This window comes from Suncus etruscus, chromosome 16 (genome assembly GCF_024139225.1).
Source record: "Suncus etruscus isolate mSunEtr1 chromosome 16, mSunEtr1.pri.cur, whole genome shotgun sequence".
Taxonomy (NCBI): domain Eukaryota; kingdom Metazoa; phylum Chordata; class Mammalia; order Eulipotyphla; family Soricidae; genus Suncus; species Suncus etruscus.
In genome coordinates this window covers 30,730,482-30,874,660 of record NC_064863.1, presented here as the reverse complement: position 1 = coordinate 30,874,660, position 144,179 = coordinate 30,730,482, and the positions used below count along the sequence as shown (strand labels likewise).

The window sequence follows — 144,179 nt, the reverse complement described above, 5'->3', positions numbered from 1 at the left end:
AGAAGAAGAAGAAAAGAAGAAGAAGAAGAAGGAGAGGGGCCGGGTAGGTGGCGCTGGAGGTAAGGTGTCTGCCTTGCAAGCGCTAGCCAAGGAAGGACCGCGGTTCGATCCCCCGGCGTCCCATATGGTCCCCCAAGCCAGGGGCGATTTTGAGCACATAGCCAGGAGTAACCCCTGAGCATCAAACGGGTGTGGCCCAAAAAAAAAACCAAAAAAAAAAAAAAAAGAAGAAGAAGAAGGAGGAGGAGGAGGAGGAGGAGGAAGAGGAGGAGGAGGAGGAACTTTTGGCTTTTTCTTGCCTGTTACTACCTTAAGTAAGTTTTCTTTTTATACCTACTTTAGAGGGATTTATTATGAATGGGTATAATATCTTGTCAAAAACTTTCTCTGTAGTAATCAATATGATTATATGATTTTTATCTTTCCTTTTACTGATGCAGTATATTGTTTTAAGTTGCATATATTGAATCATCCTTATATTCCTGAGATGAATACCACTTGATCATGTTATATTTTTATACCCTATTGTATCTGCTTTGCTAAGATTTTGCTGAGGCTTTTGCATTTGATTGATATTTATCTAGGAAGTTGATCTTAAGTATTTTGGTAGTATATCTGTCAGCTTTGCATATCAATGTCATATGGACTTTGTAGAGCATGTTAGAAATGATTCTTAATTTTTTTGATAATTTGGAAGAGCTTAATTATCAAAGAAAGATTTCTCTGAAGGTTTGATAAAACTCACCCACAAAATCTATCTAAATAAGGAACTTTGTTCTTTGGGAGATTTTTCTTTTGTTTTTGTTTTTTTGGGGCCACACCTGGTGACACTCAGGGGTTACTCCTGGCTATTTGCTCAAAAATAGTTCCTGACTTGGGGGACCATATGGGATGCCAGGGGATTGAACCTTCGCCTATCCTAGGTTAGTTTGTGTAAGGCAGACACCCTACCGCTTGCACCACTGCTCCAGCCCTCTTTGGGAAATTTTTAACTAGAGTTTCAATGCCCTGGCTTATGATTATCTTGTTCACTCAATCAGTTTTGGCATATTACATGGATTTAGGAATCTGTTGATTACTTCTAGACTCTAGAGATTAAGAATAGTACATAGTACATAGTAGGCTCCTATGATGTATTAGATTTCTAGAGATTCTGTTGCAATTTCACCCATTTAATCTATGATCAAATTTATCTGAGTATTTTCTCTTTTTTTCTGTGCGTCTACTCAGAAGTTGGTCTATCTTGTTTATTCTTTTAAATAAACAGGTCGTTTTCATTAATTCTTTTTATGTTTTCTTAATTTCTATATTGTTGATTTATGCTCAGAATTTATTATTAATTTATTCTACTAGTCTTTGGATTCATTTGTTATTAATTCTCCAGGTATTTTATTGTGTATTTATGTTGCTTTTATCTTTTTTTCCTCTATGTATGCCACATTACTATGAATTTCCTTCTAAGCACTACTGTTTCTGTGTCACAAATTGTTTCTTCATAATTGTTAGTATCAAGGAGTCTTTTTTATTATTTCTATTTTGATCCAACTATATAATTAAATTACTATGCTATTTGATATTTAATTGTATTATTACTATCTTAGTGTTGTTATTTTTGTTTGCTTGTTTGTTTTGGGCCACACCTATTTGACATTCAGGGATTACTCCTGGGCCATACGCTCAGAAATCGCCCCTGGCTTGGGGGGACCATATGGGACGCTGGGGGGTGGGGGGGAGGATAGATCCAGGGTTAGTCCTAAAGTAGAGTTTGTGAGGCAGACTCCTTACCTCTAGCGCCACCTCTCCGGTCCCTTGGTATTGTTATATTTTCAATCTTCTTTGTACTCTTGTTTATGCTTAGTTGCCTCACTCCAGAGAGTGAACTATTGTCAGCTATTATTTCTTTGCCTTCTCATCCTTCTTTCCCCTTTTTTTCACTTTCTGGTACTCCTACAATTTGGATATTCTTCTTCTTGTCTTTGGTCATTAGGTAACTTACTCTTTTTTTATTCTCTTATTTCTCTTTTCTTTTTTGATCTCGTTATCAACGCTGACTTTTTTTTTCAAGTTCATCAATATCATTCTTCACCTTTGAGATTCTGCTACTATGGCTTGATACTATGTTCTGTAGCTCCTTCAGTTCCTTTTTTCATGGGCTCTTTCATTCTCTGAAAAAGTTCATATTTCTTCTTGTTGTTGTTTTATTTTTCAGGAAAGTGTCGACTTAATTTTTATTGCCAATGCAGTGAGTATTAACTTCAGGTCAATCAACCAGGCTTCACAGTTTTGATGGATTTTGGCATTTGCCTAAGTTTCTGTCCATATCTACAACTTAGTTTCCTCATTATTCTAGAAGTTTTGTGTTTGGTGGTGGTGGTGATTTAGACTCCACAATTCCTTGAGAACTGATCTGTGGAGTCATCTTTTTATTCTAGATGACAATTAATAATACATCTGCTATTCAAGTTAACTACTTACTCTATTGAATTAACTAAGATCTTTTTCAGAAAATACACATTGAAATAGAAGTGCCATATTCCTCCTGTGCCCAGTTTGATATATCTGTAGTAATTATTTCATAGGGATACATTAGTGCCCATGTGGTTTTAGCTTTAGAGGATACACAGCTGTGAGATGAGGACAAACCCTGGCCTAGGAGCAGCATAAGAAGATATAGGACAGAATGATGGAGTTATAGAAACTTTTATGGGGTTTCAGGCCAGGGAGGCTGCTGAATGCAAACAAAAAGAGCATTCTTTAAAAAAAAAAGTAACTAAATGGGAAGATGAATGAAATATTGGTAATTACTCTGTAATGTATATGTATATCAAATCATTACATTGTGTACTTTATACATAATGTATCAATTATTACTAGATCTATTTGAGGAGTAGAAAACTACATGAGAAAATTGTCCTAGATAAACTTCTGAAGAATTATTGGCTTAAAAGACAAGGCTTTTATAAACTAGATTTCATGATGTTGTAGGAGAAGTTTTTATGAAGTATTTATATTCTCAATTTGAAGGATGGGTGGAGCTTCCTGTGCAAAAGCAATCTAAGATCTGAGCTAGTATCTCTAAAGAGATACTATTTTTGTCTTTAAAAGAGAAACTCCCAAATTGGGTGTGGATAAATCAGTATATTTATGTGTTGGGGTGTGTGTAGTTTGAAAACCATTTTCTTAAATTACCAGATTGGATCATTTGATTCTTACAAAATTCCAAGAAATTATGTACCATTATTTATATTTTATAACAATATTTAATCTTCAGACAATAATTAATATCTTGCCACAACATTTGAAATTATTTCTCACTTGTCATGGAGGTTTTTACATTGTTATATTTAGGGAGCTTAAACTATAGTACAGAGGGTAGAGAATATGCTTTTCATACAGCTGACCCTAGTTTGACCCCATATGTGCTCTCCAGAACTCATTAGTGATCAGAGTCAGGAGTAAACTCTTAGCACTTCTGAATGTGCCCCCCCCAAACAAATAAAAATTACTATTATAATGATCTTCATTCCAAATAGTACATCTTGTGCAATGTTTCTGAGCAGGTCTGCTGGATCCACCATAAAAAAATATTACCTACTATGTGAATTGATCTTACACATTTTGGGTAGATTAGAGGTTCAAGATCAAGTTTTTCTCAGCATTGGTTTCTGATATAATTGTGTCTTCTCAATTTGCAGACATTCAACTTTATAGTTTTTCTTCTCATGGACTTTCTTGTCTGTTCTCTCTTAGAAAAATCCTTCTCTAACCTTCTTCCAAGATCACCACCATCCTGTAGAATTAAAGCCCTACTTTGTATGTATCCTGTAGAATTAAAGCCCTACTTTGTATGTACTATATTAACTGTCTTTTTTTTTTTTTTGGTTTTTGGGCCACACCCGGTAACGCTCAGGGGTTACTCCTGGCTATGCGCTCAGAAGTCGCTCCTGGCTTGGGGGACCATATGGGACGCCGGGGGATCGAACCGCGGTCCGTCTCCTAGGCTAGCGCAGGTAAGGCAGGCACCTTACCTCCAGCGCCACCGCCCGGCCCCTATATTAACTGTCTTAACTTAAATTACCTTCCTATATGCTTTATCTTCAAATATAGTCAAAGTTAGTTTTTCAATACATGGACCCCTGACAGCTTGCTTGAATATGACTGGCCTAACTTTACTTTGCATCTGCATTTCCACCATTATATGCCTTCCTCTAAGTTAGAAGATAAACTCAAACTCATCATTTTGTGAGGATTTTTTAATAAATCAGAGAATATGACTGATTTTATAAATTGATCTAAGCCAAAGTAGTGCCTTATAATTTCTGGTCCAAATAATTCATTTTGAACCATTCTTATAGGTGGTGGCAAGGGTAAAAAGTCTGTATACATATAAATGTTTATTAGAAAATGATATAGAGATTTTTCCATAATTTTATTAATTAAACAATGCTTGTCTTGCAAGTTTTTCTGGGAAACAAATGTGATATTTTGCTCAAAATAGTTTTGTGCTTATGTACTCTGAGTAACAGACACATTATTTCAACCTAGATACTGAAATCAGAATTATTGGTAATAAAATGTCATCAGAACCATACAAATTATTAGACCTACTATATGAATAACAGTTAACAGTTAACCCCAGCTAATTAACAAGTCTTAATCACTACTCACATCACTAATAAACTCACTTTTATAACATTTGTTATATGAAGTAAATGATGTTTTGGTAGAGGAGATTCAGTGAGGAAAGAATGTCAACTTAAATCTATTTCAAAAGAAACTTAATACTAAAAAAATAAAATAATATCAAAGAAAGATGGACCAACTACAAAAGTTGTAACCTACATGTGATGAGGTTATTAGTAGTAATGATTCCATTAAAATTCCATTAATGATTTCACTAAAGATTTTATTAATGGGTTAGAATGTTCATTACAGAAATAGATCAGGCTCCAGACCATAGATCCCAAAACTAAGAGAGCTAAATGAAAAATAAATATATATATATATAATATATATATATTATATATATATATTTATCCTAGATAATCTTATTCAAGACAACAGAAAACCAAAATAAAATCTTGAAAGAAGCCGAGAGGAAAAGAACCAATTTACCTAGAATAGAAAAAGACAAGAATGATATAATAGGGAGATAGAACAAGACTTAGGGTAAATGCTTTGATCATTGAGCCAGCATGACATGGCCCCCCAACCATAACTAGGTTTAGCCAGTGTCCCCTGGCATGCAGGGCTCAAGCAGTATCTTTTCCTCAGACCCTACTATTAAACAAATGACCTGTGAGGTGAGAATCACTGGGGGTGACTGTCTGGGTTCACTGAGCTTATCTTTGGTGGCTAAAATTAATTAATAAAAAAATTAAATTCACTTTTTCCTTAGAATGAATGTATAGACAAATAGAGTGGAGTGAAATATTTAAATAATTGAGAGAAAAATCTGCCAATTTTAGAATTCTACACCGTGAAATTTTATCTAACATATGTAAGTAAGAGAAATGAATTATTTCTCAGGCAAATAAAAACTGAGGGAATTGCACACAAATTATTCTAGGCAATGAAATAAAATGTTCTGTGAAATTAAAATAATGTAGGCAAATTTGTATACCTTGTCTAAAACCACAGAATTGACAATGGCAAGAAAAGAACTCTACTGCAAACTATGAACTTTAAATAACGTTGAAGTATCAGTGCAGGTTCACTAGTTGTAACAAAGGTATTCTCTAGAATTTGATATTTAGAATGAGAGAGGCTTATGTATGCTTAGGGTTGAAAGGATAAAAGGAATATATACATTTTCCTCTAAATTTTTATTGGCACCCATATGATCTCTCAAGTCCATCAGCAAAAATGATTTCTAAGTGCAAAGTGAGAATTGATGTGTGAGACTCCAAAACAAAAAAACATACAAGAGGGTTTAGTTAAATGGCCCCATATTACTAAGTACATAATAAACACTGTCATGAAGCATGTAATTGATGACATTATTAATAGAATACTCAGTATAATAAATTATTGCTATTATTACTTGGTAGTTCTACGAGTGCTACATTTCTAGATCTCAATAAAGGCATTTTTGCTTTGTATTTTATTAAAATATTTATTTTTAAATTGAGTTATTGTTTATTCTTACATAATACATTAAATAATCAAGTCTGCCTTGACATTGTTCTTAATTAGCGGCTGCCTAAAATTTGTTCTAAAATGTCTTAATAAAAATAAATAAATAAAATATTATTATATATATATAAAGGGAAAAACATATTCATTAATGAATATTTAATCAATTATTAAAGTTTATTTTATTAACTAATAGAGTAGTTAATGTTATTTCCCAGGCCAAGTCAGAAATGACTTATTCTTATTAACTGAAAAACTTCACCTTCTTTCTTTGAAAAACATCTATTTTTGACCTTTCCTTTTTAAACTTACCCACCAGGTAAAGGTAATTCGCTTCTGTAGTTCTTCTTATAGCCTTTCTAGGTATCTATATTATTACAGAAAATACCATATTTATATATTAAAATAATTGATTGGGTATATTTCTAGGTTTGGAAATATCCTAGATAGCTGGTAAACATATTTCTGGGAGTGTCAAAGAGAATATCTTTGGAAGAGATCAGTATTTGAATGGATAGTTTCCTTAAATACCATCCTTCACAGTGTTGAATAGATGTCATCCAGACTTATGAAGGTCTGAATAGAACAAATAGGGCAGATTTGCTTTTAGATCCTGCCATAAAATATCAACAATTATGGTCCTCAGGCCCCCATATAGAACTTACTCTGTAGGACAGACAAGTAGTTTAAGGTTTACACAATTGGCTCCTTTACCTTTTTTTGAATTAAAATAAATTCAAATTTGGTTTTGAATTACAGCACTAGCTTTCCAGGCTTTCTTCCTTGGAGACAAGATTGTGGAACTTCTTGGCTAGTACAATCAAATGAACTAATAATAAATAATAATTAATAAAATAAATTAATATAAATGCATATAATATATTTATATAATTGCTTATTATCATTATTATATTATTATATTTTATATGTACTATATAACAATATATAATGTTTATACATGATTTGTATAAATTTATATATATTAAATATAAATAAAATATAAATAGTATATATAATGTTAATTTGTATTCATATATAATATAATATAAAAATAAAAATATAAATATATCAACAATATACTGATAGTATTATATATTACGTAAAATTTATTATATTATTACATTATAGAATACATATTATTATATATGAATATATAATAATAGATATTATCCAGTATATTCGTTGATTGTGTTCTCTGGAAAATACTAATACCATGTACATAGACACATTTATTTACTCTACAAATTTAGAAAACTGTAAAGTGATGCATTTCTTTACAGATAAACATTTATAATATTTACATATATATCATATTCTTAGATAGTTGAGTTGTGCTAGGTTTCCTTTTTTTCCGGTTTTTGGGTTTTGTGTCACACCTGGTGACGCTCAGGGTTTATTCCTGGCTCCTTATGGGATGCCTGGGGATAGAACCGCCATCCATCCTAGGTTGGCGAGTGCAAGGCAGATACCCTACCACTTGTGCCATCGCTCCAGCCCCTATGTGCTAGGGCTTTTCTTATGAGTGATGTTTGGTACAACCTCCTAAGAGTTTATTTGTACTCTAAAGTGCTAAATAAAAAGAGTGACCCAAACACAGTCACTTGGTTAAAAATGACCTATGTTGATGAATTTTAAGACACTAGAGGGCACCAGCATCTCAGTAACTTGTTTACTGATGGCTAGCTAAGACTAGAGGCCACTCCCAGTCAATCAATGGTGCTCAAGGATTACTGCTGCTTCTGCGCTCAGGGAAGGATCACCCCAGTAGAAGTCAGGGGAACATATGTGTTTCTAGGGATTGAACCCAGGTTGGCTAACAAACACGGCAATAGCTATATGTACTCTACTATCTTAGCAGACCTTGATACTCAGATATTCACTGCTTAATGCATACTTAGTTTCACTTCTTAAAAAAAAAATTTACTGAGACACGTACTATAAACCAAGTGATCTTAGAAGGTATTTCGGGCCCAGAGAGATAGCACAGCGGCGTTTGCCTTTGCAAGCAGACGATACAGGACACAAGGTGGTTGGTTCAAATCCTGAATGTCCCCATATGGTCCCCCGTGTCTGCCAGAGGCAGATTTCTGAGCAGACAGCCAGGAATAACCCCTGAGCCTCTGCCGGGTGTGAAATATAAGAATAAGAGTTGATTTAGATTTTATAAGTTTATATATTTAGGTTTTCATTGAGTTTATTTAGATTTTATGCAAAAAAAAATGGCTTGAAATAGCCTGAACCCAGAGCTAGGGTGAAAGGAAATACAAATAAATACGACATGAAGTAAATTTATGTTTTGGATTGGAAGAGTAATTGTATTTAAGTGTTTATAATAAAGTCAGCAGTATGCTCAGCGGGGAGTGCTGATGCATCACAAAATTCAGCTCTAGATTTAATCACCAGTGAGAAACACACACACACACACAACACACACACACAACACACACACACACAATACATTTCATCGGCAACAGTAAAGTGCTGGGTTTAATGCAATTGTAATTAAAATCAAACTATTTTTTAAAAAAATAAAAGAAAATTTCATTTTATATTTTCTCCCAATCTTTATTTAGGTACTATGATTTACAAAACTGTTAGTATTAAGTTTTAGGCAAATAATACTTCCAACTCTAAATCTACCACCAGAATCAGTATCTCTACACCAATGTTCCAATGCTCCTCTCACTTCTCACTCTATTCTAGTAAGAAACTCATATTATTCAGTTTAACTAGTGTAGTTTTGCTTACAATAGTGTTAACTCATGATTTTGATATATACAATGATCTCATCACTATACTGCCCTTTATCAATGTCATTTTGTTACCTCCAGTCTACCTCATTATTCCATGCCTCCTCATTTCCTCCTTTCCTGAATTTCTCAGTTTTGTAATTTTTGCTATGGATCTGAATATTTTTCTCAAGCAAAGAAAATTAAGATCTCAATGAGAGATTAACACAAGCTGTAGAAACAACCATCTTCAAATAAATAAATGAATAATGAATAAGGGAAATGTAAATATAATGCACATTTATAGAGAAAGAAAAATTCAAATCTTATTCATTGTGGGATACAAGAAAAAAATAGTATGGTAATAATATCCAGAAACTAAATAGAGATGAGGGCCAAAAGGGCCAAACTGTCCATGTTAGGAAGCTTGCAACAAATAGTGGAGCAGTGCAATTAAGGTGGAGAAGGGACTGCTATGACAATGATAGTTGGAACTGATCACTCTGGATAAAAATGAGATGCTAGAAAGGGAAAAAGTGATATACATTAATAATAATGCAAATCTCAGTATCAAAAGGGGGAAAATATCAGGAGAAGAAGAAAGAGAGGAGGGGTGGTGGTGGGAGAGGTTGGGAAAGAAATTGGGGACACTGCTGGCAGTGAATGTGCACTGGTGAAAGGTGTTGTACATTTGTATGAATGGAAACTCAATCATAAACAATTTTGTAACAATGGTGCTTAAATAAAGTCATTATTAAAAAGAATAAAATTTTAAAAGTATTATTCCCCCTTTGAAAATAGAAAGAAAATTCACAGTATATAAGAATTAAATGAAATGAATCATTTAAATTTTATATACCATGCTAAATTAAATAAACCAGTTAAGGAAAGGTAAATATCATGTAAGCTATATGTACACTTATATATATAAGATATATAAAGATTTCCAATTCAAAGAAATAATATATATATAATGTAGTATTATGTTTGTTGTAAGGATTGAGAAATATAAAGTCTATTCATGAGTGAACATAAAAATTTCAGCAAGCTTTATGGATAGGCTCTAGAGGTCTCTTGTAACATATTATACTTCAATATTATAGTCAGTAATAATGTACTATACACTTGGAAAAATGAGGACCAGTTCACAAATTTTTAAGTGTATTATAACAAATAAATAAAACAGAATAATAAAAATGCTGAGGAAATCTTTACTCTGACTTTGATTTGAAATCTGGTCAGTAGTGAATGATTAGAGATGCTTTTAACTCTTGTTAAATATACAGCAGGTTAGAAAATCAATACTTAATTTATATATAGTATCTCTATTTTAAGCACCATGATTTACTAAACATGTTTGAAGTTGGATTTCAGTCATAAAGAGAACACCCCTCCCTTGGTCGGTGGGAATGTTGCAATAGTTAATTTTTAAATATACAATGATGCCCAGCCACAAAATAGTAAATTACAGTTTTTTTTTTAACAATACACAATACACAACCCAAAGCTTGTTTTGTTTAGTTTGTTCATTTTGTTTGTTTTTCAATTTTGGGAAAGCCTTTCTGAAGAACATAAAGATGAATAAAATTAACTTGGAAAGTTTCTGAGAAGGCATTCTAAAGAGGAGAAACAGGAGGGAAAAAAATTTCAGTTGACCATGCTTGAATAATGGAACAATTGTCTAATCAACAAAAGAGTTTGGTATTTAATGAAGAGCAGGCATCTGAGGCTGGGGCAATACTACAGAGAGCTGGGAACTTGCCCTGCACATGACCAATCCAGGTTCATTCAGAAACAGCCAGGCAGGCAGCTAGGGATCACCCATGGCAATGAATTCTTGAGTTCTAATAAAACCAAGAAAGAGGGTTTGGAGAAGTTGCTTCATCCTTGATAAGAGTCTCACCAAGCGCCACTACAGACCTAAGGAATACTGGACACCCTACTCAGAGAAGCAGCAACTAGAACAAATGTCAGAAAAGGAAAATCAAAGAAGACCATCAATTTTCCCCAGGCAGCCCATCTAACAACAGGCCTTTTATTCCACCCACATATGTATATGTATTTATATAAGAATATATATACACATATATATACACACATACTATATGTATGTATATAAGGACTGGTTGAGATAAACCCCATAAAAGTTAACTTGGAGCAAAGGAAAGTTGCACATGTGTGTTGCCAACACAAGATGCCTGCATCTCCCCTCCTGAGATGTCTGGACTTTGGAGACTTACATACTCTCCTATACTCTAGAGACCCTGTAGACCCCTTCCTTAATACATCAAAATAAAATCTAATTTTATTCCACTGTTCGACCCCTCCTGAAATTCTGTTTTGTGAGGAAGGCGAAGGTCCCTAAAGGCCTCGGTAAAGTCTAGGACTGAATTTCCTTTCCTGCAAAGAGAAATTCTTCCCTCCAGCCTGAGTTCAATGCTTTTGGGCAGCAGCTGGGAATAAGTACCCAGCGTGCAGAATAAGTGCACCACGGGTGAGGCTTGACAGCTGCCTAGTGGGGCTGGCAGAATTTGAGGTGCAGAGGATAACCGCTAGGACTTTTATCAGTCCTAGCTCTACTCAGATGCCCTCGGGGTGGCAGAGGTGGGAAAGAGAATCTGGTACATTCCCTTTTAGAGGCCAGTGCCTCTTTTTTTCACCACTACACAGAAGTCACCCTGAGGGGACTTCCACTGCTATCAAATTCATGGTACTTCATGTGGTACCCTCATGCCCCATTCCCCAACACCACTTGGAGTGTTCCAATATTCCCGACCACTGCTGGGTGTGACCCCAGGCCAAAATAAAAAAATAAAATTAAACTAAAAAGAGCAGCACAGAAAATTTCTAAGGTTTCTTTTTCTTATGCAGATCAAGATTTTCATTAGTAATCTAAAGTTAATTGAGGAGCTATAGGTTTACAAATGGCCTGGAGCACGTGAATTTTAAAGCTTTGGAGAAAAAGCAAATTTCCTTTTATCCAGTTAAAATGAGATGTGTTTTAGGACTATTAATACTTCAAATGCATGATACAAGTGATTGAAACTGCCAGTAAAATATAAAAATATAGATTAGATATATGTACCAGAAAACTACACAGTAAGAATCATGTATTTTTTATTTTTGTTTTTGTTTTTTGATGATCACATATGACAAGCTCAGGACTTATTCTGGGCTTTGGGCTAAACTTGAGCAATCTTTGGGTGCCAAAGATAAAGACCAAGGTACATAAGGAAGCCCTTTACCGAGGACCTCTACAGCCCAACCTCTACTTTTAAAAACAGCAATTGCTATTATTCATGGAGATTAAAGATAAGCCCAAACAAGATGTCAATATACTCTTACTAATGTAGAGATTAAGGGAGCAAAGATTCTAGATATATTCGTTCAGTTTGTTTCATCTTTATATGTTTAAGAGATCACTTCTATCCCAAACATAAATGTCTCCAATATAAATAAGATGGTCTCATTTGTCTTCCTAGTGGATTGTAGGAAGTGGTCATCACTCTTCCCAGGTTTTTCACTATTTTCAATAATGAAATTATTGAGTAATAACAATGTTAAGACTCAGAATTAAGAAGGTAGAAGACCTCATTACAAAGTAAAAGAGAATGAAAAGCAATTGCTGGCTTTGGGAGAAACTTAATATAGGACTGAGTTAATAAGGCTTTACTTTTGTAGGTTTGTAATAGGAAAACTGAGTTTTTGTATAGTCTTTAAATGCTCTTTGCATTCCTTTACAAATAATGAAAGGATCCTACAAGGTGGTCTGGCTGATCTGAGTCCTTTAGGGTGTTGACCATTTTGCCTTAGGCATTGTCCATTATTTTATCCTCCTTCTGGGGCAGAATTTTTTTTAATTTAATTTTTATTTTGATCATAGTGGTTTACATATTGTTGGCAATATATTTTAGGTACATGTTTACATAAAATCAAGAGGGTATTTCCATCACCAATTTGTCCTCCCTTACACCTCCGTTTTTGTCCTGCCTCCCATATGCCTCTTCCCCTCACCCATAGGGCTGCCCAGAATATGTTGTTCCCTCTGTATCTAGCCTAATACTTTGTAGTCTTGCACCTGTTTGGTCCTGGTGCCTCCCTTATTTCCCCTTCAACTGGGAAGGCAGGACTAGCTAGTTCAATTTACATGGTTTTGTTTGCAGAAGGGAATAGTAGTAAACTGGGGTAAAGGTCTAATATGCAGAAAATAAGCAGAATTCTTCTAGAGGGTCTCCTCCTAAGAGAGACGAAGGAGAAAAAGATGAAACACTCCACCAGTACAAAAATAAATGTCAAATATCCAGTGGGACTCCAACAATAACGCTAAGCACCCACAAAAAAAAAAAAATGCCACGGTTTTGAGATAAGAAACATGGAAGAGCATATAATGAAAGAAAAGAAAGAAAAGAAAAAGAAAAAGAGTGTAAATGGGGCAACAGCTTCAATAACCACACCAAAACAAAGAAGTCAACCAAAAAGATAGGTAAATATAATAATGATAATAAATGAGATAAAAAAATATATATATAAAGATAAATAATATTTTGTGTTTTGTTTCTTTCCCTCCTGCCTTGGCACAGTAAATATTGGGGTCATTCCAAAAGGAATTCACTTGGCCTAAGAAATATGGGGTTTCTCCGCCCTTGGAGTATATTGTCATGGGATCAACTATAGCCTCTGTTCAGGATCCAGATTTTCTATGTTCCTGACTAGAAAGGGTGTGCACCAGGACTTTAGGGATGAAATGTGTATTAGGTCAATGCTTGAGGATGAAAAAATGTATTGGGTCAATGGGAACAGATGTAACTGCTGGCAAGGGAAACAGGCTCCCTCTTTCACTTGGAAAGTAATTTTAGAATGAGATGACATGAAAGAAAATATAACAAAGGCTTTATGAGGGCTGAATTTGAAATTAAAGAATGCCAAAACAGAAAAAGGAAGAATAGAATAATTGCTGTAACTATTTAGTATAATTGCCAATTATCTGTTGAAGAGTACTAACAGCCAAACACTTCATAGTCTACTGACAAATTAAATGAAATAATGACACTTTTAAAGGTAGTGATATTGGCATCTTGTCTTAGAGATGTTCTAGCTTTGTTGAAAGCAACAAATAAAATATTAACAATGAAACATGATACATTCTATATTTCCAGGAGAATAAAAACAGGTAGGAGACAGAGATTAATTGATAATGTAGAAATTATCATTATTTTTATCTTTTCTTTTTTTTGGTTTTTGGGCCACACCCGGCGGTGCTAAGGGGTTACTCCTGGCTGTCTGCTCAGAAATAGCTCCTGGCAGGCACGGGGGACCATATGGGACACCGGGATTCGAACACAACCGCCTTTGGTTCTGGATGGGCTGCTTGCAAAGCAAACGCCGCTGTGCTATCTCTCTGGGCCCTATTTTTATCTTTTCAGCAATTCTTTCTCCTCCTTTATGTGGTTGACATACTTCTCTTTCTTGGGATATTTTATTTTATAAATTCTACTGAGTTTTGGGGCCAGGCAATAGCTCAGCAGTAGGGCGTTTGCCTTGCATGCACTGACCTAGGACGGACCACGGTTTAATCCTTTGGCATCCCTTATAGTCCCCAAGCCAGGAGTGATTTCAAAGGGCATAGCCAGGAGTAATCCCTGAGTGTCATCTGCTGTGGCCAAAATAAATAAATAAATAAATAAATAAATAATTAAATTAAATAAAAAGAATTCTTTTGAGTTTTGAGGGTTTTTCCTCCAACCCAACACTAGAACCAGGGCTCTTAGTTGCTAATCACAGTAACTATTCAGAGCAGGCGATTGAGCCAGATTAAGGTGGCTTTCTGTGTACTTCAAAGACTATGTAGAAAAGATACCTTACCTTCTCACTGAGAATAAGGAAGTTTAAAAAATGCAAAGAAAGCTTCTAAACTCATTTTAACCCTATAGAAGACAAAAGATGTCAACATATACACTACCTGAAATAACCTGAGGATCTAAACCATCCATAAAATCACTTTTACCTCCTAATTTCCAGGGAAATTTAGAAAGTATTTTCCCCTTCACTTGCAAGAACAGTCTTTTTGATTATGAACATATCACATATTACTATATTATAGTTAATAGGTATATACATCTTATTTTTAAGTTTTAAAGAATCTTTAATTTCTGTCATAGTCAATTTTTTAGTTTTTGAACCATATCCAATTATGCTTAGGGTTTACTTCTGAGTTTGTGCTCTCTGATAAATGGCAGTGTAAGGGAATCATGTAGGGTGTTGGAAATATAACCAAGCATTTACCTCCGATATTATTTCTCTACCCAACTTGGAACATTTCCTTTTTTTTATAATAATTTTTATTTTGACCAAAGTGGATTACTATCTTTCACAGTAATATTTTAGGTACATATTAACATTGAATCAGGGGAATTCCCATCACCCAAGTTGTCCTCCCTCCACCCCCATTCCCAACTTGCACCCCATATATCCCCTCCCTTAACCCCCCGGGCTAGTAGTATAAGTGGTCCCCTCTGTCTGGCTTGTTGTAGGCTGGGTATCGATTCTGTTGCCGTTGGTTTTGGATTTGGAGTTTAAGTCTGATCGTTTTTATTACTACTTAGTGATCATACAACTGTTTAGTGTTGGTACCCTCTATTATTACTCCCTCAATTTGAGAGGCGGAGCAAGATGGTTCAAGTTATGTGGTTCTGTTTGAAGAAAAGAAAAGCAATAAAATGGGGTAAAAATCAAACAAGCTGAAAATGGGCAGAGAGTCCTTAGAGACTCTCAACATCAGTTTAAGAGAAGGGAAAAAGGAAGAGAAACACTACAATACAAAAAGAAAAGTCAAACAAAAAATCCAGTGAGCACTACAGCAATAAAGATAAGCATTACATAATAACCACGGTCCTGAAATAAGAACAAAACAGCACGCAAAAATAAATGAAAACAACAATAACAAAACCAAATAAATAAATAATTTTGTGCTGCTTTTTTTTTTCTGCATAGGCACAGTAAATATTGAGGAAATTAGAAAGAGAATTCCCTTGGCCTAAGAGATACAGGGTTTCTTCACATAGAATTACTGTCATGGAAATACCCTACAGACTTCGTGTGTGTTCATTTACTCTCCCTTAGGTCCCTTTCTGTGGTGTGCGGAGGACCTTTATGCTCTCTGTCTACTGGATAATAAAATCAGACCTCTGTATCCTAGAGATCTTGGTAATCTGCACAGGTCAAGGAACTGGAGCTATGACTGAAGTCTTTCTTTACAGGTCTAGAAGTTCTGTTCCTTCACTGTAATTTTGATCAGTCTTCTGTAGTTGGTGGTCATTGGTCATTGTGCTTATCCTAGGATGAAGCTGGGATAGAGTCTTTCACCAAACTTGAACATTTCAAAAGGAATAGTTCTTAAGATGTTCAGTAAAAGATATAGACATTTACATATATATATATATATTACATACTATATATACACATACATAAATACATACTAACTAATATTACACATAACTAATGAATTCTGATATTTTTGTATCTGGAATTTGAATTTTTGATATTATTGACCTAAGCCTAGAGTATAAAAACATTAGATAAAATATTTTATAAGATATTATACTATTGGATTTTGAGGATTATGCACATAATACATTAGCATGCTAGGTTCAAAATCACAAATTTGGCACGAAGATAAAAATATGAATGAAAAAGGGGTTGTTCAATCATTAGTAGAGGTTAGTAAAGTATAAAAGGAGAAGAAAATATCTGAACTGTTTAGCACAATCTGCTGGAGTTGACAAATGTTTTTCAATATTTAATTTGAAAGTCTTGGGTACAGAAGAAATAGTTAAAATACAAATAAAATGTTTCTTTCATGGTAGATAATGCACATATTAATTGAATTCTTCATAATAAAAAGTTATTGAGTCATCACAAGAAAAAAATGCACAGCCTGAATTTTACTTTGGAGGATTTGGAAGCATGTCTAATGTTTTCTATTCTTTATACTTTTATTCAACAGACTCCTCTACTATATCAGAGTATTTTCAGAAGGACTAGCAAAGGCCTACATTTTATTTTTAAAAAGCAGTGATTTGCATAGGAGACAAAAGTAAATAAGTAAGTTCCATGAATTAGAGATGGGAGTTAAAATTCCTTATCAAATCAGTTCACTCCAGGATGCCTTTCAAGTTTAATGCTAGGTTTGGGCTTAGATTTATGTGTAATCTGTAAATATTTCTATGAAAATATCTCAGTGAACCTAAATGAAATATTAAATACTCAGTCCCTGCACAAATCAAGGAATATTCTATGTAGATTTTTTTATGTATTTGTTTGTTTGTTTGTTTGTGGTCAGCAGCACTCAGGGAATTACTCCTGTCTCACACTCAGAAATTGTTCCTAAAGAAGCTGGTAGTGATGGCACAAGGGATAAGGCTAGCATAGGATGAACCACGATTTGAATCCCCTAGTGTCCCATATGGACCCCCAAGACAGGAGTGATTTCTGAATGTGTAGCCAAGAGTAAACCCTCTGAGCGTCACCAGATGCGCCCCCCCCCCAAAAAAAAAAAAAAAACAAGGGAAGAAAATTGCTCCTGGTAAGTTCAGGAGACCATATAGGATTCCAGGGATAAAACCCAGGTTTCATCCTGCCTCTTACAAAGCAAATGCCTTACTGCTATGCTTTTACTCCAGCCCCCTGACCATATACCTTTCATAGCTTTATGTTTGATTTTTTATATTTATATGGATATATACATATATATACACATAATTTTTATTGAGATCAATGTGAATTACAACTTTTTCACAGTTGTATTTCAGTTACATACTGACAGTGAATTCCCACCACCAGTATTAACCTCCCCTCTGCTATTGTTCCCAGCATGCATCCCATACCTTCACTCTTGGACTGCTAGTTTAAAAGGTCCCTTTCATGTATAGCTTGTTATAGCTTGGGTTTCTTGATTCTATAATCATTGATTTTGAGTTGGATATTTATGTCTGATCATTTTTTTATTTCCACACACTGCTCATGAGACTGCTTTGCCCCTAGGTACCATCCACATTTTTTCCTCTCAATTTGTAGGCATAGAAATATGAGGCAGAACAAAATGACTCATGTTCTATGGTTCGGTAAAAAACAAACAAACAAAAGAAAAGAAAATTGGGCAGGAGCCCCTGTCTAAGTGCTATAAATATAAATTTAAAAGAAGTAAAAAAGAAAAAGAAAGAAAAAGAAAAGGGGGGGTGGTGTGGCAAGTTTCTTTGAGTGTTTTTTTTTTTTGTTTGTGGGGGGTGGTTGTGGCAAGTTTTTTGAGTGTTTTTTTTTGTTTGTTTTTTTACTTATTTATTTATTGGTTTTTGGGTCATACCCGCAGCACTCAGGGGTTACTCCTGGCTCTACACTCAGAAATCGCTCCTGGCAGGCTCCAGGGGACCATATGGAATGCCAGAATTTGAACCACCATCCTTCTGCAATGCAAGACAAATGCCCTACCTCCATGCTATCTTTCTGGCCCCCTTGTTTGTTTATTTGTTTTTTTTGTATAGGCACAGTAAGTATTGGGGAAATTAGAAAGGAAGTTTCCTTGGCCTAAGAGATATAGAGTTTTCCCATCCTTGAAGCATACTGTCATAAGACCAACTACAAACTCCAGACATGTTCATTGTCAAACTCCAAGTTTTTTCATCTATGGTTGCCAGGAAACTTTCTACTCAGTTGTGGTTCTCAAAGTCAATCCTCTGTAATTAGAGTTTTTCAGTTTTGCCCAGATCCTAAGATGAAGTCTAGAATAGAGTCTTTCCTTTATGGTTCTAGAAGTTCCTGCTCATTATGAATTGTTGTAGTCCAGTCATCTGTAATTTGTGATCTTGGGTTCTTTGAACAGTTCAAAGAACAGAGAGTGTCTTCTGATTTCATCTTATCATTAGTGGATGAGGTAGGGAACCCTGCCCCTCTAGATAAAGTTGTTGCTGTTTCCTCATCATCAAGATGGCATATGGACCTACCCTATTGCAAGTTGTTGCCCAATTGGTATTAGGGACTTGGTCGGGGGGTGGGAGGGGGAAGGGGAGGGTTTTGATTCTCCTGGTGCTGCTACAGGGAACTCGGCGGATTGCAAGCCGAGGTCCCTTCCGTTGGCAAGCGCTTGCAAGGCAGACACCTTACCTCTAGCGCCACCTCGCCAGCCCCACGACTACCATTTTTATTTAGAATAAAAATTAAAAAAAGAAAAACATTTTAATTCTTTAAAATATTGGTGGTGGGTATTTTATATGTTCCTGTGTACATGTGTATGTGGTAGTTGTTTTGTGTGGTGGTGGTGGTGGTGGTGGTGGTGGTGGTGGTGTGCGTGTGTGTGTGTGTGTGTGTGTGTGTGTGTGTGTGTATGTGTGTAGGGGGTGTGGGGTTCAGTGATTGGAGCTCAGTTGACGGTGTTTAGAACTTAACTCCTGGCTAACTTGGAAGAACAATATGAATACTGAGGATTAAATCCATGTTTGGCCATGTGCAAGAAAAGTCCTTTACTATCTCTTCAGTCTCAAGACAAAGAAAGTTTTAAAAATGTTACTTACGGAGGGGCCAGAGCAATGGCGCTGGCTGCAAGGTGTCTACGGGCTAGCCTAGGACAAACCGCGGTTCGATCTGAGCATCACCAGATGTGGCCCGAAAAAAAAAAAGTTTTACTTATGGAAAAGAAAATAGCTTATTGGTTAAGAAATATGGTTGTTCAAGGACTCAAGATCAGTTCCAGGCATTGCAATGGCTATGCAAGTTGCTTTGGTACAACCTGATAACCTTAGCACCCTTTGCACTAAAAAGCCAGAGAAATGCCTCACTATGGGCTCTAGAATTGAACTATCTTCCTCTGATGAGTTAAATGGAAATAGTCCTCACGTTCCCAGATTACTGCTTTATTCTAAAGTTAATAACTGCTATTACTCACTCCTATTAATATCAAAATGAATTATCATATCTTTTATCTGAACTACCTAGAGGTACTTTGTGAACCTAGAGGTTCATTGTGGTCATTCATTTGCTTTTTGTTGCATAAAACACATACATAGGTGCTAAAATGTTTGTGGAGAGCAGTAAATGAAAAAAAATGGCATCAAGTTTAAATTATGAAAGAGTCATTATAGTGCTCCTCCATTGATAGCTGTTACTAAATTTCAGTGTGTCACTATTAACAGAGAGAATGTGAGATGGTACAAAAACCTGGTACTATGATGTTTCTACTATTCTGAAATCAAAATTTGAATCCATTCTGAGCTGGTCACCACAGTAGAATACTGTGTATCATTCACATAGCAAATAGATGGTCCCCTCCAAAATCCACCTGTTGAATTCCTATTTTTTATTAGTATCGAATTTAACTTTATTAGAAATAAGGTCATCACAGACAAAATTAGAGTAAGGCTCTTTGGAGTAGGGTGGGCCTCTAAACCAGTGTTTTCAACCTTTTTTCTGCAAATGCACACCTTTTCATGAAAAAAAAATCACATGGCACCTCATCATTAGAAAATATTAAAAATAATTTAACTCTGTGCCTATATTGACTATACATGAAGTAATTCTCTTGAATAGGAATCAAATAAATTCAAAGAAATTATTTCATTATTATTTTATTATGAAATATAAAGTATTTTATAATTGTTTATATTTCTGTTTACTTACTCAGTGCAAAACCTGGGCCTGTTTGGCTGAACATAAATCTGATATTCTGGCAGAAATCAAAGAAAGACACACACGTAGCTCTTCGTCAACAGCCCTCATCCTCTATCTTTAGTTTTTATAGCCCATAACATATGCTTCGGCTCACAAATAGACCAATCATGCAGAAGCCACATGTTACAGATGAAATTGGAATTTTTCCAATGGCACACCAGACAATATCTTATGGCACATTAGTGTGCCATGGCACAGTGGTTGAAAACTGCTGCCCTAAACTGGTAAGATCTGTCTCTTTATAAGAGGAAGAATTTAACCGTGTAAGTAGAGAATGCCAGCAATGCTTAGTATAAACAAAAAAGCTCCAAATATGCAAGTAAACCATACACACACATACACATTTAAAAAAATCTTGGGGAAAAATCATGGACTAGACACTCCACATGGCCCTAAGAAGCAGTTTTTCCTTGTTGGAACTTTGATCTCAAATTTAGTGCTTCCAGAACTATAAGACAAAATAAGTTTATGCTGTTAAGGTACTCAATCAATTCTACTTTGTTATGGCATCTCTAGCAAAAAGTATGCTTTCAGGGGAGCATAAATTAAAAAAAAAGGTCTGATTTTACAGCAGAGAATTTGACGATAGCTCTCTTTCCCAGGTGGTCAGAGATAACATCACAAATAGTAGTATCTCTCCTTAATTTAATGTTAAGGAAAAAGCACTTAGCCCCAGGGGGTTGGAACTATAGCATAGCTGTAGGGCATTTACCTTGCATGCTGCCGACCTAGGGTGAACCCTGGTTTGATCCCAGGCATCCATATAGGCTCCCTGAGCCTGCCAGAAGTGAGGTAAAGAGCCAGGGGCAACCCCTGAGGCCACCAGATGTGCCCCCCAAAACCAAAACAAAAACAAAAGAACATATTTGCCTCAAGTCTTTATCACAATCTGTAGACTAGTCCAAAAAAAACCAAAAACCCACCACTTTTACATAATACCCTCCACCAATATTACCCTCAAATGTTAAGCCCATAGAAATCAAGGAAAGTCCTGAGGAATTGTCAAGATGCACCCCAGGGGACATGATTAAATGAAATATTAATATTCTGGATGGGATCCAAGACCAAAACAAGAAGTAGAATGTAAGGAAATCTGAATAAAGTATGGAGATAAATGTCAATAGTGCCTAATTATACATTTTAATATGCAATGTGCCATACAGAAATTTCTGATATATCTTGTAGCAAATATAAATCGTTCTAAAATAAAGTTATTTAAAATATAAATACAGGACTAGAAGGCCTAGTACAATGGATAAGAAGCTTTCCTTTTTTTTTTTTTTTTTTGGTTTTTTGGGCCACACCCGGTGACGCTCAGGGGTTACTCCCTGGCTATGCACTCAGAAGTCCGCTCCTGGCTTGGGGGACCACATGGGACACCGGGGGGATCGAACCACTGTCCGTCCCTAGGCTAACGCAGGCAAGGCAGGCACCTACCTCTAGCGCCACCACCCGGCCCCAGAAGCTTTCCTTTATATTTGACCCCAACCCTTTTCCATCTCTGACACCCCTATGGCCCCCCAAACCCCACCAATAGTGATCTCTGACCATGAAGCCAAGAGTAAGCCTGAACACTGCTAGGATTGGTCCAAACCAAAAAAAAAAAAAAAATAGGAAGAAAGAATTCGATGAATTTCACAAACTACTGCCTTGCAAGCGCTACCATAGGACGGACAGCGGTTCGAATCCCCCGGTCGTCCCATATGGTCCAGGGGCAATTTCTGAGCGTATAGCCAGGGTAGTAACCCCCTGAGCGTCAAACTGGGTGTGGCCCAAAAACCAAAAAAAAAAAAAAAAAAAGAATTTCACAACTAATGATATAGCTAAAATATGTTAGGAAAAGCACTTTGAAATATAATTATGTTATACATGAGATGCAGTTTGTAATAATTTCAGCAAATTCATAAAATCTAATATATCTATTAAATAAAAGATAGATCATAAATTATTTAGTGTTAATTATAAAGTTATGCAAGGCATGATATTTCAAAAACGATCTCAAATGAATTTTTGTATCTTTTCAAAGTTATATATAGTAAATAGTCTTTTTATGTTTACTAGGAATCATGATATTTGAAATATTAACTTCAGCTACAACTTGTGGCTTGTTAAAATTTAGCTGAGTAAATTTTATGTTCTTGAATAATGAGTTATAAAAAAATATAAAAAACAGTTAAAGATTTATTTGCACTATTTTATCCTTTTAATGCCCTAAAAATAGAAGTCTGGACATTTGAGACAGAGTTACAATGTTGTTTCTTGCACTTATCAAATCCAGGCTAATGTATATTTATAAAATAGACAAGGAAGGCCACTAAAATATAAATTCAAGAAATAATTAAATACTTTATTTCTGTAATCCAAGCATACATAATTCTTTTCAATCAACTTTAATTTGAAAACAAAGTAAAATATAACTCAGAGATTAATTATGTTCAGAAAAAAATCACATCTGCACACTAGCTCTATAAAAACCAAAGTAAGAGGCCAAAGAGAATACAGCAGGTAGGGTAATTTCTTTGCACATGGTTGACATAGGAAATTTAAGTTTTACATTAATAAGGTGTCTGATATGTTGCCCACCCTTCATATTCCAGTTCATGGTAGGATGTGCTGAAATTTTGATGCCTTTTTATTGAATTTTTTCATCATACATTAGACATTTATGACCTTTATAATGTTTTGGAGGGGCCAGAGCAATGGCACAGTGGTAGGACATTTGCCTTGCACACAGCTGACCCACAGCGGACCGAGGTTCCATCCCCCAGTATCCAATATGATCCCTCAAGCCAGGAGCAATTTCTGAGCTCATAGCCAGGAGTAACCCCTGAGTGTTATTGAGTGTGCCCCCCCCCAAAAAAAAACAAAAAAAACAAAAATAAAAATTTAAGTGTTTTGAAATAATATATTTGCTATTGGGTTTCAAATATAATCAAACTTTCTGATTTAAGACTGAAGAATGACTCTTGTCTCTACAAGTCTCTTGACTCATAGTTCAACAGTATTTATTAAAAAACAAACAAACAATCTTTACATGATTGGCCATGGTCTTTTAAAGACTCAGTTTTGATCACTTTTGATTCTTAATTCTGACTCTGGACATTTTTACATATTTTTGCAAAATCTGGAAACTTTACAGCACTCAAAACGTGTCATGTTGTCTCCATTTATTTTTTTCTGTTAGCTTATAGTTGTAATAAATGCCACTGTTGTTTCACATAACTCATGAAATGCCTGGTATATAAATTGTGCCTCTTTAAAGACTACATTCTATAGTGTATAGTGAAGGTCAACATTCCCACTTTGCTCTTATGGGGACCTCCTGTTTAGCCTTTTATCCCTGAATACCCTGTTTCCCCAAAAATAAGAAGATGTCTTATATTAATTTTTGCTCCCAAAGATGCGCTAGGTCTTATTTTCAGGAAATGTCTTACTTTTCCATGAAGAAGAATAAGGTACACATTTATTGTTAAATGAAAATAAAGGAAATTTATTACCTGTATATTGTACAGTAGTATGGTAGTTGTCAACACAAACTAAATAAACTGTAAATCCAACAGTATCAAGAATTTATTCACCACCTTTGCTGCATCCTATATACTCTGATCCTCCTGTTCTTTTACACACATCTGCTAAAGTTTTTCTTCTCTCTTTCATCGCTCACTCTGACCTCTGCTACACTTCCATACAGCAGTGATGTCAAGATTCTGCTTATTGCCACTGGTAGCAAGATGCCAGTTGTGTGACCCTACCAACCAGTTTACAATAAATTAATTTTTATTCCAAGAGAGTGTCTAGGGAGGCCTTATTTCTGGGAGACTGCCTTATATTTCACCCAGAAAGAAACCTGTAAGTAGGTCTTAATTTCAGAAGATGTTTTATATTCAGGAAAACACGATATGTAAGACAGTAGAAGTATAAAAATGCATATGCTTCAGGCTAAGCTGTATTTTCAAAGGCAAAGGACTTTTATTTTAAATGAAATTGTTCTTTTCAAGGATTATGGTTGTTGTTAAGCTATAGTGGCATTCTCTGGCTGAGGGCATGCAATAAAGTTGTATAAAGAGCTGTAAAAAAAAATAGAGATAAATTCATCCCCTTTCCAAAAAGAGATTCAGGCCCAATCCTTAGAAAAAGTGACTAGATAAGAAAGAAATAGTAGTAAAACTCAAATCAAAAAGAATATGACATTTTTTAAAAAAGAAAATTATCAGGTAACCAGTTATTTTTTCATTTTTATATTATTATTTCCTACTATTTGAGACAATTGACCAGAGCACCTGAACTAAATTCTGGCTTTTTTGTGTATTAGTTACATGTTTTGGGAAAATTTAAAGGCCTTTAAAACTTATCTATAAAATGTAAATGATAATAATGCCTATAGCATTTGTTTGTGGAATAATAAATGAATATGTATAATTTTAAGTTCTAGTAAAAAGTGAACAATATTATTATTCCTAAAATGAGTAAAATGAGTGCTGCTATCACTATATTCATGGTATTTTGAGGTAAAGTATGCTAAAAATGAGAACATAATCATTTAAAAGACAAAGTAACCTATAAAGAGAGAACTTCAAGGAAGTTAATGCCATTTCTGGAACCATAAGAGTGATTGAAAATTGGACCTTTTGCAATTAATTATGCCTAGAGACCCAATTATTATTACAGGTAATTAATCATAAAAGTGGTTACTGAAAGTATAATGTTTCTGTATGTATATTAAAACAAATGTCTTGGAGGTATAGTAACTTTCTTTTCATTTTTAAATTAAGTTGTTCACCACAATGAAATTTTTTCAGCAAGTTTCAAATGTATCAATTTTTTCTGTCATAGTTTCAAAGTTTTCTTGTTTTGGTTTTGTTTCCCATTCTCTTATATACTTAACATTATAAAAGGATAGAAAAAGGATTTGAAATTTTTCCTTAATCTTTCTTACTATAGTATACCTACTATTTTGATCCCACTTCAAATAGACTTAAACTCCATCACTCCACAAAAGTTTATCATGACCTTCCTGTCCCTTGGGCTGCTTTGTTCCAAGGCTTTATCTCAGTCATCATATCAGTAACTTTTATCCCTGTTTATCTTTCTGTCTCCTAGAATCCCTTTAATTATTTGGTTGCCAGGATACAGGAAACAAAAGAATTTTCCTACTTTCCTAGTTCCTCCTGCACTTTTAATACTTCTTTCTTGAACTTCTTATTCTCCAAATGTGGCCATAACCTGCATCTCATCTCTATTTTACCAATACTCACTTGATTATTTCATCTAGTTTCATACCTTTTAAGTAATAGCTACATGCTGAAGTTTCTATAACCAAAGTTTTATTTCTCCTTCTTGAATCTATATTTAATCTATTTGGCATCTAGAGTCTTTTGTAAACTTCCAAAATGTAACTTATTAAAAACATAAATACTATTCTTTGTTTTTTTATCCTCCAAAATGGCATTCTGATTATTCCAATTGCATAGGCCAAAATTTTGAGACTGTTCTTGATGCCTCTTTCTCTTATGTTTAATATATTTCCAATTTTGAATTAGTCCACCACCAAAATTTATCCATAATTTCCCCAATTATTATCTCCACTTTATCAGTATTTAAAAAATGACTGACAATCATCTCTTGAATTGAGCTTGCAATGATTTTCAAACTAGTATTTCTCTGGTTTTTATTTTGGTCCCCTAATTGTATTCTAACTTCAACAGACACCCTTCCTTTTTTTTTTTTTAAACAAAATGCTCATCTCCTCACTCCTCTCTTTAGAAAGATTGCTCTAGTGCTTTAAATGAATTAGCACTGAGAGAGAAGTTTATGGTTTTTGTGTCTTTCCTGTTACAAAAATATGCCATCTGTATTTTTTTACTTGCTTCTCATTTAGTTTTAACCATTTAGTTTTAACTTTCTCATTTAGTTTTAGCCACAAGGCATCCTTTCTCTCTCTCCTCTTTCCTTTTTCTCTTCTCTCCCTTGCTCTCTCGCTCTCTCCCCCACACATGTTTAACATGTTTTTGCTTTCAGGACTTTTTACTTACTTTTCTCACTGGTTAAAATATTCATCTAGAAATTTACATTATGACATGGATAAAGTTGGAAATACAACATTTAGTAAAGCATTAGATAACCTGCTTGTCAGTCTTCTGTACTAGGACTAGAACTATGCCATCGACTCTCCGGGGTTTCCAGCATATAAACTTCACATCTTAGAATTTTTAAACCTGCATATTTGAACTACTAAGTTCTTATAATAAGTCTATTTTTGTTCTTAAATTTTTGTGATCATGTTTCTTTAGAAACTACTGATTAGTAAATGATCCATATCTCTAAAATTTAGGGTAAATGTGAGAAAAAACTAATTAGCTGTAGTATTTGTCATCAATAATCATCACCTACTTACACAGATTTCTGTTGTTCCCCATTTGTTTATTAGCCTGTGGGATATAAATTAAGTATTTCACATTAACTTGAAGAAAAGTGTAATCAAATATATTAGATTAAAATGATGCATATCAATTTTCCAGATAATTATGAGATAGTTAATAAGATCTCACAAAACCCAACATTAGGTCCAATGATGCCTAATCTTTGGGTAGCTAGAAGAGAGAAATAAGAACAAATTAGAATAGAAAAAATAATAAAGGAGTGATAAAATCACTGTATATTTGACAGCTAAGGAAGAATACATGATATATAAACTTCCTGAGGATTTTGTTTATTTATAAAGAACAAAATGAGATATAATCAATATAGTATGCAAAAAAGAAATCTTTCAGTAAGATTATGAGCTGTTTTATGACAAGGTGTGACCTTTGCAGTGTTGCAATGAAGTTACTATCATACATCTATGTTTTAAATTTTAAAAAATGCCCAGTACATAATCAAAGGAGCAAAATCAATGCCAATAAAAGGCACTCTTTTAACCTATCTGTGCTTTGGTTGAAAATAGATGGAGTAAGCTTTTATGAATAGTGTATCAATGGAGTATATCTAGAACAAATTTATTATAATATAGAAAATATGATATCTTGTGATTATTTTTTTTACAATATGCATCTTCTTCCCCAAACATATAAGTAGAGAACTACAATGGCCAGAGAGATAGTACAAGAATTAAAGTGCTTACCTTGCATGGTAACGTTAGAATCTAAAGTTTGATTTAAAATTCACTGTAACCTAGCTTTGCTTTGAACAGTACAGCTATGATAGGCTTAAGTTTTAAGTGACTAAGACTAGGTCAGTACAGCCACATGAGGCCCTGCGTGTGGACAAGGTCACAAGTGCTTAGTGGGTCCCAAGCCCCAGCTCCACTACTTCCCCTGATGCAGAACCGAAGGCCCCATAAACCACAATATACCACTCTAAGTATCTAGCAATAAAAGGAACACCCCAGACAACAGTCAATCAGCTTAAGGGTTAACTGTGATGGTTTGAAGCCTCTGTAACCCTATTAAAGGAGCCCCAGAGCTCAGTAAGGGGTCGTTGCCTTAGAGGGGTGATCCCAGCATGCTGATAAATAAAGTCCCTTGCCTTATTGCAATTCCGTTCATCTCCTTAGAGTTCTTTGTAGGATGGATCTCAAATTTGGAGTTAACAGTAACAGCCTCAGTTTGATTCCCACCACTATATATGGCCTCTTGTAAATCACTGGGCTTCATTCCTGAACAGTGGTAGGAATAGACTGTGACCACCTTCAGGTGTGGGCCCTAAAACTGAACAAGAATATTAAAATTACTTCTCTGGGGCCGGAGAGATAGCACAGAGATAGGGCATTTGCCTTGCACACAGCTGACGCAGGAGGGACCTTGGTTCGATCCAGGGAGTCTCTATATATGGTCCCAAAGCCAGGAGCGATTTCTGAGCACATAGCCAGGAGTAACTCCTGAGCATTGCTGGGTTTTGCACCCCCAATACTTCTCTTCCATTTAAATATATTGCAATAGAAACTAATTATTATTAAGCTTATTATTTTCCCAAGAATGATAATTCTTATCCTTGAGTCACAGACACAGCTGTTCGAGTGACAACAAAATCAGAAAAATAAAAGCACAAGAGTCTGCATGACATCTACTGGTTGAGTACATGCAAGCCACAAAAGCTCATTTGACTGTTTTCCAAATAGCTCAGTAATTTTCCCAAGGCTATATAAAAATAAAGCCCATAGAACTAGGTGTTTTATTTTCACTGTAAGTGTCTGAAAAATTCTTTCTGCGAGCTATGGGAATTTATTTTACAGGAGTAAATGCTATTAACTTAGCGCATAAAGGGAAGTCTGTTTGGGTCAGCCTAACCTCATTGTCTACTGTGTAGGGTTCTTTTATAGAGAGCTATGGCAAATGGAGCTGACTTCTAGTTAGTAGGTGGTTGGAAGGAGCAGGGAGTTGAGATCAGTACAGAGCTTAGGACAATGAGGTAGCCTTTATCAGTCTAGTAATTGCTTAACAATACCTTCAATTTTATTATATGAGGACTTGAGTTCATTTTGTCTATCCCTTTAATATATGCAAATACCCTCCTTTATTCATTATGATCTGAGTCATTTTTGTGCCAACAACTCTCCAGTTGCTTCCTACCCAGATGTAGGCAATGACTCTGCAACCCAAAAGTTGATCACAGCTGAAAACATCCCCTGCAGTCAGGTTTCTGATTGATGGTACTTGTGGAAGGTACCCTCAGTTTAGCAGGCAGTGGGACCAGTGAGAGATACCCAGGTGCTTTTTTTTTTTTTTTTTCTCCCTCATTTCTCTGCTTGCTTGTGATGTTCTGTCCAGAACTCAGCCTTTATATACTCATGGACGCCCTTACAGGCTCAGGAACTTCCCCAAGTTAATTTCAGAGTACCACCCCTCCTCTCATCACTTCCCATTCCCATTCCTCTAATCATTCTTTGTAGTGACTTAAATCATGACTCTTTATTTGAATCCTATTTTTATTTTCTAGCATATTTAATGATGCCTTTCTTTTTGGGAGGCACACCAGGTGACATTCATGGGTTACTCCTGGCTCTGCGCTCAGAAATTGCTCCTGGCTAGGATATTCATATGGGATGCCGGGGATTGAACCTAGATCTGTCCCGGGTCAGCCACATGCAATACAAATGCCCTACTGCTGTGCTATCACTCTGGCCCCTTAACGATGCCTTTCTTTTTGTTTGTTTGTTTGTTTGTTTGTTTGGCTTTTGGGTCACACCCGGCATTGCTCAGGGCTTACTCCTGGCTCTATGTTCAGAAATCGCTCCTGGCAGGCCCGGGGGACCATATGAGATACTGGGATTCCTGGGATTCCAATCGATGACCTTCTGCATGAAAGGCAGAAGGCCTTACTTCCATGCTATCTCTCCGGCCCCTAATGATGCCTTTCTAAAGGAACCAGACTTATAACTAAAGGAAGATACAACTAGGGGAGAGGTAACATAAGAAGAAGAACAAAGTAAAGGTAGCTCTCTGCTTTGCATAATTTGACCTGTCTTCCACCACCAGTCTCTCAAATGGTCCTCGAAGAAATGATTCCTGAGCATAGGGCAGTAGTTAGCTCTGTGCACAGCTAGGTGTGACTCTGCTTCAAAACAAAGGAATAATTTTTATTTTTATAAAAAAAAAAGACTGATTTATATTTACTTACTTTGTCATGCACTTTATCAATATGATGACTTGAAAAAGATCCAGATCCTACTGTGCAAATTAAAGTTCTGAGTCTAGCAGTAATTTTTCAGTAAAGTCCTATAGAAGTCTGAGTTGAAAGAAGAGTGATTTAGTTTCTCAGAGACTTTTGGAAATGGAGCATGATAGGGTGATCTCTGCATTTGGTAATACAGTCTTCTGACTTTTCACTGCCTAGAGAAGTATCTTTAAATTGTATTAAAAGAGATAGATGTGTTTTCAAGCATGTCTCTGCTATTTAGTTGTGAGATTAATGAATGAAATAAGTATTTCTACTTAGAAAAAAATAATAGACTGTGTGTCCTTCTCCAAAACAAGAACCATAATCCATCATCCTCATGGCTCTGCCAAATCCCAGTGCACTCCTGTTCATATGTTCTTGGCTTCAGAATTGATCCAGATGCTTTCTATTAAATAAAACACATCATTTAACAGAAGTGCCCTTTATCATAAATGTAAGTTCCTTGACTCTACCTCCAAAAGTACAGGAAAAGCTCTGTCATAAATGATGTGTCTTACAGCAAAAAAATGACATTTAGAATTTTTTATAGTTAGTCAAAAAAGTTTTTCCTTAAACCTTGAGAAAACACTAATTACACTTCTGACTAGATTGTAGACCAAAGTAGATGGGATGATCTTTATCTTTTATCTTTAAGTGAACTTTATGAAAAGCACCCATATGAGTGTGACCTTTAGAATGACAAAAAGTTAAATTCTCATCTCATCAAGTCTGTTAATAGATGCTCAAAAAACTGTTTAGTTTATTGGATGGCGAGCTACAGACAAATGAGAGGGAAATGTTTATATCAGTTAGGTGCCCTCAACAAAGGTATTATTGTATAAATACCTTATTTATGTGCATTAATAAAAATATTGCCAATTTTTGGGCCAGAGTAGTGGTGCAAGCAGTAAGGTGTATACCTTGCCTGAGCTAGCCTAGGATGGAGAGCAGTTCAATCTCCCAGTGTCCCACTCATATGGTCCCCCAAGCCAGGAGTCATTTCTGAGCACATACATATCTAGGAGTAACCCCTGAGAATCACTGGGGGTGGCCCAAAAAACCATATATGTAACCAATTTTTCCATTGAAATATGATTAAAGTATAAGTAAAATAATTTTTGAATACTTACTATACTTTAAAAAGTAAGATTTTATATGGTTTAAAAAAGTGGAAAATATGTGCTTGCATATATTTAGTCTTTGGTATGGCATCTTCTTAACTGTTTCCAGAAACAATATCAAATTTTAAATTTATATTAATTTTTTCCTATTCCCTAAGTTTGATCAATGTTGATATAGAATTTTTATGAATTTATAATATTATAAGCTATAAGTATTTTCACATATAGGGGAAATATAGGTTTAAAATATTATGTTATTAAATTATAATGACTGTCTAGTTATTATGAGATAGCATTGTTCTTGGTTGATATACTGGTGATATCTACTTTAAATGCTTTAAATGTGAAAACAAGATCTTCCACTTTTATAAGTAAAATTGGACTTTAGGTGCCCTTTAAGAGGCACACACCCCTCACTCCCATTGTCTTTTGTCCTGTGTTGACAAACCAATAAAATTTATTGAATACCTCCTCTTCACAAAATGTCAAGTCTGATGCAAAGGGGCATATACAAGGAAGAATGATTTTACTCTATAATATGCTTACAATCTCAAGGACAAAATAGACCAGTAAGTATCTAGTCTCGCAAGGAGGAAGGACAAACCAAGTGCAAACAAGCTCTGGAATTCCCCGTATTAAATTGTATATGCATAACCATAAAATCTTGAGATCAGACTGAAGAACTGACCCTAGAAATTGACAGAATCAGAAACACTAGTTTTGACTTCAGAAATATGGACTTTTAGAAGACTCATGAGCTAGTTGATTGTGGCAGACAAATGGTTTGGAGTTTTGTAAGACAAAGAATATTTTAATTAATTTTTTCACTATTTATATAATAAACATTATCACCTGAGAAAAATATTTTATCCTTAAAGTGTTAAGGGGGAAATGAGCCTCTAACCCAAGGATGTTAGTTCTGGATATCAGAATTTTAAGAAAACTATTTAATCAAATTAGTAAAATTTTTTGTGCCACCAGAGGTGCTCAGGATCTACTTCCAGGGATGCTAGGTTTCAATTCTAGACCTTTGGCATACAAAGCTTTTGAACTCAGCCTTTTGTGCTGTCTCCTTAGCCTCTATAATTAATCTTCATTAAATTTTAATTATATATTATGTAGTATTTCCATCATTTTAAAAAATTTAAAAACAAAATAGACATTCTATTTTGTTGACTGTTGATGAGCAGTTGCCCATTGGTGGTTTCGCAATTAATAGGTTTTAGAAATAACTATTTGCTTCTTTAAAGACAAGAGTGCTATTGTATTTGTTCTTGGCCAAACAAGTCTAGTCATGTCATTACTGTCAATAATGACTTATGCAGAAACAACCACAATTGTCTACATCACCAGGAAGAAAACCTCTACCAGGGAAGACCCTACAGATCCCCTGGTATCAACTTACTCCAAAGAGGGTTCTCTTAACAACCAGACAACTTAGCAATAGCAACAATCTGCTTGCAGGGCAGGGCTCTCTGCATTGCCCACTAATGGTGGGGTGAAACTAAAGGACACTCAACATCATCCTGACTTTGAAGAAGATGCACAGAAACCAGAATCTTTAACTACAGAAACCTGAAACCAACAACAGCGAATCTGCAAAAAAATTTTTACCAGGACCACAGAGATGATTCAGGAGTTGGACAACCTAGATGCCTAGAGCCCAGAGTTAGTCTTATGCCAGAAAATTTCAGGGGTAAGGTCTCTTTGTATTTAGGCCAAGGCTTTTTTCTTCCATTTTCCCCATGCTTTTCTGGGTCTATGCAAACAACAATTGCCACTCACACCATTTTTACTGTATTTTTTTTAAAATCTTATCCTTTAAAAAAAAAAAAAGAGCTTTTTTTTTTACCTGTCTTCCACCCCCAGTCTCACATACGGTCCTCAAAGGAATGATTCCTGAGCATAGGGCAGTAGTTAGCTCTTTCTGCTAGTGCTTTAATGAGTTCAATGTTGATTCAATAATTTTCAAAATTATACTTGCCTCTGAACATTTTCTTTCCTTTCTCTCCTATCTCTTTAGTTTTTCTTTCAATGTTTTATTTTTTTTAAATCATGCTGTTTTTGGGCTTCCTGAAACAATTATATTATTATCAGTTATGAAAATTATGCAATGCATATGCTTTGATAAATAAAAAATATTATTAAATAAAGAAAAATTATTTTAAAAATGACTTATGGTGGGGCTGAGAGATAGCACAGCAGTAGGGCACTTGCTTTGCATGTGGCTGACCTAGGACAAACCTGGGTTAGATTCCCAGCATCCCAAATGGTGCCCCCCTCCCCACCCCCTCCCCCCCGAGCCTGCCAGGAGTGATACTGAGCACAGAGACAGAAGTGACCCCTGAGCACCACCTGGTATGACTCCCCACCAAAAAAAATAATGACTTATGGCATGTCTATGAATTAATCAAACTAATTAACAATCATAATGTACATTCAAGTACCTTTTGCATAGGTAATTGGTTATTGTAACATGGTTCACATGCTTCCTAAAAATACTTAGGATAAAGTTTAAAAGGTTTGTATATTTTAACATCTTACAAAAGACTGTTTTCTTTGTATGTAAAATAATAGACATTGTTTTCTCACTTGGTTATGAGATTTACTAATGTCAACCAAAACCATTATTTTAAAGTAATCAAAAGTTAGCTTGGCCTGAAGAGATAGTGCAGGAGTTCAATCAGTTACATTGAATGAGACAAACTCTAGTTTAATCCTCAGCAGCTCATGTAGAGCTTCTAAACACAATTAGGAGTGACCCTCTGAGTAAGCCTAGAGTAAGAGCTAGGAAGGAAACACAGTGTCTACTGCTTTTGCCTGGCATATGGCAGACCAGGATTTTTTATACATGGTCCCCCAACTCTCTCTCCCTGAATGCAGAACCAGAAGTAATCCCTGAGTCTCTGTTGTTACCAAACAAAACTAGAAAGCTAATAAAACAAACAAAAATGTCTAGAGTAACCCCAAAATGCATGGCCCTCAATCCAAATAAAAAATAAATAATAATAATAATAAATATTAAATAAGTTTAATTACATTTTCCATTGACTACCTTCAATCTTTCAGACAGTCATCTTCTCTCTTCTCAATACAAATTCCTCTATGGGAACGATTATAAATATATGTGTCCTGTGGAAAGATTATAGCTAGGACATCTTTTGCTTGGTCAGTTTCCAAATGAGTTCAATGTAACTGACAAGCACAGATTGTCCAACAACATGATTTGTACTTCACATGTTCTCTTGGGTTTTTAGAATTTTTCATCTCAATATCCAGGTCAAATAACAGTTATGTATACTTTAGTGAGAATTTTACTCAGTGTGGCTTCGGGGGCTCCAGAACATTTGTACTTTGTCATGTTTCTTTTTTGTTAGAAAATAAAAAGCAGATACTATAAGCTTGCCTAGTATGAAAACATTATACATGCTGATCTGAGTTCACATAGGTCACAGATGTGGCCAGTTGTTCAGTCTGTATGTCCAGCCCTGATCCCTTTGAATTGTTTTCTCCCACAGAAATGAACCGTCTTCTCTCACAGAAATGAACCTTGACAACAAACAGCTCTTTACAATACTCATGTTTCCTGTTTGCATTCTTCTTTTTATTAATTAGTTCTAGACATATAGTCTTAGTAGATCCCCACAGAAAAGTCATTACTTATACAATTTAAATCCTGGAAAGAGCACATAGTCACTAATAGAATTTTTAGCATTGTCATTATTTCATTTCTTGGGCTGCAAATTTTTTGAGGAAAAAATGACTCTTCACGCTTAAATGTAAAAGAATAAGAGTGTTCATGTCAGTTATATCTATTAATACCATGTTATACATTTTAAAATGATTTTTAGAATGCTTACTATTAAGGCCATAGTGGTAGCACAATGGTAGAGCATTTGCCTTGCCCAGGGCTGACCCTGGACACAGGAGGGTTTTATCCCCAGTATCCCTTATGGTCTCCCAAGCCAGGAGCAATTTCTGAGTGCAGAGACAGGAGTAACCCCTGAGCACTGCCAGGTATGGCTCCCAAAAAAACAAAAATAAAATTTGCTTGCTATTAAAATGGTGATTTTAATTCATTTTGTGTTGACAGAGATAACATACCTTTTATAAACTATATTTTTCAATATAAATATTAATGTTTAAAAACTTTTGCAAATTTTCTTAATATTTGCTTTTCTAAAATAATACAATTGGAGTCAGCCATCATGTAACCTCTGGAAAACTTCACTACAAACTTATAAAGGAGTCAAATTATTATGTTGATTATAGGGAAGTACTTTTTATTCATTCACTCAGATCCCCTAAAAGTTTTAGAAATTTACCAATACCATCACATTTTGCAAAACAATGCTTAAAGATCATAATAACTTAAAATAATAAAAAATAAAATAAATAAAATAATAAAATAAATAAATATAAATAAATAAAAATAATAAAATAAATAAAATAAAAAATAATAAAATAATACCTTAAAAGCAGTATCAATGGCACCTCACTTGTAACTTTTAACATAAAAGTATTATCTTTGATAACAATAAAGAGAAAAAGAAATGTAAATCTTTTTTTTGTTTGTTTTTGTTTTGGGGCCACACACAGTGATGCTCAGGGATTACTCCTGGCTATTCGCTCAGAAGTCGCTCCTGGCTTGGGGGACCATATGAGATGCTGGGGGATCGAACCCTGGTCCGCCCTAGGCTAGCCAAGGTAGACACCTTACCTCTAGCGCCACCACGCCGGCCCCGGTAAATGTAAATCTTGATGCAGTTTCATTTGCTGATTCATGAAGTCTGACATGTATCAGTTCATGTACAGAGATAACACTTTGGCGTTGCAAATATCCTCTTAAAATCTGGTATTGAGCGTTGATGCTACTGGCCATACTTGCAACACCCAACTAGAGCTGGTAGGATATTGCTTACATTCATAGTCTATATTACACCCTTGCATTAGGAGTTTTCACTCATCTGCCATGAAACTTTTAGGAAGCAAGAAAAATTGTAAAAAAAAATACTTACTATAAATTTTATTCAAAATATTTTACATGTTTAAAATTATTATAAAGAAATCTACATTTTAATTAAATACAATATCCTGTCTTTTAACAACTCAAAATTTTACTAACAGATAACTATCCATATATGAATTGAGATGTTCATAAACAACATTTCAAGAGACTGAAAGTACTATTAAAAGATCTTGACAAAATCAATTAATACTAACATTTTTGTGGATTGTCTGTATTTGAAAAAATTATTAAAAGAAATATGCAATTTTAACTCATATGGCTTTGATTAGCTGGATTGTATTGTCAGATGCCTTTGAATATATGAGCTCTAGGGTTAAGAAAAGCTCATGGGTTAAGGAAACATTTAATTCAAAGTGTAATATATTTTATATTAAATTATAATGTTAAAAAGTGTTGAAAAGTGCCAAGTTTTAGATGAGCATTTGGTTTGAATTTAAATTAGTGAATAATGTATCAACTTTTCATTACAGATATATGTATGTATGTTTGTATGTATGAGAGAATTATCAATCCTCAAGAAATAGCTATGCTATCTTAAATATATATATATATATATATATATATATATAATCTTTCTGCCACTAAGTGAAAAAATCTTTCAGCAGCGATTTAAGTGACTTGTCAAAATTCAACTGTAAATTTATTAAAGAATCTAATCTAGGCACTCAAGACTTCTCATTTTTAATCTAGTACTAGAAATCTTACATATATCAAAAGATAGTAGCTTCATAGTATAGTGTAGGTAATTTAATATACTTCAACCTAGACTCTACTCTGAATAAAATAGGGCTTTTCTGATCCAATATTTTATAAATAAGACAAATAATATTTGAGCAAATTATAGTGTTCTAGTTAGTGACTAAGAGTAAATGTTTTAATTCTCTATTTGCTATTGTAGATAATCTAAACTACAAGTAGAGATAGCATGGAAAATTCTTTTCTAAAAAGGCATCACATTAATTAGATCTAAAATTACAATCTCCTCAAAACATAGGAAGGTCCTATTTTTTGTTTTTGTTTTTTTTTGGGGGGAGGGGGCACACCCGTTTGATGCTCAGGGGTTACTCCTGGCTAAGCGCTCAGAAATTGCCCCTGGCTTGGGGGGCCATATGGGACGCCGGGGAATCAAACCGCTGTCCTTCCTTGGCTAGCGTTTGCAAGGCAGACACCTTACCTCTACCGCCACCTCACCTACCCCCAAAAGGTCCTATTTTAGAGCCAGAGAGATAGCACAGGTGTTTGCCTTGCATGCGACCAACTCAGGACAGACATTTCGATCCCCAGCATCTCATATAGTCCCTCATGCCTGCCAGGAGCAATTTCTGAGCAGAGCCAGGAGTAACCCTTGAGTACTTCTGGGTGTGACCCTAAAACAAAAACAAACAAACATATAGAGAAGGGACTATTTTATTAAACATGGCATATAATCAATGATACAGCTGACAGTGAAAATAAAGGAAATTGAACTAAAATGAAGCTACCCCCTATTTGGTGGTGGGTTTAAGGGTATACCCATCAGACCTCAGGATTTATTCTTGGCTCTGTGCTCTGGAATTACTCCTGGTGGACTCAAAGGGCCTTAGGGGTGCCAGACACTCTACCCTCTGTATTATTGTTCTGCCCCTTAGAATGAGGCTGGGTGATTGTCCTTCCACTGTAACTTTACCTTGTCTCTTTCTTTGCATCTTTGTTCTCATAATTAAAAATAAAAATTAAAAAAAAAAGAATGAGGATATCCTGATAGTGGATATTACTGAGCAATGGACCACAATTTAAGAACAATTCTAGAAGTGTCATAACTTATGGGCCTTAGAAAACTTTCTCAGGGTAATATTTCATTTTTATAAAACTGTAAATTGGATCACCAGTTCATTGCTTTTCTACTTTCTTGGTGAGTTTGTAAGCTTGCTAAACTTTAAAATCAAGTGACTTAAACCGTTTGTAACCTGTGGTACAGACCCTTCTTTTAACAGAATTTAGATTTATTATCTTGAAGGAATTCTCTTAAAACATCAGCCATTTATTTTCTATCTATTTAATCATCTGACATTTTTATTAGAAACATACAGGCATGACTCATTGTATCACTTGTTTCTTTATTATCCTTAGGAGATGTGGTACTTTTATCCATAAAGTCCCTCCCTTAATCTCTAAAAAAGATTATGACTTGCCAAAGGTTAGATAATGTTCAGAAACCATTAATTATAAAGTATTTTAAAATTAGGGTATAAAACCAAGAGCGATAATACAGTGGCTAAGGCATTTGCCTTACATACTGCCAACTTTGGTTTGATCTATGGGACTACATATGTCTCCTGAGAAAAATTATCTAAAAATTATCCCTGAGCATAGAGTCAGGAATAATTCCTGATCATCACCATGTGTGACTTTCAAGCGAAAAAAGATAAATAACTAATAAAGTTAAGGTAAGCACACTTTTTAGACATAATGAATCATACACTCAATGAGGTACAGTATAATATGTACATACATACATACATACATACATACATTTAATGTACTGAATAAAAAAAATTGAAAATTTGCTTTTTTGGAATTTTTACTGTATTTAAGTAGTCCAGAACCTAATTTGCAATATATTTAAGTCCTACCTGCATTACGAATATAAGGAACTTAAGCTAGTGATGACTTTTTTTGTTATAGAAGGATACAAAGGTTAAATTGCCCTGAAATTATAAGAAGTTGTCCAAAAATAAAACTCAAATGATCAAAGACTATTTCATCTATCCTGCATAAATAACAACAGAGGAAAAGTGTATAGGAAGGTCAAATTTTATAGTAAATACAGGCAGTGACATGAAAGAATATAATAACAAAAGTTCCCTTGTTATTGTAAGGCATTTTCTAACAGGAAAGACTGTAGGACAGGCTTCTAATTCTCACAAAAAGGGGGAAAGTTGAGTAATTTCTTTGCTGCATTGGCTTGAAGAGTCATAACAAAGTCTTTACGTCTGAATGACTCATTCACTGCCCTGAAAAATATTTCCAGTTCAAAGTCACATATCACAACTGTCACAAGCCTTTGCCTTGAGTCAACACATTTTTCTATTAATCTATGGGGCTAAATTAACTCATAGAGTAAGTTTTAAAAGAAATGACTCATGATTTTATAAAATCATTGACAAGGAAAGCACAAACTGAATCTAGAAAGGTTACTGTTCTTATAGTTATTTTTCCTTTTGCCTCTTCATTACCTGATCCTTCTGACCTCTACCATTATTTTCCTACCTCTTTCAAAATATAAAAATAAGTGCACATTTTATTACTCATTCAAATTTTACCCACAAACATAAGAATTTGCATGCTTTCTTTTACTATGTCACAATGTCTTATGTACTTATTGATTAGTATAAATCCTCTTTCTGTTCTCATGATTTTTTTTGCTTGTTTGTTTGTTTGTTTGTTTGGGGCCTCACCCTGCGATGTTCAGGGTTTACTCCTGCCTCTGAGTTCAGAAAGTGCTCCTGGCTTGGGGGTCCATATGGGATGCCAGGGATTGAACCTTGTACATCCTAGGTCAACCAAGTGCAAGTCAAATACCCTACCACGGTGTTACCACTCAGGCCCCTGTTCTCATGATTTTTGGGGGGTCAGCATTTGACCCATTGTAACTAGCTTTTTTCTCAGTTGGATTTAGGAAGACTGAATTCAAGATTTTGATGTGTTGTCTCCTCATAGGAAGGTAAGACTAGAGAAATACAATCCTCCAAGCTCATCTCAAATTATTGGCAGACTAATTTCCTTGTGACTGTAGAACTCAGAGCCCACATAGCCCACAGCCTGTCTTCTTAGCAGTCATTGACATGGTTTTTTCCTTCTCTCCAAGGTTATACTTAGATCCTTGTCATGTTCTCAGCGATAAAGGACCTCCTTCATATGGAAGAATTTCAAGCATCATATCTCTGAGCTCTCCCCTGACACTAGTTAAAAAAAAACATTTCAGCCTGCATTCTGACTTATAACACCATCCAATTATGGGACAAACATCCATTATATTTGTATTCCTAGGGAATTTAGCATTTGCTTGGCAAAGGAGTAAGGGAGTCTTAGAGATCATCCTAGATTTCTGCCTGTCCCAGAGTTTTATTAACTGAAAGAAAACAGATTTTGAAATAAATTAGGGGGAGGTTTTAAACCTTACTTCAACCACCTAGCATATAGCAGATGCTTAATAAATACTAGCTGCATAAATTATGAATGAATGAATAAGTGAGCAGATAAATAAGGGAATATATATGGGAATGAATTTATTTCACAATATGTTTTATCATCTAACCAAGAAAAATAATAACATATAAATGAAGGATGTGTATGAGAATGAAATAAAGTACATAAAAGCCACCTTAGCACAAACCATACACTATATAAGTGTCTATTACTGATACGTGCAGAATGTATACTTCTATTTTTTAAGCTTTTGGACCACAGATAGAAGTGTGGGCTTACTTCTGACTCTACCCTCTGAGATCACTCATGATGAGACTAAGGAAACCTCTAATCATATATGGTTTGGGGACAGATCCAGGTTGGCTATCTGCAAGGCAAGCACCTTATCTGTTGTACTATTAATCTAGCCAATGTTCACGTATTTGTACTTAGATATATAAAGGTGATATCACAGCATCTTTCTACAATGGCATAATATCTGAATTTACTGATTATATAACAATTTACAATTTACCACTTATTGTCACCTCTGGTAAATCAGTTTAAGCTATTGATTTCTACTTTCAAATCATTTAAAAGAAATTACACACATGAATTTCAATTTCAAATCGATTGAACTCTACTTTTAGAGCTTTGATAGAAATAACAGGAAGCTACCCTCTTAATAAAGATCTTGATAAATAGTAAGAGCTTCTATAGGCTTTTTATTCACATAGAATAGAAATAGAATATTTCATTATAAGAGAGAATTCGATAAAAATGAATTACTGCGAAATCTATTTACCATAGGTCATATTAGATCTTGAAATCTAAAAAAAAAAAACACTAAGAAAAACAGAGAGTGTGGGAGGGATGAAAAGAGAGAAAAAGAGAATGAGCAAGAGAGAGAGAGAGAGAGAGAGAGAGAGAGAGAGAGAGAGAGAGAGAGAGAGAGAGAGAGAGAGAGAGAGAGAGAGAGAGAGATCATGCTAAACACTAAGTTCTTCAACACAGAAATTTCTTAGTTTGGGATGTTCGAAGTTTTTGTCTGAGACATAGATGCCCTCTTGTGGCAGCAACGAGGTATTTGCAGTACAAAGAAGAGTTTCAGTTTGGAACCTAGTATTTTGAGCCTCCCAGTCTATGTATGCAAGCATATTTTCACTTTAAAACGAATAAGATGAATATTGTACAATTAAATATTTTAGTATACAAAGTTGATTTTATTTTTCTTTAAACAAAAATACATAGAAATACATAGAAATACCTAGAACGGTGCCACAAGCGTTTGCCTTGCATACAGCTGACCTAGGATGGACCTCGGTTTGATACCCTGGTGTCCCATATGGACCCCCAAGCCAGGGGCTATTTCTGATCGCCAGGAATAACCCCTGAGCATCAAGGGGTGTGTCCCAAAAACCAAAATACAAAGAACAATATTAATAATAATTCAGTTGCACTTGTGAACTATTAATGTTAGTACCAGATTTAGATATCTGGAGTAGTCAGCCTCAGGGAAATCATTGCATCTTTGTGATCACAGCACAGTTATTCTCATTAAGTGATATTATTAACCACTGTATTTGAGTTCCTCTATTGCTGTAAGGTCTGCTGGGTCAAAAGTTCCTCTGTCCCAGCTCTTTCATTGTCTTCCTCAGCTCTTCACCCCACCCTCCTTCATATTGGGAACAGATACGTTGTCTCAATATGGCTATAAAGTAAGAGAAAAGCCTTTTGTATCCCAAGAAGCACAGAGCCTTTTCTGTTTTAGTCTCTTTCCTACTATGTTACTCTTGGTTCTGTGCTGACCACAAAAAATTTTAAAAATGAATGCTTTGGACAGGAAACCAGTACAGGGCACAAGGCCTTAAGGGTCCATGTACATAAATAAGAGGAATTCACTTTAAAAAAAGTTTCTTTCAGTTCCTTGCCAAAGAAACCAATTTAGAGTGCTGTGAATAAAGTTTTAACGAACATTTCAGGTTTTTCCTGCCCAGTTTAACTAGAAGACTGGCTCTTTCCCCTGGGTGCAGAACCAGTAGGGAGTTTAACATTCTGATTGCCAAGCCATGTGCCCAGAATTTCTTACAAAGTATTCTAGGTCGAGAGTCTGTTGAGTCTAATGCACAATGGGTATGAGAACCCTTGGCTAGAAGAGGAAGTCTGAGGGTCAGAAGCACCCTTAACCTAAGGTCATCAGAGATGCACATGAAGCTCAGCAAAAATGAATTTCTGACTCATGCAAATAAGGATTTGCATGCCAAGGGAGGGAGGGATTTCTAAGCAAATGTAAGCACACATACTTTGAGAGAGAATGAAGTGTTTTGATGGGCTGAAAGAAAAGCAGAGTTTGTTTTAAAAAAAATCAACATCAGGTCTGTTTTGCAAAATGGACGGAGTTCTGTGTCCTTGGGGACAAAAAGGTGACACTAGATGTGCAATGCTGTATTCAGGGAGACTTAATCTGAAGCTCTGCAGTGAAGTCATCAATAAAGACTGCTTTTTTACGTCAAAGTAAATTAGATCCTCCAAGCGAGAAAGGTTATTTCTTCGTTATTTTATTTCATGTAGTAACATTTTGAATAGTGTTAGTGATTTTGGAGAACCAAGCTGTTCAGTATATAAGAAAATAGAAAAGAAGAGGTTCATTAGAAACTATAATTAAAAACATTTCCCTTCTCTCTTCACTATCCCAGGTAAACTTAGTTTTCCAGACTAATTCTCCAGTTTTATTGTTGCTCTTTTGCCATTTGTTTCCCCACATTACAAGTCATTTTGTCCCACATGTTAGAGATCATTTTATGTCATGGCTCTCTCTTTCTGACTGACTTAAAACCATATCCTCTATTCAATCACATAAAGGTAAATTGCATGGTTTTATCTTTATTACAGCTGCATAGTATTCCATTGTATATTAAAACCTTCAGGTTTTAATAAATCACCTGTAGTTGGACATTTGTGTTTCTTCTATACCCTGATTATAGTCCTAAGCACTGTAGTGAACATCAGTGTTTATATACCTTTTAAAATTAATGTTTTTATTTGTTAAAGGTAGAAGCCATTCTTAAGTTAAATAGTTCATACAAAAGCCTACAATACATGCATCAAAAATACTGGTTTAGGGGGCTGGAGCAGTGGCGCAGTGGTAGGGTGTTTGCCTTGTACTATGCTGACCTAGAACTGTCCTCGTTTTGATTCCTGGAATCCCATATGGTTCCTCAATCCAATTTCTGAGCACCTGTGTAACCCCTGAGTACCACTGGGTGTGGCCCAAAAACCAAAAGCTCAAAAAAAAAGTACTGATTTAGGGAACTCAAACTTACTTTATAAAAATAATAGCTATTTTGAAAATTATATTATGTGCTTTCAAAGACTGCCTAATGTGCTTATTAATGAATTTAGAATTTATTCAAAACTTAGATAATTAAACTGCAGATAATAACACCATATAAAACCACATAACTGAATATATGGGCCACAAAATATTTGGCAAAAAATGTTTATAAATATTTAGTGACTAAAGAATAATTCAAAATCAAATTAATACTGTATTCAATATATTTCTAGCAAGATTCACCCAAGTTGCATTTCTTTGCAAATAAGGGTCATAAATGGAAACTTTTTAAGAAGCCCTGCTCTAAAATACTTCAGAGTAACCAGTGATAGTGTACATTATTTGTTTAGTTTACATTTTTAAAAAATAATTCATTATTTAACTCATGAGCTGACATTGCAGATATAATTTCATCATGTTAATGATACTTAAACATAGGATGTTTTATTAATGAGTATCATACATGTTAGAACATCTTTTGGTAAAATTATGACCTTAATTATTAGCAAAATGATAGGTGTAATGAGTTCGCATAATTAAATTAATACAATCAGTGTTATTCAAGTTATAAAGACTATCCCTACAATTTCAAATAGGTATGTTGTCTTTTCAAAATGAGATGAAAAAATAGAAAAAATTTAAAATAATATTCGAATCATTCTCCTTACTTTTCTTCCTTAGCTTTGTGGCAGCCTGATACAGTGAGAGCCACGCCACACCCTCCATTTGCATCTTGACTGTCACTCACTTGTGATTTTAGGCTAGGCACTCAGTCTTTCAATCCCCCAACTTCCTATCCTATAAAATCAGACAGTGTATCTATCCACTTAACAGGTTGCTTAGATGGTCAAATTTATACAGAAAAAATATAAAAGGATAGGCTCAAAGACACCATTTATGAAAGGAATTAGACACTACATTTATCTATTTGTTCACTTTTTTTTAATTTTGAGTCACACCCAGTGATACTCAGGGATTACTCCTAGCTCCTTGCTCAGAAATCACTCCTGGCTTGGGAAACCATTTGGAACACCAGGGGATAGAACCTCGGTCTGTCCAAGGTCAGTGTGTGCAAGGCAATTGCCCTACTGCTTGAGCCACAACTCTGGGCCCTTGTTCACTTTTTTAATAGAAGACACAACTCCAGAAAACTGTCTTACTAACTCTTTGTTAACATTTAACAGAGTTTATGATTCAGAATTTGTATATGTAATATTCATGAACATTAATGAGTCAATTGGGCAAGACCTAGCATCTGCTTTGTATGAGCTCTACCACTTGAGCTATCCACCCAGCCCAATTAATTTTTACAAGTACTTTTAAAATACTGTTTTCCTATTAATATCCATAAAGCAATTATTTATAATATAAAATTGTATCTATCAATGTATAAAAAGTGCCCTAAAAAAACATTTGAAAAATGTTAGAGAGCTAATATCAGGGGTAAAGTTTCTGCTTTGTTTGTGGCCAACCCTAGTTAGATTTCTGAGCATCAACCACCAGGAATAATCAGTGTCGACCAGGAGAAAACATGAGCACAGTTGGATATGAGGATCTGTTCTAAAAAAATAACCTAATGTAATAATAATTTTCATATGTAGAAATATGACCATCACAATATTTATTTTATGAAAAGTCTCCTAATATACTAGAAGAAAAGCTAAATTCTGATAATCAAACATATTACTTTCAGTAGTATACTTTCCAGAATAAACGCATATGCATACTAAAATGTATGTGCTGATATTTATAAAACTGTTCATGATAGCACCAAACTCTTATCTACTGAAATATCCATGTAAGGAGAAATATGTACATTTTCTAGTATATGTATATAGAAGCATATTATACATTAATGAGAAGTGAAAATATTACTGCTACACAGTCAACTCAGAATAATGATATCATGTATTTGAATAAAAGACATAAAACAATATATACTCTATTAATTTATTTTCTGATTTTTCAAAAGTGAGTAATGTTAAATCTAATTATGATGTTATACTCATTTTAATGTAAATTGATTTAAAATTGCATTTTTCACTATTAAAACAATTCAAAATATTGGAAAACTTTTATTTTTTACAAAATACAGCAATATTAAAAACAGTGTATTTCTCTATGATCCCTATTTTTGAAAAAAGTATATATATATATATATATATATAAATATATATGAAAAACATGGATAGATCAGGGTTTTACTAAGAAACACATTCAACACTCAAAGAAAAATTAAGAGAAAGGATGACTAAGGGTGGGTGATCTTTGTGGGTTTGATTTGTTTTTGAGGGAAACACCCAGAGGTGCTCAGGTCTTACTCTTCACTTTGCACTCATAGATCACTTCTGTGGGGCTCAAGGCACCATATGTGGTAGTTGGAAATCAAAGCCAGGTTGGCTGCTTATAAGACAAGCACCTTATCCAATGTACTCTCTCTTACTCTCTTTCTCTCTCTCTCTCTCTCTCTCTCTCTCTCTCTCTCTCTCTCTCTCTCTCTCTCTCTCTCTCTCAACCCATGAACTGAAATTAAGATGATTGATGTTGATCTTAGAAGGTAAGCAAGAAATAGAACCACCAGGATAGGACAGTAGGATGGCTGTTACTCTGACTAGACCAGATACAAAAGAATGAGAGCCAAAGACCAAAAGAAGAATATAGGGTTGCCTGGAATCATACCTCTGAAAAAATCATGGCCTGTGATGAGGGACATTGCCTGACTGATGAATTCCCAAGCCATGATCTTGCTCCCTCTCCACTCTCCTTCCATTCTCCCTCTCAGTTTCCCATCTCCCAAACCCAGCAAGAAGCCAGAGACTTAGCTGAAGGGACTTTGTGAATGTACCTGAAAGAGCTGAGTGCCCAGGGTGGGGTGGATGCTCCTTGCTGATATTTATCTCATGACTGTTTGTGGTTGTATATTTGGTTGAGTTCCCAGAATCTTTATATACCAAACAGTAAACAGATAGGGGCAAGGGAGTTGATAACTGCTGCTTTTTTCACTGGAGGATGCTTATAAATGTATTTTTTTTAACTGTAAACATGTAGGGCTTATCTACTAGACCACTGCAGTCAGACTGAATTAAAAAACAGCTTGTTTTCCTAGTAAAAAGGAGGTTTCATACAAGGGCCTGAGGATATGGTGCTATCAAGGTGACCCAGTGTTACTCAGGGGCCAAGCCTGGTGTAGGTGGAAGGACTCTCACTCTTCTGGCCATGTGATCAACACCAAGGATCTGCAGCCCAATCTGACTTTTTACTGGACTGCACAGTGTGTAAAGAATGTGAATTAGTTGCTTGGGTCCTGAATAACTCGCTTTATGTAGATAAGAATAGTTTTTAAAAAATTGGTACTATCATCTCCCTGACATTTAGAAAGCAATCTCATACACCTAAACATAGAGAGGAAGAGGGAAAATTCTATTAAAAAGGCTCTTCAGTCCCACTAGACTCAAGACAAACCTTCTTCCAGAACAAGTATCATCAGACTATGGAGAAGGGCATGAAATAAGAGGGGTTGGTTTAGGGGCCGGTGAGAGAGCCTAGAGGTAGGGTATTTGCCTTGCACTCAGCCGACCCAGGACAAATGGCGGTTCGAATCCTGGCATCTCATATGGTCCCCCCTGTCTGCCAGGAGCTATTTCTGAGCACAGAGCCAGGAGTAACATCTGAGCACCACCAGGTGTGACCCCATAATAAAAACAAAATGAAAGAGGGGTTGGTTTAGCCTGATTGCAGGACATTAAGCATTGCCCAGATTGGTTTTTCTCTTTGTCTCAAAGGCATGTCTCATCTAGCAAATAGATTCCCATCTACCAATGCTATCTGAGAATTCCCTGTAAGATGTTGAGAGTGACATTATTAGGCCCCCAGAATGCTTTTTTTAGAGTAAACCAAAGAGCATGCCACCGCATCTTTACTCAGCCATGTCAAACCACTGCTGGCGTTCTGTGAACACTTTGTTCTCCCACTTGAATTTGAGCTCCTCTGAGAGGTCACTCCTGCCAATCTTGCGCAGGTGGCGAGCCAGCAAGCGGGGCTTGTCGGTAGAATTGGGGAGCGATTTTTTCCAGAAGGAAAGCAATTCGTGGATTTGCTCCGTGAGGTCGTCGGGGTTCTTCAGCCTGATGAGCTGGATGGAGCTGCTTCGCAGAGGGAGGGACGAAGCCAGACCCATGGCGTTCTCCTCTGTGAGCTCCTCCGCCAGCCAATAGAGCAAGTTGTCCCAGAGGGTTTCTGCCAAGGGGTGTACAACAGCGGTGTTAGCATATATTCAACCTGGTTCAGAGGATTCAATGCTATGGCCAGCAAGGAGGGTGGGGAGAAGGGCTACAAGGGCCAAGTAGGTGTTTCTCTGGCTCATCAAGTCCACATATCCAAAAGATTTTTAAGGAGCCTCTGGGGCTATACCCTGCAAGCTCAGGAACATGGGGTGCAGTTGTTACAACTAGGGGTTTTTTTTTTGTTTTTTTTTTTTTTTTTTTTTTGGTTTTTGGGCCACACCCGGTGACGCTCAGGGGTTACTCCTGGCTATGCGCTCAGAAGTCGCTCCTGGCTTGGGGGACCATATGGGACGCCGGGGGATCGAACCGCGGTCCGTCTCCTAGGCTAGCGTAGGTAAGGCAGGCACCTTACCTCGAGCGCCACCGCCCGGCCCCACAACTAGGGTTTTTTTGCATGACAGGCATGGGCCTAGTTTGGTGCAAAGGAGCTGTGTTACCTACCTACTATTCTACACCTGTTTCCAAGTCATCTGCATGCTCTCTGTTTTGGTCTCTGAGCAGGAGATATGAGATTTGCTGCCTTGGCAATGCTCACTAATATCCAGGAGGGTTCATGTGGTCCCAGAAGATGTTAAAGCATAATAAAATTTTGGCTGATAAAAAGGTGGGGGCCAGTGAGATAGAGCAGCACCCCACAAATACAAACACCTTTTACTATTATAGAGATTATGGCAAGCTCTCAATAAATCTCCCATGTAAGAAGGCAAAATTGATAATATATCTATATCTATCTATCTATGTGTATCTTCCATGAAAGTATCTTCCATATTCCTTACTTAGAGGTTGAATACTTGTAAGGAGAATCTCTAGGGACCCTCCCTAAAGAGAACAGATGCTTCTCTCTCTGCCCTCAGATAACTACATAATATATTTACATATGTGAAGCAGATCTGTTTTTTATTCCTATCCACTGACTTAGTTATAAGAAAGGAGGAAGACCAATGGTTTTCAACCTTTTTCTGCTGTGGACCAGCACTGGTCCATGGTCTAGTGTTTGAAGGCCAGTGATCTAGATGTTCACTGCTGTTTGTCAGCTAGTCTCTTTCAGAACCTCCACTTTCAAATTTTTACACCTCTTTCTATTTCAATCACTAGTTGGATTGTGTGTACATATATATGTATATATAATTATCATGCTATACTTTCCCCAATAAAATCTTATAGCAATTATGTTCAATTGGCTTGTACCATTAAGCAAAACCTGTCCACTTAATGAATGGTGGATGTTAGCTCTCTTGAGAGCTGAACCTTTTATTAAATCTTGTTAAATTGTTTTTCAGGCTCTGTTCCAGATAATCGACGTAAGTCAGAGTAGGGTGAGAACCAAATTGGGCATTTTTAACAAGTTTCCAAATGATTCAGACTCTGTGGCTTCTATATTAAAATACTTAAATAGTGAAATTCAGATACATAAATTATACATAAAGCAAAGCTATCGCTACACCAACACCCAAATATACATATCAGTTCATTGAAATCTTCTTCCTTTCCACAACTATTTTTCCCCATACACCTACCTAGCCACAGAAAATGAACCTGATTTTGTTCTCTGAATCTTGTTACTTTTCTGTCAAGATTGCTCAGGAAATGATCCCAACACATTCTTGCTTTCCACTGTCATTTGCAAACCAATAATCTGCCTTCATCAAGAAGCACATTTATGTTGCTGTCCAAATTACCCAGGCAGGTTTTCTTTCCTCTACTCATATCTTCCATCTTTTGCATGGGCAGCTTCCTAGGCAACCCTATTGACAATGTCACAACTCTGGTAGCATGGTTCCTTAGTTTTGACAACTACAGTGGTCTGCATTTTCCAAAATGACTTCATTTTAGAAACCAACTTTTATGGATAATCCTTATGCTTCATTATCAACTAGAATTATGAATTATTCTATCTTCAAAGCTTTAGCTTGTCAGTTTATCTACCACTACCTAAACTTTCATGCTATCTATAACTTTGCTTCTGCTTCATATGAATCTTAGCATCATCACCAGCACTTCCTTTATTATTCCTGATCATTTTGTGATCTCTATTAGCTTTTACATACCTCCACTGTTTTTCCAATGACCCAAATATTTATCTGTGTATATCTATGTAAGTCACCTGTTTGATGGTAACTTGAATCTACATTAAAATGTCTTGTTCTCTTGTTCTTAACTTGTTCATCATCAGTCTGATTTCATGCATGCTGCATTAAATGACTAGGCTCAAAGCATTATGGTACTATACTGGATGTGATCGACTAAACTATTATCTTTTTCACCACATGATTCTTAAGTGGCTTACAAATCCATTAAGAGACCTTTTACCTGGATTTAATTTAAAATGAGATGGTAATGACCCAAACATTCTCTAACATCCCAAAGCCCCAATATCACTTTCATTCTGTTTCACTCAGCTAATGTCAATTTCTTCTCTTTTCCCCAAAGTCATTTGACCTGAGTTCTCATAACAATGTTTTTTATTTCCAATTCACTTTATTAGAAAATTCTACTCCTGTGTGTTTATTGGATTTCGCCACCACAGTGTCTAGTAATTTCTCTGAAAACATGAAAATATGTCTGTTCCTGTTTTTTAATCTGATCTTCACAGGTTCTTTCATGTTTCTTACATAGACCCTCAAGCCTCTCCTTTTCCTGTTTCTGCTTTTCTTTCACATTGCTATTTCTCCTATATGGTTACTACAAAATCTTTCAGTTCTGTAAAAAAAAAAAAAAAAAAAAAAACAAAAAACTTGATTTCTTGAGTTGTTCACTATCAACACTCTTCTAAACCTTTGCGTAAAGAATTTTATTTTTTAACTCCTGAGCACCGGTGTAACAGAAAAACAAAAAAAATACAAACAAACAAAGAATTCTAGTTCTTCTTTTAAAAACCTGTTTTCCAACCTTTTTAGAACCATATTAATTGTGACTTAGATGAACTTGTTCTTAGATTAAATCATTTGGGCTCCACAAAGCATTTTGCTCTTACCCTTGAGCTCAATAGATTGCCCTGATTTTTCTCACTCCCTCTTGATATAGATCTCTTTTCCCTTTGCTGTTTCTTTTTTTCCTAATATTGCTAAATTACTCCTTCCATTCTCAGTACTCCCCAATGACTCTCCTCTAATGAAGTCATCATCTTTTAGTGTCTTAAACATCTTTATGGAAAATACCTCAATAAAATACTTTATTTGTGGTTTCTCAAACCCTGCTATATCAATTGAAATATTCATTTCCTAATTATCTATATATACAATATTTCCTAATTATCTATATATACAATATACACAAAGATATCTTACTACTAATATATATATATATATATATATATATATATATATACTACAGTCAATGCAAAGTTCCTATTTCTAAAGTCAACTTTATCAATTCTGAATTTTACCTCTTTTCTCCTGCACATTAGTTCTATTTTTGTTCTTGGCAACTATATTTATTCAGCTGAGTAAGCAGATATATGCATTCACATTTCTCAGATGACTTGTTTTTTGCAATAAATCCAAATGTTACAGGCTTAAATTTAGACATATCTCAAAGAGCTTCTCTACTGCCCTACATTACTGATTCGATCTTAATCATTTTCCTGCCTCTTTTACTTTTCTTTTAGAAACATTGAAAGGAACAGATATTTTCAAAGTCTGATTTGGTCATATCCCTCATGTTGGTTAAATATCATCAATAGATTTTGAAACTCATAATTGAATTTTGCTTTACTCTCATCTCCATCATCATACTTGCAGCAGCTTGTTTGACATTAATTGTGTAAAACCATATTGGACAATAATATAGGGTTTCTTAATATCTCATAGAATCTTTTATCTGTGTTTTATTTTGATTGTTTTGTTTTATCTCTGATTTTTTTCAGTTTTGATTTTTCACACCACCTGCTATCTCTTTGGAAACCACTTTTTTTTTTTTTTACTTCTGTCAGGGTATATATCACTAAGTTTTAATTTCATCCTCCTCACTGTTTAGTAATATATGCAGGGAATATAAATATGCAGGAAAGCCTGCAAATTTTCTTTACAAATCTGTTAAAGTAATCCTTTCTCTACTGCTAATTCATCAGGGATGAAACTGACATTATAGGAAATATACTCACTGATTTACTTATGCCTTTTTAAGACCAATGCATTGTCACTTCTTCAGTAACTGTTAACATCACAAAATAAACTGTTTTCAAGACTAAAATATAATAGATGTCAATTTCATTAGATGACAATTTCTTTTTTTTTTTTTTTTTTTTTTTTGGTTTTTGGTTTTTGGGTCACACCCAGCGATGCTCAGGGGTTCCTCCTGGCTGTCTGCTCAGAAATAGCTCCTGGCAGGCACGGGGGACCATATGGGACACCGGGATTCGAACCAACCACCTTTGGTCCTGGATCGGCTGCTTGCAAGGCAAACGCCGCTGTGCTATCTCTCCGGGCCCAATAGATGACAATTTCAATTGTCATACATATCATTGCTATACAATTGCATTATGCAAAATGGCAATCAATCAAATAGTATCTTTTGTTCACATCAGTATAACTCTATAAAATCTATGGACCTCAAATGGAGTGTCAAGGATACACTTTTAAGACTTACAATTTAATAGTTCACATTTCATAACAAGCTATATCATCTACTTAAACTAAATATTTTATTGTCTGTGTAAAATTATATTTAGTAAAGATCATTTTTCTTCTAGAATCTAAGACACTTCAATTATATCAATATCTGAAAATGTGATGGTTTATACAAACCAAAGAAAATCCCATTATAATTTAAAACATTAATTTACATGAAAACATTAATTTATGACTATCAATATTTGTATTAAAGTATATTGTGACTCTATCAATTCCATCATCAAAGTGCTATTATCCACCTACCACAGTTCACTGAATCCCACCACTCTTTAGCTCTACTTGCTGACCTCAGTTTGGTAGATTCTAAAGTTTCTTTTCATTGGACACTGTCTGATTTTTTGCTATCTTTCTTTTTTTTAAAAAAAAAAAACAGAAGCTGAACAAAACTTTAATCAGCTAACCAATTATCTCTTACCTGACCAGGTCAGGGTTCTTTTTTGCAAGAGAGGAACCCCATCCAAAGTCATGAAGTGGATTATAAAGAGAAGGAATAGAGAGAAGTTCTGGCTTTTTGATGATCTTTGAAGTGATTGACTGCTGTCTAGGGGTACCTTCTTACTGCTCCCTGTGTCATTCTCCAATAGACTACCTGGTATGGCCAGGTAGCTTGCAGCGTTGTTAATGGAAATAGACTTGAGAAAATCTAGGTTTACAGCAAGTGGAGTCAAAATGGCGTCTCTCTTTGTTCAAAACCTAAGAGAAGCCTGACATGTGGCCTTTACAAAATGGCGTTCCTCCTTGTTCAGAACCCAGGACTTCACATTTCCTTCTCTTCTTATGGACCTGAGTCAAATCTTTGACTCTCCTTGAGGTTCCTCATCCTTGTGGTACTTATGGGAACATACTGGGACCTTAGCACAAGCATCTTAACTGCACCTATGTGTGCTTGAATAAAGCAGGTGAGGAAATTAATTATGCAAGGACCTACTAAGAAAATTATCAAAAAATTAACTATGCCCCAGCCAGGGTGGTTATCAGGAAGGTTTTCCAGGATGATTGAACCATTGTTCATGCCAGATGGTACAATCTTTCCATTGTCTTTTCCACTCCAGCAAACTAGCATTCACCTGCTGTAGTGTCTCATGGATGACCCCTGACTTTTTAGAATAGAAACATAGAAACACCATTGTTCCCCAGAGCCATGCACAGATCTTCTTCCTTTAGGAAGAGTAGGTTCAGTGCCCGCCTGTTCTGGAGAGCAACTTCAGCGAGGGAGGCAACTTGTTCTCCTAACATCCTGATAGAAAAATGAAACTGTCTCAGATCAGTGTCCTCTTGTTGGGAGAGTTGTTTAAATTGCATGTCTCCCTTGACAAAGGAGGCCACTCCCAACCCAGTTGCTAAAGAGATGGAATAAGGGGAACACCCTCTTCTAGTGGGGATGATAACTTTTCTCAACTTATTCTCACCCACCATCTCCTTCCAGGTATGACACCTGGTTAGAATGATCATGATGCAAAACTCATCTGGGTTTGCAAGAGCAGTGGCAAATATAAAGGAGGTCAGTCCGTCGGTACACACAAAATCATGCCCCATTCGGTCTCAGATGGGAATTACTTCTCCATGCAGGTATATTGGCCTCTCCAACCTCTTTGCAATAGTCCAGATAAGAAGAGGGGACCCGGGTGGTCCCTCTAGAGGTGGGAAAGTGGCACATGCCTGTGCCTTGTATTAACTGCAGGGTGATTCTCCCCTCAGTCTAGGGGCAGTCAGAGTCTGTTGTCTGGACCAATGCTCCCACTTTTCCTACTTCCATGAGATATGGGGGTTTAAGGTTCAAACATAACCAGCAGTCTTTGGCCAGCCCCAGCCGGGTGCCATTGAGAAAATGACAGGTTGCTTCTATGGTCCTGTGTGCCTCTTCCCCTTCAGTTATTGGGCCAAGAAGTGGTACAGGATTGTGGGGCTCAGATTAGTGCCTTAAGGCAGTATTGAGCTACTGACTCCCTCCTTATTTTGTATTAACTATTGTTTACCTACTAGAAGTTAGTCTGGGTATATTCTCCTAAAATCCCTACTGATATTTGACACAGACAGTCTGCTCTGGTTAACAGCACACCCAAAACTCTGCCTGAGACCTCCAGCCTCAGCCTCTGGGTCTAACTCCCTCTGTGCTGTCAGGAGGCATACCTGACACATTCCTATACCCTGCAGAGAAAGTTTCTCTCCCCCACATTTTAAGGAACTCTATTTTGGACAAGCATAAAATGAGAATGCTCTTAAGGCAATTTACCAATCCCAGAACTCTAACACATGGTTTAGTGTCCACTTCTTTTTAACACTTACACCTCAGTCCTTTGCTTTGTTTCTTAATATACTGCATGAGTGATATCAACTACTTCTGACAAACTTACTTTTCTTAGCAATGACCTCTGAAGCTCCATACATGTTTCCATAAGATAAGCTATAATTATTTATCTTTTCTAATAGCAGAGTAGTATGCTATTGTATATATGTGTACATACCTATATTTGTGTGTTTATATATCATATACTAATACAAAGTCATAAAACTTTTATTCAACAGTGCAATATTATTTTGTTCCATCACATAACTTTTTTATGCTGAGCTTGAATCCAGGATCTGTTGCATGTGAAACATCTATTCTATCAGAACTATATCCCCAATCTCCAAGATTTAAGTTGAGGCATATGATGGTTGCTCAATTTCAAAATTATGTTGTCCATTTCTCTTAATATAAAATTAACATGTATAAAGTATCAGAGGAAAATGCTACAATAAAGAGAATAAAGCAAATATTTATTACCTAAAGGATCTGTAGAAATTCTCTTGGTACTCCGTGGGCGGTTGATTAATTTTTTTATGCTATTGGGAAGAAGGGCACAGAATCAGCAGAAGAAATCATTACTTTATAAAACAAACTGCAAACAAAAATCCATTTCAACTTTACCCCTATTTGAAGGAAGTTCTAGATTGTATCCTTGAAAATTAGATTATCTATATGTGCATGCATACTCAGCAATTGCTTCCCAATATAAAGTAAGGTAAAGTAACCCAGGTATTTTAGCAAATTACAATTTATGAATACATAGCTAAACATTTTATAGCAGTCATTTTAACTCCAAAAAATTCTTCCAGCTGAAATTTGAAACTAGAGTATAGAACCTCTATGCAACAAATAGTATTTTAGAAAATAGTCACCATGTAACAGACATCTTATCAAAACACTTAGCACAGATCCTGGTACCAATAAGGTACTTGAAAAAAAATCATGAATAAATGAATATATTAGCATCACACATGATCCCACAATCACTAAAATATTTTAAGTATTGTTCTTAGACCAGTATTTTATCAAGAAGCATTAAGGGGCCAATGAGACAGTACTACAGGTAAGGTGTTTAATGTGAATGACCTGGGTTTAATCCCCAGAAACTCATATGGTCTCCTGAGCACTTTCTAGAGTGATGCGAAAGTGCAGAGCCAATTCTAAGGCTTGAGCGCTATCAGGTGTGGCCCAAAAACAAAATAAACAAAAATAATAACTAATTAAAAATACAACCATTAAATTTCTATACTATCTTCAGAACCTTTACTCCAAGTCAATGTGGGATTGTGAAACTAGTACAAGAGACAAAGTGAAAATAACTGGCATTAGAAACCTACTTAGAGTTATACATTGTTTTGATTCTTCAGTCTCAGCTGTCATATGTAAATATTTGAAATTTTTTTTATCTAAATCATCAGAGTAGATTTATATATTATTATTGTTAGAGGATTGCATCTAGAAGTGATCAGGGCTTACTACTGACTCTGATCTCAGTGATCAATTTTGGTGATGATCACAGGATCATCTTCAGTCCCAGGCTGAACTAAGGTCAGCCTAATGCTATGTAAGTACCTAAATCCATCTGCTATCTCTCCACCACTAGTAACTATATTTGTTAGAGCCTAAAATTGAAATGACTTAAATATTCTGAAATAGGCAAAAAAAATTGAGTAAACTCTGGTTTATCCACCCTGTAGAATAGGATTCAGTAACATAGAAAATATTACATGGAGTAATGTAAATGGACTCAGGATATTGTGCTGAAATTTTACCTCATTATGAATTTGGCCTCATAATGTCAATTATTCTATGATAGGATTTATATCACATTTGAAAATTACAAAACTTTAATACTGTGGAAAAGATGTGTACTTTCCAAATACTAGAGATGATGAGAAGTGACCATAAAAAAAGATTTCCTGATGATAGATTAGTTTCTTCTGTTATACATTATGTTTTCTGTTATATATGCTAAACAAAACTACACATTTACTAAAATAAAATCAAAATATATTTGTGATTATCATCAATGTCTTATTTCCAGTTTTAATGTTTAATTATAATTATGTATAAGCACTGGAAAAAACTAGATCTGTACTGTATTTGAACTTCTTATAATTCTATAATTAGTTCAAATGCTTTTACAGTATACTTCCTAGCAATTATATAAGAATGAAATAAGTGTTCTAAGTCAGTGCATAAGTGTCATTTGACTCATGAAACATATGCAGTACCATATTATTAAATCTAAACAACTTATTTTGTAGTTATTATTGTCATGGATATCATGTAAACATTTGTATGAAATTTCATATGAAATAAGACCATTTCATGGGATGTTGTGACAAACATAAGAATAACATAAACTTAACTATATTAATACCTGTAACACTGGAAAAAATTGAATAAGTACTTGAACTATTACTATATACAAACACCTATCAAAAACTAAGAGGAAAATATCATTTTGATAGTACAACACAATACCATTTTATAGTACATATGGTTTGATTTTACTTGAGGTAGATGATTTTCCAAGTACATGTCTATTTCTCACCAGTTCTCATTTATTCTTCCTTCACTGGTGTCTTATAGCAACTTGATTCATTTGGGGATTAGTTTTTTTTTATTTTAATTTTATTGAAACCATCATGATTTACAAAGACCTTCATAGTTGGATTTTAAACATACAATGAATCAGGGAGAATCCCACCACCAGTGTTGACCTTCCACCTCCAATGTTTCCCAGGCACATCACTGGGGATAATTTTTATGTGTTTAAAAAACCATAAAAGCTATAGATTGTGGTAGAGGAGGAAACCCCTGGTTCCTTAAGATTTTCTTCACATTGTGCTATTATCCCACATTTTCTCCTCATCAAAGATTTTCCGCACCTGATTTTCTTTGCCTGGCTTGTATGATTTTTATTTGGGTGCTATTTTTTCCTGCATATATAACTTTACATATATTTTGCTGGTACTCAGATTCAGCTCTGATCCAAACAGGAAAACTTCTGCAATCCTCTGTAATATTGTCTCTTACAGGCAGTAGTGTAGACATGTAACTCCCCAGATGCCATTACTCATGAGTTTGACTCAGATTTCACGTGACTTTCCTCTTTTTAGTCATTCCAGTCAAAACGTGATGTTATTTCATCTTCTCTAATTTTCTCAAAAAAATGTTTTCTATTTCTCTAAAGCAATCTGCTTTATGTTAATGGTATAGTTTTCTGTAAATAGTCCTCTAAGTGCTACTTTAAACCAATCTATGCTTAGGAGATTCTGGATAAATTAAAATTTGGTTCTCAAGGTCCTGTAAATAAACTCCCTCACTAGGTTTCCTTGTAAAGGATTAATGGGCTTTCATTTTCTTTTCACTATAAATAAATCTTTCAAGGGCACCAATCTAGAATCTTACAAAAGATATATGCATATATTGGCATGTCTTTTTTGTTCTAAATAACAAAATGCATCAGTAACTTGGAAATTACTTGAAAATTCCAACTATGACAAACACTATTATTTGAAAGTGATCATTGTGTTTTAACATTATGGGACTATTTTTGGTTAAGAATCCTACAATTACTGACAATCTTTTTAATGTATTTTTTTAATCTTTGTGCCATACTTGGATATGCTCAAAACATACTCAAGGATCACTCCTGGTAGGATTTGGGAGATCATAGCAGGTGCTGGGGATAGAGCCCTGGCCAGTCATGTTTAAGTCAAGCACTCTAAACACTGTACTAGTTTCTGATTATATTTTCTTTACTACCACACCTAAGTGCAATACTGTTACCAATTTTTGAAAATCAAAAAAATAATATTTAGTTGAGAGTTTATAGTGTGCCTATTTTACTTTTGTGGTTAAGTAAAATAACTAAACATGGACGATGCCATAATGTCACCTTTTTTTAATTTTTATTTTGATCATACTGGCTTATATATCTTTCACAGTAGTATTTTAGATATATATTAACATTGAATCAGGGGAATACCCATCACCAAATTTGACCTCCCCATCCCCGTTCCCTTCCTGCAATGCATATCCCCCACCATCACCCCCCCCAGGTGCTAGAGTAGGTGGTCCCCTCTTTTTCTAGCTTACTATTAGTAATCATATATCTGTTTGGTCCTGGTACCCTCCTTTGTTTCCCTCTCTAATTGAGAGGCGGAGCTAGATAATTTGAGTTATGTGGTTTTGTTTGAAGAAAAGAAAAGCAATAGAATGGGGTAAAAATAAATAAATAAATAAATAAATAAAAATAAGTAAATAAAAGATAAATTAAATAAGCTGAAAATGGACGGAGTTCTTCTAGAGGCTTTCAATCTCAGTTTGAGCGAGGACATGAAAAAGGTAATTGAAACACCACAACAATAAAGAAAGAAATATCAAATTAAATATCCAGTGAGCACTACAGCAATAAAGACAAAACACCACACAATAGTCTCGGTTCTGAAATCAAACCATGCTGTAGTGCAAAAAAAAAGAGAAAGATAAAATAAAATAAAATTGGAGACATCAAATTTAATATCTACACTAAAATAAGATGTAAAAAAATAGATCAATCAATAAATATATGTGGAAAAATGATTATTTTGTGTTTTTTTTCTTTTTCCCCCTGCATAGGCACAATAACTATTGGGGATATTATAGGGGTAATGTCACCTTTTTATTACTTCACATGGACCCTTCAAATGTCACCCCTCAATGGTGGTTCAAGAACCACCATTGGTTAATTTGGTTTCTTCTCTTTATATCATAATCCTTTAATGACCAATAAAGTGTCTTGTTCTCATGTAAATTATTATATTTTAGATATTATTTTGGACATAAAACAGAGAGGCTATGTTCTCTTGACTTAAATGCCCCTTTTCTTTACTTTCTATCAAATATTCCAGAAATTAAATCAGATTTTCCAGGGACAGGTATAATTCTACCTCTTTTTCATAGTAATAGAAATTTTCTATTAGGGAATTTATGCACAACTGTGAGCTTTCTTTTCTTTTAAATTGAGATCTTTGTTGTGCTTTGCTATTCAGTTTTAAATCATGAATACTTTAAAATGCTTTATCTGTAGTGCCATGATTGATAGAGCTGTTAATGGCAAGGTTTATTGCATGCAGTATTCCAACACTACACTCTTCCCACCACCAAAGTCTCTGCTTCTCTGTGACTCCCATACATTTTTTTAATTAATTCAATCATTTCTCCCTCCTCCTAAGGTTTTATATCAAATATTTGTTAATTTTTCTATGAAGTATGAGCTTAGAACTGGACCACTTGTGAGCCTTGAACTCAATGAATTATTAATAGCCATGGGGATAAACTCTGGACCATCAAGAGAATTATTATCACCATAAATTTCACATTTATGGTTTTGGTTGGGCAAGAGGGATACTCAGCAATATTTTTATGTATCTCTGAAGATTTTTCCACCATTCTTTATTAAGATATTTTAAATCTTTAAAACTTTTCCCAGGATCTCTACCTCACCCTGTCTACCACTATCTCAGAAGCAAAATGAAAACAAACAAAAAAATCCCAATTTTGTTTCATCCACTAAGAAATGAAGCAGTGATTCTTCAGACCCTCAGTGTTCTTGAAAATAAAATTATCAAAAAAGGCAAAAAGTAAGTTCACACTTTGATTTATGGTCTCTGGTCTCACATTTAGAACAAGCAAGTGGTTTTTAGTTTTGCTAAGTGAGAATGTCACAATATCACAGCTCAAGAGTAGATTAGATGTCATCACTCAGGGCAAGTGAAAGAGTAAAAGCTTGTTCACCAACGATGCTTCCCCTAATACAGGCTTCTGAGGCACAGTGGGATCATAGGTGAAAAGAATTTAAAACCACTTTGTCACTTTGTTTCTGAATAAAAACCACCAGTTCTCAGGGGCTTACTTACTTCTTGCTCTGCACCAAGGATCACTCCTGGCAGAAGGCCACATGTGGTGCTAAGGTTCAAACCTGGGTCAGTGCATGCAAAACAAATATCCTACCCATTGTACTATTGCACTAGGGCTCTAAATCCACTTTCTTAATTTGTCACTCCTAAGCTGTTTTATCTTACTTTTCCTAGACTTTAAAATCACTATTATAATATTTATTCAAAAGCATGCTAAATTAGTTCATTTCCCTGGAACCGGATATGTTCGAAATAACAGTCACATAATTGATTTTATCAAAAAGTATTTTGGGCCAGAGAGAAGCATGGAGGTAGAGCCTTTGCCTTGCATGCTGAAGGACGGTGGTTCGAATCCCGGCATCCCATATGTTCCCCCGAGCCTGCCAGGAGCGATTTCTGAGTGTAGAGTCAAGAGGAATCCCTGAGCACTGCCGGGTGTGAATCAAAAACCAAAACCAAAAAAAAAGTTTTTTCTTCCTTCATTTTGGAGCCATACTCTGTAGTGTGCAAGACCTACTTCTTGCTCTGTGCTCAAGAGTGACCCCCTGGTTTTGTTCATAGAAGCATATAAGGTACCAGAGATGATATCTACAAGAATGTAAGCTCCTGTTTCCCTTACCCTCTCTCCAGCCTTTTGTCATACAAATGTTGATGGACCTAGTCTTTTCTATGCTGAGAAGCTTTCTATGCCAAATGCCAATACATAGATGATAGTTTGAAGATTTATTTGTACAAGCTAGTCCTGAAGTTTATAGCAGACTTTCTAAAGACTCGCTAAAGACTTTTAGCCAAGCAAGAAATTTGTAGCTTTAATCTTCGACAAGACTCACTCACATGAGGGGATGTTGTAGCATTCTCAAGATGGCACTGGAGTGAAATAAATTAACCTCACTCTAAACACAGCAGGAAAGCAAGGCCAGCACTAGGGACACCCCAATCATGAAGGTTTGGCTTTAGGTCTATTGGTTTGTGAACATCATAACCCCATCAGTGCCTGACTTAACAGGAAGAGCATAATTCATAGTAGTGAGATCAGCAGGGCTGATCATTATCTTATGATAATGATGTTCATTATCTTATTTTAAGAATAAAGTTTTGGGGAGACAGAGTGATAGCATAGTGCGTAAGGCATTTGATGACCTGGCTTTAATCTCCGGCATCCCATATGGTCCCCCAAGTATGCCAGGAGTAATTTCTGAGCACTTGTGGGTGTGGCCCCTTCCCCACCAAAGAAAACAATGAAGTCTGAAAAAAAAAGTCGTTCCAACCATTTCACATATTTTTGAAGGACTAAGCAGAAACAATGACATAAATAATCTTTCAAGCCAACTCACAAGAATACTGTTACTTCTTGGCTCAAAGAGAAATGAAAAGTGATAGTGTTTTAATGTAACCGTGACTTCAAATTCTCAGCATCTCCACTTGTCAACCCAATGTTGGAATGGTTGGGCAGGAAAGACTTCTGGCACTGGATGAACCATGTAGCAAGAGGCCACAGAGCATAGCAGCTAGTGTTAGTGTAACTCAGTTCATTGAAATCTTACAAAATCAACTTCTCAAATAGAAACTATATTTGTTTTGTCCCTAGAGTTTGTTTCTGGAGCAATCAAGAAAGATGATTTCCCTTCATAACATCATTATTTAAAACACCTCGTTTTTAGAAAGCTATTAGTTCTCAAATTTAGAACAAATGTTAGCCATTGTTTTGCTTATTCTTTTTTACTTTCTCTTATTAAAAATCTGTTTATAAAAGTCTTTTTTAAATAGATAGAAATTATAATAGTAAGTAAATTAGGCTTTGTGAAAGACTGAAATTAAATGTGATTCATAGCTTTGCTTTTCTGTGACTTGGTAGCTTTTGTTTAATGTAAACTTTCAGTCCATGTGTTTCTGAGTTAACTATGTAAGGGAACAAAAGCCAAAGGGTGGGGAGCTGCATTCTTGCTGAAATCTGAAGCTCAATATCTGCAGATCCCATTTCTGGTACCTACTGTGGCATTCCAAAGCTCAGTTTTGAAATTAAGAGAAGTTTTAAATAATGCCTAATCTGATGTAATTGGATGTAGGAAGAGAAGTAGGAATACTTTTGCTTAAGACTTTAGTGGTAGGCAGAGAGATATGATCAAATCATAAAAGGCCAGCTTCCTCCTGTGTGTCCTAGACTCTCTTCCACCTCATTCCTGCTCTGTCTCTTTAAGGAAATGTCTGCATTTGCTCTCATTTTAGTTCTCTTAAGTAATAATTGCCATTATTTTGGGGGGTTGGGAGGAGAGTACATAATTGTCTTCTTGAAGTTCAAAGAAGTTTTAGCAAGTAGATTAGTTGTGATGAGACAGTTGAGATATTTTGAATGCCAGCATGCTGGAGAACTTTGCCAGACTAGTAATTACTTAATGTAGTTTAGAATGCAGGTTGCACAAGTGGTTGCTCTGAACGCTTAATAGCTCTTGAAGGAAAAAAGATAGTGTATACTTTAGTGTCAAAATTAGTGTGGTTGTGTTGTGAAGTCACTATGGACCCAGTCATGGTGTGTATGTGTTCCCATGGGCCTGCACTTAGTGAAGGTCAAGTTCAAGGAATAAAAAGTTGTCTACTTAGGGCACAAGAGATAGCAAGGGGGTAAGGCGTTTGCCTTTCATGCAGAAGGTCATTGGTTCAAATCCTGGCATCCCATATGGTCCTCCGACCCTGCCAGGAGCAATTTCTGAGCGTGGAGCCAGGAGTAACCCCTGAGTGCTGCCAGGTGTGACCCAAAAAACAAAAGAAAAAAAAAGTTGTCTATTTAGGAAATGACACACAGGGTATATAAGGACAACATGCAGTAGGAACATACCTCTGACCCCAGCACTACATGGTTTTCCAAATACACCAGGAGTGATACCTGAGCATACCTGAGTGATACCTGAGCATACCTGAGTGATACCAGGAAAAAACCCTGAGAACTGCTGAGTGTGGCCCAGAAATAAATAAAAACTAAACAAATTAAGAACTCACCTCTATTCATTGATAACTCTTATTTCCTATTACTCTTTGTGTGTTTACCCTATACTTAAAAGCTTATACTGAGGCTAAAGACAGAGAGTAAGGTGTATACCTTCTTTGATTCAACCCAAGTTAATTTCCTGGCACTGCATGGCCTCCCCATATCATCTGTATTGCCCTTGAGGTTCCTAAGTATCACAGATTTGTTGTAGTTCTAAATTCTTCTGAATTCTACTAAGTTGGCCTGATTGTTCTAGCACTGTAGAATCTGAGCAGCATCCTTGCACCCTAGCACTAAAACCTGGGCTAACTGAATGCAAGAGAGTGACCCCTGGAACCATGGTCTCTCTGTCTCTGTCTCTTTCTGTCTATCTCTGTCTCTCTGTCTCTGTCTCTTTCTGTCTATCTCTGTCTCTCTGTCTCTGTCTCTTTCTGTCTATCTCTGTCTCTCTGTCTCTGTCTCTCTCTCTCTCTTCACACACACACACACACACACACACACACACATGCACACACACATACACACACACACACACACTTAGTACTGCCATTCCTCTAGAAACTAATAGACTTTTCTATAAGTCTTAGTTAATGAGCTTGCACAGCCTTGTATAGGTACAGGAAACCTGTTCTGTTTCTAACTGTATTACTTATGCATCTGATATCATTGTTCTGTAATATTGACAAAAAGGGGAGAACTGTAATCCAAAAATAAGAATAAAAAATAGATGTCACTGTAATACAGTTCATCACAAAAATTCATCATGGAATTATTATCTTTTTATCATTTGCTTTAAGGCATTTATGCAAGATGTTATTTTCGCAGGTAATTATTATAATTTCTTGTGGCAACAACTCCTCCCATTCAATCCTCTCTCCCACTTGCCTCCTACAAACTTATGGAGATTTTTCTGGTAAATAGGTCACTTATTTTGTAGTTAGAAGATAAACAAGTAAAATTGATATTCATAATAGTAGACCAAGGAAATACATTTAATTAGCATTTTGGGGGTATATCTTTAGCAGGGATTTTACCAGAAGAAGCCCTTAAGATACCATAACTGAGAATAATTTTTGCTGCTTCCTTATTTTTAATAAACTGCTCTTCAACAAATTAACAGTTATCATTAGTTTAATGGAGAGTTTAGTTTGCAGCATAACAGTAAAATGTGTATCCTCATTCTTAAATGTATGACTCCTATTAATGGTTTTGCATTGTTCACTAAGTTACAAAGAATATTATTGAATAAGTGACAATGAACAAGATGAAAATTAGCACAATACTGTGCACTGCAGTTTCAGGTTTAGCACAGAATAACTATAATAGAATCCACAGTGCAGTGGTGGACATTCTGGGTATAAGAGGCAGGCTAGATTTTATTTTTCCAGTCAGGCCATTAAGATGTTGAACATTGGAGCCAGCAAGATATTTACAGTGGGTATGGTTCAATCTGTGGCTTCACAAATGTTCCTTGAGCATCTCCAGTAGTGATACCTTGAGAGTAGAACCAGGAGTAAGCCTTGAGCACTGCTATGTGTGTTCTTCAGTATCCCTCTCAAAAAAATGTAAAAAAGGAGTGGGAGAGATAGCATGGAGGTAAGGTGTTTGCCTTGCATGCAGAAGGACCGGTGGTTTGAATCCCGGCATCCCATATGGTCCCCTGAGCCTACCAGGAGGAATTTCTAAGTGTAGAGCCAGGAATAACCCCTGAGCGCTGCCAGGTGTGACCCAATAACCAAAAAATTAAATTAAATTATATTAAATTAAATTAAATTAAAATTAAAATTAAAAAGGTGAACATTGTAAGTCTGTACTATAAACTAGTAAAAACTCAGGTCATTTTAATGGAGAGATGAGAAAAACCCTCCTTTTATTCCATAGAGAGGGGTGTGGGAAGTAGAGAGAGGAAAATAAAAGCCTTATTAAAAATATGTTAATTAGGGCACTTTTTCCTTTTTTTGGTAGAAGAGGATTTGAAAACACACCAGGGAATGTTCAGGAATAACTCTTGGGGATGATAAAAGGACCAAGGGTAGCACAGGGATTGAACCAGGTTAGCCATGTGCAAAGCAGGCACTTTAACCCCTGTAAACCTCTTTGGTTTAGCTTTTTGGCCTTTAAAAAAGTGTTTTCTCAGAGAATCTAACAGAATCTAAACCTGCTAGATTTGTAGCCATGCCTAACTAGCTGGGAGTAGGAAGGGAAGGAAATTCTGAAATACTTAACTCTAGTCCTGCTCTCACTCTACTGTCATGGACTGAAGAACATGGGGTCTTTGAGGTACAAGTTTACTAGAAAGTGAGCATCAGTCATGCAGCTAGAGAACACCACCCCACCCCTACAGCTCACTAAAGGTAGAATGTCTGCAGATCATTTTATCCAGACATGATACTCAGCTATTAAGAAAATTTACAAGGCATACTAAAAGACAACACAAGTTGAAGAGAGTTTGCATAAAAACCAGACTCAGATAGTCAGGAATGTTGAAATTACCAGCTCAGGAATTTCTAAACTTGTGACTAATACTTGAAGGACTTTAATGAAAATAAATAATAGCAGTATACAGAACAGATGGGTAATGTCTCTTAAAAATTTTAAAAACTTGGAGCTGGAAAGATAGCACAGTGGTATGGGGTGTTTGCCTTGCATGCAGTCAATCCAGGATAGATGTAGTAGTTCGAATCCCAGTATCTCATATGGTTCCCAGTGCCTGCCTGCCAGGAGCGATATCTGAGTGCAGAGAAGTAATCCCTGAGCGCAGCTTGGTAGGAACCAAAAAAAAACAAACAAAACAAACAAAACAAAAAAAGTAAAAAAAAAAAAAAAAGTTCTAAAAACTCAAGAAAAAATGCTGGCGATCAAGAAATACAAAAGAATAGAGAATATCCTCATTGTGGGTTATAAGTAGTGGAAAGAGTCTAGGTAAAGAAAAATTCATTGCATTATATTATATATTTTGTTTTGTTTTGGCACTATACCTGAAACCTGCCTTAGAGCTTACTTTGAACTCAGGGACAAGAACTGGGTGCTGAAAGGAATAAAGTGATATGTATGGTATCACTTCATTAGCAATAGTGCATACTGCAGTGTCAAAAAAGAAGAGAGAAAAAGAAGTAAAATGCCTACCCCACAGGCAGGCAGGAGAGGGTGGTTTATAGGGAAAACTAAGGACATTGGTTGCAGGAAAGATGCACTTGTTGATGGGTGGTGTATATTCTATGACTGAAGATCAATCATGAACAGTTTTGTACCCACAATGCTTATGTAAAATAATTCTATTTTTTAAAAGAAGTACTAATAGTCTCACCAGGTGAGTACATTCTATTTTAAACCGGCATGTCATGTCCTGGGGAAAAACAGTATAACTACACACCTCATTTTATTTTATTCTACTGTACACATCGTATGGAAAGTGTTTTTATTCCATAAGTACCATAGGCCATTTTTTGGGGTGCTGAGGATGTGGATAGCATGCCTTGCATGTGTGAGGCTCTAGGTTCAATTTCTAGCAGTATAAAAACAAACGAAACAAAGCAAAGAGATTATAGTTCATCTGTGGTGACAAAATCACCAACAAAAAACAAAGTATGTGAACTCATGAAAGGGAAAGCTAGAATATTCAAGGTATAAAAGGTTAAAATTGATATCAATGTATGCTTTTGACATGGGACCTTATTGTTCAGATGTGATGAAAGACAAAGGCAGCTTCTGCAACCGAGCTGGGAAAAGCTAGATAAAGAAAAAAAAAACATCAACCGGGGCCGGGTAGGTGGCGCTGGAGGTAAGGTGTCTGCCTTGCAAGCGCTAGCCAAGGAAGGACCACGGTTCGATCCCCCGGCGTCCCATATGGTCCCCCCAAGCCAGGGGCGATTTCTGAGCACATAGCCAGGAGTAACCCCTGAGCGTTACCGGGTGTGGCCCAAAAACCAAAAAAAAAAAAAAAAAAGAAAAAAAACATCAACCAAGACTGTGGTTCTATTTCAAAGTTTAGATTCAATAAAAGGTTTGACATCTGGAACTTTGAAAGATCTAGTGTGGTCAGATATCCTAAAAGGGCAAAGAACATGATAGGGGTTGATAAAAAGTGGAAGACATTGAGGAAGCAATAGTCTGACTTGTTCAAGGAATAGGAACAGAGAGTTGAGAATGAAAGGAATGACTTTGAAGTCTGGCTCCTCTGTTGCCTCTGCTTCTGGGAGGCCTTACAAGCCCCTACAAGCCATTTTCTCATTTTTACTTAACCTGTCACTGGTAAAAAACAGGCCATGTTTTCTGCCTCTGATGTCAGCTGTAAGGTAGATCATAGTGATCTAAAACTGGTGTCTTGCACTGAGAAAATAAAAAATTTGTGGCCTAGGCTCAATGCAATAGATTGAGTATGCCTTTAGAACCTGATTTGAACAAATTCATAACAAAAATAAGTCAGCAGGTGAAATATAAATATGGGAAAGATAGTCATGCTATTAAACAATAGTTTCATTTCATTACCTGCAATGATGTTATTTTGAGATTGGTTTTGTGTACTTTTGCTTTTGTAAAATTTCATTCTTTAGAATTGTTTATTATCTGTTTATTTTTTACTTGGTGCCACAAGGATCAAGGATCACTCCTAGTAAGTTTGGGAGACTTAAGGGAAACAGGGCATTGAACCTGGATCAACCACACAAAAGGCATTCACCTTATGTGATGCATTATTTCTCTGGTCTCAGAATTGTTTTATTGATATACAAGGTGTTGTAATGACTCTGACAACACTATAAAAATACTCAAGGAAAGAAGCAAGAAACCTCGGGGTTTCTAGATAACCAGGAATCAGAGAAAATGATAGGTACTGGGTCTATCTGAGTTCACTGAATATCTTCTCTATTTTTGAATTTTTTCTATTTATACACACACAGAGAACTACTTTAAGATAAATTAATTGAAAGACAAACGCTTCAGTCAAAATATCCTGTTGTTATTTTCATTCTGGATAGTCTTATTATTACACAGTCAATCTATCGCTTCCTGAAGACTTAGACAGAAATGCTTGGTGTACACAATGGAAGGAAGTGAGATCTGAAGACTGTCCTAAACCCAAGAAAAAGTAAGATTACAGTGGTTAAAAAAGAAGCAAACTTTGAGCAAGAAGAGATAATGTAGAATAGAGAAAAATCTAGGTTTTAAAAAAAAATGTTGTTTCTGAAAATGAAAACAGGCAGCTACTAGTCTGAGGCAATTGAGATCCATGCCAATGTTTAGCTTAGATCTTTATGTACTTTAAAGCAATACACATTGTAATGCAGTCTAATTCGTGTGGGTTTTATCGTCTTTTTTTCCAACTGCTTCATAGAAAAGAAATCCTTGTAGGACTTCCATTTGGCAAAGCTTCTTGAAGAGAAAGAGATAACCTATCTCTCAAACTTTGGAAAAGTTAAGTCTGTAGCCACAAGGAGCAGAGATAACCTATAGTCCCTGACATATAGGCAGAGCAATTGAAAAAATGCTGAATAATCTTAAGAATTGGGAAAGATAGAAGGAAAGGATGGTCAGCAAGGCCACATAATTATACAGTGAGCAAGGATCTGGCAGTTGGAGAGATAGGCTTAGAATTTTTAAAGAAGTATTATTAAAGCAGTCGGGAATAGATCATTTAGATATCTAAATTATTTCTGAATTTTTAGCTGGTTTGGCTGTTTGTTAAATCTACCTGCAGGCAAAAGCATTCAAAGAAGATTAAATGACATAATGTAAAGAAGACACTTCAAACATACCTGGAACTTGCAGGCACTTCATACATGTAAGCTATTATTATTATGCTAAAAATTCTTGTTCATTATTCCAAGCAATTCTAGCAAAAGGAGATGCCTTTGATCCATAAGTACAGCTATGTGGGAGACACTATTTTAAAAACAGCTCAACAACTTAAAGATACCAGGCACTATTAGAGGTCACATAAACTTCCTTCTTCTCTCTTTATTTATTTCACTTTAAAAATAACAACCTCAAGAAACTTTTGTCAATCCTAAAAATCTGTCACAATTCTTATTCAACTCTAGGCATGGTTTATTGTCAGACTGTTCTCAATGAATTTTTTAATGTCATGAATTTGCATTTATCTTCTTCAGTTCTCTTTTGGCTTATGGATAGAAATTGCCTGGCTGATAGAAATACTGATATGAATGTTATCTGGAAAAAACGGGATAACCACAAATAGCTTCCTACCAGATTTTACAAGTCTGAGAAATCCCCCTCATTAGTCAATTCTTTTTAAAGCATTAAAAAGACTTCTGCTAAATGTAACTATTAGCTGGGAAATGTGAAGCTTTTGTCAGTTATTAAGACCCCATGCATAGGATATAAAGGCAAAAAAAAAAACAATGGGTAGCAGTTCAATGATAACTTTGAATACAGAATTTGATTACCAAGATGTGGGGAGAGGGAAATAGGGGCAGGAATGAAGAGACTTAAAGTGACACAGGGATCATAAAGAAAGTGTTTCAGTGTTTTGGTGGTGGTAAAGCAACTTTTTATACCAAACACATAAATATTAATATATTATAGGCATGTTTGTTCAAACACAATTAAAAATAAAATTCCACTTTTAATTTCTTGACCAATTTCCCCAGGATACAATTACTCATTACATATTTCAACCAAATACCATTTGTTGTGTATTAGATGAGATTACAGAATTGAATGGGCTTTTTTCCCAATCCTGAAGCGTAAGTATAATGGTTAGGAGTGTTGTCATTAAAATTATACAAATATTATCAAATGTTCACTTTGTTAAACACTTTCAAATGAATAAATTTGTAAATATTATTCAGTTGTTAATTCTTATTAATGATTAACTTTAGTAATCACCTAATTCGTCAAGATATGAATTAGTTTATTTATTCATGAACACCAATGGCTATACAAAATTTATAGATATTATTGTGACTCCCATTATTTTTGTATAAATAAAATATTTTAATGACTACACACTTTGATTATAGATGCCGTGCAGTAGCCAGTTCTGCCTGTGAAACTTAAAGACTTCTTTTAAAGTGAAGTATACAATTCATTAATTAGACTTTTATTGTTTGGCAAGCTCATCTCTTTCAAATTTACCCTTGTGTTTTCCAATGTGGGCAATATCATAGGGGTGAGGAGGGCTTGAACAACACAAGGGAGAAGTGATAGCTTTGAGTGCAATGGGAATACTTTTTGTTTGTTTGCTTAAAGGAAGTAGACTGGAGGAACACCACATGACTATTTTTCCAAAAAGGGAGCAGTTAGTCAAATAAATTTGTGAATCTATGCACACTGTCACAGTGATATTGCAAACAAAGTTTACTCAAGTTTACTCAAAGTTTTATCATCGAGCCCTCTTCCATGTTCTAGGTCATGCCTTCCTGCTGGTGTAGAAACTAATGCCTCTTTTGTTGCCTCCATAACCTTGGTAAAATGTTCTCAATTGCCTTGTCATTACTTTTAGGACAAAAGTAAAATCATTCAAAATTAATAAATTGTCTACCCTCTCTATCCTTAGATATGTCCACACTCATTGCAAATCTGAGTGGTGAAATGTTTTATTATTATTTTATTATATGCTAAGAATCTCTGTTTCTAAGCTCTACCTTGCATATTATCTCTACATCATTAAATAATTTTTTGATAATTTTAATGGATAGTTTCACTTTTATGGAAATGAGACCATAACTCACAGAGATATAATTGACCTATAAATTATATATAATTGGACTTATAAAACATATAATTAAAATTTAAAAAACCTCCACAAGTTTTATTTATTTTTTGAATATTTATTTGTTTGTTTTTTGGTGACATACTCAATAGAACCCAAGGGTTTACTAAAGACTCTGTGATCAGGCTTAGAGACCATATGGGATGTCAGATATTGAACCCAGGTCAGCCATGTGCAAGGCAAATGCACTATCTGCTCTATTGTCATTCCAGTCCCTACAAGCTTTTATTTTTAAAAACCCTCAATGCCCAATAAATTTTGTCTAAATTTTTATTCATCATTCATCCTTGTAACACAAGTTTACTGTCTGGAAGGTTTAGCCAGGGAAAGAGATAACTCAAAAGGTTAAAGTGACTGCCTAGACATGTGCATAGCCTAAATTTTGATCCCTAATTACAATATATCCCTACTGCCAGCACTATATAGGTTTTCATCCTGATAGTCCCAGAACACTGCCTCAGTGGCATTGGTATCCTTCAGCACACGCACATGCCTGAATATCTAGTACTCAGATCTGTCATCTTGCATCCAAATACCACACATTATAGATCCCAAATCCAAATATTTCTGGGGAGCCCTCCTCAATGTTCTAGGTCATGTCATCCTGCTGGGTATAAAAACTAATGCCTTTTTTGTTGTCTCCAGAATATGAACATTTATGTCTTAACCTTGCTCTACAAAGTGTCTCCAAATCACTTATTAATTCATATGGGAATATGAATATAAAGCTCTCATATTTAACTTCTAGGTCATTCTTTTATTGTTAATCATAAAGGCTTATATTTGATATAAGGGTAATTGCTATGCTCAAATAGTATTTATCTCTTATTTTAGAACTTCTTGAATATTTGTATTTTATTTTTTGATCTGTACCATGACATCTTTGAAAGCTAGAAGTTTGATTTTATTGTTATTGTTTTTAGTCCCTAAGTAATATCTTATATATAGTAGTTTTTTTTGTTGATACACTGATAAGACTATAGAGAAAAAGGTAATTCATGAACTAGAATATGTTTGAATATCAAACTTTGATTTCAGTTATTGTTATGGTTTTAAGAAAGTAGGTTCATACTTATAAGTACATTATTAACTTTTTTCAAACAGACAAGAATATGTGCTTTTATGTAAAAGAATTCTTGAAAACTATATGACAGTTTTTGGCTTAGCTATGCTACCATCTGACCAGAAAAATCTTCCCTTTTGTTCAAAGAGAGTAAAGGGGGAAGATGTAGCAGGAAGAGGGATGGAAAAGAAGGAAGAAGAAATAGGAGTGAAAGGGGAAGAGAGAGTGAAAGATATGGAGGGAGAATAGTAGAAGGAGAGCTAAAGAGAGGAGGGTGAGGAGTTTGATTGAGGTGCTAAACAATGGAGAGACAGTGATAAGTAGAGAAAGTGCTTTAATTGGTCGAAGGACTCAAGAATGGTGGATTCAATTCCTTATGATAGCTATTTCATCCACATGGTTACAATAAGCAGTTTTGAGAGGGAAAAGCAACCATTTTCAGAAAAAGTAGCTTGCAGGGCTTGTAGGCTTAGAATGATGAATACATTTCTTTCCAGGTCCAAGAGGCCTTCACCATTGCATCTATAGACAAAGCCTTCTGTTAAAGATTCTAGAGTTTCTTATCTTAAGGACCTGATAAAGGCAGCCTTTGCTCAGAAGTTAACTAGTTGTTTGTTTGTTTTTTTAATTTTGAATGTCATCACTTCCTGAGGACTAGTTTCAGAAGCAAATGCAAAGAAAATTTAATTTTCAGCCTAAATTAATGTGGGTACATGTCCCTCAAATAAATACTGGGTGCTAGTTTTTGACTAAATTTTACTTATTTTCTCTATTTCTCTTATATGCTACATACTCACTTATTTAGTGGCCTAGAAACACTATCTTTGAAGGTAAAGGAGTGGAAAGATGGTAAACATGTTTAGACAGAGCCAATACTAGAACATAGCAGAGTGAGAAGGCTTTTCCTTTGCACCTCTTTTAGTGTGGTGGTCACAGCTGGTGTTACTCAAGGCATAAACTCCTTGGCTCTGTACTCAGGATACTCTTAACAGATGTCAGGAGATCAAACTGCAGTGCTGGGATCAAACTGGTGTTGTCCCATGTAAGACAAGTGCATTATGTTCTGGCCTCGTAAAATACTTATCAAAACTTTACAGGTTTAGCTTCTATTTGAGGCAGTGACTTCATTTCTTAGCTGAAAGTGGTAACGTATTATGTATAAAACTGGTCAGCAACAGAAATGTAAATTACAGTGCAAAAACTGATTTCCTTATGAATATTTTTAAAAGGAGATTTTTTTTTTTTGGTAATCTTAATAGGTACCAGTAGGTCAAAAAATATCAGTAGGTTGTAATCTTACTGATATCAGGAAGCTTAAACTTTTTTATTGAAGATTGCTATTCAAGATTGTTCTTTTTTTTTTTTTAGGAACATTAGTGAGAAAAAGTTTTCATTTACTACCCACCCCCCAAAATGTCAGCGCTAGGCTGCATGGGTGGTAATGAAAGTTAAGTGGTGAGAAAGTGGTGATGGTGATACACAGAAGTCTTACCAGCTTCTACATCCTTCCTGCCTGTGACACAGCACGTTATTTTATGTAGCCAGAAAGTAATGCTGCAACACTATAATTATTTACTAGAAATCACATGCCATGATTTCAATATCTTGTTTTATATTTAAAAATTAGGAAGTTCGAAACTAAGCTAAACTTGGGCCAAAGGCTGGGTTACATTAGTGTGTAGGGTTAGGTAGTAGGGGAAAGCCAGCAAAAGCCAGTACCACCTGCAGAAATAACCCTCTAACAAACCACTTCTCCCCTTCCATGCACAGCACAGCCTCAAAGCAGACAGTCACATGTCAATCTGTTGTCTATGGCAAATGGCAGACAGGCCCTTGTGTGGTTTTATTTCAAAAGAAAATGCACGAGGGCATATGCTCAGACATGCACATACTCACCCCACTTCTTTCTACCTAAAATTATTTTAGAGCATTTTTTGAAACTAGCTTTGCAGCTGCCAAAGCATATATATACACATATATACATATATACACATATATACATATATATGTACATAACTTGATCTGAACTTATTTAAATATTTAATAACAAATTCTAAAAGATAGAAATCTCAGCCTTTCTCTGCTCTCTTGTGTACAACTCACAACAAAGTGTCATCCATGAGATCCATGATTAGCTCATGTCCAATAATAGTCTTGGGACTTGTTTTATTGTTGGTTTTATTTCCCCATACCCTTTAGTATTCAGAGGTTACTCTTTTCTTTAAGCTCAGACATTACACCTGGCAAACTTTGGGGACCACATGGGATGCCAAGGTTTGAACCTGGGTCAACTGTATGCTATCATTTTAGCCTCTAAAGGGCTTGTTTTTTAGTTTTATTACTACATGGTCAAATGTATTATTGTTCTATTTTTTATTAAGAGCTTTGTGAATTACAAGTTCTTCATAGTTGGATTTCAAGCATACAGTGACAGTGAATTAGAGGTCATTCCCACCACCAGTATTTACCTCCCTCCACCAAAATTTCCAGTGTACATCTTATAACTCCATCCTTCACCCCTTGGCCTGCCATTGTAACAAGTCCATTTTAAGTTTAGATTGTTATAGTTTGGGTCTCTTGATTCTATTGCTGTTGACTTTGACTTGGATATTGAGTTTGAGCTTTTTTTTTCCTCCACCAATTCACTTGAGATCACTTGGCCCTTGGGTCCCCTCTCTCTCTTTCTCTCTCTCTCTTTCTCTCTCTTCTAAATTTGTAAAAAAAAAAGTCCTATAAAAATATGAGGTAAAGCAAAGTAAGCCGTGTCCTAAGGTACTATGAAAAAGGTGGGAGCCCCTATATAGAAGACACAAATAGAAATGAAAGAACAAAATAAAAACCCAAAACAAGGGAAGGGTGATGGGTTTCTGTTTTGGTGTTTGGCTTTCTTTTTGGTTGTTTTTTTTTTTTTTTGGTTTGTTTGTTTGTTTGAATAGGCATATCAAACATTGGTGAAATTAGGAAGAAAATACTCTTAGTCTAAAAAAAATAGGGTCTCCCTACCCATGAAGCATCCTGTCATAAGACCAACTACAGGCTCTTGGCATACTAATTGCCTGACCCCGAGTTCTATCTTCATGGTCCCTGGAAAAGTTCTACTCCATTGAGGTTGTTGTAGTCAGGCTTCTGTAATTAGAGATCTTGGTTGTTGCACAGATCCTATGTTGAAGCCAGGGTGTTACAGAACGTCTTCTTATTTCATTTCACCATTAAGTGGCAGGAGGCAGGGAAACCTGCTCTGAAAGCAAGTCGTAAAAGGTGCCCCATGCACTGTAAAATATATTAGTTCCTATACCTATTAGATAAGAACTTCTTTCTATATGTAAGATTTCCCCATTTTAATGTGCCTATGCAAAAAAAAGAACAATGACACATGAAACTACTGGTGCATATGAGGAATAAAATAACAAGCTAAACAATCTCTATTACCTGGTTCTAACCTGAACTCAGATCACAACAGAGATTTATCTACTAGAATTTCCTACTAGACAGATAAAAAAAAAATGGATAGCGAAAGCTTCCTCTACATACAGAAATATACACTAAGAATGATAACTTTTAAGGAAATACATTTATAGAAATATGCAAAAAAAATATAGATATCTCCTTTAAGGCTTTTGAAATAGTCTGGGGAGATAAAAATCTAGAGCATAGTTTTATTCCACACTGTTGTCTTATGGACTGAGAAGTGATTTGCAGAAGTCAAGAATAAGGTAGTGTTCATATAGAATAAAGTTCTTATCTAATACGAATAGGAGCTCACCCTGTGCATAATGTCATAATGACATAATGACTCAACAGGCTTCAGTCAATTGAAAATCAATCTTTTACCCTGAACCTTGGATCCTATCCTTGGAATTGGCACAGTTTTCTGCACTAGTACCAGAAATAAAACTCCACTTGGGGAGGTCTAATGCTGCCACTGGCAACAACTTGATCCAGGGTGGGTTCATATGAGACCTTGACAACTAGGAAACAGATTAATTTCTTTTTATAATTACTCCTAAATCCTAAAAGTTTCTTACAGTAAATTTTTTTTTTTTTTTTTTGGTTTTTGGGCCACACCCGGTAACGCTCAGGGGTTACTCCTGGCTATGTGCTCAGAAGTTGCTCCTGGCTTGGGGGACCATATGGGACACCGGGGGATCGAACCGCGGTCCGCCCAAGGCTAGCACAGGCAAGGCAGGCACCTTACCTTTAGCGCCACCGCCCGGCCCCTCTTACAGTAAATTTTACATATTTAAGTGAACACCAGACATAGCAGAGTTTAAAGCTGATTCATTTGTCCTTTTTTATACTTTGCATTCCTCTTCATACTATGGGTGTTTAAAATTCTAATGAATTCATTCAACAAACATTTATTGAGAAATTAACGCATGCTAAGATCTACTCTAGATCCTGTGGTTGAGTTGCAAACAAAACAGATAATGGATATTTATTTCACAAAGAATAAAACTTGTGGAATGGAGAATACTGTTCCAACTATTAATCTAGATAAATTAGAACATGCATGTAAGAATGGTACAATATTTCATAAAAAAAAGAGAAAACAGAAAAGCAAGTTAAAGGAAGATTGGGAAGATAGTGCTAAGCAGATAGCAGATAGAATATTACAATAAGAAACAAAGTGAATAGTCCTTAGAGAGGTAAAATCTGAGTGAGAAATTGAAGAAATTGATTGTATTAGACATGGAGATATTTGGAAATAAGAATTTTTCAGACTGAGGAAAGTCCTACATGATGGCCTAAAGCAAAAGTATATGTGTTTAAGAACATGAAGAAGATCATTATGGTTTAAACTACATAAATAAAAAGTATAAGAGGGAAGGTTCCAGAGTCCATGGAGGTGATTCATGTACAGTCTTTACATTGTGTTAAATTGGGAGGCATTGCACAATCTGCAACTGTCACAGGAAATCAGCTGATGCATGATCCAAAAAGTCTATTCTGCCTTCTGCATTGAGAATAGTTTTCAAAGAGGTATGTTATTTTTGACCCCAGAGTTTTCAAATGTGCTTGTTGCATAGATTTATATGTGAATATGGAAAATCTGGCTGAATAATAAGCTTCTCAGAGATCTTCATAAGTGTGAACTAATATATGGGTGACATTTTCACAGCTTTAGGAATCATACTGAGTACACTAAAAAAACTTCACAGATTATTTACTGCTTATCATTTGCATCAAAAGAAATTAAATCTTGACAAAAATGTTTTCTAACTCAATGCATAATGTAGTAACCATTAATGCCAGACTCCATATAAGGCTACTTCCATCTCCTTTAAAAAAAAAAAAGTCCTTTCTACTACGTCTCCCTGGGGTGGAATTTTGAAAATTCTGAACATTATGGAATTAGTCTGCCAGTACAACTTGAAGACTTATGGTTTTAATTTTGATTCCTAGTTATTCATTTTAAAGAAGGGAGAAGTTTTATGGGCACTGATTCTTTCTTAACTCTTACAAACTTACTTGAAGAGTCTTCATTAGGCAAAAGAAAGGACTCCAGGTGGAAATACTGGAAATCTTGAACAAAATCCATCTGGCATGGAAAAGGAAGGACAGATGGCACGTCGGCATAGAATCATAGGAAAGGCAGCAGATGTGAAGACCTACTTTTTTTAAACACTACAAATATCGTCTCACAGGCTCAATTTAAGACTGGACAGTTTTCAGGCTTGAAGAAATGATCTCATTTTTCGGATCAGTTCACAAAAATAATGATCGTGGATGCCTCAGAGCTAGCAATAGCAACTCAGACCCAGCAGTGAGAGCAAGTATGCCTGCAGGAGATCAACGGTACAGACCTAGCTCAGGAAACAGCACCTTCCTGGAGAGAAAATTCCACTCATGGGCAGTGGGAAACGGATTTTTATATATCCTATGTTTTATAATAAGACCTCTGAATGGAAACAAAATCAGAGGAGAAGCTGAGAGTGGGTTTGCACCTATAAGAATTATAATGTCTTGGGATGGATTTGCCAGGGACAGTGCTTTAACAAAGTCCAGTCACATGTCTTCTAAGAACGCTGATGTTCCATAGTCAGCTTCTGCTGTCCTGTGTTTTACAATTGCCACTTTAAGCTTGAATGATCAAAGCCATGTCTTATCACTTGTAAAGTAAATGTGTTGTCATCTTTATACTAAAGCATGATATCTGCAATTGTCACACAACTTCAAGAGTGTAATAGAATGTCCTAAAATGCATTCTGAATCCTTGACTAAAAAGCCCTGTTTCACCAGCCTTGAGCTTGTGACTGGCCCCAGGGAAGTAGATTTTTCTCACTTTGAATCCAGTTCTGTTATTTACTGAACTGTAAAATTATGGAAAAGTTGCTTGAAATGAATATATCTCTGTTTTTTTAAAAAATAGAAAGACTAAATATCTCATAAGATTTTTGTAACCATTAATTATAGGCAGAATGTGATACTTGAAAGACTTTAGGCAATTAGAATGCATTATAATGTCCATGATATAAATTATAAATTCCTGATAATTTATACCTAATTTATACTCTTTCCTCATTCTAACAAGTTCTCTTCATTTGCACTAACCAGATAAAATGGACACAACTATAAAATTCTACTATTTTACCAGCTTACAAATCAAACTTCTGCTCTAAATAACTGTTAATACATTGTTTATATAAGTCTAAGAAGTTACTATCTTATAAAGTGACTCATTTTGCATAGTCTGTAACCTTATAAATAATTTAGAATATTGTTTTATTGTAAAATCATTTGGAGACTCAATAATTTTAAAATATTCTATTTAGTAATGTAATGTTTTTATCTGACCCAATAAACAAAATTTTCTAATTAACTATTAATAATCGTATTCAAATTATTTTTGGGAGGGGTCACACCCGGCAGTGCACAAGGGTTATTCCTGGCTCTATGCTCAGAAATCACCCCTGGCAGGCACAGGGGACCATATGGAATGCCGGGATTCAAACCACCGTCCTTCTGCATGAAAGGCAAATGCCTTACCTCCATGCTATCTCTCCGGCCCCTGTATTCAAATTATTAAGAAGATATTTATGGGGGCTGGAGCAGTGGCACTAGAGGTAAGGCATCTGCCTTGCAAGCTCTAGCCTAAGACGGATAGTGGTTTGATCCTCTAGTGTTCTATATGGTCCCCCAAAGCCAGGAGCTATTTCTCAGCACATAACCAGGAGTAACTCCTGAGCATCATGGTTTGTGGCCAAAAAAGAATATGTTTATGATTTAACTGTATATTCAAAATATGGTTTCCAGTTTATATTTATAAAACATCTCAGAAATATACATATTTTTAAATATTCTATATATAATGGCAGAGCAATTATTATGTTATATAATTATATTAATAATTAATTATATAGCAATTAATTCTTATAATTTCTCAGAACAATTCAATTCTATGGCTTGTATTATCCTTTATAGATCTATATTTATCATAATATCAGGTACAGTACATTTCTAACTACAAATGTTCAATTCATATTTGTCATTTTTATTTTACCAATTTCTTTTTTTTTTTTTGTTTTGTTTTTTTGGGCCACACCCTGTGACGCTCAGGGGTTACTCCTGGCTATGCGCTCAGAAGTTGCTCCTGGCTTCTTGGGGGACCATATGGGACACCGGGGATCGAACCGCGGTCCGTCCTAGGCTAGCGCAGGCAAGGCAGGCACCTTACCTCCAGCGCCACCGCCCGGCCCCTTTTTTACCAATTTCTTTAATATTAGTACAAATTACTAGTATAATGTTCCCCTGGGAGACATATCTACTATTTATAACAAAAGAGTAAAAATAAAAATATAATTTTTACTTCTCTTTGAAAGTAATGTTTTTTATTTTTCAAAATTCTTATAAAATGAGAAAAGAATTTTGCTCCATTAGGTACCACTATTGTAGAAGATAGATAAAGATGGAACAGTGGTAACATTTGCCTTGTAAACGGCTGACCCAGGACGGACCTTGGTTTGATCCCTGGCATTCCATATGCTCTCCCAAGCCAGAAGTGATTCTGAGCGCATAGACAGGACTAACCCCTGAGCGTCACCAGGTGTGTCCCCAAAACAACAACAATCATATAAAATGAGTATTTTAATAATCTATAAATATAATATAATGTATATTATATAATAAATATTATAATTATAATACATAACATGTTATAGAATCTTATAAAAGGAGCATTTAATAATATTCTTTTATATATATATTTATTTAAAAACCTTGACTACATACATGATTGTGTTTGGGTTTCAGTCATGTAAAGAACACCACCCATCACCAGTGCAACATTCCCATCACCAATGTCCCAAATCTCCCTCCTCAATCACCCAACCCCCGCCTGTACTCTAAACAGGCTCTCCATTTCCCTCATACATTCTCTTTATTAGGACAGTTCAAAATGTAGTTATTTCTCTAACTAAACCCATCACTCTTTGTGGTGAGCTTCCTGAGGTGAGCTGGAACTTCCAGCTCTTTTCTCTTTTGTGTCTGAAAATTATTATTGCAAGAATGTCTTTCATTTTCTTAAAACCCATAGATGAGTGAGACCATTCTGCGTTTTTTTCTCTCTCTCTCTGACTTATTTCACTCAGCATAATAGATTCCGTGTACATCCATGTATAGGAAAATTTCATGACTTCATCTCTCCTGACAGCTGCATAATATTCCATTGTGTATATGTACCACAGTTTCTTTAGCCATTCGTCTGTTTGAAGGGCATCTTGTTTGTTTCCAGAGTCTTGCTATGGTAAATAGTGCTGCAATGAATATAGGTGTAAGGAAGGGGTTTTTGTATTGTATTTTTGTGTTCCTAGGGTATATTCCTAGGAGTGGTATAGCTGGATCGTATGGGAGCTCGATTTCCAGTTTTTGGAGGAATCTCCATATCGCTTTCAACCTTTAGGTTGAACAAGACAGCATTCTCACCAGCAGTGGATAAGAGTTCTTTTCTCTCCACATCCCCACCAACACTGTTTATTCTCATTCTTTCTGACATGTGCCATTCTCTGGGGTGTGAGGTGGTATTTCATCGTTGTTTTGATTTGCATCTCCCTGATGATTAGTGATGTGGAGCATTTTTTTCATGTCTTTTGGCCATTTGTATTTCTTTTTTGTCAAAGTGTCTGTCAATTTCTTCTCCCCATTTTTTGATGGGATTAGATGTTTCTTTTCTTGTAAATTTCTGTGAGTGCCTTGTATATTTTGGAGATAAGCTCCTTATCTGATGGGTATTGGGTGAATAGTTTCTCCCACTCAGTGAGGGGCTCTTGTATCCTGGGCGCTATTTCCTTTGAGGTGCAGAAGCTTCTCAGCTTAATATATTCCCATCTGTTAATCTCTGCTTTCACTTGCTTGGAGAGTGCAGTTTCCTCTTTGAAGATGCCTTTAGACTCAATGTCCCTGGAGTGTTTTACCTACGTGTTCTTCTATATCTTATGGTTTTGGGTCTGATATCGAGGTCTTAATTTCATTTGGTTTTTACCTTCATATATGATGTTAGCTGGGGGTCTAAGTTCAATTTTTTGCAAGTGGCTACCCAGTTGTGCCAACACCACTTTGTTGAAGAGGCTTTCTTTGCTCCATTTAGGATTTCTTGCTCCTTTATCAAAATTAGGTGATTGTATGTCTGGGGAACATTTTCTGAGTATTCAAGCCTATTCCACTGATCTGAGGGCCTGTCCTTATTCTAATACCATGCTGTTTTGATAACTATTGCTTTGTAGTACAGTTTAAAGTTGGGGAAAGTAATTCCTCCCATATTCATTTTCCCAATGATTGCTTTAGCTATTCTAGGGTGTTTATTGTTCCAAACAAATTTCAAAAGTGCCTGATCCACTTCTTTGAAGAATGTCATATGGGATCGCATTAAATCTGTATAATGCCTTGGGGATTATTGCCATTTTGATGATGTTAATCCTGCCAATCCATGAGCAGGGTATGTGTTTTCATTTCTGCATGTCCTCTCTTATTTCTTGGAGCAGAGTTTTATAGTTTTCTTTGTATAGGTCCTTCACATTTTTAGTCAAGTTGATTCCAAGATATTTGAGTTTGTGTGGCACTGTTGTCAATGGGGTTATTTTCTTAATGTACATTTCTTCCTTATTACTATTGGTATGTAGAAATACCATTGATTTTTGTGTGTTAATTTTGTACCCTGCCACATTGCTATATGAGTCTATTGTTTCTAGAAGCTTTTTGGTAGAGTCTTTAGGGTTTTCTAAGTAGAGTATCATGTCATATGTAAACAGTGATAGCTTGATTTCTTCCTTTCCTATCTGGATTCCCTTGATATCTTTTTCTTGCCTAATCACTATAGCGAGTACTTCCAGTGCTATGTTGAATAGGAGTGGTGAGAGAGGATAGCCTTGTCTTGTGCCAGAATTTAGAGGGAAGGCTTTTAGTTTTTCTCCATTGAGGATAATATTTGCCACTGGCTTGTGGGAGATGGCCTTAACTATATTGAAAAAGGTTCCTTCCTTTCCCATCTTGCTGAGAGTTTTGATCAAGAATGGGTGTTAAACCTTATCAAAAGCTTTCTCTGCATCTATTGATATAATCATGTGATTTTTATTTTTCTTGTTGTTGATGTTGAGTATTATGTTGATAGATTTATGGATGTTAAACCATCCTTGCATTCCTGGGATGAAACCTACTTGATCATAGTGGATAATCTTCTTAATGAGGCATTGAATCCTATTTGCCAGGATTTTGTTGAAGATCTTTGCATCTGCATTCATCGGTGATAATGGTCTGTAATTTTCTTATTTCATAGCATCTCTGTCTGGTTTAGGTATCAAGGTGATGTTGGCTTCATAAAAGAAATTTGGAAGTGTTTCCGTATGCTCAATTTCATGAGAGTCTTGCCAGGATTGGTAGTAGTCTATGTTTGTTTTGAATATTCTGACTATTCTGACTATTCAGGTGTGTTTCTTGTAGGCAGCAGAAGGTTGGATTGAGTTTTTTTGATCCATTTAGCCACTCTGTGTCTCTTAACTGGTGCATTATTTCCATTGACGTTGAGAGAAAGAATTGTCCTGGGATATGCCATATTTATATCGAAATTTGGTGTGTCTTTTGGTTAGTCTTGTTTTATATTAGGTCTTTCAGTTTTTCTCTTAAGACAGGTTTTGAGTCTGTAAAGTTTCTGAGCTGCTTTTTGTCTGTGAAACCATGTATTCTTTCATCAAACCGAAAAATGAGTTTTGCTAGGTACACTATTCTAGGTGAAGCATTCATTTCATTCCGTCTTGTCACAATATCCCACCACTGCTTTCTGGCATTGAGTGTTTCTGGTGACAGGTCTGCTGTAAATCTCAAGGATGCTTTCTTGAATGTAATTTCCCCTTTTGATCTTGCTATTCTCAGAATTCTGTCTCTATCTGTGGGATTTGTCATTGTGACTAGGATGTGTCTTGGGGTGGTTTTTCTGGGGTCTCTTTTGGTTGGTACTCTTCGAGCATGCAGGATTTGATCACATATATTCTTTAGCTCTGGAAGTTTCTCTTTAATGATGTTCTTGACCATTGATTCTTCCTGGAAATTTTCTTCCTGGGTCTCTGGGACTCCAATGATTCTTAAGTTGTTTCTGTTGAGCTTATCATAGACTTCTATTTTCATCTGTTCCCATTCTTTGACTAATTTTTCCATTGTCTGTTCATTTGCTTTAAGTTTTTTTTCCAATCTCTCCTGTTGTATGGAATTGTTATTTATCTCATCTTCCACAGCACCAAGTCTATTCTCAGCTTCTGATATCCTGTCCCAGAGCTTATCCATTTTGTCATTCACTTCGTTTACTGAGTTTTTCAGGCCTGTTAGTTGACATGTTATTTCAGTTTGGAGTTTTGTGATTTCTGTTTTCATATTTTCTTGGTTCTTATTAGTGTTCTGTTCAACTCGATCCAGTGTTTCTTTGATTTCGTTGAGCATCTTCCATATTGCTTGTCTAAAGTCCTTATCTGAGAGGTTGATTAGTTGGTTGGTCATTATCTGGTCATCAGAATTGTCATCTTCATTCTCTATGTCTGATGCTGGCCTGCATTGTTTCCCCATTGTCACACTTGTATTGTGGGTTTTTCTATGTCTTGTCGTGGTATTCATTGGCTAAATGATGTAGGCAGCCACACTCCTCTGGCTCCGCCCTTTCTGGATGGGTTGACTTGCCTCCAAGGGAGGGGAGTCCTCCATGGATGAAGCCTCACACAGGATCAAATCTTAGGCCCGAGCACACAGCAGAGAAGACAGTCCAGAGAGAAATGCTGGGCTTCAGTGATCCAGCACAGTTCTTAGTGTGATTTTTTTCTTTTTGTTGCGATGGTGTTCTTTCCTTAGAAAGAGTGCATGGCTGCTTAGCAAAGCAGAGCGGCGTGCTCTGCTGGAGCCTCTTTTCGGCTGACTCCCAAGAGGTTCACGCAACAGGACAGTAGACAAACACACACAGGCAGCACTCATAATTTTTCACAGTCGGGCCCCACTGGCAGGAGTCAATAATATTCTTTATGAAAATGTAGCTTAGAATTAGATGTTGGATCTTTAAACAAGAAAGTATATTCAGCAATAAAATTATTTGCTTTTTTTGTTTTGTGTTGGTTTTGTTTTTGGGTCACACCTGGCAACATTCAGGGTTTACTCCTGGCTCTAGGATCAGAAATTGCTTCTGGGACTCATAGGACTATATGGAATGCCGGGATTTGAAACACCAATCTTCTGCTATCTCTCCCGCCTAATATTTGCTTATTTGACACATTCAAGAAAGTAATTTATTTTTATTTTCCTAGATTTTTAAGCAAGATTTTTAAACCATAATAGTTAACTCTTAAAACAATTACAAGGAGTTGTCACATCTCAGTAAAAAAAAATTCATGTTATTTTTCTGATTATTCTAGAACGTTGCCTTCCAATTTTAAATTCTAAAATGAAGTTCCAATACATAATTTTGAATTCCACAACTGTAGTAGAGAAAATGAATTATGTTACTTTTATAATTACTAATAGTATATCATCACCATCGAGACCAGATTGACTTGAAATGTTTGTTTGAAAAATAGAAATCATATTTATCCTAACACTTGAATTTACCTCTGCATTTCTTATCAACTTTATTTTTTTAATTTCTGTTTTTTTTATTCTAATATTTCTTGAGAGAGCTAGGAATGTGTTTTAAATGACATATCACAAGCATACTGGACCCTGTGCTTGATCTCCCACTCTTTATGGCCCTATTCAGCTCTACCAGGTAGAGCTCTAATGGTCTCCCAAATACCTTTTGTAGTTCCCTCTACATCTAATAGAGACCAAAAAAAAACGAGTCCAGATAATTTCAATGTTGATTGTGATAATCAATTATAAAATCAATACAAAATGATAATTAGGATAAGTAAATTAACTCACCTTTGGCAGTCTTAAAGGCAACTTGCAAATTGGCAAATCAGAATGGTTCTCATTAAATATAAGAGACTGATCCATGTTGAAAACTAGCTTTTCTTTAGGTATTTTATAAACTACAATAGTGCCCTTATAATGAGAGCAGCTGTAATTTCCAAATTCATCAACTTCTTTGATTTGGAGTTCCAATCTGTTTTTCCTTTGTAAGTGAAAAATAAGTTTGTAGTAGTTTCCATAGTCCTTCCCATTGCCTAAATAGAAATAAATGAATTTATTACTATTGATGGATCACTTTGTATTGATTGTTTTGAAATTCAAATGATCATTTTTTATTTTTAATATAATTAAGTGTGTGTGATGTGTGTCACTACCTCTTGTCAAAAGCACCAAGAGGCTGAACCCATTAAGATTACTAAAATTTGCAATTGCATTTAATAAGGGCTCACTGGGTACTTCTATATATATCATCTTTTTTTGATTTAAGTTAGTTATAATAAAGAAAAACATAGGAAATATTCAATCCTCTATTTAAACAATTATTTTACTGTCAATAATTATATTTTTCTTTTCCCTTAATCAATCATTTGTTTTACACTATTCTGATCTCACAATTGATATTCCATTGCCTCTAGTAATGTGTAGCTTTTTAATACTCAAGCAATAAATATTCAAAATAAGTATTGAATTGTATCTGCATTATCAAACATTAAAATGTTGTAAGTAAGATAATTTCTGTCACTGTAGTCATAGTTCAGAAATTCAACAGCCACACATCTAATGCATTATCTACCCATTAAGATAATTATATTCCCACCTGAACTAGAAAACTAATTCAAAGGTTTGGAAGTGCATACCTAGTTTGTTTGCTTGAGGCCCCAAGCTCAACCCAGGCACTGCAAACCCTCCTTTAGGACCACCAAGTATGGCACTATGATTACCAGCTCTACAAAGCCTGAACAACACCATATCACATAGTCAAGCACCAAACCCATTAAACTAATACATCTTGTTCAAGAGGCTCCAGGAATATCCCCCCACAACCTGTAAGAGAAGCACTATGAAACAAACAACATATTGGCAAACACTAAATCAAAGGTACTGTTCTACTACTTCTCAATGGAAAAGGAGTTGCTACGCTGAATCTACTGAAATTATAGTAAGACCTAATAAATTAATACAAACATTGCTATTTTCTTTTTAATTTTCATCAAAAATACTTGAGTTTGAAAAAGTAATATTTTATTCATAATGATTTTACCATTGCAATAGGTATATAATAACCTGTTTTCTAACGGGTGCACTACACTTAGAGAAATTAAAAAGTAAAATCTAATATAGCAATTAAAATAATATGTTTCATATTCAAAGATCTAGACTCAAATCTAGAAACAACATTTATATATATATATGTGTATATATATATTCTAGTGTTTACTCAGATTTCCTATCTCTGGTTTTTTATTTACCTTCCTATCTCTAGTTTTAATTTTAGTATTTTCCCCATATTTTCTAATAAAGTTACTAATAGAGTTTATTGAACACAATGTTCTAATGCCATACCCATGACCATAGTGTCAACTGCAAGAGAAATAAAACTTACCTTTTAGGCTTGTTCTAGGAATTAAATTAGATAATATGTATAAAATGATTGGCATAGGGTCTGGGACCTAACAAGTGATCAGTAAATATTAGAAAACAATATGAAATAACAAGGATAATTTCACTGTTTTGCATTTATATGACAAAAGTAGCCCAGTTAATTTTTAAACAAATGATAATATGGGCTTTAATATCTAAGTTGCAATTGTATTCTGCTTCTAGAATCCTAAAGTTAATGGCCTTCTCAAATGGAACATCTTCCATTTCCCAATGAAATAAGAGTTACTTTAGGGATGTAGACGTCTCTTCTCTTTTGGTGAATTTCTAAAAAAAAGACTTTGTTTTGTTTTGTTTTGGGGTCACACCTGGTAATTCTCAGAGGTTATTCTGGCTCTGTGCTCAGAAATCGCTCCTCGCTTGGGGGACCATATAGGACGCCAATGATCAAATCATCGTCTACTGTCCTAGCACCCTATTGCTGTGCCACCGCTACGGCCTAAGCAAAGACTATTTAATTCTAAACTAGAATTGCATTATCTTGAAGTATTAATATACAGAAGTATGACCCAATACTTAAGTCTGTAATTGAGAGGCAACCTGGCTATTTGAACAAAAGATATAGCTAGGATGGAAATCACAGTAAAGTAAGAAGACAATAATAAGGCAAAGAGAGTTTTGCATTATTACAAAGAATTTTACTCTTACTAAAATATTTTAATATATATTTCTGGAGATACTGAGTTTACAAAAAGGATAAATTAGCTCCAAGATACCTGGAATAATACTCATAATACTTTTACTTTTAAGACTTTAGATATTTGTCTTCTATAACGCTGACCTCGGTTCAATTCCCAAGCACTTCTGAGAGTACTTTGTAATTTATTTAAATCATTTCTCCTTCCATCCACTGAAAGAACTCATTATACCTGCCAGGTTTATAGATCACTTTAGAAGATAAATTATATGCAAATTATAAGGATTGTTAGTGAGACATAGCTGTATTGAATCAATTTAGATCTAAAATACAACTGCCTCTTTTGCCAAATACTTGCAAATAAAGAGCTATACTAAAAAAAAACTTTAAACATTATGTATGTATACTAGGATAAAATCAGTGAAAATGTGCTATTACTAAGTGGTATGATCTTAATGAAAATTTATATTATGTACAGATAAATCTATAATATAAAGGGTCTACTAGCGATCAATCCCATATTGTTACCTTGAGCCTTAAGGAGTAATCCCTGAGCACAGACCCGGGAATAAATACTGAGCACCACTGGATGTGACCCCCCCAAATCAAAACTAAACAAAATATATATAAATGCTTTAGAGTTGAAATTTTATTGTTACCAATACATCTTATTCTCTTCTTTACAAATAAATTTGTAGAATTTTACCATTCTCAAACATTAAGTTATTAATACCCCTAATTCTATAAGACTATCTCAATTGGCTCCCTCTCAAATCTGTGTCTTCATTCTTCCCATATGTACACTTTGATCTTTTTATAATAGTTCTAAGTCTTGAAGACTCAATGAAACCAGCCACAGGGACAGTCCTTCTTTACTGATGAAGCAGCAAAAGGGAAGGCTGGCACTTACCAAACAACTAAATAATCAAACAACTAAACAACTCAATGTACAATTCTACCTAGAACAAGCTTTATCGCATAGAGGCACAAAAGAGCAGTATTTCAAGTTCAAAACAAATGCAATAGATTGGCATCATCAGGAAAAGAAGGAAGCCTTGTCAGAACCTGATGATCAAGATGAAATCTGAGAGCAGCAAGAATTCTGCGAGAGAATGTGGAGAACATGCCCGGGCAGGTATGTGTCTCTAACATTTATAGAGATATCCCAGCTCCAGATGAAAGAATGAGGAATCATTCCTCTACTACAGTTCTTGCTCCTCTTAGATGGAAAAAAAAAAATTATCCATTGAGGCTCTACACAGAACAGAAAGGATCCTGGCAGCCTGCTGTCTCCTTTCCCTTGAGTGGAAATGAAGTTTTCTTCCTTTCTCGTTGGAAGGGCAAACACACATGTAATAACGAGGACACTCATTTTAGCCTAGTCTCTTCATTATCTTTAGAGGCAATGGTGAGCTAGTACCCTTACTGACTGAAAGAATAGCTAATCACTCCTGTTTAGGGCAGTAGTAAGTAAAGCTGCCTGTCTGAATACTACAGGAAGATAGTTTACATCATTAGCTTGGGTGGGACATTTCCAGTTTTTGACAGTGTCTCCTTAGAGTGTCATCATGGCTTCTACTCAGGAAGTCAAATAGAAAGAGAGTTGTCCCACCCTTCCTTCCTCTCACTCTTCTCTCCCATTCTTTATCCTCTCTCTGACAGTCTACTTAGCTTCTCTAGGACCTGTGGGCTGACTCCGATGCCTGAGACTTGTCTTGTGAAATGAAAAGACACACTTTAATTTGGGATGCCTTGGATCTTATTTTATTTCTGAGTTATAGACAAAGTGCATTTTCCACTTTAAGGCTTATAAGTATTGAATCAACAAAAATCCCAAACCTTTGGAGCATTTTTAAGAATCATATGTATTAATTTCCAACTAGACAGAGTAATACCTCAAGTCAACTCTAAAGCAAGTAAGTCTCTTGGACCTAAAATGTCCCTAAAATCTATCTCTAACTTTGCCCTTGTCTCATTTTGCATACTTGCCCATGAAATTCTAATCTACATTTAGTAAAGGAATGAGAGTGGACAGAGTTGAAGTCATGCTAAGTTACTTTTAAGGAACATTAATTTATTTTTAGGTAACATGCTGGCATTTCTCTCTTTTATTTTTACCTCTCTCATACAGATCTCTTTTCTACATGTTCTCCCTTATACTTTCTATTTAACTCCTTTTCTCTCTTAGCCCTCTTCTCCCATTTCTCCCATCTACCATGCTTATGTTGTCCAAGAATTATCATCTAGTCATTAACTTTACATTGTTTAAAACGATGGATGCATCAAACAAGAATATTGAATGTACCACTACAAGTGCAAAGTGGTGCACCAGGGTCTGATTTGAATTCAAGGCAAGTGCTTGAATGCACTTTCTGGCCCAGATAAAAGATTAATAACCTCTCTAGTGCAATGAACCTTTTGGAGCTTAGTAAAAACTCCATATTCCTTCTCACACATCTCAGAGTGGTATTTTTAAAGCTATAGAATAAATTATATGGAATTACAATAAAGTAGTTATACTAGAGTTTACGTTTGTCTGTATTCTCTTGTGCAGTTTCAAGTTAGACTCATAATTAAATATCAAAAAAGGTTAAGATATTAATTTAAGTAAAGTAAAAGGTGAGTCTAAGTTTTATACCAAAAGCAAAATAAAGCTTTATTTATATATTTGTATATTATATATATGTATATACAAATGTATATATATATATGTATGTATAATATACATATATATATATAAATTCTTAAATAAACTGTCTTCCCAGTCTTCCATTGTCTTTCATGAAAATTCCCCTGGATTCCTCTTAGGCATCAAAAAGAAGTTTGTTCTAGGAAGGTGGAGTAACAATCAGAGTTACTATTCCAGCCCAATTTATGTACCATTTTCTCAAATGATTTATATTTTTCATCATTGCTGTTACTTGATAGATATGTAGTTTAATATAACAATTAGGACAATTGTTCTGAGCTTGTGTTAGGAAGTAGAGACGGAGAAATCAATTTCTCTTTAATTTTATGTTAATATAACATTACATTGAATCACAGTCTGCTTTTTATGCTATAATAAGTTCACCACTGAAAGTCCAGCTCTATCCTTTGCCACACTATATTTTAAGTGGCATTTCAAATTTGCCCATAAGGAGCATACATTTCAACATACAGATAGAAAAAGATGGGAGAGAAATAAATCAATTATTTTTCTTCTTATTTTTTCAAAAAAAATGTCCTTTCTATAGTTTAAATAATACTATCAACTTAGTAAAACTATAGTTTAACATAGTAATATCATTGTACTAGACTCCTTTGGAATTTTATGGTTCATAGGTCATAGAACATTACATAAATATTTCTTTCCACTTACTTGAGGCAAATATGTTTCCAGTAAATCTCAAAAGAAGTTGTTCTCCTTTCTTTTATTTGAAAATGAGACGGGGTGGGCTCTGGAGAAGCGCTGAAACCTTCTAATCGCAAGCTCTTAAGTAGCTGGTTCAACTCTTTAGAAGGTACCACTGAAATAACCACCCTACGTGGATTGTCTTTCTGGTGATATAGCACAAGACAGGCCATGGTGCTAAGCAGAGCTTCCTCTAAAGATTTCACAAAAGATACCAAGTGGATGTTGTCCACAGTGGAAGAGAGCTGAAGCACAACGAACCTGAGCCAAAAAAAAAGACAAAATCTGAGGAAAGCATCCTCTCAAACCCACCACTACTAAGCAGTCACCCAGTCATTAGAATGCACGCTTCATTTTAAATCGAGTGTGCAGGTGGCTGGAATGATAATATAGCAGGTATAAGGGCATTTTCCTTGCACATGACTTTTTTTTTTTTTTTTTTTTTTGGTTTTTGGGCCACACCCGGTGACGCTCAGGGGTTACTCCTGGCTATGCGCTCAGAAGTCGCTCCTGGCTTGGGGACCATATGGGACGCCGGGGGATCGAACCGCGGTCCGTCTCCTAGGCTAGCGCAGGTAAGGCAGGCACCTTACCTCCAGCGCCACCGACCGGCCCCTGCACATGACTCTTGAGTTTAATGCCCCAAACACCTTCAGGAGCAATTTCTGAGTGTAGATAGAGCCTGGAATAACTCCTGAGTATCACCAAGTATGTCTTCTCAACTCCCACCCTGAAAAAAATCAAGCACGCTGATAATCAATTGGTTTGATTTATGAATGACTTGAGCAAAGGTTTGGCAGTCAGGAACTAGGCTTAAATAAAGTAAATTCTCAAATAAATGGTCTCAATCTAAGAAAATGTTCTCGCTCATTACAATTTAAATATAGTAGTATGACCATATTTAAAAATATCAAATTGTACTATTTCAAAATGTAGACGAGAAAGATGATCAAGATAAATCATTTCATTACCAAAGGGGCACAGAATCTATATCACAATTGCTTGGGACTTAAAATATTTATATTGGGGTCCCGGAGAGATAGCACAGCGGCGTTTGCCTTGCAAGCAGCCAATCCAGGACCAAAGGTGGTTGGTTCGACTCCCGGTGTCCCATATGGTCCCCCCGTGCCTGCCAGGAGCTATTTCTGAGCAGACAGCCAGGAGTAACCCCTGAGCATTGCCGGGTGTACCCAAAAACCAAAAAAAAATTCATATTGGGACTTAAAATATTCATCTTAAATATTCATCTGATCACTTTGAGTAAGGAGTGAGGATGGCTGAACTCTTATATAATGTGTTCAGTACCTTATTGCATGTTCATATGTCGAGGTGCTAAATTACCTATACCTTAGAATGAGGTCTTAACTGAAGTAGGATCTTTTCTTTCTTTTTTTTCTTTCTTTTTGTTTTTTATTTTTGAGCCATATCCAGTGACACTCAGGTGTTACTGCTGGATCTGCATCAGAAATCACTTCCAGCAGGCTGGATACCACATGGGATGCTGGGGATCAAGTTCCAAGTAGGCCAGAAAACAAGATAAATGCCCTACCCACGGTGCATCCTTCTGGCCCCTCAGTAGAGTCTTTACAAAGGTAATTCAAGTTAATGTGCAATCATTAATCTGAATCTTAGTCTAACAAGTCTGGTGCCACAAAAAAATAATTAGAATAAAGATACATTTCTATATGAACAGATATATAACCATCTACAAGTAAAGGCAATAGCCCTGGAAATATTCTTCCCTTCATAAGCCTCAGAAGTACAGCATCTTGCTAGGCAACTTTATTTTGGATTTCTAAACTCCATAACTGTGAGAAAGTCCCAGAGAGATATTACAGTTGATAGGGCACTTTCCTTAAACAGATAACCTGGGCCTGATCCCTGGCATAAGACTCCTGGGGAACTACCAGGACTAATCATTAAATGTAGAGCTAGGAGATTACTGAGCATGGTTGGATGTACCTCCTATCCATCCCCTCATTCCAGCAGAAAAAAACTTTGAGTAAACACAGTTTTTTATTTAAGTCACTTTGCTGTCTTACTCTATTATGGCAGCCTAGTGAACTAAATTTGACTCCATCCCCTGGACTGAATGATTCATCACCCAGTACTGAGAGTTATCTGATAGGAATCCCCTAACTCAGCATATCACAAATAAAGGGTTAAGTGAGCAAGGGTAGAAAACCAGTCCTCTTAGTCCAACATTCTCTTGAAGGTATCAGATATCAGGCTAAAACAACATTTCAGCTGAAACCATAGGTTTTTCCATCTTTTTTTCTTTCCCACCTGCTTTTATGCCTCATGTTCCCTTATAGGATTCACTGGGAAGCCTTAATTTAATAAGTCACTTTGCATCTAGTCTAAGACTCTAAGGAAACTGCACCAAGATTATCACAGATATGCAATCCATTGTAAAATTAAAAACTGTCTTTATCGATGTGATTGCCTTCATTTTCTATTCTCCTTGAACCAAATCTATCTAAAGCTCCTTTTAGAATCAGCTGACTAGGAACATGGAAATGAAAGCAAAATGAGGATGCTGAAATAAAAATTTCAGTTTGCTTATATATACTTATGAGATGACTATATATGAAGAGTTAATTACTATTTCTATGAACGTCAAAAGTAAAGGTTCTATTTTAAAACTATGTTGGAATTAGAAGAAACATATATATATATAACCTGTTATAAGTGGTTTTTGAAAGCATTTATAAAACTATCATGATTTTAAAGTTCATATATTATATCTTGGGCAATGAAATAGCACAGTGAGCAGGGAATTTGCCTTGCACCTAGCCAACCTGGGTTCTATCCCCCTACATCCTGTATGATTCCCCGAGCCTGCCAGAAGTAATTTCTGAGTGTAGAGCCAATATTAACCCCTGAGCACCATTGTATGTTGTGAACACCTGAGCACCACAACAAAACTCCAAAGCAATAAAAAATACATATAGCTTATTTTTGCCAATTTAGGTTTGCATCTAGAGCATATTCTAAAAGAATATTTATATTTCTCTGAGAAAAAAACCCTAAAATCTCATGATTATATTTCAGTTATTACCCATCATGAAACATTGTGATAGTGTCATCAGTTTTATTGTTTGCTAGGTTGTATTACCTCTCTAGATGTTCATTCAGTTCAAATGATACCAAGCCATTCTGCATGGTTCTCACCACAACATCATCAATTCCAAACCAACCACTGTCTCTGCTCCTGAATCCCATTAATCTCAAAGAATCACAGGCATTGTTTCCAGGTTTTCTGATGGGAAACACTTTTTGTCCTAAAGGTAACATAAGATAAATTAGTAAAAAAAAAAAAAAAAAGAAAATAAATTGTATAGCATAAATCATATTTAATACATGATTTTTTTCATTAGGTAAGTCAATAACAATTCATTAAGTAAATCCTGGGTGGAATATTTATGTCATGAAACCAGAAATACGCAAAGATAAGAAATATATCATCCTTGATTTTGAGGAATTTGTAGTATTATCCAATTATAGGACAAATTGATGTATATAATAACAAAGGGCATTTACAACATTGTTCAGGTATAGGAGGAAGAAGCTTAAAATCTGAGAAGCTTAAAAAGGAAGTTTCTTATACTTGAGCTTAACTTTGGAGAATTAAAAGCATCATTTGAGGGAATTTGAAAAACACCTCGAAAATATTAGTAAATTTCTTCATAAAAATCCAGGTGCATGGGGCTGGAGCAAGTCGTAAGGCAGTCTGTCTTGCACGCACTAGCCTAAGACGGAACACAGTTGCATCCCTTGGCGTCCCATATTGTGCCCCAAGCCAGGAGTGATTTCTGAGTGCATAGCCAGGAGTAATCCCTGAGCATCACCGGGTGTGGCCCAAAAACCAAATAATAATAATAATAATAATAATAATAATAATAATAATAAATATAGGTGCTTGAAGATAGTCAGGGTAATAGTATAAAAGATAAGACTAGACTCTGGAATAAAAATACCTACTTCCCCATTCTGAATAGATCTGATTCTTATTAGCTATATGACCACAATTTGAAATCTCTCTGTATCTCAGTGTTCTTTGAATAATAATTGTTTTGCATATTATAGGAATAAATGAGAGAATATTTGGGTGTTTTGTTTGCTTTTGTGGGGTCATGCCTGACAATACTGACACTTCCCTGAAGGACCATTCTTATCAGTCTTGGGAAACCATATGGAATGACAAAAATCAAGCCCCATTTGCCTTGTGCAAGACAAACACCCTACTAACTGTACTATTGATCCAGTCCCATGAGTTAATATTTATAAAACACAAAATTGCTGTCAACCAGGAGTAAATTTAAAATTCTTGTAATCCTTCCAACATATATAGTCAATTATTTTCTTGTAAATTAACACAGGACTTGAAAAAGGGGAATCTTGGGTCAGATCCATAGTACAGAGGTTGGATTTTAACTTTACTCAACAGCAGTTTTAGGTTCAAACTCTTGAATCCTATACAGTTAGCACAAGTTTAACAAGAGCAATTCCTGAGCACAAAGCTAGGAATAAGTCCTGAGCACCAACCGATGTAGCCAAAGAAACCACACCACCACTCCAAAAGGGGGGGGGAGTAGTCATATGAATCACTAAGCCTTTCCACAATAGAGTTGATTAGGTAAATGTCTTACACCTAGATGACTGAATTATTTTCTTTTGAAATAAGAGACCTTGAAATTGTAATTGGTTATTGTCCTTTGGCTTTATTTTCCTGAGCTATGAAAATAAATAATAATCAGAGAGGGTAAAAGGAAAATGACATGTTTACCTGCAGGGTAGGCTTTATTAGTCAGAGCTCTGGGTTTCAAGCCTCAGTGTAACAAACTCTTGTAAGCACCACCTGGCACGAACTCTAAGCACAGACCAAGAATAGCTGTCAAAACAGCCAGCTATGGTTCAAATTGTCTCCTCCCATAAAATAAACCCTAATTTACTAATTAATAGTCACTATATTAAAAATAAAAAAGGTAAATGCTAATGAAAGGGGAAAAGTCAAATGAAAAAGATTTCTGTGGGGCCGGGCGGTGGCGCTGGAGGTAAGGTGCCTGCGATAGCCTAGGATGGGACCGCGGTTCGATCCCCCGGCATCCCAAATGGTCCCCCAAGAAGCCAGGAGCAACTTCTGAGTGCATAGCCAGCAGTAACCCTGAGCGTCACAGGGTGTGGCCTAAAAACCAAAAAAAAAAAAAAAAAAAAAGAAAAAGATTCTGTGAGGTGTCTGAGTGATTGCACAGTAGTAGAGCATTGTCTTGCATGAGGCTGAATCCAGTTTGATCCCCAGAATCCCATATGGTCCCTGAACCTGTTAGGAGTTACTTCTGAGTTCAGAGCCAGGGATACGGGCTGCACATCACCAGGGAGTAAACCCAAAAATCAATGGAAATAAAATCTGTGTGACCTCAAAGCTGTAGAAAAGAGACTATTATATTCTTAAAACTATTAAAAATTAGGTGATTGTTTGTCTGGGGAACATTCTCTGAGTATTCAAGCTTATTCCACTGATCTGAGGGCCTGTCCTTATTCCAATACCATGCTGTTTTGATAACTATTGCTTTGTAGTAAGTTTAAAGTTGGGGAAAGTAATTCCTCCCATATTCTTTTTCCAATGATTGCTTTAGCTATTCGAGGGTGTTTATTGTTCCAAATAAATTTCAAAAGTGCCTGGTCCACTTCTTTGAAGAATGTCATGGGTATCTTTAGGGGGGATCGCATTAAATCTGTACAGTGCTTTGGGGAGTATTGCCATTTTAATGATGTTAATCCTGCCAATCCATGAGCAGGGTATGTGCTTCCATTTCCGCGTGTCCTCTCTTATTTCTTGGAGCAGAGTTTTATAGTTTTCCTTGTATAGGTCCTTCACATTTTTAGTCAAGTTGATTCCAAGATATTTGAGTTTGTGTGACACTATAGTGAATGGAGTTGTTTTCTTAATGTCCATTTCTTCCTTATTAGTATTGGTGTATAGAAAGGCCATTTGATTTTTGTGTGTTAATTTTGTAGCCTGCCACCTTGCTATAAGAGTCTATTGTTTCTAGAAGCTTTTTGGTAGAGTCTTTGGGGTTTTCTAAGTAGAGTATCATGTCATCTGCAAACAGTGAGATCTTGACTTCTTCCTTTCCTATCTGGATTCCCTTGATATCCTTTTCTTGCCTAATCGCTATAGCGAGTACTTCCAGTGCTATGTTGAATAGGAGTGGTGAGAGAGGACAGCCTTGTCTTGTGCCAGAATTTAGAGGAAAGGCTTTCAGTTTTTTCTCCATTGAGGACAATATTTGCCTCTGGCTTGTGGTAGATGGCCTTAACTATATTGAGAAAGGTTCCTTCCATTCCCATCTTACTGAGAGTTTTGATCAAGAATGGGTGTTGGACCTTGTCAAATGCTTTCTCTGCGTCGATTGATATGATCATGTGATTTTTATTTTTCTTGCTGTTGATGTTGTGTATTATGTTGATAATACACAATCACCTAATTTTTGATAAAGGAGCAAAAAATCCTAAATGGAACAAAGAAAGCCTCTTCAACAAGTGGTGTTGGCACAACTGGGTAGCCACTTGCAAAAAATTGAACTTAGACCCCCAGCTAACATCATGTACGAAGGTAAAATCCAAATGGATTAAAGACCTCGATATCAGCCCCAAAACCATAAGATATATAGAACAATACGTAGGTAAAACACTCCAGGACATTGAGGCTAGAAGGCATCTTCAAGGAAGAAACTGCACTCTCCAAGCAAGTGAAAGCAGAAATTAACAGATGGGAATATATTAAGCTGAGAAGCTTCTGCACCTCAAAGGAAATAGTGCCCAAGATACAAGAGCCACCCACTGAGTGGGAGAAACTATTCACCCAATTACCCATCAGATAAGGGGCTAATCTCCAAAATATACAAGGCACTGACAGAACTTTACAAGAAAAAAACATCTAATCCCATCAAAAAATGGGGAGAAGAAATGAACAGACACTTTGACAAAGAAGAAATACAAATGGCCAAAAGACACATGAAAAAGTGCTCCACATCACTAATCATCAGGGAGATGCAAATCAAAACAACGATGAGATACCACCTCACACCACAGAGAATGGCACACATCACAAAGAATGAGAATAAACAGTGTTGGCAGGGATGTGGGGAGAAAGGAACTCTTATCCACTGCCTGGTGGGAATGCCGTCTAGTTCAACCTTTATTGAAAGCGATATGGAGATTCCTCCAAAAAACTGGAAATCGAGCTCCCATACGAATCCAGCTATACCACTCCTAGGAATATACCCTAGGAACACAAAAATACAATACAAAAACCCCTTCCTTACACCTATATTCATTGCAGCTCTATTTACCATAGCAAGACTCTGGAAACAACCAAGATGCCCTTCAACAGACGAATGGCTAAAGAAACTGTGGTACATATACACAATGGAATATTATGCAGCTGTCAGGAGAGATGAAGTCATGAAATTTCCCATACATGGATGTACACGGAATCTATTATGCCTGAGTGAAATAAGTCAGAGAGAGAGAGAAAAACGCAGAATGGTCTCACACATTTATGGGTTTTAAGAAAAATGAAAGACATTCTTGCAATAATAACTTTCAGACACAAAAGAGAAAAAGAGCTGGAAGTTCCAGCTCACCTCAGGAAGCTCATCACAAAGAGTGATGAGTTTAGTTGGATAAATAACTACATTTTGAACTGTCCTAATAATGAGAATGTATGAGGGAAACTGAGAACCTGTTTAGAGTACAGGCGGGGGTCGGGTGGGGAGGAGGGAGACTTGGGACATTGGTGATGGGAATGTTGCACTGGTGATGGGTGGTGTAAAAAAAAATACCTAAGACAACGGTAAAAAAAAAAAAAAAACTATTGATTTCATTTAAACTTGTTTATCACAAATAAATGAATAAGAGCTTCTTGATTATGAATATTTTTAAGTAAAAATAAAAGAAGGGTTTCTAATCATATTATCATCCCCTAGATGATGATATCCTTCTAGCTGGTTACTAATAATAAAACTCAAGTGTGAGAACTGAATATCTGTGAACAGACTTAGATTGTTATTCAAAATCACCTTAGTTTCACAGGTTAGCTTGTCCTTTGACCCACAAGCTGGAAACTATTTTAAATGTAAAATGTCTATTCTAAAAAAGCTTAGATAGTAATGATTCCTTCATAGATATGGAGATTATTATGTAGAATGAAATGAGCAGAATGAAAGTAAATGAATGAAATGAGGTTAGAGGGAAAAAAGATAGAATAATGTCACTCATTTGAGTTCTAAAGAAAAATAATACCCAGAAAGAATAGAGATGAGGATCAGGAGGACACGTCCATAGTAGGAAGCTTGCCCCAAACAGTAGTGATGCAGTTAGGGTAGTGACTCTTCCATAGTGACTGTGATGGTTAGAACTGATCACTCTGGACAAGAACTGGGTGCTAAATGGGGATAAAGTGATATACATGGTACCGCTTTCATTAGCACATAGTGGCAAACCAATGTATCAAAAGAGAGAGAGAGAGAGAGAGAGAGAGAGAGAGAGAGAGAGAGAGAGAGAGAGAGAGAGAGAGAGAGAGAGAAAAGAAGAAATGCCTGCCTCAGAGGAAATCAGGGGAGTGAATGGGAGGGAAACTGAGAACATTGGTGGTGGGAAATGTGGTACTTCACGGTAAACCAAAGTGTCTATAAAGAAAAAAAGGAACATAGAGAAAGAGATAGAGGAGAGAGAAAAAGGAGAGACAAAATGATGAAAGAAAATGTAAAGTACCTAATAAACAAAGTAAGAAAAAAATAATCCCCAAATTATAGGAATACCACAATGGGAGGAAAAAGGTAAAGGGGAAAGGCTAGTAGTGAGAGAGATAATAGCAGAGAAATTTTCCTCCTCTGGAAAAGGGCTATTATACAAATCCAAGAAGCAAAAGAATGCCAAATAAAATAGACCCTAACACAACAACAACCAAGCCATATATTAACCCAAAAGGCAAAAAACGAAAAGAGAGATGGACTCTTAAAACAGGAAGGGAAAAGAAAAACCTTAAGTATATTTATAAATAAAAGAATAACACCAGATCTCCCATATGAAATCATAGAAGTAAGAAAAGATGGGAACAATATATTAAAATTTTGAATGAAGGATATTTTTCAACCTAGAGTCCACTACCCAGGCAAACCTTTCCAGTTTTTATGTGAGGGAAGTATAAAAAACATTCTCAGAAAAAAATGCAACAATCATGCTAAACAAACCAACTCTAAATGAACTACTCAAGGTCATTTATATAAATCATATTGCAATTGTAACAGCAATAACTTTATACAATTTATATACATATATATGCAATTTATATGTATACATACAATATATTTGTAATATATTGGCACAGCAACCCTTTCAGAATAAATCCCATTTTTAGAGCATAGGTCTAACTTAAAAAATATTCACAAACAGGGCCCGGAGAGATAGCACAGCGGTGTTTTGCCTTGCAAGCAGCCAATCCAGGAACAAAGGTGGTTGGTTCGAATCCCGGTGTCCCCATATGGTCCCTCGTGCCTGCCAGGAGCTATTTCTGAGCAGACAGCCAGGAGTAACCCCTGAGCACCGCCGGGTGTGGCCCAAAAAACCAAAAAAAAAAAAAATTCACAAACATAAGAATCATACCAAACATCTTTTTCAGACCACAATGCCACAGAGATCAAGATTGATTGTAAAAAGAGGATGTAGATAAACTCTAACACCTGGAGACTAAAATTATGCTGCTCAATAATAACAGGATCGAAGAGGAAATCACGAAAAATATAAATATTCCTTAAGACTAATGATAATGAAGAAACAAATCACTGAAATATATGGGACACAACAAAACAGTAATTAGGGGAAAATTCAAAACAATACTGACCTACATAAGGAAAGAAGAAAAATATAAAATCAGAAACTTAAAGGCATGAGGTCATAGCTATAGGGCAGCGGTAGGGACATTTGCCTTGCATACAGCTGAACCAGGATGGACATCAGTTCAATCCGCAGCATCCCACATGGTCCCCCCACACAAGAGCCATTTATGAGCACATAGCCTGGAGTAACCCTGAGCATCACCGGTGTGGCCAAAAAAAAAAAAAAAAAACCCTTAAAGGCACACCTTAAATATTTGAAAACTTGACAACAAAGGAACTCAAAGATAAGCAGAAGAAAAGAAATAACAAAAACAAAAACAGAAGGAAATGTTATAGAAATAAAGAAAAATATAGATTCTGAAGACTAATTCTTGTCTTTAAACAAATTGCCTGCTGTTAGGGTGACAAAAAACAAAATTTGAAAATTAAGTGCATGTCTCAAGCAGTACATTTTTTTCATTGTGGTAATCCTGAAACTTGCTAGGGAAGGAGAAAAGGATCCTTCAGGAATCTAGTAAAATAAATATCTTCACTCCATGAGAAAAAAATATGTGTAATACAGAAACTCTTTATCTACCAAGAATAATAATTCCAAGGCAATATAGAATAATTGGATATTTTTGTGAAAATAGACTTGAAAAATATGCCTTTTAAGAAAGTCAAGACCTGAAGAATCAGCTTACCATTACTTGAAATTTTCAATAGCAGAAAACTCTATTATGTTGAGTTAAATAAGTCAGAGGGAGAGAGATAGACTAGAGAATAGTTTCATTAAACTATAGGTTTTAAAAAAAAAAATCAAAAACATTATTGTAATAATGCCTAGAGACAATAGAGATGAGGGCTGAAAGGTCTGGCCCGTGATATGAAGCTTAGCACAAAGAGTTGTTAGGAAAATAACTACACTGACAACTATCATGACAATGACAGTGAAAGAAATAGAATAGCCTGTCTTGAATAAAGGCATTGGGTGGAGGAGGAGACATTATGGGGGGACATGAGTGGTGGGAATGTTACACTGGTGAAAGGGGGTGTCCTTTTTTATAACTGAAATCCAACTACAAACATGTTTGTAATCATGATGCTTAAAGTTATTAATTTAATTTAAAAAAAGAAAAAAAAAACTCTGCTGTCTCCACCCTGCTCATGCCATAACTGCTGCCTTTATCTCCCATAATCACCATTCTACTGATGGGCCCCTTTTCATCACTCCCTATGATTCCCTTCAGGACACCAATCTGACCATATATTACATATACTAGTTTTGGAGCTGGGTATTTTGGAACGAGTGTGAGCACTTTCCCTTTAATGGTTCTTTGTCTGAAAAGCCTGGCAGCCAAACCATGTTCACAAAAGTAGTTGACATGTGAGAACCAGGCCAGCTTCATCGATTCACTCTTTTCTTGAATAAAACATAAACTGAACTGTGAAAGATCATGGATATACCAATTCATTGCTGCCGAAAGCTGGCCATCTCTGAAGAAGAGGGTGGTTCAGGTCCCTAGACTGCCAAAGACAGTTGTTGATGCCGTCCATCATCCCAAATCACTACTTTCCGAAGGCCCTCCTTCAATGTCCCTCTATGATTCACTTTGGAACACCAATCTGACCAAATTTCAGGAACACACCAATTTAATATAAAGGGCAGCTAACAGAAAGACATTAAATTTTCTGTCATTGTATTAATAACTTCATTGAACATATCATAGTTTTTCATTTTTTCTTTTTTTAATATTAAACTTTCTTATCTTTCTTCCCTTTTCTTTTTTCTTTATTTTCAATAACTTTTTTCACTTGTCTGGAAACAATTCTATTATGGTCAACTATGTGATGCATTTTTATTTAAATAAAATAAAATATAAAATAATTAAAAATAATTATTCCTTCAAAAGATCAAACTATGTTAATATTAGGAAGATGCAAAGAAATAACAGTGTTTTAAAAGTCTTGAGCTTATAATCATTAACATGGTAAATTTTGCAACTGTTGTAACTTTATAATTTATTAGCATTGGAAAATGTACTATATTGAATTCAAAACTTGGGTCATTTACAAGAAACTGATTTAGTTCAAAGTAGTATTGATTTTATTCTGGTCATGACAACACTTAAAATCTTTTGCCAATACCCCAAACTGTCTTTATTGACTTATTGTTTCTGGAGTGTAGCAGTGCTGATCCTATATCAGGTTGCTATATAACCTAAGCCAAAGAGTGCATTTGACACCAAATTTTTTGGCTACTTGTCCAAAAATACAATCCCCTCATCCCTATCTGTGCTCATAATAAAATGGTATTTCGTTGAACCCCATGCTAGCTCTGGTTAATGATAGCGAATAAAGGATATATTTTGTCACTGGCAGATCAAGCACTCATTGAGATGTAGCATGTCTAAAACCACTTCTTCTGGTATTGCAGGACATTTTAAATGGTTCACCTACTAACAAAAGTCTAGTAGTGAGGGTGATTAAGAGAGAGGCTGTCTTTGATGACTAAGTAGCATATGAGATGTATAAATTATTTTTCTACATTCTTGGGACTACTTATTTTTTTGTTATGCTGCAATCTAAATCATTCTTATCAAATAAATACTTATCTTTTACTCAAGTCTTATACTATATATGCCACATTATATATGACATATGGTTATTTATATCTAGCACCACATATGGTCCCTGATAAGCTAAAGAGATGATCCCCAATCACAGTTATGAATAAACCCTGAGCACAACTAGATGTGGCTCCTTTATTTCCAATACAAGAAATAGTATAACTGAAAACAATTATGAATTAGTAGTATATGTTTTTAAATGTCTGATAATTTTGTCATTTTAATTATAAATTAAGGAAATAATATATTATATAGAGAAATATAAAATACAAAAATTAGGAGATTATTATATCATCTCTTAAGATTCCACATTTCTTTTGTATACTGGAAATACAGAAAATGAGGGTGAATAAAATGGAGGTGAGACAAATGTTTGATTAAAAAATACATAAGAATTTTTCAGAAATGAGAAAAATCAAAATTTCTAATTCAAAAAGTAAAATGTACGTCATTCAAAAATATTAAATTTACATGTAGAGGCTTGAGAGATAGTCCAATGGTCTGGAACATATGCTTTCTATGCCAGAGCCCCAACATCCATCCCCAACACAATAATATCATAACATCGAGTTAGGAGAATCTTCTTCACACCACTGGGTATGATCCAAAAAACAATAAAAACAAAGGCACAGCTAGATACACTAAACAAAATGTAAAACATTAAATACAAGGAAAAGAAATTTCAATGTTCACAATATTCACATTATTAGTCATCAAATTCATAAAAGAAAACTGACATAATATCCTGAAATATAGGAGGGGGGAATGAAAATGAACCTAGAATTTTATGTCAGATGTTATATTGGACCTCCAAAAATGCCCTTTATACTTGTTGATTTAAGCCCTGTTATAACACCCTCCCAGAGTTCATGAACCTAACTCTTTGACTAAAGTTAGAAATAAGATGCAACACAAATGTTGACCTAATTACTCCAGAGTAAGAATTAGGAAATTTAGCAAGATTTCTTTTTTTTTTTTTTTTTGGTTTTTTGGGCCACACCCGGTAACGCTCAGGGGTTACTCCTGGCTATGCGCTCAGAAGTTGCTCCTGGCTTGGGGGACCATATGGGACACCGGGGGATCGAACCGCAGTCTGTCCAAGGCTAGCGCAGGCTAGGCAGGCACCTTACCTTTAGCGCCACTGCCCGGCCCCAAATTTAGCAAGATTTCTGCTTTGGGAAACCCTGATTGTCCTTGACAGCTGTCTAGTTACTTTCCCATAAATACCATATGATTGAAGTTAATTTTTAATTGAAATTAAAAAGTCAACTGGATAGAAAAGCACTATAACTTAATAAAGAGATCTTGAGTCCTAGCTATATCAACCAAGTCCAGTCTCCTACAAAGAAATCAGATGTATAAATAAAGCCACCTTTGGAATTCCTAGTTGCAGATACAATTGTGCTGCATTGCATAGCAAACCCCAAGAAAGATCATGGAAACTATAATTCATTGAAGGCCCCAAACAATATCTAAATCAATATGAATTGGCATACCAATTATAGCAGCAAGCTAAGAATAACCACCATTAAATTTAGTTTATCTTGAATGCGAGGCTTTTATTAGGAAAGTTTTAAATGTAATATATGACATTGATTTATTATTAAAAAAAGAATCAAATAACATCTAAGTAGATACTGAAAATAAATTTTAAAATCAAACCATTGTTGTTTAAAAAACATTTTATGTAAATAGAAATAGAAAAAATCGTCCTTTATTTGAAGAGGTTATATTTAATATATTAGGACAAATATCCTGATTTTTAATCAAAATTTTTATAAGGTTAAATTAAAATTAATTTTTAGTCTTACAAAGATACTGCATTACAACCATCACCATAGTTGAAATATTTGTATTAAAAGAAAGAAATCAAATTATTTTTCTTGCCTTAGGGCCAAGCTTTTATTTTACATTTGATTTTTTAAGTAAGAATAAAATAAGAATAACCATTATGTCCAATTCTATTAATAAGATCCATCTAGGGCCAGAGCGACTGAGCAGTGGTATGGCTTTTGCCTTTCACGTGGCTGATCCAGGATGGACCATGGTTCAATCTCCTGGCGTCCCTCCCATATGGTGCCCCGAGCAAGGAGTGATTTTTGAGCACATAGCCAGGAGTAACCCCTGAGTGTCACCGGGTGTGGCCCAAAAACCAAGAAAAAAAATCCCTCTAGATATCATGCTCTTAATTTATTTTCTTAATATTTTACAATAATTTAAAAAAGGTCATAAGATACTGTGCATAAGATACTACTTTTTTTAAATCTCAAACTCAAAAACAATCAAACAAGATATTATAAATTATTGATATTTATGGGAATGAGGAACAATTATTTTGGGGATCAGGAGACAGAATGTGGCAAGAACAAGTGAAAAATAGTTGTATTGATTAAATGCAATTTTTAAAGTTGTGCGGTGATTTTGCCAGTTATCCACATATTTCACAAGTATTGTTTTGTATTTATAATTTGTCACATTCAAACAAGCTAACCTAAAATGATTTGTATTCTATAGAAATATTTTTTCATTGACCAAAATATAAGCCTCTAAAATATTTATATTTTATATTAAATAAGTTTCTAATAAATTAATGTTCTTTTCATTATCATCAATAAAATTTTCCCCAGATAAATGGCAGAAACATGGGGCAGCATTTCATAGTTGCAACAGCCGCAAGGAGGTTCCTGGAGATGCTAAAAGCTACTTGTCCCCATTGAAATCCCTGAAACCCTTGAACCCAGCAATGGGTACTGGACTCCTGGAGACTCTATGGCCAGTCAGATTGAAAATCCAAGGGAGAATTCCTGAGAGAAACATGGAGGCAGTGACAGCTTTTAACTACTGGGACAGTGCTGAAAGCCGCTACAGGGCGGTGTTGCAGAAACATAAGTCTATGATGAGCGGCACCCTGACTTGGTCCCGCATTTGGGCTGGGAACTGTAGTGTGAGGCATGCACCTATCTGAGCTCAAAGGACTCAGACTAAGAGAATGCAGAGAGTCAAGACTAAATAAAGTAGTAGGATCCCATGATTTAGCTATATGTGCAGAGGTGACATGGTTCTGAGATGGCCAGCAGTGACATTGAGGAGGGGAGTGATATTATAGGAATCTGGACACTGTCAGAGAGTGGATCCATGATTTGGTCACACAGCAAAACTGGGAGCTCCAGAGAATGGCACAGGTCAATCTGTGGATCGAGCTCTCTGGACATGAACATTAACACCAAGGGAGTGCAATGCTAAGCAAAGAAGGAAGGCCCTGAAATTTGACCATATGAACAGCAGTGACTTTGCTTACAGATGGCAGGTTACAAGACTGTTGACAGTGGTATAAGGGAGCTGCTCTGCTTTTGCCTGAGTATCCTCCTTCCCAGGTGACCTAGGGAGGGTATTGGACCCTGCCTGCATTTTGTGTAAGGTTCCTACGTCCAAGAATAAAACATGGTCTTGAGATAGGCAAGACCAGAGACCGGCAGCTATGATGATGGTGGGCAGTTTTTGGATTCAAAAGGGTCATTGTGAATTCAGGCCAGTGCATTGAGAGAAAAGCACAGTCACTCTTCTTTGTTCTATAACTGCACATTTTTTCTAATCAAGATGTTCAAACACAGCACACAAAAAAACACCATAGGTCACAATGAGAAGACAATAAAGAATCCCAATACACTTAGTGAAAAAAAATTGGTTCTGAGGACCCAGCTAACATCAGCCACCTATCTAGACTTTCTGATAAAGATTTCAGAGAGGAAATGGAGAAAGAAACCATGGAATGAATAATCAATAAGAGTCAAGAAGATCTTAAAGTAGAATTGTGAAAACTTCAAATAGAAATAATAGACTGAAAAACTTATTAGGCAAAATAAAAAACTCACTATAAAGGTATGGCCCCAAAACCAAAAAAAAAAAAAAAAAAAAAATAAAATGGAACGCAGTAAGGTCAAAAGAAGAACTTACATACAAAGCAGCATCCTTAAAATTTACAACTTATTTATCCGTATTTATCACACATCACCCTCAAGACCTGATAGTGGTGGGATGTAGTGGGAAAAAAATCAATCAAATGAACACTTTGTCCTGAATACTTCACCTAGTCAGCCCTACATTCAACTGTGAAGGAAGGATACATAACTCCAGATAGACAACAACTCAGAACTTTACATAATAAAAGCCAACCTTTTTTTTTGGGGGGGGGTTATACCCGGCAGTGCTCAGGAATTTCTCCTGGCTCTACACTCAGAAATCGCTCCTGGCAGGCTCAGGGAAACGTATGGGACACCGGGATTCGAACCAGTGCATGCAAGGCAAAGGCCTTACCTCCATACTATTTCTCCACCCTCCCCCCCAAAAAAAAACCAACCTTAATGAAGTACTGAAGGGTCTTTTTAATTCAGACACCCCCAAACTCATCACATTTCAACACAAAGATGACACAACATCATATGTCAATATATTTTTTACTGTTAACGATTAAATAAACCAGTTAATGAACAGAGTGGAAAAATAAATTAGAAAATTGAATCCAACATTTTTCTGCCAGCAAAAAACACAGGCTTAATATCAAAGGTTCAGAGGACAATATTTCAAGAAATCAAATACCTTAAAAAGGCTAGGGTGGTCATACTAATATCATGACATAGATAGACTCCAGGCACAAAATGGTTATAAGAGACAAAAAGATCATTTTAATTATTTTTTTAATTTTGGGCCACACGCAGTGATGCTCAGGGGTTACTCCTGGTTATACGCTCAGAAATCTCTCCTGGATTGGGGGACCATATAGGATGCTGGGGGATTGAAGCACAGTCCATCCTAGGCTAGCTCAGGCAAGTCAGATGCCTTACCACTTGTGCCACTGCTCCGGCCCCAAACAGGATCATTTTTAATAATTCAGGACATGTGCATCAGGAAGAAATCACATTCCTGAAAATATTTTTACCCAATGAGAGGTCAGCAAAATATGTTAAACAACTGCTAATAAATGAGGAAAGACATCAAGAGCAACACATTTATAGTGGGAGACTTCAATACCACTCTGTCACCTCTTAATAGATCAAATAGGCTAAAACTTAACAAGGATATACTTGATTTTAAGGAAAAAAATGAAAAAGAGTGGTTTAGAAGACATTGATAGGACTTTTCACCTCCATAAAACTGAATATACATTATTCTTCAATGTATATGAGGCATTCTTTAAGATACACCACATGCTGGTTCATAAAGTATCCCTCGATAAAATTAAGAGAATAGAAATTATATCAACTATCTTCTCAGACATTAATGAACTAAAATTGAATTACATTACAAAAAGAATTGAAAATAATTTTACACGTGGAATTTAAACAGCTCATTTCTTAACAACTAATGGGTTAGATAATAAATCAAAGTGGAAATCAGAAGAAGATTCCTAGAAACACAAATGAAGAAATGAATTATTAGAATTTGTGGGGCACAGAAAAAGCTGTATTAAGAGTAAAGGTAATAGCTTGCAAGTATTCATTAGGAAGAAAAGAAAGACATACATAAATAACTTAATAGTACAGCTTAAGAAAATAGAAAATGATCAACAAAATTATTCAAAAGTAGACAGGCAGAAGGAACTAATAAGATCTAGATCAGAAATTAATAAACTGTATGCCTGCCAAATTCTACCCAGAAGATAAATGAAGTCAGAAGTTGGTTCTTAGGGAAAAAATATTGATAAATCATTAGCAAGGTGAATAAAGTAAGAGAGATAGAAATTCAATAAACAAAATCAGAAATGAAATGGGGGATGTTACTACAGATACTACAGAGAAAAAAAGGGTAATCAGAGATAACTTTTAGAATCTGTATGCCAGAAAACAATATAACTTGGAATAAATGGATAAATTATTAGATTCCTATAAATATATAATATATAATATAAATTATTAGATTCCTATAATCACCCAAGTTTGAACAAAGATGATATGGAATACTTGAACAGACCTATCATGATCAAGGAAATGAAAATAGTAATCAAAAGGTTTTCCAAAGGCAAAAGCACAGGCCCAAATGGATTCACTATTGAATTCTATCAAACCTTTAAACAGGACATACTTCCAATCCCTTTCAGACTCCTATATAAAATTGAAGAAGCAGAAACACTCCCAAATATTTTCTATAAAGATAGCATCACTCTGATACTAAAAACAGAGACACCATGAAAAAAGAAAATTACAGGTCGATATCTTTGATGAACACTACAAAGATCCTCAACATAATACTAGCAGCAAATAGAATCCAACTCATCAAGAAGTTTATACACAAGACGTATTAGGATTCATTCCATAGATTAAATGCTGGTTTAATATATATAAATCAATCAATACAATAAACCATATCAGTTAAAGGAAAAGCAATAAACATGTGATTATATTAATAGATGCAGATAAAGCATTTGAAAAAGTCCAACATATTTTCACGATAAAAATAAACTTTCAGCAGGGTGCCAGAGAGATAGCACAGCTGTAGGGCATTTGTTTTGCAAGCTGCTGATCCAGCCCAAAGGAGGTTTGAATCTCAGCATCCCACATGATCTTCCATGCCTGCCAGGAGCAATTTCTGAGCAGAAAGCCAGGAGTAACCCCTGAGTGCAGCTGGGTGTAACACAAAAACAAAAACAAAAACAAAAAACTCTCAGAAAAATTGAAATGGAAGGAACTTTTCTTAATATAGTAAAAGCTATCTACAACATAACATAGTAAACATTATACTTAATGGAGAAAAACTAACCCAACCCACCTAATGCAAAGAAGAATCAGAAACTAAGGAAGACACCTGAAAGTGTGGATATGGAGAGAAATCGTGGCAAATTTTCAAGTCCACCAAAATGCATGCTCCTTATTGATGAGGACCTAAAATCAACACTTAATGTATAATAGTAACTGAAATCAAATAGTCACTAGGCTATAAAATTAAGAAATATATAGATAAATAATTCTACCAACTCGAAGAAGAGCTATCTGGAGCAGATAGAATACTTAATGAACAAAGAAAAAAATCTCCATACTATAGGAATACCAGAAGGGGAAGAAAAAGGGAAAGTAGAACAAGTAGTGAAGAAGATAATAGCAGGGAACTTCCCCCTCTTTAAAGAGTCTATTGTGGGGCCAGTAAGGTGGCACTAGAGGTAAGGTGTCTGCCTTGCAAGCGCTAGCGTAGGATGGACTTTGGTTCGATCCCCCAGCGTCCCATATGATCCCTCCAAGCCAGGGGCGATTTCTGAGCACATAGCCAGGAGTAATCCCTGAGCGTCAAACGGGTGTGGCCCAAAAAAAAAAAAAAAAAAAAAAAAGAGTCTATTGTACAAATCCCAGAGGCAAAAAGAGTCCCAAACAAAATAGACCCCACAGGGTATACAGATCTGAACAACACCAAGATATAGTAATCCAAATGACAAAACAAACAAACAAAACAAAACAAAACAAAAAACCCACAAAACTAAAATCTAAAAAAAAAAAAAAATAACAGAGAGATGAACTCATTTAATCAGTAAAGGATAAGAAAAATATCCAGTATAAACAAAAGAACATAAGAATTAAACCAGATCTTCCACTTGAAATAATTCAGGTAAAAAAAAATTGGAATGACATATTCAATCTATTGAATGAAATAAACTTTTAACCTAGTCTACTACCCAGGAAAGCATCTCATTTACATTGGAGGGAAGGTTAAAAACATTCTCAGACATAAAAGACTTCACAATATAAGCGCTAACCAAACCAACTCAAAATGAACTTCTCAGAGACAAATTACACAAATCAAATACCCAATTGTAACAACAACAACAACAACAACAACAACAACCATATACAATGTCACAGCACAGCAGCCTTCTCTGTCAATAAATTCCTTAAAAGCCAAAAGAGAGCATGGAGGTAGAGCATTTGCCTTGCATGCAGAAGAACGATAGTATGAATCCCGGATTCCTATATGGTCCCCCAAGCCTGCCAGTAGCAATTTCTGAGCATAGAGTCAGGAGTAACCCCTGAGACGGGTGTGACCCAGAACAAAACAAAAATGTCAATGGACAAAACACTTTCATCAAAAGGCACAGAGTAGAGGGTTCGATTAGAAAACAAAACCAAGATATTTGCTGCCTGCAAGAAACACACTTTAAAGTTCAGGATAGACACAAGCTCAGAGTAAAAGGATAAACAATTATACAAGCCACAGAGGGAAAAAACATGTGACATTCAGTTTATGTTAGACAAAATTGCATTTTAACCTCAAGAAAATACTTAGAGACAAAAATGGACACTACTTAGTGATCAGGGGTAAAATAGACCAAGAAGTATGAACCCAGATCAATATTTCTGCAACAACTGTAGAGCCAAAAAACATAAAAACCTCTTTTTCACAAATTTTGAGAAACATATGGATGGAAATGTAATAGTAGTAGGATATTTCAACATGTATCATCACACTAGACAGATCCAATAGGCAGAATGCTAGCAAAGACATAATTCCCTTAAATGAGAAACTAGAAGACTAGGACTATACAGGGCCATTCATCCTCAAAAACTTGAATAAAAATTTTTATTAACTCCTCATGAACCTTCTCTAGCATAGACCACATTTTAGGACTCAAGTTTAACCTTCATATAGTCAGAAATATAAGAATTATACCAAGCAACCTACCAGGCTACAATGCCATAAAGATCAAGATTGATTGTAAATAGATATGGAGAAAAATCTAACACCTGGAAACTAAACAACATGCTGCTCAACAACAGCTGAGTCAAAGTGAAAATCAAGGAAGAATTAAAGAGATTCTTTGAGAAAAATGATAATAAAGAAACAAATTGCCAAAATCTATACGACACAGCAAAGCAGTGGTTAGGGAGAAACTTATAGCAATACAAGCCTACATTAGGAAAGAAAAAATGGAAACAACATTTGAAAGAGAGACCTTAAGTATCTGGAAAAACAATGGCAAAGGAACCCAAACACAGGTAGAAAAAATAAATAATAAAAACCAGAGTAGAATTAAACAACATAGAAATGAAAAAAACAATACAAAGAATTAATGAGACTGGGGATATTTTTTAAAGAATAAACAAGATAGAAAAACTGCTGGCAAGACTCACAAGGGAAAAACACTCAAATAAATTGAATCAGAAATTAAAGAAGAAAGATTACAACAGAAACCTAAGAATTTCAAAACATTATGAGAGTTTATTATGAACAACTGCACTCAGTTAATCTAGAGAACCCAGAAGAGATGAACAGATTTCTGGGAAAATACCATCTTCTGATACCTAATGAGGAGGAAGTAGAATACATAAACAGACTAATCACAAACAAGGAAATTGAAACAGTAATTAACAAACTTCCCAAGACTAAAAGTTCAAGACCAGATAGGTTTACAGGTGGATTTTATCAAACACTTAGAGAAGAGTTGCTATCATTGATCCTTATATCCTTTCAAAACATCGAAAAGATAGAAATCTTCCTTAATACCTTTTATGAAACTAATATCACACTCATTGACAAAGCTGATAAATGTACCACTAAGAAATAAAACTACAGACTAACCTCACTAATTACATGGATGCAAACAATTTTAACAAAATCTTAGCAAATCGAACAACATATCAAAAAGATTATATACCATGACTGAATGGAATTCATCCCAGGGATGCAAGGATGATTCAATATACACAAATCAATCTATATCATACACTACATCAGTAAAAGGAAGGATAAAAACCACATGATTATAACAGTCCAATCAGAGAATTCATTTAATGCAGAGAATGCATTTAACAAAATCCAACAGCATTTATGATAAGAACTCTAAAATAGATATGAAAGGAACGTTTCTCAAGATAATAAGAGCTATAAGAAGCACACAGCCAACATTGTTCTTATTGTTGATAAACTAAAAGCATTTACACTAAGCATTTCCACTAGGCAAGGCTGTCCATAGTCTCTACACTTACTCAACATAGTATTTTAAGTTCTAGCAATAGCAATAAGACAAGAGAAGAAAATCAAGGAATACAAGTAGAAAAAGAGGAAGTCAAACTATCTGTATTTGCAAATGACATGATGATATATATCAAAAACCCTAAAGAGACCACAGAAAAGCTCCTAGAAACAATAAAGTAATACAGCAAATTGGCTAACTACAAGTCAGTACACAAAAAACAGTGCATTCCTTTATACAAATAACAACTTAGAGGAGAAAGAGAGATCAAAAAATCTATACCATTTAAAATAGTGTCTAAAAATTTTAAGTACTTAGAAATCAACTTAACAAGAGAGATGAGATCTCTGTACCATGAAAACTTCAAAACATTTCAAAAAGAAATTTAAGAGGATCTAAAGAAATGGAAGAACATTCCATGCTTTGAACATTCCATGATTGAAAGAATCATTATAATCAAAATGACCATCCTACCTAAACTACAATATATATTCAATGCAATCCCTATTAAAATTCAGAAAATATTCTTCAATAATTTATAGCAATCAATTATAAAGTTTTTGTGGAACCATAAAAAACCTAAGATAGCCAAATATATACAAGAAACTGGGTGGCATCTCATTACCTAACTTGAATCATCAAAGTCATCATGATCAAAACAGCATATTACTGGAACAAAGACAAAATTTCAGAGCATAGGATCAGAATAAAATATCCAGTAATACTGTCCCAAGTGTATGGACAAATAATTTTTCACTTAAGAACCAAAAATTTGAAATGGAAAGGACAATCTCTTTAACAAATGGTGTAGGAACAATTAAATAGCCACATATAAGAAATTAAAGATTAATCCATGTCTTACACCTTACACAAAAGTCAATTCAAAGTATATTAATAACTTTGATATCAGACCTGAATCCATAAACTTTGTTGAGGAATACATAGGTAGAACACTCCAAGACTTAGATCTCAAAGAAGCCCTCTATGATAAGGAAGCCAAGGGCAAGAATTTTAGCATCAAGCCTAAAAAAATGAGACTACATCACACTAAAAAGTTTCTCCATGGCAAATGAAACACAGGGTAAAATTAGAAGACAGCTAATTGATTGGGGGAAATTTTTGCATTCAATGCGTCAGATAAAGGTTTGATATCTAGGTTATACAAAATACTCACAAATTTAGCTCCACAAAACCTAAGAAATTAAGCCTCAGCTGATCGAACATTGACTGTCCAACGCCAAAACCTTAAATCCGATCCTTGAAACCGGCATCATTTTCTGCACCAGCATCAGAAATCAAACTTCCACCTGTTGAAGCCCTAATGCTACGCTGGCACCGACTTGCTCCAGGGTGGGTTCATATGATGCCCTGCTGACTAAGAAACAGCAACAACTTGCTTTCATTGCAGGTTTCTCTGCCTTGTCACCTAATGGTGAGATGAAATCATAATATGTTCTTTGACACCCCAGCTGCAGTATAGGATCTGTACAAAAACCAAGATCTCTAATACCAAAAGTTTGACTGCAACAACAGAGATTGAGGAGAACTTTTCCTGGGCCCATGAAGAAAGAACTTGGGGCTGGACAAACAGTATGTCGAGAGCTATAGTCAGTCTTATGACAGGATGCTTTATGGGTAGAGACACCCTGTTTTATTTTTTTAGTCCAAGGGTATTTTCTTTGTAATTTCCTCAATGTTTTTGCACTTATGCAACAAAAAAAAAAATAAGAAGAACAAACTAACAAAACCCTGCCACCCCCTTTTTATTTTATTATTTTATCTCTAGATAAGGGCTCTCACTTCTTTCATAGAACCTTTGGACATAAATTACTTTGTTTTATCTCAAATTCTGCATTTTTCTACAAAATAGAGAAAATAAAAGGGGATGTGGGCCTGTGTTCTCAGGTGCATTGGTGAAGATAAAAACAATGGACAGAACTAAAAATACCCAAACTAAAATCAACAACAATAAAATCAAGAGACTCAGACTATATCTAAACTTAAAATGGGCCTGCTACACTGTCAGGCCAGGGGGCTAAGGATGGAGGTATAGGCTGCATAATGGAAACCTTGGTGGAGGGAGGTCAACACTGGTGGTGGGAATGACCCTAATTTACTAATACTGTATGCCTGAAATCCAACTATGAAAGACTTGTAATTCACAATGTTTTCAATAAAAATTCAAAAATGAGAATAAAACTTCTCTATTATTTATATTTTAAGTTTTCTTTATGTCCATTCATTAGTTTTATATTCTTTTTATAAGTTAGAAATGTGAAAATAGTATATCATGTAAATACTTGCATGATTAAAGACAACAGGGTAGGAGCAATAGTAGAGTGGGAGGGGCACTTCATATAGTTCCCCAAGCCTTTCAGCAGTGATCTCAGCCCAGAGCCAGGAGAAAGACCTGAGGACTGCTGGGTGTGATTCAAAACAAACAAAACAAAATAACAAAATAAAAATAAAACAGCAACAAAACATCTTCTATTCAAACATATGAAGGTTTTAACACTTTTGATAATAAAAAGTGATAACAGACTGATTTTATTCCTCTTTACTTGACTTCACTAATTTGACTTCACTAAAGGAATTCCTATAGAAACATTGTATTTTAAATAACCATGTTACATCTAATGATGAGTCTTTATTTCCATAAATTTTATCAAGTAATTAGTGTTTTCTATCTCGAGGTTTTAATCAACATCAGAAAATTAACTTGAACTCCGACTTTGATTCTTGTTTCTTTTATGATTGTGTTGTTTTCTCCATTAGCACTACCTATAATTATTAGTTACATCATTTGAAATGGCTCTATGTTATACTTTTATTCCATATGCCTCAGCTTGCTATCTTTGTACCTTATCCTGTTGCTTTTTAAAATTTTACCAGTCTAACCTGATGGCTTTCTGTTTTGGGGGGAACCATGTTTACTAGTATTATTTATCTTACTAGATAAAGATTTTTATAATATTCCCCAAACAACTATAATAATTCTTATTCCAATTACTTTCATATTGAAGAAGCTGATCATATTTCTAAAGATATTTTGTTGTTGCCCTTTTAAAATTGTAGTATTGACTAATAATTATTATTTTACTTAAGATACTAGAGTTTTTTTTAATTTCTTAATAAATATTCATTCGAGGTGGGCTGCAAAAAAATAAATATTCATTCACTGTTAGGCTGGTAAGCATTGAATTCTTGCTCCAATATGAAGGGCATATTTAGATATATAATTTCTAAATCAATTTTACTGTCTAGAAAGTTTTACAGAGTATAATTCTTCTGGACTATGATGTAACTTAATCCTACCTATACTAGCCAAATTTCCAGTGCTTTGTACATAAAAATTTTTACCATCAACATATATTTTTATTAGATCTACTTTTGGTTAAATTTAGTATTATACCTGTGAAAATTTCACTTTTTGTTAGTGTAATTTGCTGCCTAAATTTTTTCTGTATATTCTATTCTTTTGTTTCTGAGGCATGTTTATGAGAAATGAAAAACAAATAAATCTCAATCTAATTACTTCCAAAACTGATATGTGTTCATTACAGGGATTACTTTATATTCTCATTGTCATATACAGTTCATGGATAAAATAACAGAAACAGAAAAGTTCTTTTTTATTTATTTGGTGGGAGGGGAAGGCTCTGCTTAGGGCCTTCTCTTAACTCTGTTCCTAATTGACTGAGGAGACCATATGTGGTGCCAGGGATCAAGCCTGGGTAAGACACATACAAGATAAGCATCTTACCCAATATACCATCTTGCTGATAGCAAAGTGTTTTTTAAATCTTATTTCAGGCAAATGTAGCTAAATCTATAATGCAAAGTAGATGTCAGTTGTAAATTTATTTATTAATTCTTTGTATCTACCTGTTGAGTATAATAAATAAGATTCATAATAATAAGGTTAACAGAATCAATTACTAGACCATTTTATTTTTCATCTTTAAATATATCTATAAGCACTATGAAGCATTTTTAAAGGCAAATAACTCTTATCTATTAGATTGATATATTTTTAAAAGAACTCTATAGAATATGTTGAATTTTGGATGTATTTATTGTACCACAATATACAGGAATATGGATGAACTAAATTGTCAGTTGGGAGATAGGTAATAGGTAGATAGATAGATAGATAGATAGATAGATAGATAGATAGGTATTTCAAATGGCAAACAGGTATCATTTATATATCCTCCCTTTCTTATTATCACTCAGTAAATCATGGCTTCTTGTCCCAAACAATTCAACTTTCTATGATTATCTGGAGTTTATAAAGTATAATTCCTTTTTACAATTTCTAATCTGGATACTTATTAATAGGTGATAGGTGATAGCTGAAGTGTCAAGATTAGAAATATATATCATATATATAAAATATATATTGGTTTGGGGATCACACCCAGGTGCTCAGGGGTTACTCATGACTTTACCCTCATAAATTACTTCTGACAGTCTCAAGGAACCATATTGGAATGTCAGAAAACAAACCCAAGTGCAAGGCCCAACTATTGTGCAATCTCTCCAGCCTCATTTAGAAATATATTGATATGAGACTAGAATATGATTATACTTATTATTACTGGGTATAGGTACAAATACTTTGGCTCAATGGATTTGAGGTTTGCCACTGACACAATAAAATGTGAATTGGTTCAAATAATATACATAAAAAGACTGGTACTTAATTAATAGCAGTTATTGCTCTCCCATCTAGTTTCAAAGTGAAAGTTTACTTGAGAAAAAAGGAATAGAAATGTTCCTCTTAACCTTTATCACTCTAAAAATAAAATAAATAAAAAGACATAAATTAAGATTAGGAACCAATATTTATAGTGTCGATTCAGTATTAACACTATTCCTTTAATTTCTGATATTTACTATATGTTGTACGCTCTTAAAAACATAAATTAATTATAGGCAATCATTTTTCATTCATTTCTCATAAGTAATTACATATGGATATTTTTCTTACTGGTAGAAATTTTCATAATAAGACAAAAAATTAAAGAGCCGATTTATACAAGAAATATATACTCAAGTTGAATTTGTTTTGGAAAAGGTGAGATTAATTATTCTTGATATTAACAAAAATTTACTTAAATATAAAAATAAAACATTATACCATCAGCTAAACATATTATAATTTCTTTGAAAATATGATTAATTTGATCTCTTTATCAATATTACCACATAGCATTCTTTGGGAATTTTGCAGCTAAAATTATACCTTCTGTAAATCCACATTTTATTCTACAGTTAAAATAAATCATTAATCATAATATTTTAATATAAAGATTTAAAGCCAAGACATTGATTATATTTTATACTCATTTACATTTCTTCACCATCAAGTCCTTTATCAATATAAGGATCAACTCACCTGTTGAAGTATAATGGTATGTTTCTCTTGGTTGTGGCACTGGCGATTTTTTTATGATCAGTCTCAGAATCATGATTCTTTTTTTCAGTGTGTGGAGAACAAGGTAGGAACAGAGTGACTGGCTTCTGGAAAGTATGTGTTAATGGATGTTGAACATGAATCAGAGGGCTTGTGGCTAGTATCAAACATGAAATGTCTTGCTGTGTTCTTAAATGTGCCACCAAAGTTGGATCTACTGGTTGGACCTAAAGAAACAAATAAAAAAATATACACATGTGTGTATAGTCTTATATTTTAATATAACATAAAAATTATTAGCACAGTTTAAGCCGTTTTTAAAATACTAAATAGAACATGGTTTTAGATCTACCTCTATATATGTTAAATGGAGTTGATTAGAATAAACACTGCATTAATTTATAAAGAAAATCAACATTCAAATTTCTTATTACAAAGATTTCTGAAATCTAGGTTCTCTGTCTTAAGTTATAAATAACAAGAAACACTTTTAATTGCTGGCAATAAAATGACCTAGAAAATAAAGTAGACATTTTACATAATTTTTAATTAGAACTATTGTTAGAACAAGTGCTCTTTAGAAACTAGGAAAGCAAGATATATTTATTAAAGTGTTTCCACTCACAAATAATGACTAATAATAAAATATATCTAACCAATTCTCAAAATTCAAAGGTTATGGAAATATTTATAAAAATTATTTGTACTATATTTTCTAACTTCTTTATTTCTTGAGCTTCCAACTGGAATAAAGTTGGAAGAAAGAGGAGAATATGGAGAAAAATTAAGCCTAAAGTAAAAGGAACTATTTGAGAAGATAAATATTTTTAAATGTACAAATTTGTTTTTTTATACATCTGGTAAATATTGTTTGTTTATACTGAATCTTTGTTCCAAGTAAACACTTCATTGTAATTAAATGTAATGTTATAGTCAGTTTTATTCCTTATGCTGATTTTTGTTATCCTCTCAGTTGCAAATTTGAATCATGATCATTTTTAATGCTCAGTATCAATATTCTCATACATACTTACCAATAAACTAGCCAAGAATAGCTGCAGAGACTTTCAGATAAAGAAGAGATCTATTTTGGAATGCAATTCAATATACCCCTTGTTATCCTTTATCACTCACTGCACTAGCAATATGTTATATACACCTAATACAGTTAGATTTAATAGAAACTCTCAGAGAACTCACTCATTCTTACAGAGATATCCCTATCTCTGTAATGTTTAGCACAATACATGAGAATCATGACTCACAAACCCAAAAATCCACTATTTTTTTAATATTTACCTTTAATTGCACACACACTGGTGAGTTGAAAACTCCAGGAGGATAATTTAAGGATATTCGAGAATCCATACTTGGCTTGAGAGTGAGTCCTTTCTTTGTAACTGTGAAAAACTCTTTCTTTAAACAAGATATAACAGAAAATATGCCCAACTTGTAAACTTGCACCTCTGCACAGGTGCCCTGTATGGATAAAATGCATTAAAACAGTGAAATATTCAAAACAATAATATAGTCCAGTTCTGAAAGTACATATTGTATATTCTTTGGGGCTGTAATAACAAAACTATATGCCATCCCTGTCATTTTCAACAGCTAGGAATCATTCCATTGCTACAAATACATACAGTCTTTTCTGATATAAGGTATGGGTAGATAATTAACTGTTTCTCAAATTTGGACTACATAACTAAAAATAAATATATGTAAGATTTCTATTTTAAATAATTAGGAAAGGGGTTGGACTATACCTGGCAGTATTCAGGCCTTTTAATTTTAAGACTTTGTAGTCAAGAATCACTCTTGAGGGATGATAGATTGTACCAGGCTCAAATCCAAGTTGTCTGTGTACAGGAGCTATGCAAAATTTATCCACTGTCTCTGTTCTCACCTTCCGCACATTTAAAATTTTTTTTTTTGGTTTTTGGGCCACACCCGTTTGACGCTCAGGGGTTACTCCTGGCAATGTGCTCAGAAATCGCCCCTGGCTTGGGGGGACCATATGGGACGCCGGGGGATCGAACCGCGATCCGTTCCTTGGCTAGCGCTTGTAAGGCAGACACCTTACCTCTAGCGCCACCTTCCCGGCCCCACATTTAAATTTTTAATAAAATCCATAAAAGCATATATGATGCTATTACATTTCATGCTTTCACAAATATCAGTAATCTAGAATCCCACTGTCACCCCACCCCCATCTTCTACATAACTTCACCTTAGGATAAGACCTGCCCATTTTGGGGAGATGTCTTTTGGGGGGTATCAAGAGGTTTGCCTGAGGGGGCAGAGGAGGGATGGATTTGGAGAGAGGATTGGGAGAATGGATTGAGTGAGATAGAAACTTGAGGAGGAGAGATGGCTGAGAGAAAAGGTACAATGCAGGGCTGAAAAGGGATGCAGCGTAAAAGGTTATGACAAGCCACAAACATGTTGGCCAGGGATGAATAAAGATGATATCTCCTGAAACGTTTCTGTGGATTTCCTCGCCGGTGCCCTGAAACCTCAGACCCGACGGCTGGAAGTAGTTGCAGACACGTGGCCGGACTGGAGGAGAAAGACCTCTCATCCCTCCATCACCATCCACCACCAGAGGCTCATCCAAAGGGCTTTTATTCTACATCCCACCATTGTACAAAAGACTCAATATTGATTTGGTGAATTTTAATTAGTGAAATCTTTATCATTTGTTATTCTATTTTTTTTGTTTGTTTTGGGGGCACACCCACAGTACTCTGGGCTTACTTCTGGCTCTATAGTTAGGGATCACTCCTCGTGAGTTCAGGAAAGCTTTCTATGGTACATAGGTATCAAATGCAGGTTGGCCAGGTGCATAGAAAGAGCACTACCTCTACTATTTCTCCAGTATTATCTTTTAAAGCCCCCAAGTTATTAATAGCTTGGTAGTTTATACAAACACTATTAGTACCTTTACTATAAGCAATTCTAACAACTCATAATATCTTAAACAATTTTCTCCAATTCTCCTCTTTATGCAAAGGGAGCAAAAGACTGAGAGATATATGTTTTTTCTGTCTGCAGAGACATGTATTTGTGTGTGTGTGTGTGTGTGTGTGTGTTTGCCAGATGGTGACATTTAACTATGAAATGTATATTTGCAACAAACATGTTCAAGCTTCTTAGTACACAAAAAGGGACTGAGTATATAAATAAAAACAAAATAATCTACTCATGTAATCACCAACAATTAAAAGGAAATGGAAGACTTAGCTATAATGTGATCTGTGCTTTCTTCCCGAACGCCAGCCAGACACACCAACTGGGTTCCACCCTAGCTTGAGTAGATAATCACACAGACACACAGTATTTCAGCGACAATAACAATGGTTGCATTAATCTATCATTTGAAACTGACTAAGGAGATTTCACAATATCACTGCATAAATGTTGCCGGGAAAAATGCATTGCATGATCAATGTTTCTAATTGGCTGGAAGGAACATGCTGAAAGGTAAGAAAGGCAGGTTGTCTGGGAACCAATGGCGGTTGCTATGCATTTAAAGCATATTTGGCAACTTCAAGAATACCTGCCGATTTTTAAGGAGGGGAGTGTCATGAGTAGAACTCTGATCATAGCTTATCTGTCTCTACAATTAGAATTCTTCAAAATCATATAAACCACAAAATGTCACATAAAAAGTCAGAAGACATCCAGAATTTAAATTTTCCTCATTTAAAATAGAAATAACTATAATTAGGATATAATTGATGTGGACCAGTATATAATTCTCTGTTTTCTCCAGTGCGGTGGTTCTTATTTTCCTTGTTGTTTGCTTTTTTATTTATTTACTAAATACTCCCTGCCACCATTTTTATGGAATGCTTTACTGTTATTAGTAAAGTCACAGAGATTGGCTAAGATTGAGAAGTTACAAATCAAGGAAAATGTTGATTAGATATTTAAAGATACAGACTTTCTAGATTAAATACATTTATACATATATTATTGGGTTGTAGAAAAATTATTAGAAGAGGTTTATATTTTATAATCAAACTATAACCATGATTGTAATGAGGAAAAAATAAAAAAAGACAAAGATTTAATTTTAAAGAACTTTGGTAGCATTTTTTAATAAAAACTACATTCTGATTACTCATATAGTCCTTTGAAGAACAGATTAAACAAATGTTAGCTTTAATAGGTATCTCAAGTTGTGCATATAAATGCACGCATGCACAAACATATTTTATTTTTTAAATAAATTTTTCCCATCAAAATGATTAAAACAAATCTTTACCTACAAGAGAGGTGTTTTTTAGCATTCTCAAATTTAGATAGATGGGCTTTGCATTATATAATGTTTTTCTGGAGTTAGAGAAAAAGTACAGAGGGTAGAATGCTTATCTTGCATGCAACCAAGCAGGGTTTAATCCTGGCATCCCAAATGTTTTTCTTGAGCCCACCTGGAGTAATTCCTGCATACAGAGCCAGAACGCAACCGCTGAGCACCTTGGGGTATGACCAAAAACCACTCCCCCCAAAAAGAAAAAAGTTTTTTAAAGCTAGTCTGAGGTCTGACACTCTAGTTATGCTGTTAGTTTTGTTTCTTTGGTGGAAATAGAACATTTACTGTATCATAGACACAAAGTTATTTAGTCAAAATTTTCTTCCCTTTTATTTTTTAATTTTTTGTTTGTTTCTTTTGCTTTCAGCAATAAGCAAAACGCTGGCAGCAGCTTTCAGAGTTTTGCTTCTGACTCTGTGTTTTAAAATTATGCCTGGCAGGCTCTGGCGAACATATGGAATGCTGGAGATCGAACTGAGGTCAGCAGCATGCAAAACAAATGCCCTACCCACTGTGTTATTGCTTAGGCCCCTCTATATTTTTTTTAATTCTTATTTTGATAATAATTGCTTACATATCTTTCACAGTAGTATTTTAGGTACATATTAACATTGAATCAGGGGAATATCCGTCACCAAATATGTCCTCCCCCCATCCCAGTTCCCTTTTTGCAACCCATATACCCCACCATCACCCCCAGGTCTGCTAGAGTAGGTGGTCCCCTCTTTGTCTAGCTTACTATTAGTGATCATATATCTGTTTGGTCCTGATACCCTCCCTTGTTTCCCCCTCTATTTAAGAGGTGGAGCTAGATAAATCGAGTTATGTGGTTTTGTTTGAAAGGCCCCTCTATATTTTAATGTGGTACAATAAGTACATCAGTCTTAAATTTGATAAGAAAAGAGCAATTCTTCTTTGAGCCTTATAAATATGTTAATATGATACAATAAATATTATAATTCAATTTGATCAGTGTGTAGCAATTCTATCTACTTTATAATCTGATAGTCTGAGTAATATTTAGAAGAGTGAAATTACAAATGCAGATGTAGTCAATGATTTACTAACCTTATAACATCCTCTCATTCCTTCAAGTGAATTTGGGTTTAAGTAGCTTGACTGAAGGTTTACATCAGACACTTTCACCATAATATCTCTATAATTTCCCCTGTAACGTGCAATAAATGGAATTGCAATGCAGATTGGAAATGGAATACTCATTTCTTGACATGAGAACTCAACAGTGATGACATTGCTGACCAACTCTTCATTATCACTGACTATTGAAGAACTCATATTGTTGGTTATCCGGCATTCTAGATGCTGTAGAACATAGGATTGTGCTGTGATATAACAAGACACTTGGCGGTCATTATCACTCAGTGCATCAAGATATCTGTAGGGGAAAGGAGAGTGTTATTTTCCCTGTTATTTGACATATGAGCTGTATAGTTAACTGCAAAAAAGTTCAAGCTATAGAGCCACAAGCCAGTAGCTTGATATGAAATTCAGTTCCATGGCATATTGTCTTCATGACATTAGATCAAATATTGAACCTCTCTGTGCCTCAGAAGGAATTATTTTCATAATAATAATCTGATAAAATTGGGGCCGGAGAGATAGCATGGAGGTAAGGCATTTGCCTTTCATGCAGAAGGTCATCAGTTCGAATCCCGGTGTCCCATATGGTCCCCCGTGCCTGCCAGGAGCAATTTCTGAGCATGGAGCCAGGAGTAACCCCTGAGCACTGCCGGGTGTGACCCCAAAACCACAAAACAAATAATAATCTGTTAAAATTATTGATTTAAATTTAATTAGATCAATTAATAATGTTTATTACATGACAATTACATAGCGGCAGGTAGGGGGGTTAGACTACACTCAGCTGTTTTCAGGGCTTACCCCTGGTTCTGTGCTCAGAGGTCACTCCGGTCAGTGTTCCGAGGACCATGTGCAACTCAAAGGATTGAGGCAAAGTCAGCAGCATGTAAGGTAAGCATTTATTCCTGGTACTATCTCTCCAGCTTCTGTTTATCAAACTTTTTAAAAATGTTTTATTGTGAATAAAGTGAATTACTAGTCTTTCACAATAATATTTAAGGTTCATAGTGACAATGAATTAGGGGCATTCCCACCACCAGTGTTGTCCTCCCTCCACCCCTCCCTCCTTTGCCCCTCTGTGTATAGCTTGTTATAGATTGGGTATTGATTTACCAAATTTTAAATATTTTAAATCTATGCATATAAAGTTAAAGTAAATTTGAAGCAATACTTATCACCCACAAATAGTCAGTCCAAAAGTTTGTTTTGACTATTTTATTCTAGATTTTTGAATTATCACCTTATTCAACAATTTCAATATGTTATCGATGTTAATTCAATTCAATCATAGAATTTAGACTGTAAATTATTTCATTTGTTCTTCACATTGTGTTATTCGTAGATACTACCACCTCCACCCAAAATAAAAACAGGCTTAAAATTTAATTTACTAAATATCACATAGATGGTAAGTTTTTGTTTTGCTTTGTTTTCATTTGGAAGTTACACCTAGTGGTACTCAGGGCTTATTTCTGGTTTTCCACTCAGGGTTCACTCCTGGTGGTGTGTGGAGAACCACATGGGGTGCCAGACATCATACTCAGGTTGCCTCTATACAATAAAAACAGCCTACCTGTTGTACTATTAGTACAGACCCAAGAAAGTAAAATTTAAGATCATTAATTGTCTGTCTGTCTTTAACATAAAGCCCAAAACTTTCTACTATATTATATTTTCTCAAATTATTCCAAAGCACTGATTTCTTTAATCATTGCAAAATAAAACAAATAACAATCCTCAATACTGTGAAGATAAATCAAGATGAAATATATAAATTTCTTAAGTAAGTTAGCATAACATGGTTGTTTAATACATGCTTATTGTCTACATTAAAACTGGGAGTTTCGGGGCCAGGCGGTGGCACTAGAGGTAAGGTGCCTGCCTTGCCTGCGCTAGCCTTGGATGGACCGCTGTTCAGTCCCCAGTTTCCCATATGGTCCCCCAAGCCAGGAGCGACTTCTGAGCGCATAGCCAGGAGTAACCCCTGAGTGTGTCTGGTGTGGCCCAAAAACCAAAAAAAAAAACAAAAACAAAAACAAAAAAAAAAAAACTGGGAGTTTGAGTTCTTATTTTTCTACTAATTCTCATTTTGTACTAGTCAAATTATTGAGATGCAATGTGTAAAATAAATAAGGTAATCTATATAAAATATGTTATTAATATTCAGTTAGAGAATAAGTTCTAATTATTTTTAAATTACTAGTAACTCTGGAGTTCTCCTTAACACAGAACTGTTAAGAACATGTTGAAATTACAGGGCTTTTGTTTTGTTTTTGTTTTGTTTTGTTTTTTGGTTTTTAGTTTTTGGCCACACCCTGTGGCACTCAAGGTCCTGGCTCTGCGCCCTTGCTTAGGTCCAATATAATTTATATTCTGAAACCATGGCCTTAAAAGGAATATAAAATTACCTAGCATGTTGATTTAGTGATAGTAGTAATAATACTTCATAAATAATAAGCAATATTTAATGATTAATTCAGTAGCCCAGCTTTGTGTAACTTCTGGTGTAGCTCTCCTCTGTACCCTAGAAACAATCTCAATATAATCTCCTTTCAACAGACTGATGCAGGTAAAGAAATCTATTTTCCCTAGTCCTAGTAACCACCTCTAACCATCAAAATAATCACTTTGGTTAGTTCTAGTTTTTTTTTCTTTGAAATTTTACATACTGGATCTAATCTCATAAGTAAATATAAATATATGTCCTCCATAAAGATATTTAAGGAGGGATTACAAAAGATTCTGGGGTTAGTTTGTTTAGGACACAGATTTTTATGTCAGGATGGCTTCCTAGCCTGGGGAATTTCAATGAGCAGTCATCTTAAATGCGCAAACCAAGCACAAATGCTTTTGAGGCTACAAGGAAGAAATCACAAAGTAGGGAACACCTAAAGGAGGGAGTGGTCCAACAGTGATTCATGAGTCTATGTTTGAGTCACTCCTGAATGTGAAGAAGTGAAGTGCTAATGTTGATCTTGGTGACCACATCATGTGGGAGGAGTACAATGCCAGGGATCAAACTCAGCTTCTCATGCTTGCTAGGCATATGCTTGATCCCTTGTGTTCTTTCTAGCTTTCACACAAATTAGATTAGTAAAATTATTTTTAAGTAAATGGCAATAATGATTTCAGACTTGGAAGTTTTTTTTTTTTTTTGGAATGACTTCTAATGACATACATAAAATTTATTAGATTCTCAGACTCATGAGGACATTCATAGTAAAACCAGCTCAACCTCTTAATTTCATAGATTGAACAACTAAGATTTAGCTGCGCACATGGTTTGTCTGAGTTTATAGACACAATTATAGCTTTGAAATGCTATTGTCAATGTGAAATAACATCATTTATCATGACTGGGTAGGAGGTGGAGTAGATCATGTGTGGTAGACAGAGTGAGGTTAGGAGTGAAATAAATTAACTAATATTTATCTGAGTGCAATCACCTTCAGAGCAATAAAGAGCTATGCCCTTTATGGAATTTTCTTATTTAACTTTGCCCAAAAATCATATTAAGTCTGATATTTTTACACACAAGGAAAAGCATATATTAGGATAGATAAGAAACACATGTTGATTTTCAATTGCACCAGAAACCTATATAATGTTATAATTTTATAAGACCTCAATGAAAAATGATAGGACCAAATACTGACGTTTTCCTTCTTCACAGAATTGTTAACATTAATAGGAGATAAAAATTTAAAATAGGTGTATATCTAAAACATTGATTTTTTTCCCATTGCCTTCTAAAGGTATTATATTATTCTTGGAAAATATGATCCACAAATATTCTATTTTATGTGCGCAAATATAGACTTGTTCTGTCATTCTAATATTTTTTTTTGGTTTTTCAGGCCACACCCGTTTGATGCTCAGGGGTTACTCCTGGCTAAGCACTCAGAAATTGCCCCTAGCTTGGGGGGACCATATGGGACACCAGGGGATCGAACCACGGTCATTCCTTGGCTAGCGTTTGTAAGGCAGACACCTTACCTCTTGCGCCACCTCGCCGGCCCCCATTCTAACATTTTTTAAAGTCCTGGGATCTTTCAGAAACTGATGAAACCCCTTGACCATCTTCAATGAAATAATTAAAATATGGTAATATGTTTTAAGTGTTAAAAACCAAGATTCATCCCTGACACAGGTTAAGAATTCATGATGATTTATTACAAATAAAAAAATAATGAAGAGTATAAATGAAATAAATATGAGAGAAGAATATTATCTAACTTTTTATCAACCTAAAGCCTAGGTATCTTTTCATTATAGTAAAAATGAAAGTAGTGATTTTGGAAAGCATCCATGATTTATAAAATTGATAGTTTAACTAATTATATTATCAATTTCTTCATCTCTTAAAGAAATATTTAATATATTGTTATTCTAAGCTGTAAGAAATAAGTAGTATTAGAAATAGCAGTCATATATTTTATGGGGTAAATTAAATAGTGTATATTTAAAATTTTCTTAGAAATTTTACTTTTTATGTAAAATATTATGTCTCAATACTATATAATAGTATTATATAGTTGGGACATTGAAATTCTTTCATACTGTTTACTTACTCCTTTTCAACTATGTTATTCTCTTGCTTTAGAGTCAATGAATCATCGGAAAGTCTATTCACATATTTACTGGAGTTATCACTTGTTATTGAAGATATGATCATCTCTCCTCTTTGGCTTTCTGAGGTCTCTTGAAATTCTCTTTCTGTTGTCTGTGCTATGTCATGCATCTCTTCCCTGCTGCCATTTATGTTCTCAACAGTCATGTGTTCCTTTTGTTTATCTTCATTTTCCACATCAACAGGGGACATTGTGTTCTGTGATTTGCCATTCTCTGTTATGTCACCATTCAATGATGTGTTATTTTCTTTTTCTATTAATTCTGAATTCATATGGGTTTGATTTCTTGTTAACTGGACCTGGTTTGTGTAATGACTTTCCTCTCCATTTGTGGGAGAAACAGTAGCTGTTTCTATGACATTTTGTTCCTCTCTTGCAGCAATGTCTGTTGCTTTGATATCGTGAATGGTGGACATTGTCTGCTTTGGAGTACATTTATCATGCATGCTGCATAAATTATACATCTCATTTTCTTCTTTTTTGAGAAATGTAGCAGTACTCCCCAAATATTCATTTATTTTCATGAGACAGTCTATGAAACTCATAATTTCTATAAACACAGACACACAGAGAAACATATAAAAAGAATAAATACAAAGCTAATCCATATTGCATTTTTCGACTCACATATAATGAGGTATGCAAGATAACCTTCAATACTAACAATGACCATTACCAGACATTTAAGCCAAACTTTCTTCTGAAAGAGAAGTTATTTGTATGACTGTCACTCTTTTAAAACATCAATAAATTTGGAATGAATGCTTGATTTGTTAACAGTGTACCAAAAGTAGATGCACTCACTCTTGTTTGTAGAAATGCTTTAAATATTTGAAGGTAGATACCAAGACTACACCATAAAATGGTTGTGTTGACATATTGGCATCTTTAATCATTCTTCAATGTTTACAATTTTGAGAATCTTTTCTTCTTTGCTCAATGTTCTACATAATTTATCAGTAATGTCCTTAAAATCATTGTCTAAAATTTAGCAACATACATCAGAGAAGCTTGGATAGTGAAGATATTATAGCTTCTTTATTCCTGTCAATATGGGTGCTATCTTGTAGTGAATACTAGGGTATTATGAGAAATGGAAAAGGTCACAAGTTCCTCCTGTTAAGCTGGTGATAGCTGACAATTTTCAAATTAGCCTTTTAAATAATAGTTCTAAGTGTTCTAATTTTTAGAATCTGATTTACTGTGAATATGGAAGGGCAACTAAACCAGTTCAAATCTCACTTCAGTATCAACACAGTAATCTGACCTATAGTCTCTCATCACCATTTCTTTTTTTTTTTTTTTTTTTTTTTTGTTTTTTGGTCACACCCGGCAATGCTCAGGGGTTTTTCCTGGCTCTGTGCTCAGAAATTGCTCCTGGCATGCACGGGGGACCATATGGGACGCCGGGATTCGAACCGATGACCTTCTGCATGAAAGGTAAATGCCTTACCTCCATGCTATCTCTCCGGCCCCTCATCACCATTTCTAACCATTCCTCTATTTGTTCGTACATCTCCTCACAGATAGGATCACCTGATGGCTTACTATCAACTTAACTACTCTCTGATGTTATAATTCAATTCTTAACTAAGAGCAATGCATTTATAAGGCTCCCATAGATCAGTGGTCTTAGAGTCATCACAAAATCTTTTCTCCACAAGTCAGCACTCATCTTGAGATTCCAGTTCTGACAACTTGTTATCTTTATTAAAACTCTTATCCTTTAACTGGCTCCTTACTCTTTTCCATAAATAAATACTTGTCTTGGTATGTTGTTTAAATATATTCGGTTATCTCCAGAGTTTCAAGTAATGGCTTGAACTCTAGGTCATGATACTTTTGGAAATACTAATAATGCCCACGTTTTGCCATCAAGACCAAATTTTTTTAACTTTAGTTACCTTAGATTTTTGATATATTAGATCTAACAGATATATAACTTATATATAACTTAAGATATATGACTATCCCAATTAGTTTTTGTAATTAGTAAAATCAGTGTCAAGTAAATCTAAGAACAGAATTTATATTCCAATGAAGAGAATGCTCTACCTCACAGTCTTAGAGCCTGCCAATAGTTCTACCCAGAATATTATAACTTGACTCCCAATTTCAGTAAATAAATCCCAGCCCATTCCTTAAGTTTCACATTTAAGACTGTATTTGTTCTAAACAGAAGTTCTAATTTCTCACTCAGAAACTAGGAGCATGCCTACTTTTAAAGCCCTAGAACACTTAATTTGTATGTTTCTAATGAAGTTGGTCTCTGTGTCCCTTAAGGCATTGTGTAAGACTATTTTCCATTTTATATCGTTAGGCCTTTGCATGCAGAAACTTTATCCTGGCCTTTTCTATTTGCTTCTTAACCCTTTCTAGATTAGATACCTAATCATTTTTGCTTTTTAAAATCAAAGAACAACTTGCCTTGTCTCCAGATATATTGATTCTCCTTGTCAAGTATTCCATGTAGCTGCTGGCAGATAGCATAGAGGTTTCCTGCAGTGAAATCCAAAAGTTGATGTAGAGCCCCACTGAGCCCTTGACCTAGAAAGACCACAGTAGCTATCCAAGTGCCCTTGTCGTTGTCTTCAAACTGCTCATTACCCTGGAGCACCTGCTTTAGCATTATGTTTTGTCTCCAAATTTGCTTCAAGATTTGGCCAAGTTTTCCTGAGCTCATATCTTCTGTATCCATTTTATTTTCAAATAAATGCTTTCTTTCCGGTGTCTCAAGTCTTAAGATTTGGTAAATTCAAACTTAGCTATGTTTTTGCTTTTAAATCTAGGAGATAATCCAAATTCGCTAGCCAAGCACATTTCCTCAAGATAATAGTTTATTCAGCTTGTTGCTGTTGACCAGTGAAAAGTAACTAGGTGACCAGAGGAGAAGCCACTCTACACCCTGGGTGCCATTGTGTACAAATAGATTAATGAAAGGAATAAAGCTGGCTCATAAAATCCAAGTCTCCATGTAAATTGTACACACTTAATAGATGATGAAAATCTTATCTATTTTTCAAGCATTGTCAAGAATAAAGTTTGGATCCTGAAGTAGAATTTTATTCATCCAAAGTAAATTATTTTAATAGATATTACTCTGAAGATACTTATACAGTACTTAAAAGTACAATCAATGCCCAATATGCTTCAGACAATCTGGGAGGGTAGACATGTGGCATAGATAAAGTAATATTGGCAATAAATCAATTTCTTAGGCTCTAAATGTGAGTTAAATGTGAGATCTGTATGTGTGAGAGCTCTGTAATTAATATATACAAATATCATATACTATAGAACATAATTTATTTCGGTTGGTGACGTAAGTTTAATTAGTTCCTCTCCTCTGGCAAAAATGGAGTAAAAAGACAAGAGTGCATACTTGGCACCTCTACTCCCATAATTTCTAATTAGATAAAATACCTGTCACTAAGAAAGAAAACCTGAAGAGTGGATTTCTCTGAACTAGCAAGTCTTCACCATACATAATTAAAATTCAGGTGATGTCAGTGTTCACCACTACCAATCCTTCAATTAACACACTGCAGTATTAGACATCATATCAGGGAGGTTGTCATGGTGTAGTGGACTCCAGAAGGGGACTGTTTTCTCCACAATGCCTCCTTTGATAAGGAAAACACAGCATCTGGAGAAAGAGGTGATGCCTTCCAGACAAGTCTACATTCTTTTGGAGGTGAAGGAATGAGATAAAAACTTACCAAAGAGAAGCTGAGATATTTCCTTCCCTCTGAAGCACAGTGATCCTCAAATGCTTGGATGACAAAATACAGTAATGCAAATTCAGTAAATAAAGAGTTACTACAACATTAATTTCTGAAATATTTCATATAATTATTATCAATAATAATGGGCATATGATTTTAATTTAATGACAATTCTTAACACATTTTTTAATTCATTATGGGTCAGAAAGTATCTAAATGCTAGGGAAAGAGCTTTCTAGAACTCAGAAAGCAGTAGACACATGAACAAACTATCATAATACAGCTTAGACTAAATTGGAAACTAGAGCAGAATTCTGAGTAAAAAGTATTATGAAAGCTTGGAGGAGTGAAAACATTGCTCCAATTAGTGGCCTTGGAAATGTTGAGGTAAAAAGCAGGATTTAAGCACACTAGAAAAAAGAAAGAGGAAATATTTCAGTATCAGAAGTACTGTGATCAAAGGCATGGAACATGAAATTATATCACTGATCAAAAGTGGAAAAATACGATTTTACACAAGGACATCTTTTTTAAAAATAATTTTTATTTTTTATTTTTATTTTTATTGAGAATTACAAGTCTTTCACAGTTCTATTTAAGGTACATAGTGACAGTGAATTAGGGCCATTCCCACCACCAGTGTTGACCTCCCTCCACCATAGTTCCCAGCATGCATCCCATACCTCTACCCTTAGCCCCCTGGACTGTTAGTGTAACAGGTCCCTTTTGTGTATAGCTTCATGTAGTTTGGGTTTCTTGATTCTATTGTCCTGGATTTTGGGTTGGGTATTTATGTCTGATCATTTTTTATTTTCACTCAATGATCATAAGACTCATTTGCCCCTGGTACCATCCACTTTTTTCTTTCTATTTGTAGAAAAACATAGATATATGAGGCAGAACAAGATGATTTATGTTCTATGATTCTGTTAAAAAATATAAGAAAGAAATCAGGAACCTCTGTATGGAATCTATAAATATAAATTTAAGAGAAGAAAAAGAGAAAAAGAAAGAAAAAGAAAAAAAGGGGAGGGAGCTGGTGTGACAAAGTTTTTGTTTTTGTTGTGATTGTGGGTTTTTTTTTCATAGGCACAGTAAATATTGGAGAAATTAGAAAGGAAATTCTCTTGGCCTAAGAGATACAGTCTTTCTCCTCCATTTAAGCATACTGTCAAGAGACAAACTACAGGCTCCGGACATGTTCATTGTCAAACCCCAAGGTCTTTTTTTATGGTGCCAGGAAATGTTCTGCTCAGTTGTGGTTGTCAAAGTCAGTCAGTACTCTATAATTAGAGAGCTTGGTTTCTGCACAGAACCTAGAAAGAAGTCTAGGATAGAATCTTTCTTGATCGTTTCAGAAGTTCTGCTCAGTCATGGTTATTGTAGTCAGTCTTATGCACAGATCAAAGGACAGAGTTAGACAAGAGTTAAAATGTAACCAAATTTATGTCTTAGAGATGCTCATAGATGATAGAGACATCAGAGTTAAAATGCTTCGGGTTGGGGCCAGTAAGGTGGCGCTAGAAGTAAGGTGTCTGCCTCACAAGCGCTAGCCAAGGAAGGACCGCGGTTCAATCCCCTGGAGTCCCATATGGTCCCCCCAAGCCAGAGGCGATTTCTGAGCGCTTAGCCAGAAGTAACCCCTGAGCATCAAACGGGTGTGCCCCCCCAAAAAAAAATAAACGCTTGGGGATCAGCATTAGGGCAGTAACAGCACAGGTAATTATGGAGGGATGCCTTGACAGAGAATAGAAATATAGAATACCTTAGTCGTCAGTTAGAGAGTGAGCCATCCAAAATAACAAATATCTCACCATTTATTGCATGATCTCATTGATCTAATATAGATAGGATACATATAGATAGATAAATATAGAATGCCCTTAGTTATTTTAGAATGAAGCATACAAAAATCAAATATTTCATTAATTTATTTGCAAAATGATTATTGCACTTGTGTGCACTATACTTTGTAGTGGAATATTATTTAAAAATGTTTTTAATTTAAAAAAATAGTTAAATGGTAAAAATAAATTAAATAATTTAAGGAGTTATTAAGATTGATGAACTGGGGCCGGGCGGTGGCGCTAAAGGTAAGGTGCCTGCCTTGCCTGCGCTAACCTTGGACGGACCGCGGTTCGATCCCCCGGTGTCCCATATGGTCCCCCAAGCCAGGAGCAACTTCTGAGCACATAGCCAGGAGTAACCCCTGAGCGTTACTGGGTGTGGCCCAAAAACCAAAAAAAAAAAAAAAAAAAAAAAAAAAGATTGATGAACTGTAATTTGGAGTTTGTTGAGTTTGAGGTCACTTAGGGTTATATTTTGAAATGTTTTGGGAATTTGGAAGTAATCAGGATACTAGCATATTTGAATATCATCGGTAAATTGGTGATGTTTGAATGCATGCAAATAGAAAAGACCAATGAAAAATGTGTACCATTTTACATGATGCACATTTTAAGTATAGAATAAAACTTATGATAAGGAAATGCTGAATTAGACTACCAAGGCATAAATATTTCCTTTTAGATATTTTGCAAATGTATTTCTCAGTTCAGGGAATCCATCTAAAGTATTTTTCAAGTCCAAACTAACTGATTCTCTCTATCTGACTTCCCAAGTACATGTAACATTTACAAACTAAAATCTACCACAGGCCACACTGTGCTAATTTCTTTGAACAAGCATCTGCATGTTCCTGCATCTTGTCTTTAAATTGATGTCACTAGCCACAGAAAGAACTGACATTTGAGGGGGCCGGGCGGTGGCGCTCGAGGTAAGGTGCCTGCCTTACCTGCGCTAGCCTAGGAGACGGACCGCGGTTCGATCCCCCGGCGTCCCATATGGTCCCCCAAGCCAGGAGCGACTTCTGAGCGCATAGCCAGGAGTAACCCCTGAGCGTCACCGGGTGTGGCCCAAAAACCAAAAAAAAAAAAAAAAAAAAAAAAAGAACTGACATTTGCAGTCAAGATTTGTGAACAGCCACAGAAGTTAATGGCACAATTTCATCTTAATGAACAGTCAGCATCTTTATTGTTGTTCCTTCTTACTGTGGTTAACACTTTCTGTTAACTTCTGGGAATACTTACATTGATACTAAAGACATTTCCATGTACTCGTGAATTCGTGCAAAAAAAGTGTGGTTGGAAATTAAAGTAATTTGTTTACTATCTGAAGAAATAAAACTTAGCAAAAACTGGGAAATCCATTGATATTTGAGAGAAGGCAGGACAAACAAATTTTGAGCTGTCAAGTAGTGAAATGCTTCCTTGGTATTTATGGTGAATAGAGGCAAAAGAGTCATATATAAGGAATGAAACTTTTATATTCGGTTCTACATATGTTGTGTGCAATAATACATGTTTGAGAAAGTTAATGGGCTAATAGACTGGGGGAGAAGGAGAGAGAGAGGAGAGGGAGAAAGAGAAAACATTATGACATTGTAAAAGAAATTCTTTAGGGATATTTCCCAAATGAGAAATTCTTCAGATTACAACTTTTTGCTCCGAATTTTTCTTGGCTTTCTGACTTCCTAAATTTACTGACCCCTACCCTGATTGCCTATATTATATAGTTCTCTATTCCTCCATATACCATATAGTGGTGAAAGTGTGATATTTGTGCATAGCTATTTAAGTCGACCACACTTTAGATACATTTGATTTTTAGAAAGAATTTTAAAATTTACAAGTAAATTGAGAATTGTTATGTTTCTAGTGCAATAGGTGAGTGGGGAGATACAAAATAAGGCAATAACTCTCCTTTCTAATCCTTCATCATTTAATTCTATGAACTTGTTCTGATAATATAAGAAATGAACAGACATTTAATAGGAGTATCCAAGTGAGGCAAACTTAATCCAGACTGACTGCACCCAAATCTTTGAGGTAGTAAATGACAAAAATTCAAGAAAATAACAACAACAAAAACAGTGACGGATACTAAACTAACAACATTGTTTCATAGTGCACAATAGATCACTCCTGGTGGTAGTAGGGGATTAGATCTGGATCAACTTTGTGCAAGGTAAACATCCTACTCACTGTACTGTCTCTCTGATCCCAAAAGCAATACAGTAAAGCAACAAAATGCTTATTACTGTAGGCATATGATAATGATCTAATTTATTTAAAGTGAAATACTTGCTTGCATTTAGAGGTTTTGTTGTTGTTGTTGTTTTGGTTTTTTGATGGGGCCACACCCAGTGATGCTCAGGGGTTACTCCTGGCCATACGCTCAGAAATCGCTCGTGGCTTGGGGAACCATATGGAACGCCAGGGGATCAAACTGGGGATCAAACTGTGGTCCGTCCTGGGCAGCACGTGCAAGGCAAATGCCCTACAGCTTGTGCCACCGCTCCGGCCCCAACATTTAGAGATTATTATCCAGTGGGCAGATGCAACTTGCATGTAAGAACTGCCAGAACTAGATGACAGAAATCAATCTTAAAGAATATCCCTTAGGACTAGAAAGATAGTGCAGTACATAAAGTGCTTATCTTGCATTTGATCTACTGCAGTTTAGCACCCATAGAATCCATGGAGCACTGCTAGGAGTCATGCTTGAGCACAAATCCAGGAATAAGCACTGAGTACCACCAGGTGTAGCCCTACTCTTCTCCATTTACACACTAAAAGATGATGACTCTTTCCTGTTTGTAAACTTGAACATCTGTTCTTTTTAAGAGGCAGAGGTAGCATGGGTGGAAAGGGGAGGGAAAAACTGTAGAGTGCTTTTTAGAAGATACCCTTTTTATAGTAATAAGCTATGATTAAATTACACATCCCATGGGTTATTTTCTTTATGCCCAAGAGCTAAGGCTTCTGGTTAAATATATAATATATGTTTATGTATGTATATATACACGTTCTATCTTTACTTCTTAATATACCACTAACATAGAAATATATAGATAGAAATATATAGACCTCTAAACTTAATCTGACATAGAGAATGGGTGATAAGATGACTGATAAAATATTTTTGGTAAACTTTAAAAGGTAAAATGCTGATGGACAAGTTTTAATCAATATATTCTAAAAAAGAATACCTATGCTGTAGGAGAAAAAAAAATTCTATTAAAACTCAAAAAGTCCATACATTTAAGGGTAATTAGTATTTCTAAAAGTGAGGTTTAAGTTGGACTATAAGCAATTCATTAAAACTCTTCTGTGAATAGATTCCTAATGCTCTCTTCTGATTCCAAGCAATTATCTCATGTCATTACCCATCAGAAGCTAGAAAAGTCTTCTCTGATGAAAGATAAAGACTCCTTGGATGGGCTGAGATTAGCCTTGGGTTTAGGAAATAGGCTTGCATGCAGCTGACCTGAATTTAAATCCCCTTGCACCACTATATAGACCCATGCCAAGAACAGAAAGTGAGAAGAGGTGACATGACTGGAGTAAGTGGTAAGTAAAATTCTACAATTTTAAAGTAGAGATATTACTACTCTTTCTTCTCTTCAATTCTAAGAACAAGGACCAGCATCACAAACCTCTCAAGCAGAAGACTGAAAAAAAAATTTATGGAGAAATTAAATACTTCAAGAGAACAAATCTATTGATTTTAAAACTCTTAATGTCCTTTTCTTATTATGGTCACTGGAAAGCTTTCTTTATAGATTCCTTATATATTATCAGCAATATTTTTTCTAATCTGTGTATATAAGGATTAAAATAAATATGAATAAAGAACTTAGAAAGAATAGAGGAAATTATGAGAGAAAATAAAATACCAAGAACATCTATAATTAGCATTTTTAGAGTCTAGGGTAAGTAAAGTATCTCAAAAAAGAAAATATTTTTTTTAAAAAAAGAAAGGAATGTGTAGACAGTGAGAAAGAGCCTTTAGAAATTTAAATGTGGTGACCAAACGTTTTTAAAAATAATCTATATGTAAGAATAAATCTTTGAGACAATCCATAAGGTCAAACAAAAAGACAAAATAATTATCAGAAAATATAGTAAGACCAGGAAATAAAAAGTTTAATCTTGGTGATCTATTAATAGGAATTCTAACAAAAAACACAGAAAAATATTAAATATTATACAACTTCTAAAACTAAAAGGAAATGATGCTCCAAACCAAAATGATACATTAAATTATAAAGAAAAATATCTTAGCTGGTCATATCACCATGAATATTCACAATACCAACGAAAACATCTTATTAGCCTTCAGTGATAGGAGAAAAGTGACAGGAGAAGTCAGAGACATGGAGTCAGAGAAATAGTAGCCAAACTTAGGTCAGAGCTGTGCAGTCCCTTGAGCATCCTCTGGAAATACCCTGAAGGTTCCCAAATACTGCTGCATCTTACCATGTAGTCCCCTGCAGAGCCAAGAGAATCCCTTGATCTCAATTTGAGAGAAGCCCTAAAAAATAAAATAAGATATGACTTCACAAGTATAATGCTAAGATCTAGAAAATAATAAAATTGTGATTTGTAACTTAAAATTGGTTCCTATAAATGTTACTGAGACTATGAGAGAAGTGTTAGCTAAAGCCATGCATTAATTAATGTGAATATATATAACACAAATCAGTGTGCTTTACACCTTAAGTTCCCTCAGTGGTATATTGGTATATTCAAGAAACATGGAAGATTATTTTTTAAAAATTCTTAAAATATGTGTCTAAAATAAAAAGGGTTTTAAGCATGCAAATAGCAAAATAACAGCTTCTAAATGCACTATTTTGTAAAGTCTGAAGTTATTAAGCCCTGTACTTTACCAAGAGCAAGATGTATCTAAAGAAAAAAAAAAAAGTTAGTTGAGAGGTAATGAAGTGCATTTGAGTACAGTATGTCTAGTGCCTGGCCTCAGAAGATCCTTAGTGCCTGGTCCCTAAGCCCTCCTGTGTAGCTCCCTGCAAAAAAAAAAATAAATAAATAATAAATAAATAAATAAATTGACGATGTGATGTTTTAACCATTTTAATAGAAGTTTTTCACTTCCACTGAAGAATTTCAAGGAAAAAATATTGAATACAGAGTGTGAATGAGATCAAATTAAATTGCTGAACCAAAATTCTAAAGGAAAAGGATATTGACTATAGTGAACTGTTTAATCCTGATTAGCCATAGTTCAAAAACATCTATAATTGCTTTAACTGAAATATTTTACAGAGGTAAGACAAGTTGCTCACACCTACAAAATATGTATGAAAAGAGTATAATGGAAAAAAAATGAGATAAAAGGTTTTATTTCTACAGCAGGAAATCTTCTTTCTTTTCCAACTATAGATTAAAATATTAAAAATAACAGGAAATGAATATTTCTAATCTGGATGTATTGCCAGAATAGTGATTGTCTTGGAAAAGTTTGAAAAGGGATGGGGGAGTAGAGAAGAAAAGTAATTCTGGATTTAGAATCTAGTACAAAATTACCAATTAGGCCTTGGTGATGTTACAGGCTATCCTATTACTCATAGATAGGCCCTGACATTTTTCTGATACACATAAAGAATTTTGTGAACTATTAACATCACACAATGCCATCTGTGACTGTGATGGATCAAGGCAAAATGAAGACCCTCAATAATCATGTCTAAACCCAAGTAATTCACAATCATTGCCCAAGCCACAAAATATCAATCTTTTCCTTTCTCCAGTGAATGAATAAGGATTGCTTCTCACTAACTATAGATATTAACATCTCTCGAGTTCCATCACTAACTTAACTAGAAGATTGGTTTAGTTACCTAATCTTAAAATTGCCCCAAATCATATACCACAAACCCAAATCCTGAAATTTTTAAACCATCCTTGAAGACTCTTACAGGGATCCATATTTTTATGACTTCACTCTTGATGGATTGTTGAAATAATTATTTCTTTTCCTGTCTCACATACAGGTATGTTCCACCAGTTCTGAGTAGAGGATATCCTTTAAATGGAAGGTAATGACAGATACTTGCATAGTTTGCTTGGCAGGGTAACAAAGAAAATTGTCTATTGCTTTTCTTCTAAAGTGTAATGCCAAATTACTTTTAAAATATGTTAAATAGTGGCCTGAGAAATAGTACAGTGGTAGGTCATTTGCCTTGCACATGATCAACCTGCATTTGTCTCCCAGCAATCCATTATGGTTTCCTGAGATCCCAACCAGGAGTGATTCCTGAGTGGAGAGTGTGACCCTAAGAACATCTGGTGTGAGACCCCAAAACAAACTGTGTGTATAAAATAAATTTACATTTAAAAGAATACTAAGACTGCTCTGTTGTATTTTTAAGATCTTTGACAATGATTCCTATAATAGACAGCATATTTAAATCAAGAAGGTAATTCAGAATAGTTAGTATATATTATATGTCTTTGATAAAGAGTAATTTATCATTTGAATATGCTTGGAATATAGTGGCTCGAGTTCAAAAATAAACTTATATTAAAAGTAGTAAAATGCTTTGCACAGTATCCTCAAACAGAAGTGGTACAATTACCACCTAGCAATGGACAAACATCAAACATTTCAACTGGAGTCCAGAGCTCTAAATATGCCTGAATGTCAATAGATGTTTGATGATTAAGATATGGAAAAAAGGGGCTGGAGAGATAGCATGGAGGTAAGGTGTTTGCCTTTCATGCAGGAGGTCATTGGTTCAAATCCCGGCGCCCCATATGGTCCCCTGTGCCTGCCAGGAGCAATTTTCTGAGCCTGGAGCCAGGAATAATCCCTGAGCACTGCCGGGTGTGACCCAAAAACCAAAAAAAAAAAAAAAAAAAAAAAGATATGGAAAAAAAATAATTCACATATTTAAATTACCACACCATTTTTTGAAAAAAAAAAAAAAAAAAGACAAGTTTAAATTTCTTAAATATCAAAAACCTTGGGTGGGGAGGAGGGTGATTTGGGACTTGGGTGATGGGAATGTTGCACTGGTGATGGGTGGTGTTCCTTTTATGACTGAAACCCAAACACAATCATGTATGTAATCAAGGTGTTTAAATAAAAAAAAATTAAAAAAAAAAAAAAAAAAAAAAAAAAAACCTTAGTCAAAATTTAAATTTACAATTATCTGGTAAGTTCAAACTGCCTGTTTTAAAAGAAATAAAAAAAATTGAACTTAATATAAGATCTGCATAGGCAACTAACTATTAATACTTTTAACTGAAATTAAAAAACTGAAATTCATTAGCAACATATGCCCATAAAAATTGTGACCAAGGACATTTTTTCCATTCTGGAGAAGCCCATGTTCTCTCTTGAACATGTTTCTTTTTCACTTTCTCCCTTCACATATGTCTAAATTTTTTCAATATAAAAAACTATTTTGCTTCACTGAAAAAAAATTAATGGGGATGGAAGGAACAATAACATCGATCATTCAGAGTTTTAGTTTTTATTTATTTTAAGGTTTTAGTTTTATTCATAGCACTACTATAGAAATGTGCTTCCGGTAACCTCAGTGGACATCACAATGGTCCAGGTGACTGCCTACATAGCTAGACAAGAGTAGATCACACTACTGAGTTCTAGCACTGAGATGTCAGGATCTCTATATAGCTATGCATCGCCAGCTGTGATCCCTAATCTTCCAAGCATATGGCAATAGAATAATTTTATCCAATGCTTTAAAACATATTTTTTGTTTTTTGATTATATTTGTCTGAAGATCACTATAGCTGATTAAGCATAATGATTGAAACTAACTAGTAATTAATCTGCCTAGGCTATCATGTTTGACAAAATTATTACAGATAATATTAGTAGAGGTAGTTGCATTATTTGCTTAAATACCTTTATTTAATTACAGTAGTTACTAATTTTGAAATGTTTTCTAATGCTTTAGATTCTATGTAGCTTTGAAAGTTGTTATTGGCAAGTTCTGCAGTCTTTCTCTAAAGGAAGTGTTTTGTCCAGGGTATCAGGACCTATATTGTGAAATCACCTCCAATGCTGTATTTCCAACTCCAGGTGAATGAGTGTGAAACAGAGTAGCTGCAGAGAATAAATAAACTAATCAATCAGGAAAAAATAGTGGAGTTGGCTGGCTTCTAGCTTTGTGGTCCCACACTATGTGCCAAGCCAAAGAGAAACCAGGAGCAGAAAGATCTAGGGTGTGACAAAGGTACCTATATCAAGCCACTCTAGTCTAAGTGTACATTTACATATCAAAGGGAGAAGTGAAAAGGTAAGAGGAAGTTGGGGGAACACCTTTGTTTTGGGTAAAAGCAGGGAGTGATCAAACAATTCACCCTTTCTGTTCAAAATCAATTGTTTTTGAAAAGGGATACATAAGTTTTGTTCTGTTGTCACCAAATGTAAAATGATCCCCAGAATAGCTATTAATTTGCATAGACACAGTAAAGTTTATGGAAATAAAAGGAAAAATATTCTTCAACTGTAACATAGTGTGGAAATTTTCTAATTTCTAGGAATCACTGTTGGTGATGATTAGACTTGGTAGTAAAAAGCATCATAGGTTAGATTTATTTATTTATTTATCATAGAATGAATCATTCTCAAAACAATCAGATTTTTCTATATTTTTGTCTTATAAATATCACAAAAAATTATACACTCCTCTGAACATAAATTTTAGAACCTTTCTGTTGATATAATTAATTTGAAAACAAGTTCTTAAACATTCTTACATTCAGCACTATAATATTAGTTGAGAGCATTCAATTAGGTTTCCATAAACTTCTCTAAACAAAATCATAAGAACATTTCTGCAGA

General features: G+C 35.2%; 1 protein-coding gene across 1 annotated transcript; it reads right to left on the bottom strand.

The window, feature by feature from the left end:
- Positions 1-47,695: 47,695 nt before the first annotated feature.
- Positions 47,696-132,472, bottom strand: DTHD1 (death domain containing 1). Its single transcript, XM_049790115.1, is given in 13 exon segments — positions 47,696-48,120; positions 55,566-55,624; positions 84,039-84,040; positions 86,159-86,403; positions 91,807-91,852; positions 91,854-92,100; positions 94,958-95,114; positions 108,420-108,427; positions 119,707-119,951; positions 121,024-121,203; positions 125,111-125,438; positions 129,715-130,324; positions 132,202-132,472. Coding segments are annotated over 13 exon segments (2,718 nt in total). The 3' UTR covers positions 47,696-47,800.
- Between the last annotated feature and the right edge of the window lie 11,707 nt (positions 132,473-144,179).